Below are 143,086 nucleotides of genomic sequence, written 5' to 3'. Positions count from 1 at the left end.
TAAATAAAATTAAGTCCTCCTCACATTTCACAAAAAAAGTGTGATTATCCTTAATGTAGCGAGTGCTTAAGAGACAGAAATGTGTTGCACTGAGGATTGAAACTAAACACGAGGGTAGTTCTTTGTGTTTTTGTTGAGCCATATTGTACATATCTAACAGAGATCGCAATAAGGTTCATGAGCACTGCACTTGTGAACAGTGTATGAAAGAATGTGAATTTTAGCACTCCACCTAAAAACGTATTCTGCCACAGTTTTAGAAGTGTGCATATCTAATGTAAAAGTGACCAAATTTGAAGAAATATTGTAAATATATAATTACTTTTTTATCCTGTGATGTGTTCACATAAAAAAAACGTTTTTATCTTAATGTCATGCGATTTAACAGATATTAATTTTTTTGTTTTAATTTAATGAAAGGGCGATAAATGAATTCAGTGCAATGTTTGTTAGAATTTTTGCTGTTTTAATGTCATTTGAATTTTGACATCTATTTTCGAAAGTTAACACAGATTCTCCTGAATTGTATTTATAAAACCAACACAGCATTCTTTTATGCTTATATTATTTTTTAATAGTCACATCTCATTACGCAATAAACATTAAGGATACAAACCGAGTTATTTTTAAGAGACTAAAGCATTTAGTGATGTAGCATTTTCTTAAAAGTTGTACATTTTTCTATTAATTTTCAAGAAAAAAGGTCACTATCCCTAATATAGGTAAGTATTGGCAAGCCCATGCTGTGTGTTCAATGTATAGCTTTTGATACCCATGTCTGTTTTAGAGGGTTTAGCTGCTTGGGGCTCCTATTAATTTAATCCTTAGATTGCAAGCTATTTATGGAGTTCATAACTGTCAAACTGGGCTTAGAATGCTAGCCACGTGCAAGGTATGTATGACATTCTATGTCTTTCATATATCGACCGCTATAAGCAATCAGTATAAAACCCATTTCCATAGTGTATTGGGTATATACTTTAATATACATTCATCAAACCTAGAAAAAATAAGCACTTTCAGAGCTGTAGGGGATCACCTCCTCTGTGGTCCTCTTGCTGCTGAAAGTAAAAAGCTCCCATTAAAATAAATATGCTTTCTGTGCATGCAGACAGAGGGTCCTGTTAGATTCTGTCCGCAAGGTTCATGGAGATATTGCTGGGGAGTGTCTTTGATGGCAGGAGTGTCTTTTTAACTTCTGTTAAAGAGAAAAGCCGTGTATTTATACGTAAACGTGCAGGCTTCCCCTGGAGTGGAGAGTGCCGATTGTTCTATGGATGATAAAATAGTAAGGTATGCCCGTTTGCCTTCTGTAAGCTGGCAGGAAAAAATGTCCGATCCCTGCTAGCATGCACGGATCAGTCTCTGTGACATCACAAGTCCCCCCCCATTGTAAACACCCCCCCACACTGCTCCAGTGTCATGTGGCGGTGTGCTTTACGCCACTCCAGCCGATGCTTGCATGGTGATCTTTGGCTTGTGTGCAGCGGCTCAGCCATGGAAACCCATTTCATGAAGTTCCCGGCACACAGTGCTTTATGCCAGCAGCATTCTATGACAGTCCCACATTTAAAGTCACTGAGCTTTTTAGTAAGACCAATTTTTCTGCCAATGTTTGTCTCTAGAGATGGCTGCTTATGTGTTGGCAATGTGTGTGACTGAAACACCTAAACTCTAAACACCTAAACTTTTTTTTTTTTTCGTATATTTACGATTATATTGTGATGACATACAGGGTTTGCCTTAAACTAGATATCTGCCAAAAGCTTAACTTAATATATATAGTTTTCCTAGGTAAAGTGTAAGCTGTTTATAAACTGCCCCTATAGAGTGACACAGCAGATTGGAAATTTCAACACAAGTAAATCTAATATCTGGTAATGTGTCCCAAATGCTGGAGGTTTCTTTTTAGTTAATATGCCACACAAATAATAATTGACTTCTTAATTATGGTGACCTACATTTTGTGCAGAAAATCATGCACATAATCATTTCCATGCGATACAATACAGGACTGATGCTAATATAGTTCACATTCTAATATGTTAAAGAAAAATGAAAACTGGAAATAAGCCTTTAAATGTAACATTTGTTTCGGAAAATGGTTTTTAGTGTATTCAATATTTATATAGATGTGAATCCAGCACTGGTCCAGAGAATGACATACATTCAATCGGACCTTTGTTCGCCAAACTCTTGTACACCAAAAACAGTCAAGGTGAGCATAAAGATCGGTAATCATCATTTACTGCTGTGACGGAGAAGAAAATATATTTAAATTATTTATTTTTTGTTCACAAAGTATTTGGAATGATTTGAGAAGCGTCCCTGTAGAATTACTGTCAGATCAGTGTTGCAGAAATCTGCTGTAGAAACTAATTAAATGATATGAATCATTTGCAGGGTAATCCATTTTATCGTCCGTCGATGTTGAATGATGATACATAGATGTTTGTTCTGCATGACTGAAACCTTCTGAACAAATTTAGAAAAATATTTATGCATTGGTCCAAGAAAAAAAAGTGACAAGAAGGACAAATCTATAAAGGAAAACAGATCCTGCTGTATGGGTCCAGAGGAGACTGCGTCCTAAATAATTTGTGGGCGAACACGTTAATCAAACAAGATGTAGCGCCACATCCGCTTCAAAGACCTCTATTACTCACGTCTGAACGGACCTTGGAGGTGTATTAAGTAAATATTGGCCCTCTATCAGGTATCACAGACTTCTCATGACACAAAAGCAAATCTGCAGAGAGTAGCAGGTGGCTCTCCCGCTATTGTTACTTAGACGTTATATATTTTATGTATTAGTCCTTACATAAAAAAACTTGTGTGCAGTCATTAGATAAAGTAGTGTAATGTACTTTACAATAACATCCTGCAACATGCCTTTTCTCTCTTGCCATTGAGGATAGAAAATCTGGTCATATTGCTTTTATTGATAAACAATCAAATACCGTAATTAACAATGAGAATTGGACTGGCTTACAAAGAATATATCTTGCATTGGAACTTCAGTGAAAGCCAAAGTGTTCGGAAATCATCAATTACCTCCTGAATTATTAACGCTGGCGTAATTCCTGAATGGTGACTTCAGGACCATGTAGTTACACCCCTGCGTGGTCAGGAGATAATTCACAAAGGCAGCTAGAATGCATCAAAACAATTGTTTCAGCTGGAAGCCCAAGTTCATTCCTTTAAATATTTTACCAAAAAAAGCCTCATCCTGAGCTTTTATTTAATGTGCTACAGTTTTCTAAATTTCATTAATGTTTTTTTGGCACAAACAAAAGAAATGATATAGTCTGACCAGTAAATCATTAAACAGTGAATGGATTAACACTAGCAGCAAAGTTTCACACACATTTATAAGCTGCAGCCACAGTAAGTACGGTATTATCTACATTACACTGGCAATCAAATCTTTATCATGTTATATATTGAATCATTCTGAATAATTCAACCTGACAAACAGTAGTACATGTTAAGACTTATAGGGCCAGGGTGATTGTTAAACTTAGGATGATAGGAGGGGCACTATTAAGGAACCCCGTTAACAATGAGATCACATAGAACAGGGGCGTCCAACGTGCGGCCCTCCAGCTGCTGCAGGACTACATCTCCCATAATGCTCTTTTGGCTAAGGGGCTGGCTGGAGATGTAGTCCAGCAGCAGCTGGAGGGCCGCACGTTGGACGCCCCTGACATAGAAGATAAACATACTATCTTTAGAAAGAATTTATGGAAGGAAAGCTGTAGTCGGAACAGGTTTCAGGTGGCAGAACTTTATGACCAGAAAATGAATTTTTGCAACTTTGAGCACTGAAGCCCTTTAAAAAATCCCTAGTTGGTTACCTGATGGAACTAGCCATAGCTCAGCATTAAAATCTCTTTGACCTCTCATACGCTGGAGCAATGCTAACTCAGAAAAAACATCCCCTAAAAAAATGCCCAAGGGCAGTAACTTTCTCGTCAAGGGTGCACTTGAGCCGCACATTGACAATGCATCCCTTTGACTTTCTTCTGCATCCAGAAGCAGATGTGATGTCAGTGTAGGAAAGCACCTCAAGACCACTAGTTATTCATCTTCTGTACTGTCGTCTTGTTGAATATTCTGATAAATTACAGAATACATGATTGTGCCCAAAAATTCTGTTTGTGATTGTAATACTTTAAGAGGATGGTAGTGTCCTGAGCTATCTTTCTTAATGTTATCAATGAGTCAACAACAATCATCACATTAGCCAAGGCAGTAGTGCCCAGCTGACCTTTGGAAGTTACCCTGGGATTTATCTGTAACTTTATGGCTGATATGCTGTATTGTCCTTGGAAAGATTTTGTCCCTCCAGGATAGAGTAAATGTGACATTCAACCCTTATCCTTTGTGGGCTGCCTGACAGTTGTTGGTGAGGCATCAGACTGTATTCCTAGTTCTAGCTTTGGAACTCTTTCTAGATTGACCGGCAGCAATAATTGCCTTTCTGATGAAATCACAGTATGACGTGTTCCTACATAATTGTAAGGTAACCTCTAAAATCACACCGACTCTCTTCCTTTTAGAGTGTGAGCATATCTAATTAAAACACCTAATCCTAATTATTCTCTTTAATTGGGCCATGCGCTCAATTACTCTTGCCGTACATTGCTTTTTTAAGTACTCATTGGAAACTTAATTATCAGAGTTTCATAAGAAATGGATTTCTTCTTGAATATTCTGATAAACTACAGAATTCGTGATTGTGCCAAAAATTCAGTTTGTGGCTTTTCTATCAGCAGACAGCTATGATACTTTAATAGGATGGTGGTGTCCTTTTTCGATATTTAGACAAAAGGCTGTTTTAACGGTATTATGAGATTTCCATAATTATCTTTGGTGTTCACAATGGTGGGGGTAGGGTCTTCACCCCCGTCACTGTTGAGTGATTATTTTCTGCTTAGCACAGTATGTGGTGCTTTAATATCACCGCTATTTAATGCATATTTCACATACATCTTAAATGCATATACTTAACAGAAAATGTATTTTAATGGAAACCATAACACATAACCGTTATCATATAACTACCAACTGTCTGCTTTACTTCGCTATGTACAGCACAGCTTCTAAACACATTAGATCGGCCATCATTTGGAAAATAGATTAACATTACTTAAGATCGCATTATCTGTTTCGATCTGATTATATGAACCAGTCCAGCCTTAGCATAATATTGCTATTTATGATTTATGTAGCCTAAATTCGTGTCACGGGCAGTCTTCCGCCTATCTTATTATTAATTCTACTATTTTCATTTTGCATGATTATTGCTTCTCTTGAGTAGTCAGAAATACTTTTTGCCTCATAAATCATTGGAGAACTTTAAATTGTGCTCATAAATGCAGTCAAAATAAAGTAGCGTATCTCTGAATGATTTTGGTAGGGGTACAGTCCAATGCATCGGTGTAAAACACAAAGATCAAGGCAGTATTTTCTCTCCTCATTACAGGCCCAGGCTAGCTATCTGGCACAGAGGCCAAGTGCCCAGTGGGCTGCTGGCCAACAAAGCCACTTCTCATCAGATCTGTCACTCCAGCAGCAGATTGGGTGCTGTAGTGTGTGGCCAGTGGTTAGATATGCCCGGTCGCACGGTACGTGAGCAGAAAAACATAGCATGAGGTCATGCATATCCAGCCGTTGGCCACAGTTATGCCACCAGGCGTCCGCTAGCCTTAAAGTGCCAGAGCCAGCCATACATCATAAAGTCCAGGTCTGCCCCATTTTCTCATTGTCTGGGCCCCAATATCTTATTGAGGGGCCTGTTATTTTAAGCCACCTATAATACCAGTCACCCCAGAATTATTGTGCAGGGCTCTCTTGCAGTGAATGGACCTGTCCTAATATTTGTATCACTCGTTGGGTCCAGAGAATGTAAAGGGACAGTACCACATATATAAGGTTAGTGCTTACATTCTGCAGGTTGTAAAATAGAACATATGAATTGCTTATATTAATAGTAGTCACATTAGAACTCCCTCTGTTTCTCTTTTGTCACTACTTAATGTCCTGCCTGACCACTCACTTTAGCCTGTAGGCAGAGCCAAAACCAAACTTGCCAGCGCTCTTGCAAGACGCCCTCTCTGTGCCCAGCACATTAATAGGTCTTCCTTGCCTCTTCTTAGCATGGCCAGCACCACAGCTCCAGCAGTTAGGACACTATTCTCATTGCTGAAATGCTGGTAGGTACATGAAAAACAAATAAAGGGGTGATACAGCACACTTAGTGTTAACAACCTGAGAAATTCTTAAAAAATATTGGTCTTCCAATGTGTATACCAAAAGAAAAGAAAAAAGAAAAACATACATTATTAGTGAATAATGCATTTATATTCCTTTGATGTTGCACTCATACTTTCATTGGAGTGGCATAGACACTTCAGATTAATGTTGTGGGTCCTTGTTCCAAACTTGTAGGCAACAAGCAGACATATCCATCAATGCATGAAAAGGTACATGAAAGCGATCCCTTCAAAAAGAGGCAGGTTACCCAAATGGATGTAGCAGGATTAAATTGGAAAATAAAACAATAAACAGATTGCAAGTATAATATATATTTTACGTACCCAATTCTTGGAGGTCACAGGAGATAGTGGTTGCGCATAGAGGAGAAGAAAGTCACAGTAATATAAAATGTGGCTGGCACCGTGTGGTAAAGAGTTAAGGAATGGGTACTCACATTTTTTGGGGACTTAAGCAATTAGTCCCACAAAACTTGCATGGGCGATACAATCCTCGCCTGGGGATATCTTTAGCAGAAGTCCTGTATAGTTCTTTTTTTTGGTTCTCAGGATAAGGTGCACATAAAAAGTTAAACAGAAATAGGCATAGTGCTTTCTGTATATATAAAATGAGTAAAACAAATAAAAACAGTTCACTATATACTCACAATATGGTGAGCAATAAATGAATTGCTCACACCTTCTGGCGTAGGTGGAATGATCCCCACCAAGGATATAAACTTGTGTGTTTAAAACATTAAAAGGATACCAGGAGCAGAAAAGAATGTTTTAAAAAAAAACTTATTTATTTTCAGCTTTCTGGTTAAAAACAATAAAAATAGCACATACGCGTTTCACCTACTAAATAGGCTTCCTCAGAGTGTCTACTTCTTCCCTGTCTAAGCTAAATTAGGGATCATAGACCCAAATAAAACCCTTTAAAACCTTCCTGCCTCTCTAGTTCTAACTATAGTGAACTAAATGGACGACTTAGCTTTTTGAAAATCTATGAACAAAGAGGTCAACTTGCTCATGTTTAATGGGAATTCTGTATCAGATCTTCATATCTGAGAACTTCCCAGGGTAAGCTCTCTCTCTTCTGCAAGAGCAGCTTTGTGAATGCATGGAGTGGCCATTTGTGGGAGCAGAGCCTGATATAGACAGCCTTTATGGGTGAGTTAGGGTCAATCCAAACTGAGAAAGAAGAAACTGACCCAGGAAAGCAGCTCCTCACATGTAGAGTCAAACCTGAAGATTTCCCAGGCATGAGTGCATTCAATCTCCAGGCACAGGAGCAGTGTTTCGTCACCACTTTGAAGGTGGGGCTTATTCTGCCCCTATGTATGGCTAGCTTTGTCCTCTTATTACAACCACAACCTCTTCCTGCTTCCTATAATGAACAGTAGGAGGGCTCCCATGGTTTGCCCCTGTGAAGTTCCCAAAATGCATAAATATTTCATCACTTACCATGCCACATTTTAAAAAAATTAAATAAAAAGTGGGTGACATGTTGACTCCATTTTCAGGTGGACAAAGAAGCAGCGAGGGGCAGCACCAGAACCGGACGGAATCAGCCCTGGAAATGAAAATCACCTGCCTACCCTCACTATCCAACATGGGAGGTCTATACTGCAACTGCACACACTTCCAGAGAGAGAGAGAGAGATCCTCTGATCTCTCCTGATTGGCCCACTAAAGCTTAGTGGGCCAATCAGAAGAGATCAGAGGATCTCTCCAACCAGCCCATGCTCCCCACTGCCTGTACTGGTGGGGTGGCTATTTGGGCCAGCAACTTTTGCTGTGTAAACTAGGAGTATTTGGAGGTATGGCAAAATATAACAGTAACTATTGGGAGTAAGGTATGGTTCATTTTTATGTCAATGATTCTAGGCTCTTAGAGCCCTAAATTATCTAAAAATGTCTCTAAGTTTGTGTGCAATTAAACCTCTTCTTACTGGTATACATCACTGGACATGTTCCTCTGGTTTGAATGTATTATTTTACATTTCTTCTCAATTGCTTTTTGTTCAACTGTTTGCAGCAGGGGAAGTATTTAGATAAAACTCTGAGAGAGATTATTTATTTAGTGAACATTTTTTTAACTATATTTATCAAGCACTTCTTCCCGTGACCACATAATATACACCAGACTTTTACCGTGTGGAGAAATGTTTCATTAACGTTCTATACACGTATTGTCTTAAATCTGGTAGGTACAGCTGAAATAACAGCCATGAAAGACTGTGTAGGGAATAGGAAGTATTAGTGGATTTGAAATTGTATATCATCAGACATCCCTCAAAAAGGCAAGTGGGAGTGATTAGGTCTGATTATAGTAAATGTATACTTACGAAGATACCATTCAACATATTTGTTATTTAATCTAGAACACTTGGCTGCCAGTGTCGGAGTGAAATGATTTTTTAACATTTCAGTTCATCTCTCTCTGTTTTTCTGACTTTAAAAGTAATATTTGGGGGTTACTATAGCTGGGTGATCCGGTGTTGGCTTGAGCTGGGCTTAAGCCAAATACCTTGCTTGTGAAGAGAAGAGGAATATAAAATGGGGCTGGGCGGGCTGACCTTCATCTCCTATTTCGGGACTTTGGCCCCATAAGTCTTTATATCCTTCTTCTCTGTTGTAGATGCCCCTGAATGACTTATGCCACCCACCTACTGACTTTCCCCTTCTAATGTTGTCCCACCACAATCCTTGTGTGAGAAACACTTTGCAAGACACTAAGGACCTTCCTCTCTTAGTTTTAACAATGTTTTTTTAACAATGACCTTTAGAATGATACTTTTTTTTTCTCTCTATAATTACATATATTCTAGATCTGAATATATTACTGGGGTTGCCCTGGCAATATAATTGTTGAAGGCCTTGTGATACTACTTATCAAGTGACCTAACAAATATTAACACAGAGTAGACTGACATAAGGACATAAAGACAGAAAACTAAGAAACCTCATTATTAGCTGTGTGTGGCTTGTAAGAAATACATTACTCTGCTGTCTACATTTCTAAAATGTTACTTGTAATGATTTCCCAAATTGGAAAATGGATTTTACAAAATAAAGAGGATGTCTGTTCTGCTGCCTTTTGATTCTTATGGGAAGAAATAGAAACATTTCATCCTTTTTTGTATGTTTTTTTAGCTTTAGGTAGCATTGTCTGTACAAGGACACCAGTGTCCACCATTAAGATGGTTGATACATAGCCCTTGCCATGGCTGAAACCTCCCTGTGCTACTTTTTCGGACTTTTTTAGCAGTTTCTTTGGTGAGTATTTTGTTGGACAGGAGTAAATAGGGAGTGCTATATGTGTAATACCTTGTTGCCAAGGTTTAGACATTATTGGCTGTGTGTTGAGTTATATTTGAGGGGACAGCACATTTACACTGTTATACAGGCTGTACACTCATTACTTTACATTGTAGCAGAGTGTGCATACGTATTTTATAGGTTTTTTGGGAAACTTTTAACACTGATAAAGTTCTTCTCAGCAATATCTTGATTTAAAGGGTCACATAGGATTGTCTGATACCATGGGCGTAGGAACCTCTAAAAATCTGGGGGGGACAGCATTTTCTCCCCATCTCTCACACTATCTACCCCCTCTCCCCCGTCTCACACTATCTACCCCCTCCCTACCCTCCCTTCTCACACTATCAACCACTAGCAATCACACTCCTATCATACCCAGGCAGCCAGTATATGCTGGTACAGGGTGGCTGTAAGTGATGTGCAGACCCCATATTGCTGGCAGCATCAATACACAAGGGGGCAGCTAGCTAGGTTTCAGCATGTACTGGCTGGAGTGCTGGGGTTCTTTCCTGTGTTCAAACACACCAGGACAGCCTCTGCCACACCAACACCCAAACACACGCCCCAGGACAGGCTCTGCCACACTGACACCCGAACACACACACTAGGACAGGCTCTGCCACACTGACACCCAGACACACACATCAGGACATGCTCTGCCACACTGACACCCAGACACACACACCAGGACAGGCTCAAGACACCCAAACACACACACCAGGACAGGCTCTGTCACACCAACACCTATATACAAACACACACCAGGACAGGCTCTGCTACACTGACAACCACACACACACCAGGACAGGCTCTGCCACACCGACACCCAAACACACACACAACAGGACAGGCTCTGCCACACTGACACCCAATCACAAACACCTGGACAGGCTTTGCCACACTGACACCCGCATCCGGAGGGTTTCCACAGACGGTTTCACTCAGCCTGCCTGTGGCATCTTTGCCTCCAAAACAGCTTGCCTGTGGCAACTTTGCCACCAAAACAGCCTGCCTGTGGCATCTTTGCCACCAAAACAGCCTGCCTGTTGCATCTTTGCCCCCCCTTACACATCCATGCTATCACACACACATATTCATTCACTCACAAATATTTATTCACTAATTCACAGATAATCATTCACTCATTCATTCATACATTTGATACTCATTAATTCCCTCATTCAGATACTCATTAACATATACTTATTCACAAACATTCATTCACTCACTCCTTCACATATACTCATTCATTCATTCTTTCATTCAATCTCACACACTCCATACAGCCTCCCTCACCCCCTTACCTGAACTAATGATGTACGCGCCGCCCGCAGACTTCCGCAGATCTGCAATGGGGAAGCAGACGCGCAGCAGGGTCATGTGACGTACGTGACGTACGTCACATGGTTCCGTTGGATTCCTGCGTCCCCCTGGCGGTAGAAGAGACGCTGCTCACGCGCGTCTGCCAGGTAAGGTCGCAGTTGCTGCCCTGCATTAAGGACGGCCGCATAGGCCCAGTCAGTCCGGTCCTGACTGGGCCTATTTTAAGGTAGGGGCCTGGAGCTGCAACTCCATTAGCCCCTAAGTCAATCCGACCCTGCCGCGGCAAATGCCCGGTGTGCCCGATGGCCAGTCCGGGCCTGCACACAGCAGAGCTATAACTTTGAAGTACATCTGTTAGTATTAAAGCTTCAATATTTAAAAGCTGTTTTACGCCTTTTTTGTCAGAGGCATAGGTTTATAGACATAAATAACTGACAAAACACACATTATTAAAGAAAGGTGAGTGTATTATTTAGAAACCATTACAATCGTATATATATGGCTGTTTCCTTGGTACAAAGTAGGCAAACCACAGAGCCAAAAAAAACACACTAGATGTATTAAGATAAATAATATATTCAAGTCATTGCTTTACTTTATACATCTATTACATAAAATTGTAATGGAAAAAACACGTGTCCTCCCATCTGCCGACTCTCCTACTATAAATTAAGAAATGTAAAAAAACCAAACAAACAATGTATCAATGAACTTCGTCATTTCTGTATGACCAAAATTGTTATCAGCGTATAACAGGTAACTTCTGTTTACTTTCTAATCCCCCTCCGTATCACTGTCCTTTCTACTGGGTGTCAAAATATAATAAACATGTAGACAACAATAGAAAAAGAAAAAAAGAATACATATATTTATACAAGTATTGTAAATACTGATTGTACAGAATGTCATACATCCTCAATACATGTATAACAACATATTGAAACCATATGTCGGGAATCGCCATACTGCTCTCGGGAGTCCAAGGGCATTTAATTGTCTCATTACCAAAGGTCAGTAATATCTGCTGCAGATCTATTCTAAATCTGGTCAGTAATAATTTAAGCCATATTCCCATTATAAATGGTAATTCGCCGTTGTTTTAGTGCTTTTTCCGCAATTAGTTCATGTTTACCTATTAGTAAGCACTTCTACATCTTTAATTGAAACTGTATTTGTATTTTTATTATCACCCACTGTGGAACATCTTGTTTCTTCCAGTTGCGAGCACTTAACATTTTTGCTGCCATCTATATATGTAATATATGTATAGTCTCTCAGGGACTAGGTACCACCCATACATTATTTTATATTGTAATTCATTGAGATTTAAACAATGGATTTTTTTTTTAAGATTAGTTAAGGTTTTGTACCATTTCAAAAGAGTTTTAGGCTTAGAGTTCGGGGTGTCTTCCTGTTTGAATATTCCACTTTTTACAAATGTTTTTATATTTATTTCCTCTTCTAATAATGATATTATCTTGAATTTCCTGTGCCTAACTTTTAACCGGGTGATTAAGTAGTCGCTTTGCCTTTGCAGGGAGTCACATTTCTGGTGTGGGTTTCCAAAAACTAATGTTATATTAATATACACTATATACAAGGCCAGGGTGGCGGTTTTTTTCCACATTGTTTATACAAGGATTTATGTCATTTGGAATGTGTTCAACATCCAAATCTGATACATACTTTCTCACACATAGGTTGTTTGTCCAAGCTTTATCAGTGTGCATTTGCTCTGTATAACAGAAGGGCACCCAGAGCCAGCGCCGCCAGCTGCTGAGTGCCCTACATGACTGGTAGGTCGACTGTATGGTGGGGCAGGTTCTACTATCATACAGAATACTGCAAACAATATGAACATGTCAGCATATCTTTATGCCTTACTGAACTACAATGTAAAGATTCTAGGAAGAGACATGAATACATGGATTTGGACATTTTTTCAATTCCTTACCTACTTTTATATAAAATCTTGTCATATTTTTACTTGCTTCATCTTAATGGATAGCTAGTCAAGTAGCTTTTCTACAGCCTCTGCCAACATAGAACACTGTGAGAACTTCTTTTAGAAACACAAACCACATTTGATTATCGATCTGAGCATGTTTTGTATTTTCTAAGTGTAAATGGATATAGCAGTCCTGAAGATGACAAGGCATTTAGTAAGGCCCTTTCACTGCAATCTCCTGTCCAGGTATTTAGGTTAAACCTCATTTGAGCCCAGGATAGCAACACATGTATAAATGACCATAGAGCTAAAATGAAACTTATCAGGCCATATGTTCATACAGTGGGGGAACCAGTGATGGACCTGAACCCTTCAGGTTGAAGAAGTGAATGAGTTTTGCACAGTGTCAGGTCTTAGCGAAAATGCCAATAACTTGGAGTTAAGGAATATAAATAAATAGTTATTAAACAACACAAAGGATTGGAAGTACTGTCAGGATGTGAAAAAATAAAGCTTGTGCAATACCAAACTGTGCATGTCCTATCAATGAATAAGGACGCAGACTTGTAAATGGGAGAATCCTTGTGACATATGAGTAAGGAATTAAAGAATTAAACACTATGGAAGAAACCACTGTTGGGGACAGGGGTATGGCTTCCTGCAGGGGGTAGGATCAGCCACCTACTTTACCAGTTTGTGTTATGAGGCGGCCACTTGTGAACTGTAACAGTCCTTGGGCAAAAGGCAGCTCTGGGGGATATGGCCCAAAAGTCAGGATTGTTCAGTGACAGTTGGTTTGGTATATAGAGCCTATGTCTTTATTTTCATAATCCTGCTTAGACTCTTTCACCTACAACTACACTTTTCTAGATATATACGCTTTATCCTTTGACTTGTCCAAGTGGGCCTAATTTTCCTTGTTAATGTACTCTCTAGGATGTAGAGTTTTGCTCAAGGACATTGAACACATCCATATTTAAGAGCCATGTTGTGTTTGATATCACCTGTGCAGTATTCTGATCTCCAGGAGTCAAGGATCAGCTTCAGAAGTAATAGAGAATCATGAGTAACCTTCAGCTTTCACCCTCCCTCCCAACATTCAAGAAACATCTCAAAACTCACTTCTTCAGAGAAGCCGCAACATCTTAGCTGCTAGAAGTTCCTTGTCATTGATACAACCACCACACTACCGCTCACCCTTTCTCTGTGCCTTATGCTTGTCACCCCATTCCCTCAAGCTTGTAAGCAGGGCTCTCTCCACCTAATGTATCGGTTTTGTCTTAGTCTGTCAATTCTCATCTTGTCATACCCCTTGAATTTATGTATTGTATTAAGCGCTGCGCTATATAAATAAAAGATAATAATAATAATAATAATAATAATGAGTAGGTAAGTACTCTTATGAAACATAAAAGTAAATGATACATTTTTGCAAAAGGCATTCAGTATATAAGTAAATATATACCGGTATATATAACTCCTCACATAACTGCCTCTACTGAATGCAGAAAGCATTTGTATGCACACTCGTGCACATGCTCAGTAACATTCATGTTCTAGTGAATGGGAAGTGAGCTCTCAACCAAAGGAGTCGCAGCAGCCAATCCCATTGACCTTAATGGGAGTGCTACTGAGCATGTGCAGTATGCTTCCTGCTTACAGCTCCTGGTTTTAGTAGGTGCAGCCTGGCTAAGGATTAACCCCTTAACGTCCATTGCCGGGTCAGGCACGTCATGCAAAACGGTCACTTAACGACCTATGACATGCCTGACACGTCATCAGACTTAAACAAGCTTAGAAAGTGATCAATGATCACTTTCTAAGCTTAAACGGTGTTGCTGTAATGCCTCGATGTCGAGGCATTCAGCAACACCGAGATCGGCATGATGGGCCATGTCTGGCCCCTCCCCGGGGCGTCAACAGCCGCCATACATTGTATGGCGGCGGACGCCCGTTTTAAAAGCGTTTAGGAGGCGATCAACGATCACCTCCTAAACTTCAATGGTGTCGCTGGAATGCCTCGATCAGGAGGCATCCAGCGACACCAAACACTTACCTCTTGATGGACTGTGACCGCTCCGCAAGATGGCGGCGGTCCGGGAAAAAAAATAATAAAGTTGAAAAAGTTCGCTAGACGCTCTCCTGACCTTCTAGAGAACTCTGGCTCCACTTGCTGGTTGAATACAGGTACTGCATTCAACCATACAAGTCAATGGAGGCCAGCTTTCTAATCACTATGTGATTAGTAAAATATTTAAAAAAAAAAAGAAAAAAAATTAAAAAGAAAAAAAGAAAAAGCTTAAAAAAAACATGGTAACATTTAAAAATTATTATGCTTTAGAGGAACTATCCAGTTCCAGCAAAATGTAAAAAAAAAGTCCAAAAAGAGTAAAATAAATAAAATAAAAAAATAAAGTTTATTATTATGAGCAAGTGCTAAAATTAGCGCTGTATCTTCCCAAAAATCCTGACGTGGAAAAATTTAAATAAAAGCATTTCAAATACCCAAGGGGTGTCTAATTTAAAAAAATGAATGGTTTGATGGGGTAAATTGGAGTGGCCGGGCTCAAAGATAGGGCATAGGCACAGACTGACCGAAATGGGGAAAAAAAAAGCGCACTTCCAAAATGTGGCATTTTAACCTCAAACACCAGACAAACCCATACATGTGGGGTATGAATGAACTCGGGAGATGTTCCTGAACACATATTAGGGTGTTGTTTGATAGTGACGTATACCTGGAGCTATAAATTTATACCCAAAGTACAATTTGTGTGAAAAAATAAATAAAAAAAAATACTACCACAAAGTGTGGCAAAGGCTGGTGGTAGAATCTGATGCATGGAAAGGATTAAATACTACCATTTTAAGTACCTTGGGGTGTCTAGTTTTCAAAAATATATGGTTTTATGAGGTAAATTGTAGTGGCCAGGCTCAAAGATAGGGCATAGGCACAGACTGACCAAAATAGGGGGAAAAAAGCGCACTTCCCAAATGTGGCCTTTTAACCCCAAACAGCAGTCAAACCCATGCATGGGTGGTATCACTGTACTCGAGAGATGTTATTGAACACATATTAGGGTGTTGTTTGATAGTGACGTATACCTGGAGCTATAAATGTATACCCAAAGTACAATTTGTGTAAAAAAAAATACCAAAAAAATACTAACACAAAGTGTGGCAAAGGCTGGTGGTAGAATCTTATGCATGGAAAGGGTTAAAATACTAGCATTTGAAATACCTTGGGGTGTCTAGTTTTCAAAAATATATGATTTGATGGGGTAAATTGCATTGGCCGGCTTCAAAGATACCCGAAATGGCACATGGGGGGAAGAATTACCAGATTTGGAAAAAATGGTTTTGAAATAGCAAAACGCTACCTGTACTTAATGCTCCATAACGTGCAGAAAAAAGCAAAAAAACATAAAAACATTGGGTATTTCTAAACTCAGGACAAATAGTAGAATATATTTAGTAGGTTTTTTCATTAGCTTTTTTGGATGAGTAAAAGATTTTTGGGGTAAAAGTCAGAAAATGTGGGTTTTTTTTATATTTTTCATCATATTTTATTATTTTTTTTATGGGAAATTAGATAATATGATTAAAACAATGGTATCTGAAGAAAGCCCTTCTTGTCCTGAAAAAAACAACATATAATTTGTGTGGGTTCACTAAATGAGTGAAGAGAAAATTACATCTAAACACGAACCGCAAAAGTATTAAAACAGCCTCGGTCCCAATGGTACAATAGGTAAAACACAGCCTGGTCCTTAAGGGGTTAAATGAGATAGAAGTCTTGTTTTACAATTCAATTTGTATGCAGTATAAAAAATCTACAAATATAAAAAATACAGTTTTATACACCAGACTATTCCTTTTAAAATAATTATTTAGTAAAGCTTTATATAAGGATGCAGTCTGTAAGCATTCTGATAATTAGATTTTATTCATTAGAACAAAAAGTTACATTTGTGATTTTGTAATGCTGGGCAGAATGGCTGATATTTGTAGAGCAATACAATGATCTAAAAATGGTGCAGTTTTTATGCGTAGCATGTAACTGCGTTTTACAATAAAATTCACATTTCTATTTTCGAAAGAACCTAATGATTTTGTACGTACAATACAGACGCTAATTGCAGAAGCTACTTTTATGGTCAGATGCCTTTATGAACCACACTATATAAGTGACACACCTGACATGGTGCATTTAACACACAGGGATTTTGCAAACTAGGTGGACATTTCAATTCAGTGACTTCACTATACATTATGAAAAGTCAACCCCAGTGAATGATTTGCTGAGTTGGCCCCAGTGTAGGGCTGAGGAACGAGCCTGTCCAATTTGCCCAGTCAGTGTTGGATGTCAGAAGGAAATGGGCCTTGGCACCTAAAGGGCAGCAGCCACGAAATGACGTACACTCAGCTGCTCTTACACTCACGGTGTGCAGTTGTGTGTATCCAACCACCAGGTGTACACTGAGGGACCCAATCTGCTGCTGGAGCTGCAGTAAAGAGATTTTTGGTGCCTTGGCCAATGCCTACCGGCATTTGACTGTTTTTTCCAGATGGCCAGTCCGGTACTGAACCCAGTAATACAATGTCCCAAAAAACATTTGCTGTTTGGGCACTATCTAGCTCAATCCTACCTACATTCGCCAGAAAGGGACTGTATAGCAACCACATCAAATAAGCACAGGAAGAACCTGCCAGCCTGTAATTTTGTAACTGAAGGTACGCTGGCGCTGGTGCTATTTCAAAAACACATGGAAAGGCTTTAGGTACTAGCTCCAGATTTTCACATCAGAGCAGCCCAGGGAGCAATTGCCCCCCTACCACCCCTCCGATTTGTCTGCATTACTTGCAAACTCCAGCAGTGCTTTTTATTTTGTAGTATCTTTAGGGTCCGGTTGTGGGTCTGATGCTTCCCAAAGATACAAAACTGTCCTGGCAATTGTGTATTACTAAAAAAAATCCCAGCATTTTTCCTTTTCTCCTAATAGTAAAAATGTGAAGAATGCTATTTCCGGCCACATTGACAAGTAGCAGCTGCAAATACAACTGAAATGTAAAGTAGTAATTGTGGTATTAAAGCACTGCTTGTTGAAAGAAGATACACATTTTGACATTAGAACAGTATTTGTTTTATATTCTATAAATTAATAATCTGAAGTGTATTATTATTATATGAAAGACATTTAAAACGCCAGAATTTTCCAATGAAAGACTTTACACTGGAAAGCAAGTCCTATTTTTCAGGATGAATGGAGCAAATAAAATCCTTTGTACAAGTTCATAGACTCCTCACAATAATATTATTCAATCTAATTAGTTAAATTATATAACTCTATAAACTAAAATGAGCTTCTCTTGATTATCATCATTAAGTTAAATAGCTCGCAAATGATGAGGTGATTCATGTCTAGAAAGGACATAACCTTTGCTTTGAAGCGTACAACGGCTGAGTTCAATTGAATCAATGGTAGTTCTCAGGAGACAAAAAGAAGTAAAACATCTGATTTCTCAGGAAGTTAAATCTTTATTAGTTCATTTAGATTTTCTCATTTAATTCACTTGCGGTGGAGACTGCATGATAATAAATAGAAAGATGGAGAAAGAAGGAAATCTTTTTCTTTTTTTTTTAAATAGTGCAAGAGTTTGAGGCTTGGAAAAGATGGCAAGATTAACTAGATTCAGTAAAATGTAACAAATTTATAAAAATCTAATATATTTTATATGTGTGCCATAATGTAAAGAAAAGACAAACCTGAAAAGAGGAAGATAATTTCAATTAAAGGCAACCATGTGGATGTGTTGATTGATGTTTACAGAGTTAATTGTATTCTAGGGTATATATACTTCAACATCTTGAATGGCCAAAGATGAACTGTTTAGGAGGAACCATTTTGATATAGTATTTACACAATGTAGTTTATAAGCAACCATCTAATCTGATGTTTTTTACTTCTATAGGAATTGCAAACCTAATTTGGTCCTCTGCAGGGGCGTACCTAGAGTATTTGGCACCCGGGCGGACCCCCCCACACACACAAAAATTAATTTTTGGCAAGAATATTTATTTCACAAATTTATAAACTGGAAAAAAATATTAACTTATAAATAAATATGTTTAAATAAATAACATTTACTGAACAGATATGGTACAGCATAACTCCTATCACTGTATACTGACCCAGACATTGATGGTGGTACAGCATAACTCCCATCACTATACACTGAGCCAGACATTGACAGTAGTGCAGCATAATCCCTATCACTATACGCCACTGACGTTGTAGGCCTCTGCCCCTGAAGCAGCTTGCCTGTGCCACAGCTGCCCCTGAAGCAGCATGCCTGTACCACCTCTACCCCCTGAAACAGCCTGCCTGTGCCACCTCTGCTCCCTGAAACAGCCTGCCTGTGCCAACTCTGTCCCTGAAGCAGCCTGCTTGTGGCACCTTTGCCCCTAAAGCAGCCTGCCTGTGCCAACTCTGCCCCTGAAGTAGCCTGCCTGTGCCAACTTTGTCCCTGAAACAGCCTGCCTGTATCAACTCTGCCCTTTTTACAACCTGCATGTGCCACCTCTGCCCCCACTAAACAGCTTTTCTCGCACAGTGTATGGGCGCCACAGTGGTAAGCTGAGGTCCCGCGTTAGGCGGACCTCGCGGCACCCCCCTGATAAGTTGCACCTGGGACGGGCCACCCCCTTTAGGTAAGCTACTGGTCCTGTGTCGTTTCTTATATTCACAATCACAGTGTGCCTATTCCATGCATGTTTACATTTCCTCAACATCTACAGTATATACCTGGGAGCAAGGTATAGGCACCAAGGTTGCTCATGCTGGACATTTACTGGGGCCTGTGGTAGGGAATTTAATGATGGGTTTGACCTGGAGTCTCTGATTTCACTATTAACATGACCAATAAAGTTGCTCAGCAATCCAGTAGTTCAGTAAGGTATATTTAATTCAGCAACACGGGCAACGTTTCGACCTTGCGGTCTTTATCGAGCCCAGTTCAAGCACCAGAAATATTGGCGTGCTGTTCTGCTATTTATACATTGGTATATTAACATGACCAATCCCATCTCAATCCTCCTCCTAGCCCATGCCCACTTAAGGCAGCGGGGGCTAGCCCCAGCCCTATTGAATGCTAGCCCTCTCCCATTCATGATTAACACTGGCTCCATGCACAGCTCAAATGACCCCTCACAAAAACCCTTCCCTAGAAGAAGAACCCCGGGTAGCCTTCCATGGGAAGTTCCCAGTATGGACATCTGCCACTTCTGCTGGAAGGCTGATCTTTTTATCAACCACCTAAACTTTGAAGTAAAACTTCTATACATAGTCTTAAATCCTTAAGTTTTAGACTATGACCTCTTGTCATAACACTTCTCCTTTGAAATATACTTTCCTCTTGTACATTGGGTCATGGAAAGAACATAAGCAAATTTGGCAAAAACCTTTGTATACATGGATGACTAGAGGAAGATCTGAAAGATACATTAAATCTATAATGATGCCATTTTGTTACTTCAACTAACTTTCAGCACAATCTGAATTGTATAATTCCCATGCTAGTAATTACTTGTATTGAAATTTGTGGACTGTAATCTTTTCATCCGGTCTTTATCAGCACAAATGTTATATGTAACTCAGGAAAGGATGTTTAGTTTGTTAACTTTTAATCAAAGAGTTAGGATAAAATGAATGTGACCCTTGAATAACTTGTTCAATAAGATATATTTATTTTATTATGTTGATTGAAGATGTTTTAACTATTCTTACAATATTTTAAATACACTACAAGCTATCAAGACATCAGACCCCTTAATAAATTTCATGAAATGTAAGTTACGGAATGTGTCTACCATAAAGCCATAGCCATACATATAGGAATATTCTTTATGCTCACAAGTTATGGTCCAAATAAAATAATTAAGAAGACAACGGAGAAGTTCTGAGGTGTTCGTAGTAGAAGGCTAACACCTTGAGTTGGACAGGTAGAGAGCCAAAATGATGAGTAGTATATGTGTATAGAGGATTTGAGGGATGTTTATCAGTTAGGATTGTAACTCACAATCACACAGTAGGATACCTGGACAATAGGCATTGGCCTGTGACGTTGTGGACATTGATCAGTATCAAGAAACATTGAAAATAAAACCTGGCTGCATAAGGACGGGATACCTATGATTAAGTCCATTATGGCTGAAACGTGTCAGGGTAATCATAGGCTTGCTTTGTGCTACCTCATGCCATTAGGATCTTAATTTTATATAAATGTTATGTTTTAATTGAATACGCCAAGGCTCCGCTCTCCAATTTACTTACAAATTGACTCCATTCCGGTTTGTTTTCTTTTCAATTTTCTGCATATCGGACAGGCTGAAAGACCTGTGCCCGGTGTCTGGTGGCACAGCTATCTAAGACTGTGTTCTCTCTCCTCTTGTTTTTTGAACATGGCTGCATAAACAGTAAACGTTGAAAGTACTATAATGATAATATTCACATGGACAATGTTTGTGCTCTTAGTTATTTGGCTGTAACAAAACTAGATCTTGACCTCTTTGCATCATGGTATTCACATTAGCTCACAATGTTCACTTGTGAAATGGAAAGATGGAAGGAGGCACAATGAGTCATAAGCAGATGGGACTAGAGATCAAACATGAGAGTGCAAAAAATTACGATACACAAAATGGAAAGAAAAAAGGAAGCACGAATAATGAGGATTACTGAGTACCATTTGGGTGCTCTGTTCTTAATCTCAGTTCATTAGTCCCAGATTTTATTGCAGTCTCAGTCCAATTGTCTCAACATGATGCAATTATTTCTACAACCACTTCTCCAATCTGTTGATTGTCACAGGGACTGTTCCTAGGAAGATTAGTAAAAAAAAAATAGAACCATATAAGATGCAGTGAGACGTCAGCTAGTATTGGATTTTAGGATAAAGAACATAGTGATTTAAAATATTTCTTAGACTGCTGCAGGGAGTCCTGGTGGGTATTATAGAGCAGAATTTTCTCCCGCTTCTGCAGCAGATTGAAAATTTGTTTAAAGGCTGGTCCAAAGTAAGTCCTTCTTTCACGGGTAGATGCCACCTGTCACAATGTCTTCTATTTATGGCCTTATTAGACTTGTCTTAACATGGGAATCCTAGAGAAGGGGCTTGCCCTCCTGGAAGAGTGATCTTCTGGAAGCTACCATGCTCAACTCTAAACTCATGGTATCTCAGTCACATAGTGAGATGTTTTTAAAGATTCTGCACTGAGCATATATAACTTCTAAGTAATGTGCAGCACATAATACAGATCTGTCTATGGACCTGTCCGTGTATCAGGGGTTTATGGAGGAACACAAAGAAGTATACAGGTCTTGCACTTCAAATGTAGGTAATATCAAGTATTATTTTATTAAATAAAGTGCCTAAGCAGTTGGTGAGTCTAGATTATTTGGCACTTTATTTTATAAATATTACGTACATTTGGAGTGAGGGACCTGTATACTTCTTTGTGTTGCTTTTGTGTGCTTTGGAGAGGCGCTGTGGTAATACTCCCCTGGGGGGGTGTTTGGGTTGACTGTCCTAACCAAGGGATTGCAAAAGTGAAGAGTGGGATAGTGAGCAGCCCAGGAGATACACTTTTTGTTTTTGGGAGGAAGTCAAGCGTTATATCTCCAAAACATTAGGCCTTAAATTCCAAATTAGCACTCTATTAGCATTCCATTAGCAACATGGGCCCTCTTTGGACTCCTTCCCACATCGGGTGCCCACACATATTTGGCCAAGGAGCGAATGCTTACAATATCACCAGTCAAATAGTCATCTTGTCGCAATGGCTTGAGTCCAGTCTGTCAAAGTTCATCATCCATATGGACTGTATAGAGGCTGCCATGCACAAAAAAACACAATTTTTAGGAACAGTTTTTTTTTAAATTCCTTTTCTTTTTACAAAATATATTTCTTCAATTTTAAGGGAAAGTTAGAGGTCAGAAATGTATGGGAGTCACTTGGGTACCATGTCACATTAATCACAATGTTGTACTTCTTTTTTAAAGGCAGAATGTCTGATTCTATTTTTGTTGAATTTGTAACTAGTACTTTAGAATGGCCCCAGGCAAAGAGGTTTAATAGATCTGTGGATTTCATCATAACAAAGGAATTTGTTACACATGTTCAACTATGTGGAACTATAGCATTGTGATATACCTTTGAGATAAGTTTGTAAGACCGATGCAGAAGATACAGTCTATCCTATATTCTTTGGTGGTGGCCTCACAAATCAAGGGAACACATTGCTTAAAATACTTCCATCAGTGCAGCAATTTTAAAAATGGAATTTGAATAACAAATGAAGAGCTGATAGCAGAGCTGGACTCAGGATTAAAAATGGTGCAGGCTCTTTAACCCCAGGATCACATACCAAAAAGTTTGAGAATAGCTCAACTGGGAATAGCCTGCCCTACAGTGTGTCCCTGCTCAGGAGTGCCTCACATTTTAGATCTCTTATGCTATTAAAGAAAAAAATCTCCATCAACATATCAATCTGATGTTAGAGACCTTGCGCTCCCCCACCTTCCGTTTGCGGATGCCCCACAGATGCTCAATAGGGTTTAGGTCTGGAGACATGCTTGGCCAGCCCATCACCTTTACCCTCAGCTTCTTTAGCAAGGCAGTGGTCGTCTTGGAGGTGTGTTTGGGGTCGTTATCATGTTGGAATACTGTCCTGCGGCCCAGTCTCTGAAGGGAGGGGATCATGCTCTGCTTCAGTATGTCACAGTACATGTAGGCATTCATAGCTCCCTCAATGAACTGTAGCTCCCCAGTGCCGGCAGCAGTTGTACACTCACTACTTTGCACTGTAGCAGTGTCATTTCTGCAAATGTAAGGGGTATACTCACTTTTGTACTGTATGCAATATTTTTTAAATACTGGAATAATGACAAATGTTTTGGTAACAGAGCCAATTTAATAAGAAAAAAGACAATTTTTTTCGATGTCGAGGCATTCACCAACACCGAGATCAGCATCAGAGGCCATGTCTGGCCCCTCCCCGGGGCGTCAACGTCCGCCATCCGCCCGTTTTAAAAGAGTTTAGGAGGCAATCAATGATCACCTCCTAAACTTCAATGGTGTGGCGGAAATGCCTCGAACACCCACCCCAGGATGCTCTATGACCGCTCCGGAGAGCAGTCACAACGACCACTGAGAGATTTTGCCACTCGCAAGATGGCGGCGCATCCTTTAAAAAAATGAAAACGTTTCCAAGAGGATCTCTCCAAACCCTCCTAAATAAAAAAAAAATAAGAAAAAAATTGTAAAAAATACAAAAATAGTAACGTAAAAATAATACCCCCAAACAACCCAACAAACCCATGCATGGGGGGGGTATCACTGTACTCGGGAGATGTTGCTGAACACAGTGACATATACCAGAAGATGTAAATTCATACCTTAAATACCACACATAAAATACTCCTGCAAACTTTGATAAAGGCTGGTAGTAAAATGTGTGCATGGAAAGAGTTAAAATACATTTGAAATACTCTGAGTTTTTTTAATATATGGTTTTATTGGGCACATTGATTTGGCCAAGCTCAAAGATGTACCAAATAGGGCATGGGCACAGGATCACCAACTGTCAAAGTTCAGGATGGGTGGTATCACTGTACTCAGGAGATGTTACTGAACACATATTGAGGTGTTGTGCGACAGCGACATATACCAGGACCTGTAAATTCATATGAATTAAAATGTGTGTGAAAAAAACACACAAAAATGACTACCACAAAGTTTGACAAAGACTGGTGGTAGAATTAGTGCATGGAAAGAGTTAAAATACTAGCATTTGAAATACCTTGAGGTCTCTAGTCTTTAAAAATATATGATTTGATGGGGTGATATATAACTTGTGTGGGTTCAGTAAGAAAATGACAGCTAAACACGAGCAATGTTAAAACAGCCATTGTCACGAAGGGTACAAAAAATTAAATCAGCAAATGTCACGAAGGGGTTAAAAGATCTTCTTTTAACTGAAAAACATATCGCTTTGAATAAACAGTAAAATATTTATTTATTATGTGTTGTGTGTACAAAATAAAATCTTCTGAGTATTTAGGTCAGAGAGAAAGTAAACTAGGACCACCTGCCTATCAATGTTTTGAGTTTCTCTTTTAACGACAAATAATCTTTTTTTAGTTTAGTTATTGGCTAACAGATGCTGCATGATGTAAATTAATAAAGACTGTTTTGGATAGACACACGTACATCAGAGATGACAATTTCATTCATTAATGATTGACAGGAAAGCAAATTACAAATAATTGCCACATCAAAAAGAACATTCCTACATGGGTGTATAAATTTAGTTCAGACATTACCGCGTAAATTCTATTTTTTCACCAAGGTATTAATACTTACTGCAGAATATTTCAAATAGAAACAAAAATATCAAATACTTTTAAAAGACTACTTAGCTTCTGTGATTAATTTTAATAATAGGGGAGACATGGATACTGAATTATTTTTTTTTTATTCCTCTTTTTGTCACACATCTGTGCATGGGACAGTAAAAAAGCATTTGGGGGAAAGTGCTAATGACATACTTTATTGGGTGCCATAGCCATAATACCATGTGGTTCATTCACTAAAGGTAGAATTATCAGGAGAGTTGTGGTTTTAACTACTTCACTATTCATTATGAAGGATTAACACTGACCAGTCCCTTCATGATAAATAACTAAATGTGTCAGTAGAACATTGCGTCTATTTACTAGAGGGAGAATTATGGTTTCAACTCCCTTACTTTGGTATTTATTATGAAGGGCTCCGGTAAGCTTCTTCTGATGAAGTCGTCTATACACTTGCATGCAAAAAAGATAACGCTTAGATATTACTACGCATTAAAACTCAATTTCCTGTTTCCTGGGGCCACCTAACTCGTATTTTAGCAGCAGACATAAAAAATGGTTTCTCAATAATACTGTGGAAGTAAAGACATTTTAAAATCTGTACTAATGTGTATAATACGCAGCCTAATCAAGTTTATATACCAATATCTATCAGCATTTACAGGTCATCTATCAAAAATCAATTCATTCACTTTCTTTAACAGAGGGGAAATGTAGTTTAATAGAACTGAAACAGGTGCAGAGCAGAGAAGCAATTTGGAGAATAAAATCAATCATAACAGCCATATACTAGATTCAGGTATATAATCTTGTTTGGGTGCTATAGGGGTCTGCACTGTATTACCTCTGTGTTAAACAAATGTTACCAAAGAGATTGTGGCATACAAATGTCGCTGTTTTTGCTCCATGTTCTGATGCTCCAGGCTTGATCAAGGGTGGCATTTTTCTCAATGTGACTTTGGGCATTCCTTAACCTAATTAACTTAATTGCTAATAGAACAATTGCTTACATTAAGATGCTGGTACTCATACACCAGATACGCATCATTATGTTAATACTATTACTCTAGCTGGCCTAAAATATTAAAATGTGATGTTAAATCAAAATATTCAATAGCCATAAAGCTTAAGTTCCCCGAGACCCTGTGAGCTTGGTCCAACACAAATAAATGGATATATTAAAGGATTATACAATAGAGATCCTAATGCTTCTTACTGATTTACATTATGGGATTTTGTTGTTTCTGTTACCCTTTCACTATGAAAAGAGGGGGAAAAACGACCATAACTACAGTAGACACAGTTATATAGTTGATGTTTTATTCGTTGAGTTTCTTAAACGGACATTATAGTAATACATACATATCTAAACAAGGGACAATATATGAGTACTTCAGTCTGCAGAACCAAAGAGAACCATTTTCACATGCACAATAATGCTAAGTCTAAAGGAAAATCAAATGACTCAACCACATTCATTCCTATCTTACATCACTGATTTATTGTTACATCGGGTTAAGGCGCCAGTCGGTATAAACAGAAATAATAACAATAATAAGCAAGTACCAGAATTTGTAAGTATCTTCCTTGGCAAATATATCTAACTTAACAGAAGGCTTAGTTTAGAAGCATTTCAAGTTAATATAAACAAAACCGTAGTAGTAAGTAGAAATCCAATTGGATCTTGTTGAGATAAAATTTCTATGGCGTAGGTACGAGTAAATAAAAAGTTCCTCTGAGTTATGGTTCCATCGAAACAGAGGAGTCAAATACTACATACGGTTATTTGTACTGTAACCCGTTCAGTGTCAGAGGTGGAAATGTTGTTTCTTAACTATGGCAAAATGCAAAGCAGAAGTTCAAATATCCCCTTGCTGCCAACAAGGCGCAGCTAAAAGCTTTATACAAACCGATAAAAGCTTTATATTAGTTATCATTTCTACAGTTATAATGAAGATATTTTTCTAATGAAAGGGATACAATTGTGGGGTTTTTTTGTTTACAAGCTTTGTGCACCTTAGTTTTTGCGGGTACCCTCAAATTCCACATTAAGTGGCTACGCAGAATATAACAATTCGCATCCACGGCAGCAGAAAGGCCTTGAAGGCGTCCTGTGGACCTGACCTTATTTCTTTAAATAGTAGAAGTCATACATTTTCTCTGTAACGTATATGAACATGTGATTATATATATATGTGTATATATACACACACACTGTAGCTTATATGCAGTATGTTCTTTAAATCACAATTAGCTTAAGAGTGCATGGCATATCAGAAGTTCATATGTCATTTCAAACTAAACAACCACAACGGCTATGAAATATATATTACCCTTTTTGACCATCTCCAGAACAGTTGTGTTTGTTTAATATGAAACCAAACGTATATCAATGGAGAAACCAGAAACCCGTTTTATCATGTATTTTTAAAAAAGTTTGACGGAAACTAGTAAAAGTGGACCAGTTTCACTTTGACCCCCTTTGACTGTTTTATCATGGAGCAAAGGGCATGAGAAGTCTGCTCCCACTTGTGTTTTGGTTATAAATGCCTAATTTTACCCAAACCCGTTATTATTGGGTTGCATTAAGGAGTAAAACTAAGGGTATTACGGCAGGAGCAGTGATTGAAATCAGACAGTACCGGTTTGTAAGAAGAAACAGCATGCACTTTTGGAGATAAAAGCTGCTTTCTAAAATTTTACGAATAGTGCATCTATTCGCTTCAATGAAAGATAAAAAATTCAAATATTAAGATTCAAATTCAGATTCAAAATATTGAAAACTGAGTATAGTTTTAGTTTTTTGCCTCTATATAACCTCCCACCCTTATGGGTAAGTGGTCCCTATGCAAAGCTGTAACTATGGATGTTGATGTCCGGGCCAAACATTAGAGGCCACACTCTGTGCCAACGTCACATTTGTTTCTGGAGGCACAGGGTGACCCACAGGCTAATGCCACCGGGTAGCTCAAATGCCCCCCTCACATGCCAGCAGCTCCACCTTTTTCTTTGCAGAAGTTACTTCCCTTCTCCTATGTTTTTGATGTTAGAAAGGTTTTAAATATGTAAAAATACCAATCAGAGGTCAGTGCATGCCAGAATCCCCGTGGATCGACAGCACAGGTCACGTAGGGGAAACAGTAGAATTTAGATATTATTTCATTATCTTAAATAACTGCTGAAGCGTTTTCAAAAAATCTTAATACAACATTATAGAGTTTTAAAACAGTTTACCTGAAAATGTAACTTCTTATATGTTGTCCATGTTACTACCAGGGCGCAGACCTTTTGTTGTTTTAATCTGTAGGACAATTATATGTACACTGTATGAACCGAGGCTGTTTGCCTGTAATATCACAATATATAATAAACTGCTGCATAGAATAAGGCATTTTTATAAGCAGATGCACTGTGATAGCACAGAGGGGCAGTATTTATAGAATCCTTTTCCTTGGATCGGTTCACTTTTACTTACTTATTTTATAGCTATTTTAAGCATAAAACACATTGCAAACAATTAAACATTTTTAGAAGGGAGATTAAGTTTCATTTTTACTAATGCACATAAAATATAGGGAGTGGGATTCTACCATGGAGCTAAAACTAGCAGACTGAAATAATGTCTTTTATGAGAATTTTTATGACTGTATTGAGAAGTTATTTGTTGATCCTTTGAAGCGACAGCATATTTTAAATCACATATTGCAATTATCTGCTACACAGTGTTATTTATTCTCTAAATTAACGTCTGTGTTGGATACATCATGAAATGGAAGATTATTTGCAATTTAGTGGGAATGAATGTTGTAAGGAGTTTAAGCGATACTATTTTTAGTTTTGTTTCCTCTAGCCAAATCCATGATTCATCATGTTTTCTCCCCTGAGCTGATGTACAGTAGGAATTAGGAATAATCTACGCATAAACTAATATATTTTGCACAATTTTCTTAGACTGTAACAAAATAGATTGAGGTCGTGGAAACATATTCACCTTTGCAAAAACCTTATTTGATCTCAGCCACTGTTCACCGCCCTGGACATATCTTTCGGTCGTATTAATTCATTGTTTAGATGATAAGTAACTAGGACTTCCTAAGGTGAAACTGGTTTTTCACAAGTAGAAACATGGTGAATCGGTCGTCTGAAGTAGGTACACTCATACCCAGCACTCGAGACTCCAAAAAAACCTATGCACTTGATAGCAAAGCAGCCATATGAGAATCCATTTGCATGAAAAAGTTTCCTCTAATAGGTAACAAAAAGATTATGAAATTATAACGTGAGAATATGTTTATATGATAAAAAGTTGTTATGCCTTGGTAATGCCAATAACACTAAGGGTTAGGTGTTCCAATTTCATATATCTTCTCTCACTGAGTTATATAAAGAACGCAACGGATATCTACTAGTAGTAAAATATTCATATAAGGCTTTGGAGATATTGGCTATATCCTCTGTAATGTCTTATACTGCTTCGTGGTTTGTGCTCTGAATCACGGTTTGCATAAATGAAGAGGATTTCACGTTGTACTCCTCCTGTCACTCAGAGATAACAAAAGTATTTCAAATATATATTTCCATGTATGAAGACAACCGACGGTTTAATTAAGAGTCATAAAAAGACAGGAAAAATCAACAGAATATTGATATTTTAAATATCAAGTGGGCTGACAATGGTGAAGTCAGAATCTTTGCTGTTGTTGCTGCTGTTGTCATCAGGGCTGGAACTGAGGTTGCTTGAGGATGTATTTGCCCCCATTAGAGGGTCAGAGAAGACAAGAGGGGAACGGGGTGCAGCTTTTCTTTTCTCTCTTGCTTGTTTGTTTTCCTGTAATGTCTCTTTCTGTTTCAACTCAGGGACAGCACCACTGCAACATAAATCCTCCTCGCTCGGGATCAGAATATAATCATCCGAGTGTCGGCTGTCGCTGATTCCAGAACTGTCAGCTGTAGCCTTTAAAGGTAATTGATAAATTCATATAATGATCTACACATACAGCCCATAGTTTTACAGATGCCAAATCAAAGCAGAAAATAAAATAGAAAACGTAAACAGTTTTAGATGACACAAGAACCATCTATACCTAATGGCATAACAATATCACATCTTCTACAAGGACCCAAGTCACAGAGGGCACATTTGCACTGGACACCTTGAGGGTCCCTGGTGGTCCAGTGTGGAGCACTGACATCTGTAATCCTGCACAAAGAACTTTAAACGGGGGCTCAATTATTCAGGGTAGGATGTGAAATTCACGGTAAATGGCACCATTTTGGCAACGAACCAAAATGTATAAAAACAGCGACGCAAAAAGATGGAACTGGAACTTTAAATTAAGCCACAAGGCTGTTGTAAACCCCCCCCCCCAAAAAAAACCCCCAAGGCCACATGTGGAAGTACGTATAGAAAAATAAAATTCTAATTATGTTTATTTTTATAAACATCATTGGACTTTAGGGTAGTTTGTTTCTGTTATAGGCTTTTTATGTTATCCATAGCATTGCACTTTTTCTCCTTTTCCTCACTGTAGCATACGGCTTTTATCTTTTATACCGTTAATAATGGATTACTAGCCGATAACCAACTGTGTAATAGTGGCTGCAATCCAATGGATACATTGTGTGTTTGCCCAAAGGGATCTGGGAAACTATAGTTCAAATAACCAACAGAACTTCGGATGTGATTTATAAAATAAGCTGAATCATACTGTAAATTTGATGTGATGTTGACTTGATGTAGATATTTCAGAGGTCAAATGTCGAACTTGTCTTGGTTTTAGATTATTTGGTGTGACAGAAAACATGTTTAACCCACTTTCCTCTTTAGCTAACTAAATGAATGATGACAGGATTACATTTGCTGTAGCTCTGTCAGACACTGACCTTACATGTAATGCCATATGGTTTATTTTGACATGTTCTTCTGTTTAATATCATGCCTTAACTACAAGGGCAAATCAATGACAAACTAATAACCAGGGCTATTACAATGTAAAGGATAGAATATAGTCATTATGGGACAGGTCTAATCACACCATCACAGGGGTAAAGCTCTTTAAGCCAGTTCCATCAAGGGCCAGTCTGGTTCTGAGGCCTTATCACTAGATCTAAATAATTTATATGACAGGACAATTTGTCACAAAATATCTAGACATTACTAGATTGCTTAAGATTGTCCCAATAGGTACGGTAGACTTTTTCTGTCTCCAATACTAGATGTATGCCAAACCAAGCAGGGAAAACGTGCAAATCCTTTAATAAGAATAAAAATAAAATCCCTGCCCATTTACCTGTTCTTGAGATTCTTGTGTCATGTCAGCAAAGTTGTCACTACCCTCTTTCATATGCATATTGGAGCAGTAATGGTCATCCGTGATTGTGATCTCCTCATTCTCCTCAGCCTCAAGAAGGCTTTGGTTAAAACGCAGAGAACCTTTCAATATGTCCTTTATCTGTTAATAGAAAAGCGAGATGAGTCACAAACTCGTTTACTCTCAGTGATGCATTGGGTGCTGTTCACATCTGGCAGCACCCAAAGACCACATACGGTAGTTTTAATGTCATCTCACTTTGTCATGTTATATGCCAGGTGACTTTTAATGTGTAGATAATAACGTGACACAACATTAAATAATCTTATTCACTTTGGTTATGTTGGACAGTCAATTTACAAAAAACATTTTACACCTGTTACTCTCAACGTCACTGCTTTTTGCATAAGTCAATTCATTTAGTAAAATAGCACAGCTTCTGTTTTCATTTGCCAATAAGTGCGATTGTTTTGAAGATTTTAACTCGGGAATAATGAGGTATGCAGCAAAAATTGCAGGTCCCTGTCCTAAAGTTACTTTCCTTCTCTTCAACCCACCTTTACATAGACTTCCTGAAAAAAACTGAATAAAAGGATAACAATGTGAAAAAATGATCATGCAGATATTATTTTCCATTTTATTTATATATATATATATATATATATATATATATATATATAGTCCTCTTGGACAGTGTTTTTAGTTTAACTTATTAGGAACTGTGAATTAACCAAAACCACTGAAATAGTACAAAGATTCATAGCATATTTTCTTTTAAACTGGTCTTGTTCCTATACTTTTCCCATATAAACATGGCTACCGGTACTCTGGATTGTATTGGTTAACCATCCGGCCAGCAGTAAGTATCCAGTCTCAGGGAGAAGAGGTAAGAATCTTTATTCTTGATATAGTCGTAGAGGTTGCTGCATAACTATGAAAACTGTTTATTTTTTTGTAGCTTATTTTTCCCTTCATTATTTGTAGGATTTATGAAAATTATAATAAAATAAGAAAAAAGCATAATAATTATGTGTTACACACCTGCTTCAATACAGCTAAAGACACCTGAATTTTATCTTCTTTCTCCAGCTGTTCCTGCAGAATGGCTTCCTGAATGTGGCCTGTATTAGAAACAAGTCAATGGGATTTAAGACATGTAATCAACCAACAACAAAAAAAAGAAACCGCACCAGGATTGCTGTATTTTCCATTAGGCTTAACCTAAGGCATGTTGAATTTTACATGTAAATGTAGTCCTGCTGTTTGCCCCAGGTTTTGTATATCGCCAGCACACAAAAGACTGCATAATTACAAGCCCCAAGCATTATAAAACATGAATAAATTAATATACATTTTGTGTGCTGGAGAAAGTATATAGTCCCAAACTAAATGTTAAATAAATATTTCACTGTGAATAAGACATACACAAGTGGGTAAGGTGAGGTCAATGTGTAACGTAAGAGGCATGATGACGACGATGCCACAATGACCATTACTGTTCATAAATCTTCTTCCCGGTGGGCCCTTAGCCCTGAACTTTTGAAGCAGCTCCACATTCAGTGGTGTATTTTGGTCGTCTTAACCCAAGTCAACATCCCAACTCCCCCTCACCTCCCAATCAATGCTTTCCATACTTTTTGGTGAATGCTAATGTGTGGTAGTCAGGATTGGCTAACGTAAATTAGTCTTTTTGAAACGTGACTAGAGCTATTAGGATCCACACCTCCTCCCCTCTGCCTACCCAAAAGTTGCCACACTGTCCCTTTTAGTTTCTAAAACATTTTGGTGATGGTTCAGTGAAAGATGCATGACTAAAAGAATCACACAGACATAAAGGGAATCTCAGACAGGATAACAATAGGGAGATAAAGTAAGATCAAGGACAGAAGTTGACAAGAAAAACATTGTTCAGAGGATAATAAGCATTACAAGCTAAATGTGTCTACTCAGAAGACCATGCAAAATGGATTTGGCATTGCTAAAGCAAAACGCATTTGCTCTTAATTCCAGAGAAATCATAAAACCATCATGGATTTTGGAAATGTTGCTTTGTGTCAAAAAGAAAAACAATGCTCAAAGAAGCAGATTTAATTACTAGAAACTTAGTCAGGAATGGGGGAAAATGTAGTCTTACGAACCATGGAAAATTCACACAGACATTTCCTTACCCATTAGCGATAAATAAAGCAATTTTAAGAATGTTGTGTCTAAAATACGCACTAGGGCAAACATTTTTGGTTTAATACAACATTTTGATGACCCAATTTAAAAACCTGTTTATCCTGCATTTACAACTAGGAGGACAAGAAACTGACATTATTATGTGTTTTTTCAAAGGACAGTCCTGATATTCTGACACTGTCCCACATAGCTATCCCATTGGAGATGAAGGGCCAATAGGGGAGATCCTCCAACACAGAGTTCCCACATGGCCACCTTGTGAAGCTCTGCAGAAGAAGTTCTATTGCTTCCACCTCCCACCTCTGGCCACTCATCCCAACAAAGCTGCCCTGTTTGGACACAAACAGAGCTTGGACATGGGTGAGGTAGTTGAGAGGTAGCCAAGATCAAAACTATTTTGAAATTAATTGTGAAATAATAAAAAATGTGTAAAGGTATTCTTTTGTGATTCCTAAGGGTCCAAGAAGCGCACTAAATTATAACCCCCCTATGCCTTTTTAATAATTCAATTCCAGGGGGCATCAATAGGTGCTATCGTCTCAGCTTTAATTCACAAAATGTGAAACATGGACAATGGTTCCATTAGATCAGAACTAATATCAAAAAGCTTAAATTTTATGGCTTTTCAAAGTTAGCTGCGGCAGGAAAGAGCCTCTGCACATCTCAGAAATCGCTGCAATCTCATATTCATTGTTTCGAAACGTTCCAGATGGATGAACAGGGATTTGTTTTAGGAGGTGCGAGTCTCTTTTATATGAACTTGTGGCCTGAAGTTACTTATGTAACTGAGAATTTAAATTTATAAAGCCATTTTCTGCATATGCATCATTGTGGCTTTCAGAGCTGAAAAACACTGTGATACAGCTGTACTCACCAAACTTTCTAGGAGCCTTTAAAGGAGAGTAATCAGACGAGAAAGTAGGACAGAAGGATACGAGCCCCAAAAAGTGACTGTGCCATCTGTGGAGGGGCTCTTGGGTGGTATGTACTCACACACAGAACGTTACCACAGTTAACCTATATGATTCACCATGGTAAAAGAATGGTATATTCTGGAAAGTGTTCAGAAACACTACACAACTACTAAGCTCCCCCAGGCTGCTGCTGCAGAAGCATGACAGGGACTGCTGGGTTCAAGACTGATCTGTAAGGACCACATGCAATCTCTTTTGTAAATAAAAGAACACAAGACACATGGTCAGCTCTGTGCTGCATGTTCCTTTTACATGGAACCGTTAGGTATATGCATGTTATTGTAAAAAAAAATTAGTGCACTAAGATGTTCCCCAGGCTCTACTTTAAAAGCTGTGTTCAAACTCTGTGTACAATTAGTTATGGTGTTTATCGGAATGCAGATTTGCAAAATACAGAACACTCTGGACTTTGTGCGCATAAGTGTCTTTAACTGGAACATCTTTGCTCTTCAAAAGAAAGTGGATACGTTTTATCCACCTTTCCATCCAATGTAACTTATTTATGTTTTAAAGTCAAGTTCTATATCTAAAAATAAAACATGATAATAATAAGTTTGTATGTGTATGCTCTTTGTTCCAATTTGAGTCTGGATTGGCACTGCAGAAATATAACATGTATTCATTTTGTACATTTAGACAGTCTTGTTCAATATTTCCTGTCTCCAAAACGGCCAGAAGCCAAGATGGTTTCCCATCATTAATCAGAAGAAGCTATCCTTTTTAACTAAAGTTACATTTTTCAGTGTTTTCTGTTTACTGACCCAACTGCATTACAGTTTTGGTTGTATTGTATTTGTCACAGAGCAGACAATGGAAATCTGCATGTAATACACATCTGTATGTTTATATATTTATGTCATAACTCGGTAATGTCACACTCAATTATGACCATGTGAAAAATCAGGAACTGTGGTTTAAATTAGAGTTTAGTATATGAGGCCTTTGTGCTAAATTAAAAAAGTAGTGAAAAGCACTCAACTATTTACTGATGAGCTGAACTGAGCTGGGTGTGAGTATAACTTTCTTGGTAGCTGTAAGGTAGTTAACAGTATACCACCAAATACCACCAGATTTTACAGTTTATAGTGAACAATTCTTCTTTTGGACCAAAATTTCTCCTCTTTCCTCCCCAGATGTCACTGTTTTCTAGCAGTTCAGAATGTTTATTGGGTATGAGTTTATCAGTGGATTCTACAGCACATAGGGCTACTAAATTAAATTGTCTAATATATCCCACTTATTGTAAATGCCTTACATCAGAAAGTTAAGATGTTATAAAAAAAAATTCTTGCTTAAGCCCTGCCACCTGATCACACAATTATCCCTCTGAACATTAGACATTTTGGGAGCTACAGAAAACTTTAATACCCATTCACAAAACATTGTGAATTAATTATAGCTACTGATGTAACCGTGTTAGGTAGAAATAAGAAGAACACCACAAAATGATGACATTGAGGGCCCATGGACTTCTACCCATCTCTTGGCATCTGCTGAAGCGCAGAGTTGCAGCACAAACTCAAGCTACTATCTCACTTGAACATGAGCGCGACTCACAGATTTACAGATGATCTCATAAAGACTGGAACCGAACATATGTTTTTGTAAACAGATGATGCTGCTGGCTGCAGCTAAACTGGTGCATTAGGGTTTGAACAAGACAGCATTCTGAGACATTTCAAGAGAAGATCATAACCTTAAATCTCAGCAATGAAACTATCAATGCATTAAGTAGTTTTATTGAATTTGGAATTGTTCAAGGAATCATGTTGCTTAGTAATTTGGATATTTTTTTCTGATAATTCATGTTGTTAAGTGCCAAGAATCGTGCTACATCATTACAAAACCTTTCCAGAAATTACAGAACACAACTAAAGAATGTTCAGAATGAGATTGCAACCTTATGGTGTACTTCTAAAACACACTTTTATTCCATACATAGCAATATCATATTTATGGCAATACATTTTGGTCACATTGTAATCTCTGGCCAAGGTGAGTCAATCTACACTAAAGTAGAAAAATAACTGACACAAAAGAGTTAATTAGCGCTCTGCCATTGTTTAAGCCAATTTAATACTTAACCTATTTCAATGAGTGTTGGCCAACTGACTGTAGAACTTGTGGAGGATTGGATACTTTCACTGGAAACAATTATATGAATACAGCCCTATTATAAGCTCTACCATGGAGACAAATACACAAATGCAGATTAGGCATCCTAGAACAATCACTTTGCCTGCTCTTTGTTACAGTCAAAGCTGAAAAATTGTAGAGCATAGTTAATGAGGGGGGTGTTGTTATGTGAATAAGGGATTGTGTGGGTATTCTCATCTACATACTCATGGTCTCTTAGCCTTAAGATACCCGTAAAGGCATTTCCTGCTGACCACTTCATACGTGAAATACTGAAGACATGACAAGAAGCCGTCGCTAGTTGAGAGTACTATTGCATTACTGTTTGTTTCAGATTACCTGGTTCACAATCCCTATATCAATTTATTTTGCAGCATGTACTTGCCATGCGTTTTCATCCAGTCCTCGCTGAATTTCAATTTCAATACAGGATTGCATAGATCTAGCCACATTACTGCATTTTGGGAACAGTCTCTTCATACACGCATATGTGTTGAAAGCAAGTAGATTGTCTGATGTCTTAGCTACAGAGGGTACTTATTGCGTTACTCAGTGATGTATTTAATGAGGTGTCTCCCAGACTGGACCAGCCCCGTCTGAAGAATTTTGGAGCACCTCCGGGCCAACTTACCCCTATGTGGCAGGTTGTGAGGGATACAGAAGCTTTTAGGTATAATACATGGCTTGATTGCATGCTATGTTATAGTAATGTTAAAAGTAGTGGTCGCCTATGAAGATATTCCAGTACAAATCATCCATTTCCAGATTCAATAGACATTTATAACATTAACAACATATGAGCTATATTTCGGATTCATTTCATGTTGTTTTAATGGACACAATTAGCTCTTCTTTAAAAACAAACAAAACACAAACAACATTTCTATGTGACCCCGAACTTTTGCAGCTTTTTGCAGAAATCATGATGGGAAACACGAGTGTTTAGCTTGGCAGTTCCAAGCGTATCCCAAACTGAGCTAAACTCTACATCAGTCAATATACAACTAAAAGTACATATGGAGAGCCCAATAAAATGACCAGCTTATCCAACAATTACCATCTTGTTGCCGGAAGGAACATGACAATCACTATATATCCCCTAAAAACTCAAACACTCTTATAATAGCCACGGGGACAGGAAAACTAAAATGTTGGCAATTTCTTAATTATGCTGAAATGCTAGCTTTGTGCAAGCAGGGATTTCAGCTGCAGGGTACCAGTTCTAAAACTCATGTATCAGTTTGTCTTACTCTAGTCTCGCCATACCCCTTGAACATATGTATTGTAAGAAGCGCTGCATAAATAGTTGGTGCTATATAATTAAAATATAATAATTATAAAAATAATAAAATCTGAGAAGAATATTAATGGTTCTCCAGACCCAGGGGATCTGCCCATTTATCCTATGGTTGGAGTAAAAACCCTGAGAATCTGTGTAAATGTATTTATTTACAGGGAAATAGATGTAAATTCTGACCCGTATGATTATAAGTCATCTAATCACAGTGCTCAGTTGCAGAATGATGTTAGAGTTCAGAGTGTTGTAAGCTAATCACCCTGGCATTTTCACAGTTTTGTGCATTTACATTAGCACAAAGATACACACAGTCCTCATGTTCCATTGTTTTATTTTCATACTTCATTGTTGAGTAGCTGAATTTTTGAGCCGTAGCGTCTTAGGTTTTTTTTTTTTTAAATACATCTCTGTTCATAGTTCATACTTCCAGGTTAAGATATTATTCATGGCCTGAATAGCTGTAAATAGCTGTGAAATTACCAATCCCAGAGACACAGGGCCAGATTTATTTATAAAAAGCAAGTCTAGGGCAGCATTGTAAATGTGGAGCAATCAGCAGGAGAGGGTAATGGTTTCCATGGCGATTGCTTCATATATTTGTGTGACTTGACACATTAGAACATTAAACAGAAGCTCTGTTGACCCGAAAGAGAAGAATGACTCCAAAGACTCAGAATGTGTACCAGTACTAGAAGCCATGATGCACTTCTTTAGAGAAGCATACCATCTCAGTAGCTACAACCTGCCACCAATACATCCCCCACACTACCTCTCCGTTTCTCCATAATTCATGTTTCTCCTTGCCCATTCCCTCTAGATTGTAAACTTGCAAGCCAGGACCTCTCTACTTAATGTATTGCCTTGTCTTAGTCCATCAATTATAGTCTTGTTATTTACCCTGAATATATGTATTGTAAGAAGCTCTACGTAAATTGCTGGTGCTATGTAAATAAAAGATAATAATAATGATGATGATTTAAAGAAACAGGGTGAGAGACTGATGGGCAGTGTGAGAAAATTATAGGTAGTGGACGCCTGAAAAAGTGATTCAAAAACAGCAATGTTATCTATGTACCTATATACTTGTATAATTAGTTAAATAATTAGAGTTTTAAAAAAATGCGTGTTTCACCTTTACCTGTAGAAGGAAGCAATCGGGTATTACAACTCCTGAATATCACCAAAAGGATCACCTGGTAATAATATTTAATAACTGCATTTTTTGTGCATAGAATTATGCCAGGGGTAATTGTACAGCATAGGACGCTATACTAAAATGTTCAATGTCACTTGCTAGAGATGTTTATTAATTCAGAGCCCTTAGAGTATCTACCCTGAGAAAAATCTTTTGCTGAAACTGACATTTTTCTCAGGTCTTCAAGAAGTTCTAATGTATGTACATTTTCATTATGGTGCCTTTATGAACACAACCTCAGGGTTCTGTATTCAGGTCATTCATTTTAAATGCTATCATTAAACAGCTTCATGGTAGTCAGCAATGATTGTGTAAGTTAAACTTTGGTAAAAGTAGGAAATCATACTCCTGCAGGCGCTTAGTTCTGATTCAAACTTTAGTGTACCTGTTTGCTGATCACAATTACCTTTATTTTATTTATTTAGCATTCTTGGGAAACTGCTATCAACAAAGGCCATGTCCTACTAGCATACCGGTTCTGGGGATTTTTAACAAGCTGACCCCAAAAGTTGACTGTGGGTTCATCTCCCCATTCTCTTACCCAGTCTGCCGCTAATATGAGTTCCCGGGTTTGAGACCTGAGATGGAAAAGATTCTGATTGTGTGTGTATATAGGTATATGTATGCGTAAATGTATGGTGTTAGAGTGAGTGTGCAGCTGTAAGCAATGGTACATGGCGCTAACACTCGTAAAATCATGCTGTTATCATGTGCGCATTTGTTACTGTATGGTGTTAGAGTGCGTGTATGCTAGTGTGTGGAATTAAAACAAGTGTGTGTTAGCATGTGTGTGAATGGGTGTGTTTGTATGGTATTAGCATTAGTGTTTGTTAGCATATGTTGTTAGAGTGTGTGTTAGTATTTGGTGTGTCAACATATGGTGTTTCATGTGTAAGTGGTACAAGTGAAAGGAAGGACGTGTGTGTGTGTGTGTGTGTGTGTGTGTGTGTGTGTGTGTGTGTGTGTGTGTGTGTGTGTGTGTGTGGTGTTAGGCACCACTAACCATAGGTTCACCACTTAATATCCCTGAATGAATCTGCATATGTTTCTCAGGAGGAACAAACAAAAAATGTTTTTTTTTTTGCCATGCTCTATAACCCCATGATATTCCAAAGTGTGTATAAAACCACAATGGGGATCATTTGCCAAAGAGAGAGTTGAAAAAGAGTGGTGTGCTCACATCTTTCACTTCACTATACATTAAGAAGGGCTTTAGCTGTCCCAGGAGCTTGGCTCTAACAGAGTATCCTTACACACTGCATTATACAGGCCCAGCTCGGCCCTTTATATGCTGTAGAAACTTGCTAGTTTCATAATGAAGTGAAGTGAAAGAGTTAAAACCATACCTCTCCTTTAAAAAAAAATATGTATTTGAAACCTCTGGTAATTCTAATCACATATCCACATATTTTACTCTTTTCGCGATTCCAGAAGTTACTAATAAGGACAACACATTGTGTCCAAAGCTTTTTCACAGTGATCTTCAAACAGCATGTTGAGGAACCACTGTTGTAAAAATGGGAGATTCATCGAAATCATGTAATCATATTTAATCACAATAGCAAAAGGTAATGACTTCTGCATTTCTATGCAAAATGCCATCTTAAAAAGCTACGTTATACATTTTAATAAATAAAAGAAGCATATTTAGCAAAAAAGTTCTCCTTAATGAAATATTCTGTTCAGCTACAAACTATCATATTTATCAAAATGCTGCTCCTGCACAAGGTAAATAATCTACCACAAATGAATGTTGTGTCTAATTTATTGTATTAATTTGCAACTTAGTTACATTGTAACAATTAAGCATTTTACAAAACAGAATTGTAAACAAAAGTATATAATCTGGATAGACAACAATTGATTCTTATACACAATTGATTCTTGTATGCATTTATTCAGTTTGAGGTAAGACTGAATTTATAGAACTTTCAAGAGTATCACTCTCCCTTTATCAAGTCCAAACTGAAAGAGGGTAGAGCGCGGCAGCACGCTCTCATATATCATCAGGTAGGTACGAGGGGTGCACTGGAGTCAAGGCTGGTCTTAGTGTCAGGCAGCAGCCCACTAACTGGCCCACAATTAAGGGAGAACAAAGTCTGCTCCTTCAGACCTCCACTTCAGTGCCCCCTAGCACTGTGTGCCAGCGATTGACGCAGAGTGACACCATATCCCAGTGCTCAGCACTGAAGCAGAGGTCTGAAGAAACAGACCTCACACCCCCACGACAGGACTTAAGAAGGAAAAAGAGAGAGAGAAAGGTGAGAGATGGGAAGAAAGGTGCTAGATGATAGTGAGAAAGAAGGCATATAAAGAGGAAGGAGAGAGACAGCGAGAAAGGGAAGAGATAATGAGAAAGAAGAGAGATAGGGAGAAAGGAGGAGATAATGTATGTGTGTGTTTGTAAGGGCAGTACATGCAGTATGTTTGTACTACAGAGACAGTCTGTCCAATATTTTAATATTTAATATTTTATACTAACTAGTGATGTGGTGTTATTAAATGCTCCGGTAATACCTCTTATTAATTTCCAGGTTATTCTAGGCTATTATTTGGATATGCCCTTCATGTCAACTGCAATTAAATTAAAACACACAAAAGCATGGTGTACTTAAAGTTTTAAAAATTAAGAAAAAGAAGTTTGTGTGTGTGTTCTGAAATAATTACCAAATATGTATAAAATGGTTAAAGGCATTTTTCACCTTTAATGAATATTAATTTTGTTTGAGCAATACAATGAGCGACACAAAACTATTTAATAAGGGATACTGTAGCTTTCCTGGATTAGGTTTCTCATCTAGTTAATTGTTTTTGATAGAAAGCGATTTGTTGCTCTTCCAGTCTGAACATTTAAGGCCAGGTTTTGACTTTTCAAATGCAGTCCCTTATTAAGTTATCAGATTTGGTATTCCTCCTGGTTCCACAAATTTAAAGTACTTGAGCGGGTAGAGGAGAGCTGTCATTATGCCAACCTGTACATTTCCATTATGTGCTGCAGTGGAACACGCGTGGTGTCATAAAGGCAGTAATTAGTATGGAATGCAATGCAATGTTTTGGCTCTTTTTGAGGCTCTGTTATGACAAGTAGATCACAATAATCAAGCTGATCCCTTCAGAAAAAAAACAACAAATGGCTATACTTACCAAGATGGGTGTTCATTATTTTTGCACAGTATTTGCACATTGCATCCAAATCGTTTAATTGTCCTTGTAAGAAGGAAATTTGGGCCTCAAGGTCTTCCTCCTGAAAGCGTATGACAGTAAGTCAAAGGATAGATAGCCAAAAACAGTGAACATCACAAGAGATTTAATAAGTAATGTTATTTAATTAACCTCAATGGTGCAGTTACATGAAATGCCACCTAAATACTTGCAGATTAGTAATGCAATGAAAGGAGCACTAGAGCTGTATTCATTATACTATTTTATATACACGTATATAGTCAACATAGGCAGCACACGATGACTTGAACATTTTCATTGGATTACCTAAGCACTGCAAGACACCCCAACGTCTCACTATAATAAATTACAATATATAAATTGTAAGCTTGCAAACAGGGTCAACTTAAGTTTCGTGAGATACCCTTTGAGTCTATGTAGTGTAAGATGCGTTTTGTAAATTGTTGATGCTATATAAAGATAATGATATTTTTATGTTTATTCACTAAAAGACCTGAAGAAATGATTTTGCCCTTCAAAATGTATATTGACTAGATTGAGAATAATTCAACACACATACACGTACATAAACGTACAGATACAACAATGTTGAATACACAACAGAGGTAAAGGGATTCCCTCTTGAACGTAGATTAGATGATGAGTTATTAGTAACATAATACAAGGTGAAAACCTAAAATATAAACATTTTACCCTGCAAGTCAATACAATACAGCAGTCCCAATAATATTCTTAAAATGTAAATCCAACGCCCGTTGCAATAGTCTTGCAACACACACACTGTACAATTGCTTAATAAGGATTAGAGTGTGAACCAGAGCACCTGAACCATTCACAGCATTTAACTAATATATGCACGAGCCATCCGGTGTAAACGTGTCAAAAGGAAAACATGCAGGCATCGTGCTGATGTAACGATTATTCATATTGCGCATTATCTTTACCAACGAGCATTATTTTAAAAAGGGTGACTGACAGCAGAATGGTTTTGTGTGATATCAGCTGTTCTTTTTAAAAGCCCTGTCATATTGCATCTGTTAAGATCACATCATCTACATTATATATACATTTGTCACGTGTGATGTGGGTTACCATGGTAATCTTCTAGTCCAGCGCATTTGCCTCTCAGCAAATAAACACCTTCAAAGGCATATTAACCCATCATTTCTAAGGGGTCAGATTGCGGGGCTATTCCACAAAGTGGCTCTTGCTTTGAAACAAGCCATTAATGGATGCATTATTTGTGTGAATATTAAAATTAACCTTTAAGGTGCCAGAAGGCTACTAAATTTAACTAAATTGTGCCTCCACTGGAAAATAATAAAGAGATACAATTTTTAGCGATGATGCGTAATGGTGAAAGAAGACATTTCATGGAATATTATATAGTAGTAGGACAGCAGCTTTCACCTCTGCGAGCAGGAACATGTACATGTACTCTAGAACGCACAATATGGTGACGGGTCCTCTACCAGCACAGTGGTGACCTTACAGCCGCAGCTTTCTCTTTATTGCTCTTTTGTTCTAATCAGCAAATGTCGCACATTTGAGACCTCTACAGTGTGGCTCGAAAGGAATTTTATTCTGCTTGGCTTAATACCCATAGCTCGGAATATCCCAAGGCTGGCTACCTGGAGCTCTTCCTTCTCGGGGGTATAGTTGAAGTGGGCTAGGAGTAGGAGGGGATACGGGTTGAATGCCATTTTCCTGCCCAGATAAAGAGGAAGGTGACCCTGGAAGAAGTGCTTCACCAGGAGACTCTGGGTGAAATCTGGAGAGCCTCTGGTTATACTACTACCTTTGCCTTTGCCTATACAAGAAGGAGCAATAGATATGAGGTAATTTACAGAAGAGAGAGTCTCAGCTGAGCTGTTAGCACTGAAAATAGATAAAGCAGACGGAGCAGATGGGATGCACCCAAGGGCATTAACACAGCTTAGGGTTCTGCATGCTGCATCATTAACAAAATTATGTAATGGAGATTATTGTAAATGGATAAAAATATTTGGAGATCATTATCAGATTAGAGTTCTACATGGCCCTAGACTGGAACCTAACCAAATGCCTCATTCCTCAATTGCCCATTGCTAGCTATCTATATGTCCAACAACCATCTTGTTTTTGTTTTACTATCCTAGGGTGAACCTAGCCTAAGCCCACAAAAGCCTAAAGAAAAGATGGACGAGTAGTGGGATTCTGATGGTGAAATGGAGAGGGGGGACTGAAATGAACTGTATATGGGACACAACCAGAATGTTGCCATTAGTTAAAATCTTTGAGGGCATGTATAAAAAGGCTTGCCCAAGTCTCCTTTAACATAAAGATGATCCATGATTTTTTACTTCTGGGTTACCGTTCAAAGGGGTGAGATTTATCTCTATAACTCCAGTGTAACTAAACCACTTCTTTATCATGTATATTAGCTAGTATTCTATCTTAATACACTTTGTTACAAAGGTAATGGTGTTTAGAGTGAAGAGTTAATACTAGGGAATGAGCTGACTAAACACTGATACTGCCCACACAACATGACTGTAAATTAACTACACAATTACTGAATGAATACCGACTTGCACCCTAGTAAATATACCTATCAGAACCTATAGATGGCCTACACCTTAAGCTCAGATGCAGAAGGTGCCCATAAAGGACCAGGTACTTAATAGTAATGCTTCCTTGGGATTTAACAGCCACACATCAGGCTTGTGTAGAAGATATAAGGATCAAAGTCTATATTTTTTCTTGTGGTTTATCCTTAACAAGGATATTAAATGTATTCAAGCCACACAGTGGAGTCATCGTAACATCTATGGGATTTGTATGCACTGTCCACACAATATAAGAATGAGCACAATGTGACACCCTGGGAGATTAGTACATAATATGGTTTTCTTCTAAACGGCAAAATCCATAACTGTGCTTCTGATGTTTCTTTAATCTTTATTCTTCTTATTAGAAGTGGCACAAGTCCAGAGCAAAGCTAGTGTCTTCCAAAAAGTTATTGTGTTAACTCAAGCTTTTGTATTCCACAGTGCCAAAAATTCTAATTAAACTGGAATCAAATTATGTTTTCATGCATCTTGGGGAAAAAAGGCTTCTTTGCAGTGTAAATTTTAAGAATATGTTTTGGCAAGTTGTAGCATTATGCATCAGAAAGTAAGTAAAATAGAGCATATAGTTTGTTATGGAGTTCATAGCTAATGCCTTCTGTTGTGACAATTAGAAGCAGAAAAAATATATTCCGATAACCGTGGATATGATATATTTCCGGATGTATACAAGAAGAAATTGATGAGAGCTTCTTGTTCATCAAATTGCAAAGCTACCAGTTGGTGAAGATTTATATATTTGTCACAAAACTCTATCAATGCACATTAAGAACAGCACAGCACCAGAGGAGGAGAGAAGGGCACAAACCATTGTATGTGTTTCATGCTTAGCAATGCTGTGTCAAATACAGTTTATTGTCTATGACTAAGTACTACTTCAAAACCACATGGCACATAGTTGAGGTTAATGCTTATTGCCAGTGGCAGAACGGAGGGCTCTGCATTGTGGGGAACCCCAATACCAGCTCCGACCCCACCTCTCCAGCTGGCGGGCAGGACTTTGCCAATTCCCAGTGCTCAGACAAAGCAGCATTTCCTACCTGAGCCAAGAAAGGTAGTGGTGTGTGAGTATGTTAGTGTGTGTATGTTACTATGCGTGTTAAGTGTGATAGGAGTGGGTTTTGATGTGTGCTTGATATGTGTAATGGGAGTAGGCTATGATGTGTGATAGGTGTGATTGGAGTAATGTGTGATAGATATATGATAAGATATGAGTGAGTGATGTGTTATGTATTATAGGTGAGATGAGAAAAACGTGTTATTGGAGTGATGTGAGTCATGTGATAGGTATGATGGGAGTGTGATGATTGAGAGAAGATGTTTTCGTCAGTGTCCACTAAGGCAATTCTCCATAGAAGAGTGGGCCAAAATTCCTCCATGACCCTGTAAGAAACTGACCAAAACCCACAGGGAGCATTTGGTTGTACCTATTACTGGTAAATGTGGCATGACCACATTGTGGATTTGGGGGTGGCGGTTACATTTTGAGGCATTGTCTTAAATGTCTAATATATGAATAATTAGTAAAAACTAGTGGTTAGTAAAAAACTAGTGGTTGTGGCCAAATGTTGCTCCTCTGCCCGGGGAAAGAGAAAAGTCACCAGAGACCTGGGCGAGCAGTACTTCACCCAGAGTTCCCAGGTATGGACATCCAGTATATAATCATTAGTGATCCATACCGTTAATTTGAATTACTTTTTTTATTTGATGTTCAACTTCAAGCTACATGGCCTAAATACATATATTTTACACACATATTTAAAGTTTGCCTTGCTAGCTCACATAAGTGCACGTAAAGCATGAATTAGTGCCTCTTTAATGTGATCGATGTGGTATATAAAACTTTTTCCCAATTTGGTTTAAATACGTGACTGTTACATATTTGCGTGGCCAACGCAATGAAAGTCCTATTATATCCAAATCTACATTTAGATCTGCAGAGGATAGGTTCTTAAGCAAAGACTTCAAACAGATTAATGCGGCTACCATCTCCCCTGGGGAGACAGGATTTGAAATACATTCAGTTTTGGTGAATTTAAGCTTTTTCTAGATCCTCCTACATAAATAACAGGTAAACCATTAAAATATGTCATTTAAGGAAACACTACAAACAAATAATAACATAATCACATAGTGCTTTGTACTTTGTCAATATTTATTAAATGTAGTGTTTCGTTTTTTTTAATAGATCTATAAGTCATACATACTTTTCCCCCAAAAAAACACAGATGGTCTCCTATTAAAACATTAATGTTTAATGAGCATTTTTATGATTTGAGACAGCAGGAAGCTAGACCTACAAATGTGCTGTGGTTACAAGGCAACATAAGTAAAAAAAAAAAAACAAACAACATTCTATAATAAATGGCTATTACATTAGCTTTTAGATGGGCAAAACAAAATGGCATCATATCATAGCAGCAAGCTCTATGGCAATACATCTGTACTTAATGAACTTCTATCTGAAATAGTAGCTATACACTGTGCCAATACAGTTGGATGCTCCTCTGGGAGTCCAGGCTGAAAATGTTTGGATGGGAAAAGATGGCCATATGGTGAACCATCATCAGTTAGCCAAGCCAGCTATTGTAAGGTTGTACAAATGACTCATTTTGTTAAACACTTTGCTCTATCTACAGCAAAGTTACAAATTTAAAAACATTGCTTCTGTAGCAGTGTTAGTCTTTACGTTCCATAGTAGTACTATTTATTGACATATTTAAGACATAGTATGCCATTCCAGCTGAACAAAACCTCTGAGGCTCAGAAAGATTATGTGACTCTGCATCTTTTCTATGTTGGCTCAACATAATGTATAAACTTTGACTAAAGACCCCAGAGATGGACAACTCAAAGAATGTTAGCATACCCCAACATTTCAGGTGTCCATGTGACAAGTAGGTATCAGAAGCAGGCAGATACATGGGGTAGAGCCTTTGAAAATCCAGAGTGTTCTGCAAAAACTGGGACTGTTGAGAGGTATGAGTTAGTATTCAGTTTGGTCTGATTATGATGAGCGATCAGGTACATTTTTGTCCTCAATTTCAGAAGAATCAGCCCAACAGGTTAATTACATTTTCTCAGGATAAACTGTTCTTAACGGCAATTATGTGTAATGTACATACTGCTCATATACCTAGTTATAGACTTAGTTAAGCATTGGATAAACAACAACGTCTGCCAGACTTTTACTTATGTAGTCAGGAGTAGCCGTATTAGTCCAGTAATGCAGATACAAAGTAACAAAATGCTACAGAATCTTGTAATATCTTTTTTATGGACTAACAGTATTTTTATATGAGAAGCTTTCAGGATTCTTTACTTTATCTTGACCAGCAAAGTAAAACACACAGGTTAAGTCTCACAATGACATGTCCTAAATCAGGGGGGTGCAAACAGGGGTTAAAACAACATAGTATGCAGAGACAGAAAATTTAGGGGGTCATAAATAGTCAGGCTTCAGTCCCAAGGACTCTAATGATACAGGAGAGCAGGAGGGGAGAGAGCAAGGGTAAGTATGTACATTTGGCAGTCATGAATCAAGGGTGGGTTATAGAAAGCTTTGATAATGTGCTAAGAAACTCAAATACCGTATTTGCTCGATTATAAGACGAGGTTTTTTTCAGAGCAAATGCTCTGAAAAATACCCCTCGTCTTCTAATCGGGGTCGTCTTCTAATCAGACCTCAAATAGAGGTCTGATTATGAGACTAAGATCCAGATCCCCCGCACCGCTGCAGGGGACCTGGATCCTCCTGTCTCCCCCCCCCACACTTACTTACCGGTGCTTCCTGCTGTATTGCCGGGGCAGCGGGTTGACGTCTACGCGATCCGCGTAGACAACGTCCGCTGCAGCCGGAAGGAGGTGTGGCTAGCAGCGGGGGTTGTCTGCGTCCGTCGCGGATACCTTCCCCGACTGTCAGAAATCAGAGTTCCCCGCACAGGTGCCGGAACTCTGATCTCTGACAGCCGGGAAAGGTATCCGCGACGGACGCAGACAACCCCCCGCTGCCAACTCCACCTCCTTCCGGCTGCAGCGGAAGGAGACGTCAACCCGCTGCCCCGGCAATACAGCAGGAATTTGGAAGCACCGGTAAGTGTGTGTGCGTGTGTGTGTTAAATGGGGGACATAGGGCATTTCTGGAATGCCTTATACCCCTATATGCCACTCTGGCACTTAGGGGGTTAAAAGGCATATTATGGGGCAGAGTGGCATATAGGGAGTTATAAGGCATTTCAGGAAGCAGAGTGGCGTTAAGGGGGCATTTAATAGAGCACTCTGCCTCCTGAAATGCCTTATAGAGTGCTCTATACAATGCCTTTTAACTCCCTTAATGCCACTGCCTCCTGGAATGCCTTATACCTCCCTATATGCCACTCTGCCCCATAATATGCATTTTAACCCCCTAAATGCCAGAATGGGATATAGGGGTATAAGGCATTTCTGGAGACAGAGTGGCACATAGGGGGTCAAAAGGCATACCATGGGGCACAGTGGCATATAGAGGGTTAAAAGGCATATCATGGGCCACAGTGCCATATTGGTGTGGCAAGCCTGGGGGCAGATGTGCGTAACTGGGGGACAGGTTGGAAAATACAAGGAAATAAAAACAAAAAAAATATTTTTCTCAATCATAGCTTTTATTTAAAAAAATAGTTTACATGAATTAACATTTACTGGTAAAACTTTTTTCCTTTAGGGTCGTCTTATATTCAGGCTTTTTCTTTTTTTCCTAAGTTAATATTCAGATTTTGGGGGGTCGTCTTATAATCAGGGTCGTCTTATAATCGAGCAAATACGGTACATAATAAGCCCTCTATTTTTGCAGTCATAAAAATCATTTTGGCTATTTTCGGTGTTTCCTTTCAGTATTTTGATATCATTTATGGAGTGATCTGTTTGGGTAAAGTTGGTGAACCGGCACAAATCCAGCTTTCAAGGCATCATCTATATTCGAATTATCAGGTACTATCGCAACACAGAGGACTGAGACATGCATTTAAAAACACTGTCCAAAGCTTCAGACAAAAGGGATACTAACCAAGGACCATCAGGAAGAAAATAAACTCTGTACTATGAACACCTGCTGCACTACAGAGAGAAACAAACCTCCCCAAGCATACCACTGGTAGCCACGTACAACCCTGCCCTTGAAAAAATATACAACAAGGATCTGCAACCGATACTAGCAGAGGATGAAAAGACATTTTCCCTGAACCTCCCATCTTGGCCTTCAGACAACCACTTGATTTAAAACAAAAGCTGGTTAATAGGAAAATACCCACTGAAACAAGACACACAGATAACACAGCCAAACCATGCAACAAACCTGCCAACACGTTTCTTCAAATAATATAGCGACTCACAAGACATACAGCATTAAAACATATACTCATGCATATGTTATATACATGATACAATGCACTGTGTGTGAAGTAGGGTGTTCCATTGGTGACACCTGCCAGCAAATGAATGAAAGGATTAATCTGAACAGATATTCCAATCAACCACCGCAAAGAAAACTATTGCACCCTAGTCGGTCACCACTTTACTCAAACAGGTCACTCCAACTGGGACTGTTGAGAGGTATGAGTTAGTATTCAGTTTGGTCTGATTATGAGGAGCGATTATGATTATGATGTCACTCCATACAATACAAAAAGGAAATAAAAAAAAAACGCCCAAGAATTGGAAGCCAAAATGATGCATTTTATGACTGCAGATATAGAGGACTTTATGTGGATCTGAGCACAATATTAAAGCTTTCTCTAACATGCACACCCCTGCTTTATCACCCCCTACCTTTGCAGTCTATAGGACAGAAGCCTGACTACTTATGATCCTCCTGTCTCTGTGTATTACCTGTCCTGTTTTCAACCCACCACCCCAATATCAGGACATGTACTTGTGAGACTTAACCTGTGTCTTTTACTTTTGCTGGTCAGAAATGCTTTTGACTTGATAAAGGGGAGCCTCCCGAAAGCTTGTCATTACAAAATACTGTTAGCCCAATAAAACGGTATTACAAGATTCTGGAAGATTTTGTAACTTTGCATCAACCTTTAATTTAGAATAGCAAAAGCTCCTATATATTTTTACTATATTATAGTTTTAATAAAATAAAAATTACATGGATATTTATTAACACATCTGGCATGATCTCACCACAAGATCGATCAATTAAAAAAAAAATATATATATATATTTTTTTTTAAAAGAAGCAGCTTTTCAAGTTAGCATAATCATTAATTAACAAATCTAACGCTGAAAGAGACAAAAAGGTGTATAACACAGAAAAGAAATACATGAATACTACATTAATCAAGAACATAATGGGGATAAGTGTTCAATACCGAACTGGCATACAACTCAAATGCCATTATCCTTCATTTACAGTTTGAAGGTTTTGTCGATTGATTTAATTCAGTGAGAAAAGGATCTGGCTGCATATGCGGTTACAAATACTGATACATAAAAACATCCTTTTCCATAATCCAAACTATTTATAGGTGGGTTTCTTCCAATTTTACCTGTTATATATTTTGCAACTGTCCCGGAAAATAGTGGGGAATTGATGGCATATCGAATCTCTAATATCTATGATAATATTCCCGTGTAAGACTCAAAAGGTTTTAGGTAAGTTGAACATTATACCTCATACAATATGCGGGGACCCCATTGAGGTTTCTGTTGCATAAAAGGCTAAGCTGCCCATGAATAATGTATAGTTATCATTGGGGATGTAATGTGAAAGCCACCTTGAGCTTTATTTGCAGAAGGAAATCACAAGGGTTTACCCTTCATAATGCATAGTAAATTCACTGGGCCGAAAACTGTGGCTAACCTGCAAAGTCTGTGTTTAATAGATACACTGCTATATATCTTATTAAAAAAAGATGAAAACATATATAGTTACTGAAGTTGCTTTACAGAACATAGCGACATAGTAATTCAGCCTTGAAAGGAGGATATGATTCATAAAAGTAGGTAACTGGCATGTGAAATTTCACTTTACAAGGTTCTATTCATACCTGGGAATATTCAGTCCCCGAGTACCCGGAGCCCTGGCTTTTGGGAATGTGGGTAGGCGGTCCTGTTGATATCAGTGGGCGGTCCCTTAATATCAGTGGGCAGTCCTACTGTCGGTGGGCAGTCCCACTGAAGGCTGCCTGTTTCTGGAGGAGAAGTGGGTGGGAAGTGGGGCGTGGCCCCAATGCCGCTCCCGCGACCCAGAGTTTCTTTGTGGTAACCTGGAGCAGAGGTTCTATTTAATTGATGTTTAATGCTGGCAGCAATCATCCCTGGGTGTGTCTATTGAAGTGGAACCCAATTATCAATAAAATGCATTTTGTGATTACTCGGGTTATCTTTGTATGATATTGAAAAAAGTTTGATGATAACTGAAACATTTAAGTGTGACAAATACGCAAAAAAAAGGGGCAAATATGTTTTCACAGAGCTGTATGTCTAGAATCCATGGTGCCGCCTGAATCCAGGACTGTGTGCGATATAGCACATCTTATTAATCAAAGCAGCTGAGTGAGACATCAGGATCTCTCCGATAATCCATTTTAATGAAATGATTTGGTTTTTTCTTTTAATCCCCATCTTTTTCTTTTAATTTTGGATTTTTATAATATCAAAAATCCAAAAGCAGGTGCAAAAATGTAGAACATAATTATTACACATTTTAATTTTTAATGTAGAAGATGACTAGTATAATAACTAAATGTCACGGTGGCTCACTATATTTTAAAACCATGTCTATTTTAATTAATCTCAGCTAAACAACCCATTTTCTGTTAACGTTATAAACACAGAAAGACCGTTTTCAGCTGTGCCTAAATTTAAACATAAAGAAGCATGAAATAGAAATTGAGGCTGGAGGCCAGAAAGTACTGAAAAAATAACATACAGCAATAAACGTGAAGATTTCGGGACTCATAACACACCACAGGGGAGTTCTGTTTTTCCTCGTCACATATGATAACTAATGCTGGCATGGTGGTTTTATTATTTATTGAGTTATATAGTGGCATCATATCCTGCAATGCTGCATTAATGGACTGGCATGGGTTAACAGGTTCAAGGATACAGGGATGACGCTCATTGGATGAAATCATCCATATAGTTTATTAACCAAATCAAATGCATAATAAAGACCAATGAAAGAGAAATGAAATGTATATATTATAATTACGCTTATATCCCTGCCTTGAAGCTATGCACTGCCGCAGGGCTGAGCGCCTGGCGTCATATACTGATCGGTGGCAGAGTCTCAGCCTTTCTGGAAGGCAATCCATTAAAGTCTACGAGCGCGCTCACTAACACTTATCTAAGAATTTGCGGTTGCTTTCATCAAAGTGTGTTTGAGAAATATGTCCTTGTAGCAGGTACAATAACATGTAGGGGTATGTTATTCCAACATATCCGAGACAAGGTTTCTGTTTTTGCATTCAACTTGCAGAAAAACAACATGCCTTTCTATTTACCCTTTCCCTAACAATTAACCCTCACACCAACATGCCTCCATCGACCCTTTCGCGTCACAATTCTCTTCGGCACTACAACAAGTAGCGCATGACATAACTATTTGGACTTTAAAAAATGATGAGAAGAGCCCCGCATAAACAAAGCTTACAAAACAGAAGGAGGTTTCATAAAGTTTGGGGGGGGAAATATAAGATATAGTAATATTCATGTTGTCTCTGTTTTTTTGGTGGGTACAGGAGAAATGCAATTTAAGTAGAAATGCAATTTCAAATCTATTAAAACACTATTGTAGAAAGAAGAACGCCGCCCTGTGTATCAACATATCACATAGAATATTAAAAATACCATGAAGGAATGACTCAATGTTTATTTAATAGGGACGTTTGTTTTGTGTGAAAAAAGGAACCAAAGCTGGATTTATGTTTTCGGTACGCTGAAATGATGAAATTGAACAAGCTGTATTGTGGTGACATAATAATTATTAACAACATAAAAAAGGCTAAACTCTAACATCAAACATAATCAGGATACCGAAGAAAAGTAAAATACTAAAAGTAAAACATGGGTTTGATCAAACTGCAAAGATATATTCAAGTTTGCTAAGTTGAAACCTATTGTATTTTGTTATGGTTTACATTTAAAGCAGACAGAGAGAGGCAGCTTTTGCAATAAAACTGTGAGTTATGTATAAACTAGTCTGTCATTAACGATAAGCAGATCCAGGTGCCTATTCATGAAATACATCATAAGACTGCAGCAGTTCGCATCATTAAGGGTGGCACGAGACACTGGGGATTTTGGAAATGTAAACCAAAACATACCTTGCGCATAATCTCCTTTTAAAGGTGCTGTTCCACTTAGACAAAACATTAATCACGCTCACAAGCATGATTGTTATTCCAACTTTTTTTCTGTGACTCAATGTAATAGTATGACATACACACATGACCCTATGTGAGCTAATAATAAAGCATGTGTTTTCACGTGTGCATTGTCCACTGGGATGCAGCGTCTCCTGATGGCCGTTCCTTGCTGTAACCTATGGACATCTCATGGCCAGTGTGGGGTCATGAGAACTGCAAGCCTTAGTTTCAAGAACCCTGCTCTAGCATGCTAACCAAATAAGCCTCAGAAGATCTCTGCTTTTATTCTTCCCAACCCATTATATGAAGATTCAATCACAAAAAACATTAAGAAGGGTTTTTGGTTTCAGTAACAACCACCTGTCAGTCGCTGCTTTTCTGTCATATGATAATTCAATGAGAGACAATTTTATATGTTTAAAGAGTCATTTCTAGAAAAGGTTTGGGGCGAGTAATGGTATTAAGGATTATGTATTGATGATGTATTTAGGTGTTAAATTCAAGAGAGTCGGCGGAACAGTACTTTTAAGATACATATGCTGGTAGGCTACAGGGCCAGTTCTGTACTTAACGGATTTCACTGTTGATTGGTATACAGAAAAAAAAAAGAAATCTAGGCTAAAATTCAGTGGGAGGGATGGGGAAGCCCTTTTGTTGGATGACCTCGGCGCGGTCAGCAGCATTCCCATCACACTGAACATCTGCAGAAAGCACGTAAAACCTTGCATGGTCACAGACACGGCCCCATCATGGGCACAGAGCAAAGATCCAACAGTGCCTAAAAAGCAAAAAACTCTTGCAACTGTTTAATAAACTAATTGATGCTTTTGTTTTCACAATCACAAAGCCACCAAAATATGGCATCTACTAGACTATTTATGTGTATTGAAAATGATATATAATTTTGAGAGAGAAAAAAAACATTATAATTTGCATAATTTATTTTTCTGTGAAAAGTACCTACTCATATTGGCTGCTCTACTAAAAATAGACGTTATCAATCACATTATGAAGTCACAAACAATCCTTGTGCATTGTCCACTACATTATCCAGGGTGACGTCAAGGCTATGTACTTTAAAATGAGAAAATGTCTCTCGAGCCGAATGAGAAACAGAGTGATAGATCACATTGTTCCTTACTTACTCATATTTTTCCAAAGAAAATGTAATTTTATAATATAAAAAAAATGTAAAATGAATCTAAATAATAAGTACACAATACGGATAAACTCATTGTAACAGATCATCACTTCAAATTTCATTTCTTGGCTTGAGGTTAAGGGCACTTTCTGTAGCTATATATATATATATATATATATATATTAATTAAAAATAGCATATTTGCTTTTCAGAACATTGATAAAAAGAAAAGCATCAGCGCTTAAAAAAGTAAAGCATCAGCGCTTAAAAAAGTAAAGCATCAGCACTAGAAATGACAAACTTACAGATTCCTTTTTGCCCTGGGATTTGCTGTGAGAGCGAGAGCGAGAGATGTTGCTGAAAAAAGAATCTTTCTTCCCAGCTGACGGAGGAGGAGAGTCTGTGTGGTCACGGCCTCCAGGCAAACTCTCGATACTGGGAGATGCACTGATGTTCTTGGTGCTTTGGCCTAAAACGAAATGAAAAGAAAAACACAACTTCAGGAATAGAAACATTCTAAAATTATTATTTCGGCGCACCACATGTACTGCTTTGGGGTGAATCTAATGTAAAACAAATGTTATTTCAGCACAGCAAAAAATAAACTCAAAGAGAGAGTTAGAAAAATATATTGTGCTTCTGTCTGTACAGCTCACTACACCTGGAAACCAAGGACGAATGGACAGATTTTTGAAATATCCTTAATATGGTATTTTGCACTGGAAATTGATGCTTAACAATAACAATTCAGAATATCTGTGCCTTCTGGCATGTAATAGGCAGGGAGTAGAATCTCTATGATGGACAATTAAAGGGTAAACATTTGCATAGTCTTCAGGGTCAACTGAAGTTCCAAGGTATGCCAATTACTAAAGCTTACTTGCGTGAAAAAAAAAAAAAGAATGTCTCTGGAATGGAAAATGACCTCTTCTGAATGACTTTACAGTGAAACCAGCAGAAATCATTCTCAAGTTAAATGCAATTATAATTATGACAGACTACGAGGCAAAACGCTTCATTTATAATATGTAAACTATGGGTGGACAACAGTAGGTGATGACTAGTGCACCTGTTTCTCTGGGGGCCCAGCAGTGATTTATGGATTTGTTAGTCATTTCCATAACAAGCTTGGGGTGCCTTTGAACTGTGGGGCTTATGTATGAACACATGGTGCCTCTGTGGCTAGTGAAAGCAAATTATTATGCTGTTAGACAGTACTTTCCTAAACAACCTCTTCTGACCATTTCCATTTCTCTTCTACTGTTACCAACTCTTTCCACTTGTATTTCCAGGATTTTACCCATGCTGTGCCTATTCTCTGGAGTTTCCTACCCCAGTTTATCAGATTCTCTCACTTCAACTTTACACATTTGCTAAAAACCTCATCTATTTAGAGATCGAACCTACCCTCAACCTGCATCCTAAAGAAACAATTCATCCTTCCTGCCTTTGAGATATCCACATCACCTGGTAGTCATATGAAGCGTTCTGTCTTGCCATAAAATTAAAGCAAGGTCCCACATTTCAACTTAAACCAGTTGTGTTGGGGCTAGCAAAAACTTGCAGAGAATGGAGAAATTGGCATGGAAGGAGATGAGGGGACTACTATAGGAAGATCTCTTTCTCCCTTTAGTACCATAAATATATACCATATTTGCTCGATTATAAGACGAGTTTTTTTCCAGAGCAAATGCTCTTATAATCGGGGTTGTCTTATAATCAGACCTCAACTAGGACTGACTATGAGACTAAGATCCAGATCCCCCACAGCGATGCAGGGGACCTGGATCCTCCTGTCTCCCCCCCCCCCCACTTACCGGTACTTCTGAGTCCCTGGTGCTTGGTCCGGGCAGCGTGTAGATCTCTACGCAATTCGCGTACACAACTCCGCTGCAGCCGGGAGGAGGTGCATTTAGCAGCGGGGGTTGTCTGCAGCCATCGCGCAGACCTTCCTCGGCTGTCAGAGATCAGAGTTCCCCGTGATCTCTGACAGCCGTGGAAGGTCTGCTCGATGGATGCAGACAACCCCCGCTGCTAGCCGCACCTCCTTGCGGCTGTCTATGCTGTCTACGCGAATCGCATAGAGCTCTACACGCTGCCTGGACTACGCACCGGGGGCTCAGAAGCTCTGGTAAGTTTGGAGGAGGGAGGGGGAGGGAGTGTTAAATGGGGGGCATAAGGCATTTCTGGAGGCAGAGTGCTCTGTGAAATGCCTTTTAACCCCCTTAATGCCACTCTGCCTCCAGAAATGCCTATTAACCCTCTATACGCCACTCTGCCTCCTGAAATGCCTTATACCTCCCTACATGCCACTGTGCCCCATAATATGTCTTTAACCTCCCTAAATGCCAGAGTGGCATATAGGGGTATAAGGCAATTCTGGAGGCAGAGTGGCACATAGGGGGTCAAAAGGCATATCATGGGGCACAGTGGCATTTAGAGGGTTAAAAGGCATATCATGGGGCACAGTGGCATATATGGGGTTTAAGGCATTTCTGGGGCAGAGTGGCAAGCCAGGGGGCAGATGTGCATAACTGGGGGGGCAGGTTGAAAAAAAAGGAAATAAAAACAAAATATTTTTCTCAATCATAGGTTTTATTAAAAAAAAATTGTTCACATAGTTTACATGAATTAACATTTACTGGTAAAACTTTTTTTCCTATAGGGTCGTCTTATATTCAGGCTTTTTCTTTTTTTCATAAATTAATATTCAGATTTTGGGGGGTCGTCTTATAATCAGGGTCTTCCTATAATCTAGCAAATACGGTATTTTTTCTTTTTTGGGGGTGGGAATATATATTTTGACACTATGGAAAATATGCAAATGATTTGGTTTATTACAATCTTGCTAGTTTCTTCTATTGTCAAATATTTTTTGAAATGCAAAATGTATGATGCCAGGTCCCTTTAAAAGTAAAATAAAATACCAAACTAAAATACTAACAGAACTGTATGTTCTTTATGTTATACTGAATATGACTAAATATTTTTTTTATTTAATTTATAGCAAATATTTACATTTTCCCAAAACAATATTTTTTTCAGAAAATGTAAAACATCTCTCCCCAAAAGGTCAACCTTCAATATATCTTGTTATGCTGTTTTGCCAAGACACTGCAGTGACAGAGAGACGATTACATAGCTTGTGTTAAAATAAGGAAACACACTTATCAGGCTTGGTCTATAAATCTATCACACTGTGCAAAGCTGCATTACATGATACCACTGCATAAATAAGCTATTAATAAATGATAATAACTTCTATTTCCACAACAGTTGTATCACTTCACAATGTTGTGTCTATTTAAGTAAGTAATAGACCCAAAGCATAAAACCATCACTAAAAATGACATAGCTTTAAATTGGAATTGGAAAAAGAGTTAAAAAATAACAAAAAAACATTTTACCCATTTTGATGACATGGCAACATTAGATTTGCCACCTTTTGTCAAATTTTTAATTTTAAAAGATTGTATGGCCATGGGAATGGTTTTACAGATGACAGATTAAAAAAAAGTTTGGAAAGAAAAGAGGGAAAAGAGACCCTCTTTATTTTGAGACAGGTGGCAACCCTAATGTAAATAGAGTAGAACTGAATGCTGATCTAAACATAAATAATTCAACATCTAAACGTAATATTTCATAGTGTTTGAAATTGGAAATAAACTTGCAATTGTATGAAATGTACAATGTAATGTTATTCACAGACTGTTTTTACAATTATTGATCATTTTAACTCAAATGCAATATCAAATAAAATGTCCATAGCTGTTAATTTCCATATAATTTCATATTGTGACTACCTAGTCTTAGCAATGATGGCTATAACTGAAAATGTAGTGCACATTACATAAACTGTAAGTAACTCACTTTCTTTTGGCTGAAAAGGCCACAACCAATTAAGACGAAATGCTAAAATAATACTTTTTTTTTTTTTTACACCAAAAAAAAGGAAATGTTTTAAACCTTTAATTTAGCACATGAGATCTCTTGTCAGCCACTAGAGAAAAGCTGGTCTGTTTAAAATATGATTTTGTGCAGTTGCAGTTAGTTTTGAGATTGTGTAACTCTTCATCACTATGATTTAAAACAAACAAATGTGAACATATGTTCTGCCAGGGCCGGCCGAAGACTTAACGCCGCCTGGGGCGAAGTTTAAAACGCCGCCCCCCCCCCCCCCCCCGCCGACGCCGGGGGGGGGGGGGGCGGCATTTTAAACTTCGCCGACGGCATAATCTACGACCCCCCCCCGGTACTTACCTTTAAACAGTCCTGCGGCGAGTCTCCCTGCTCTGCCACGGTGCCGGCTTGTAATGCTGAGCGCCGGAAATTGACGTCACTTCCGGCGCTCTGCATTACAAGCCGGCACCGGGACCGAACAGGGAGACTCGCCGCAGAGGAGAGAGAGAGAGGGGCGCCGAGCGGGTAAGCTAAAACCACTCGGTGCCCCTCTCTCTCTCCTCCGCTTCAAAAAAAAAAAAGCGCTTGGGGCGGCAAAGTGCCGCCCCTTCTAAAGTGCCGCCTGGGGCAATTGCCCCAGTCTGCCCCATTATAGGGCCGGCCCTGTGTTCTGCACTCCTTAGTTCGTGATTAGCTAAGCCCATTTGGTGCCATGGAACTTCCGAGCCATCCCTGCTCTTCTCTTCCTTGCTTTAGACAAATGTGGGAAAGGAGTGGTTCAATTCAGAGGTATAGCCACCTACTGTCATACAGATGGGCCTGTCTGAATATTTCCGTCATCAGCCCCTAAATTCTTTGAACGCCAATGGTAAAGGGAGTAGGTCCCTAAAGCAACACTTATCTGCTAAAATGTGCTTTCCAAGAAGTAAGCTGCTAAAAGACAATTTCATCCAGTTTCCATTTTCCCTTGTATGTAACAGTATCTACAAGTAGCAATTAAATATAAATCAAGAATGTGTTTTCTGGGCTAGCGAAAACTGAATTTTAAAAATAAGAAAATGAGGCAAAGTGGTAGCAAGCCCTCCCTACATGGGACTAACATCTATATGAATGCTATAAGACACATATAAAGATGAGCACCACAAATTATTTCTTGAATCGTCATTGAAGCGTAACCACAACAGATATTGAAACAATCCATCTTCTACATAAATTATGTCAATTTATTGTATGATGTGAATGAAAGCAAATTCAAAAGCAATTATCAACTGAGCCAGCATTAATGCCTCTCCAACCTTGTCTGTCTATCTGTGTGTCTAAAGGTGACAAATGGGCCTGTATGCACAGAAATTGCATGGGGTGCTGTTTCTAGGACAGAAAGGTAGGATTCTAAACCAGAAGACAGTAGTGCCACAGAGACCAAGATCATGAAGAATTTTTAAAAGAAGAGGGTGGTCCACAGTGTTAAATGCAGCAGTGAGGTCCAGTAGGATTAGCATAGAGTAGTTTCCCCTGGGTCTAGCACAGACCTGGGCAAAGCACGGCCCGCGGGCCACATCCGGCCCGCTGAATAGCTCGGACCGGCCCGCAAAGAGTGTCCTGGTGACTCACCAATGAGTCCGGTGTCCCCCCCCGCCCCGGTCACTTACCTTAAACTCCTGTGTTGGAAGCGTTTGTCTCGGGTGCCGGCGCTTTACGCTGGGCGCCGGCATATGACGTCAGACGCCGGCGATCAGCAGTGAAGCGCCGGCACCCGAGACAAACGCCTCACGCTTCCAACACAGGAGTTTAAGGTAAGTGACCGGGGCGGGGGGGGAGATCCTGAGAAGGGGGGGTTAGGGAGTTAGAGGGGAGATACTGAGAAGGGGGGGTTAGGGAGTTAGAGGGGAGATACTGAGAAGGGGGGTTAGGGAGGGAGGTCTTACTGTGTGTGTGTGTCTTACTGTGTTTGTGTGTGTGTGTCTTACTGTGTGTGTGTGTATCTTACTGTGTCTGTGTGTGTCTCACTGTGTCTGTGTGTGTCTTACTGTGTCTGTGTGTGTCTTACTGTGTCTGTGTGTGTCTCACTGTGTCTGTGTGTGTCTTACTGTGTCTGTGTGTGTCTTACTGTGTCTGTGTGTGTCTCACTGTGTCTGTGTGTGTCTTACTGTGTCTGTGTGTGTCTTACTGTGTCTGTGTGTGTCTCACTGTGTCTGTGTGTGTCTTACTGTGTCTGTGTGTGTCTGTGTGTGTCTCACTGTGTCTGTGTGTGTCTTACTGTGTCTGTGTGTGTCTTACTGTGTCTGTGTGTGTCTCACTGTGTCTGTGTGTATCTTACTGTGTCTGTGTGTGTCTCACTGTGTCTGTGTGTGTCTTACTGTGTCTGTGTGTGTCTTACTGTGTCTGTGTGTGTCTCACTGTGTCTGTGTGTGTCTTACTGTGTCTGTGTGTGTCTTACTGCGTGTGTCTTACTGTGTTCATAGCTTATTCAGTTATTGTAATAAATATTTTAGCCCATTTTTTAGCTCAAAATATTTTTTCCTTTTTTTTCTCCTCTAAAATCTAGGTGCGTCTTATCAGCAGGTGCGTCTTATAGAGCGAAAAATACGGTATGCACTCCGAAGCCTTGTTCATTTTGTTCACTTCTGTGCTGTGCTAATAGTTATTCAGGCCTTACTTATTCAAGCACCTCTACCAATGACGTAGGCTTGAATAACTTTATTAAACAGCACATAAGTTAACAAAATGGACAAGGCTTCGGAGTTTGTAGTTTGTAGAGGTCTGGCCCTCTAAAACCATTCCAATTTCTCATGTGGCCCCATGGGAAAATTAATTGCCCACCCCTGGTCTAGCAGTAACTTTACTTAGGGCGGTAGAATGTTGAGAGCGGAATCCTGATTGAAGATGGTTAAGTAAGGAGCTGGAGTCAATAAACTTAGGTGTAAGCAATTCTTTCAAGAAGCTTGGAGGACAGAGAAACTAAAGAGAGTTGAAGGGACATTATTATTATTATCTTTTATTTATATAGCGCCAACAATTTACGCAGGACTTAATACAATACATATATTCAAGGGGTCTGACAAGACGAGAATTTACAGACTAAGACAAACCGATACATTAGGTGGGGACATGTGGCTGGACAAGAGGAATGAAGAAGTGCATGAATCTCATCTTCAATGACAAGAGAGAAAAGAAGAGGAAGAAGAGTATGAGAGGGTGCAGAGTCAGAGGGAGGGCAAGGGCAGGGTTTCAATTTTATTATTGAAGAATGTGGCAAAGTCAGAGGCAGTAAGATTAGTGGAAGGAGTAGATATGATAGAGTGAAGATGGGGATTTAAAGGACGGAAGAGGTCTTTAGGGTTGTGAGACAGGGATGAGATAAGGCAGGTGAAGTAGTGGGAACATAGCATGAATTTTTATTGTAGTAAGTCAGACATAGAATCTAGAGTCTTCTGCCAACTATGTTGAAGGTGCCTGGTTACCGTTGAGCGAGTGGTAGTTGGGGCTACATCCTCAAGAGCAGATGTGAGGGAGAGAGAAGAGGGAGTAAATCCGTTAAGAACTTCAGAAGAGAGCTAAGGTCTACGGTTAAGCAAGGGTTTTTTGGGGAAAGGGAATGAGTAAGATGCAAAGTGAGAGAGAGCTGGATAGGAAGTGGGGGTCAGAGAGGAGGAAAGGGGAACTAGAGTGAGTCTGTTAGTGAGAGAGCACACACTAGGAAATGTGACCATCATCGTGAACAGGGGAGTCGGCATGCTGTGTGAGATCAGAGGAGGTAATGGAAAGGAGTTTTGAAACAACAGGGCTCAAAAAGGTGTCTACTGGGCTGTTAAAGTCTCCAAGGATGACAGAAGGGACATCAGAGGAGAAGATGGCATAAAGAGAAGTGGTCAAGAAAGATATTAGCAGAGCCAGGGCGATAGTATATATATTTCAGCAATACGTAAAGAAATAGTTTTTTACACGCATAATGTGCGTTCCATAGAGCAAAGGTTTTACATATTTTACATGTTAACATATCATTCTTGTCAACTTTGACAACTTTTTTCCTAATTATGATATAATTAATGCATTGTTTGTACATATACACTCTGGAAGACAGGTTTGAGAGGTTTTGAAATTTTTTTACCCAAACCACACTGCCCCTTTGTGGCTGACTGGCAAATGGCAGATATGCAAAATAAATAATAGAAAAGGGTACAAGCATTTTGTGGCTTTAGTTTGGAAGAGATTTGTCACACAGATGAAGCCAGCCATCTTTTAATTTAATAAGATATTTAAATACATTACCTATGAGACCATGAGATCAGAATACGCATACATGGATACAAAATATGGCTCAGCTATCATACAGTGCTGTGAAAAAATATTTGACCCTTTCCTGATTTCCTCTTCTTCTGCATTTTTGTCACACGTAAATATTTCTTATCAAACTAATTTTAACTGCAGACAAAGATAACCAGAGTAAACACATAATGCAGTTTTCAAATAATGACTTCATGTATAGAAGGAAAAAAGCTATCTAAACCGCCTATGTGAAAAAGATCACTTTGAGCCCAGTTGAATACAAACATCAATTAAATAGAACTTGTCTCGCAAAGTGAAGTAGGCTAAAAGGTCCCAAAAAGAAGCACATGCTGCCGTGATCTAAAGGAATACAACAAAGTCATTGACACCTGTCTGGAAAGGGTTTAAAAAGCCATTTCTAAGGCTGTGGGACTCCAACAAACCACAGCGAGAGCCTTTATCTACAAATGGAGAAAACTTGGAACTGTGGTGAACCTTCCCAGAAGTGGCTGGCCTACCAAAATTCCTCAGTGCATCGACAACTCATCCAGGAGGTCACAAAAGAACCCAGACTAACATGTAAAGAACTGCAGACCTCAATTGTTAAGGTCATGATTCCACAATAAGAAAGAGGCATCCATGGGCTAAATATTCTATGGGGTGATGAGTCAAAAGTGGAACTTTTTTGAAGACATGGATCCCGTTACATCTGGCGTAAAATTAACACAGCATTCCACAATAAGAACATCATACCAACAGTCACACATGGTGTGATGGTCTGGGGCTGCTTTAGGATCTGGGCGACTTGAGATAATTGGTGGAACTATGAATTCTGGTCTTTACCAAAAAATGTCCAGATATACATTTGTGACCTAAACCTTAAACACAGTTTGGTTATGCACAGGGATAATTATCCGGAGCACACAAACAAGTTCACCTCTGAATGGCAAAATGAATAAACAGAATTACGGTTTTGGAGTGGCCTGACTTGAATTCAATTGAGATGCTGTGGCATGACCTTAACCCCTTGATGACAATTGCCGGTCCGGGCACGTCACGGAAATTCAAGTAGATAACGACAAATTACGTGCCAGGACCGGCACGTCTTTAAACGGGTGCAGAAAGCGATCTATTTTCGCTTTCTGCACCGAAACGGCGTTGCTGTAATGCCTCGACCTCGAGGCATTCAGCAACGCCATTATCGGCACAAAGGGGCCATCTCTGGCCCCTCCCCGCGGCGTCAACATCCGCCATACTTTGTATGGCGGCGGACGCCCGTTTTAAAAGCGTTTAGGAGGCGATCAACGATCGCCTCCTAAACTTAAATGGTGTCGCTGGAATGCTTTGATCAGGAGGCATCCAGCGACACCAAACACTTACCTGGGGATGGACTGTGACCGCTCTGGAGAGCGGTCACAGCCCCAGCTGCCGGTGATCTTCGCCATCAGCAAGATGGCGGCGGCCCGGGAAAAAAACCCAATAAAGTCTAAAAAGTTCGCTAGACGGTTTCCAGACCCTCTAGAGAACTCTGGCTCCACTTGCAGGTTGAATATAGGTACTGCATTCAACCATGCAAGTCAATGGAGCTCAGCTTTCTAATCACAGTGTGATTAGAAAAAATAAATTAAAAATAAAACAAAATTAATAATAATTAGAAAAAAAAATAGTAAAAAACCAGTAAAATGTAAAAATAATTTCCCACTGATGTCACTATCAGGGGAACCTTCAAGTCGAAAAAAAATGTTAAAAAAAAATAATAAAAAAGGCAAAAAAAAATTTAAATATATATATAAAAAATATATTTTTGTGAGCAAGTCCTAAAATTCGCATATTAGCTTAAAACAATTCTCGCAAGGAAAGAGTTAAAATACTGGCATATTAAATGCCCATGGGGTGTCTACTTTTAAAAAATGTATGATTTGATGGGGTAAATTGAATTGGCCGGGTTCAACAAGGTCCCAATTAACACGGGGGGAAGGATGGCCACACATCTAATTTCCAATTAGAAAAATGCACACGTACCAAATGTGGCCATTTAGTTCCCCCAAAAATGACAAACCCATGCATGTGGGGTATCACTGTACTCAGGAGATGTTGCTGAACACATATTGGGGTGTCGTGTGACAGCAGCATATACCAGCAGCTGTAAATTCATACATAAAGTAGGTGTGTGTGGGAAAAATACACACACAAAAATACTACTGCAAACTTTGAAAAAATGCTGGTGGTAAAATGTGTGCATGCAAAGAGTTAAAATACCAGCATTTAAAATACCCTAGGGTGTCTAGTTTTCAAAAATATATGGTTTTGTTGGGCACACTGAAATGGCCCGGCTCAGAGATGTACCAAATAGGGCATGGGCAGTGGATCCCCAAATGCCAAAGTTCAACATTGAAAAATGTGCATGCCCCAAATGTGGCCCTTTTGCCCCCAAACAGCCAGGCAAAATCATTCATGTGCGGTATCGCTGTACTCAGGAGTTGTTGCTAAACACATATTGGGGTGTTTTATGATAGTGACATATACCAGAACCTGTTTATTCATACCTAAAGTAAAATGTGTGTGAAAAAACAAATGCAAAAAAATTACTACCATAAAGTTTGACAAATGCTGATGGTAGAATAAGTGCTTGGAAAGGGTTAAAATACCAGCATTTGGAATACCCTGGGCTGTCTAGTTTTCAAAAATATATGATTTGATGGGGTAAATTGCATTGGCCGGCTTCAAAGATACCCGAAATGGCACATGGGGGGAAGAATTACCAGATTTGGAAAAAATGGCTTTGAAATAGCAAAACGCTACCTGTACTTATTGCTCCATAACGTGCAGAAAAAAGCAAAAAAACATAAAAACATTGGGTATTTCTAAACTCAGGACAAATAGTAGAATCTATTTAGCAGGTTTTTTTTATTACCTTTATAGATGAGTAAAAGATTTTTCAACTAAAAGTTAGAAACAGTGATTTTTTTCTAAATTTTTTACCATATTTTATACTTTTTTTAATAGTAAATAATAGGATACAATCAAAACAATGTCATCTAAAGAAAGCCCTTCTTGTCCTGAAAAAAACAATATCTAATGTGTGTGGGTTCAGTAAACGGGAAAGAAGAAAATTACAGCTAAACACGAGCAGCGCAGAAATGTTAAAACGGCCATTGTCACGAAGGGTACAAAAAGTAAAATCAGCCTTTGTCACGAAGGGGTTAAAAAAGGCACTTCATGTTTGAAAACCCTCAAATTTGGCTAAATTAAAACAATTCTGCCAAAAAGAGTGGGCCAAAATCCCTTCACAGTGATGTAAGACTTATTACCAGTAATTGCAAACATTTGATTCCAGTTGTTGCCAAGGGTGGCACAACCAGTTATTAGGTTTAGGGGGGCAATTAATATTATTGGTTGTGGTAATAATCGCGTATTTAGAGATAGGTGAAGAGATGTAAGTAAGCCCTTTGAAGGGCTTTAAAAGAAAGAGTGAATCCTGAAGCGCACAGGCAGCCAGTGAAGAGACTGACAAGAAGAGAGAGGTGGTAGTAAAGCAATGGGAGAGGAATAAAAGTCTGGCAGCACCGTTCATGGTGGGTTATAGAGGGGTGAGAGGGAGACCACTTCTGTACTGTTAAATGTCAGGGATGAAACCTGGAGTATCTTTAGACTACACAGAAGTGTGGGGACCAGACCTGACCCCCATCTTAAGACGTAACAATCATTTTTTATTTTATAATATTTATTTCATTATCATTTTTTACCACCTTTGTATTATATCCAAGATTTTACGGTATGTGTTTTATTTGGTCACACATTCCCTAAAGAATGAACCCATTTCTTTCAGTTAAATCAGTGACATTTCTTCAAAGTTTCTTCACATATTGAATAATACATTATGTACCTCTATGGTCTAGACTGATATATGCCCTAGATAGGACAGGTTCCCAAGGACTGAGCCCTGAAGGGATAAAAACAAACAGTGTACATGTTCTAATGATTTTTCTTCTTGGTTTGCTTTTTATCTATGGCTAGAGATCAGAACTTATACAAGTTACATAATGATTAAGTTAAAGTGCTGGGGCAGTTGAGGTAACAGACGTATACATATGTCACTACAGTGATTTAATATCGTCATCACATTAAAATCAACAGTTGCCTGGATGTGCTTTAAAAAAGCAAGTTTCTGGCAGGACTTCATTTTCCTGCTGTGTTCTCAATCTGTCTCTGAGATACAAAAGGATTTGTTCCTTTTTCTTCTCTTCAGGTATCAGACATACCAAGTTTCAATCAGTGACACAGCAAGTGCACAGATGGAGAAAAACCTATTTATAAGTGTGGAGGAAAAATGGAAAAAATAAAGTACGATCCAGATTTTGTTGATGAAAATGAACCCATCAAAATCTATTTGCATCTAGCACCTAATTTTGTTAAAGTCACTGGTCCTCACCTTTTTGCCTTGCAGTCCTCAACTTGTGTATGCAATGGTGTATCTAGAGTATTTGGCACCCGGGCGGTTCCTAAACACACCCTGATATTTGCACACATACACAAAGCGCTGATCCAACCTGTGGCACCCCTTTGAGTGGCACCCGAAGCTTACCCCCTTGATAATGTGATAATGAAGCAGCAGTTTAGTGATGCTTTGTTATTTCTTTCAATAAATATAACACTGGTTTATTTGTCATTTTGAAAGCCCTTCCCTGGTTAAGGCTTTAATGCTTTAAGCATTGGCTTTTAAATAAACTTATACTTATTGAAGAGAGTGTGCAGAATTTTTCTTTTTTTGTCTGATATCTGCGGCTTTTCAGAAGAACTCTGCTATTCTCATACCTTGATGAAAGTACTTATTTATTTTTTATTTTTTTAACATCTCTTGTGGAGGTGTGCATTCCTGTCCTAGGAATTACCTCTGATCTTCTTTGATGGGCCAAGGAACCGTAAAACCAAAAAATGTGGCCACCTTGCAAAACTTTAAATCTGTAAGGCGTCTGGGGTGGACATGCCCTCAACTCCACCAATTTCTGGGGTCATACCCACACTTCCTCATCTCTTGCCACACTCCCAACATTGTGTAGAGTAGGCGGAGCTTTGGGACAGTGTAATTGATAGCTGTGCTGCAAAGCGTCCCTGGAAATTTTTGTCAAAGGTCGGCAACTATGCTGTTGATTGGCTTAAGACGCCTTTCTAACTGTAGAGGGAGGAAACAGGAGAAAACTTCAGAAAAAGAATTAGATAAAAGCTAGTTCTGCCACTCTATTTCTTTTTTCCTTGGGGGGGAAAAAAACATCCAGAACAATAATAATCGGGGTTTAGCGCCGACATGCAGTTCTGGGTGCCGGTGCTGCACCGCGGGGGATCTGGATCCTTCTCTACAGTAGCCAGTGGAGGTCTGCGCGATGCGCATAGACAACCTCCGCTGCTCACACTTCTAAAACAGAGCACCGGTGTGACATAACCTTCCGCTGCTCCCCCATAGAAGCCCCAGCGGAAGTGCCGGCAGCGGAGGTTGTCTACACGCAGACGTTCACCAGCTGCAAGAGAGGAGGATTCCCCGCAGTTCTTCCTCTCTGGCAGCCGGTGAATGTCTGTGTGATGCGTGCAGACAATCTCCGCTGCCGACACTTCCGCTGGGGCTTCTATGGTGGAGCACCGGAAGGTTAAGTCACACCGGTGCTCCTTTTTAGAAGTGTCACAGACGTCCACCGGCTGGCCCCGCTAGACACCAGGAAGTCTGGGGGGTGCATTGGTTAGTCTGGGGGGTGGTGGCATATGTAGGGAGCAGAGTGGCATTTCTACAGGGAAAGTGGCATTTCTAGGAGGCATAAAACACATCAGGGGACATAAAGCATATCAGAGTGGCATATCTGAGGGGCAGAGTGGCATATCGGGAGCAGAGCCGAATATCTATAAGTAAGGTGCATTATGAATTAAGGAGGGACCTTAAAATGGCTATTGGTTTTCCGAATTTCTGTTCATATATAACATATGCTGACTAACTGCATAATAGATATGCAAGGACTTACCTGCCTCTCTGGTCCCGCTCCGTGGCCGATCCCACGACGCTTCCTCCTCAGGCGCTTCCCGGACAGTGAGTACCACCGCTACCCGGTATGCGTCTTCACCACAATGCCGACCACACGGCAAACAGGTAGCGCCACCATGTGGTCAAAACACATATTGCTGTTTGTTAGGTAAAATACTGTTTTACCATTCCACTAATGTGTATTTTTTCTTTAAAAATATTTTTTCTTTAAAATAGCACCAAACTTTAAGGATGCGGCCTATAATCGAGCCAAAATGGTATGCTGATTTACAAATAATAAGCAAGCTAAGGATAATTTCTATAAGAAAATTTGCTCATGCTAAAATCTGACACAGGTGAGACGCAATCATTTAGGACATTGTACCAATACCTAAACTGAAAACACAATCCGGATTTTTTATTTTGTTTTCATTTTGTCTTTTTTTTTTAAGAAAACGTGTAGTACCAATAAAATAAGCAGAATGCCCTGATTCTGCCTGGCTAGTTGTAATATGCCAAAAATAGTCCAGAATTGGCAAGTAAATTAGTAATGAAGACAGTATCTGCAGATGGGGTTGCATACAAACTAGCCTCTTGATGTTCATCGTGCCGGTAGACTATTGATTTTTCCATGAAGAGCACAGTCCATAACTATCTGCAATCCATCAAATTACTCTTTCATTTATTACCATGCAATTATATGGCCATACGTCAAGCTGCATTTGTCAATATATACTTTTTTCCACTGTCTTTAATTAACTTTAGTAAGTATTGGGCGCGTCTTGATTACATGTACTTGCACTGAAAAATCAACAGGACGCTCACATCATGCGCAATCCTGATGTCATTGTCAAGCAAATAACGACTTTCTTACATATTGACGACAATCTGTTAGTATGGCTTTTTCTTCTTAGACATTAATTACCACGAACAATTTGTGATGAAAGGCAGAACACAATATAAAAAACAAAAATGGAATAACATACACATGAATATGTTCATTAATAGTCATTCTTCTCAAACAATGGACTTGGTGTCAGGAAAAAGAACATGAATAGTAAACTCAACCCTTACATTTTTCCTCAGTACCACCTTTAGTCTGTCATATTTTACTACTGTATTTGTTTCCACCACGTCTGTTAACTACATTGCTTGAATGGTCTGCTTAACATTGGTGTAAGGACTGCAGGTAGGAACCTGAGGACATGGAACTGCTATTCCCTGGAAGAGGAGTACGTTTTTCTCCCTAGTATTATATAGAATATAGAGAACAGTAGACCGGTCAGTGATTGAGGAGATGTAAGTAGGGGAACCGCTATGAAAAGCTTTGAAAGTAAGAGTCAGGATTTTGAAATAACTTCTGAAGCGGAAGGGCAACCAGTGAAGAGACTGATGGAGGGGAGTGGTGTTAGTAAAGCGATGAGAGAGGAAGATAAGTAAGGCAGCAGCGTTCATGGTGGATTGTAGAGGGGCAAGAGGGAGACCAGCTAAGACAGGGTTGTAATAGTCAAGGTGAACAAGAGCCTCATGGGCTTAGAAAGGAAGAAACGAATGCAATGTATGGAGACGGCAGTTTTTTAAATAGACAGGACGTGAGGGTGAATGAGAAGTCAAGGATGACTGAGGCAAGGCGATAGACCAGTACAGGAAGGGGTGGTCAGAGAGGGGGAGGGGAATTAGAGAAGTTAGTGAAAGAGCACATCCTAGAAATAATCAGGTCCAAGTGTGGCCATCACCGTGAGTAAGGGAGTTAGTATGTTGTGTGAGTTCAAAAGAGGAGGTAATGGAAAGAAATTTGGAAGCTGCAGGCTTAAAGGGGCTTCTACTGGGATGACAGATGGGGACATCAGAGGAAAGGAAGTGGTCAAGAAAGATAGTGGCAGGGCCAGGGGAATGGTATACAACAGCAAAGTGTAAAGAGATGGGATTTAAAAGCCAGATAGCATGAAATGAGGAGAAAGAGAGTGATAAAGCAGAGGCTGAAAGGTGTATGTTGGGAAGAGTAGGAAGCCTACATCACCACTCCTCTGCCATCAGGTCTGGGAGTGTGAGTGAGGTGGAGGCCACCATAGGGGAGAGAGCAGTGGGGGAGGCAGTATTACATGAGGTTACCCAGGTTTCATTTTCAGCGAGAAGGTGCAGGTGAAGTGGTCACGTAGGGTTGTTAGTTTGTTACACACAGAACGTTCCAGAAAGCAAAGGTAAAAGGAGGGAGGGAGTAGTGACTTCAAACAGGACAACCCCACCCACCCAAGATCTAGAATCATTGCTATTAAACAATCCACAGTAAAAATAACAGCAGTGGTTGAGTTTATACAACTGACTGATGAGAAGGATAAATGCAGCCAGAATGTACACACACTCAGAGTCAGTGATAATAAGAATTCCCCTTGGAGCATAAAACCTTGCTTGGCTACTTGCATTACTCCCAGCCGACTACATAATATTTGTGAATTCCTGCCTAGAAGGGCTCAGTTAGCCACATGTACAGGAAGCAGGTCTTAATCATTTGTTTAAATCTGCATATTAAACACAGAGTCAGTAATTTGTATTTTATATTGTGCAAGCTCCTTTTTTTCAAATCAGTCAATAAAAATAAAATTTTGAGATAAGATTAGAAATATTGTTTCTGTTACATTTCCATAAAAGTGTCTCCAGGCTACGATGTGGCTATTACGGCAATGCGTTCAGGTTTTTGTATGATTCTATGAAAGAATCTGTTTGTTTATTGGTCTATCAAATTAAATCTCAGTATCATTTTGGACAGCAAAGCAAGAAGCCATAATGTTGTTCCTGTTAAACAGGAATGTGAATCCTTAGGCAGCACGCAAGTCTTATCGACTTTAAGAGCTGGTGCTTAAAAATATTGCCTGAAATCAAATGACTACAGCCTTATTAAAGTTATTTCTGCCAGCTGCTTCAAGTGTGGAAGAACAATGAACTTTAAAAAAAACCTCAGAAATATGAGTTTTGGAAAATTATTGCAGAAACATGGATAAAGAAACAGGACCTGGTATTTGAGGCAAAAATATTTAAGATTAAAATCAGTATTATTGCCTGTGTGCTCCTGGGTATCAAGAGGTTATTTTCATACCTGAGAAATCTCCGGGGTGAAGCACCGCTTCTCCGGGTGATCATGGAGAAACTCTGGGTGTTGCGACACACCCCACTCCATGCCCACTGACATCGGGACCGCATACCTGCATTTTGAAAAGCGAGGGCTCCAGATAGCTGGAGCTTGGATGTTTCCATGTATAGTTATTTTAGGTAAAAGAATTAAGGAGAAGAACTACTGTCTATTTTAGCTTTTAATGCTGTAGGTTAACAATTTGGAATATTTTTGCCCACATTACAATTGATCATACAATTGGTATTTTGGTGAAGCAAGACTCCAATGCAACAAATAACGTCTGCTGCAATTTGAAGATGAAACAAACACAATTTTGATTTGATACAAATGAATGGATCTAACCAGTTTTAAGGACAGATCTTTCGCTCACTACAGTATTCATTATGAGAGGCCATCCTTAGCAAGCTTCTGTTGCAAGAAGAGCTTGGCTGGTTTTAACACATAGTCAAATTAGTCAACCTTAGCAAACTCATCTGACATCCTCTGCTTTAGTGAACCCTTGGATCTGCCCTCAAGGTTCTCAATTCTCTGGATGTGTATTTGACCCTGCATACTCCAGAGCCTCTTTGTGATGTTATGACACGTGTCAATGGCCATCTCTCCAACTGTTACTTAGATTAGTACAGTTCAACTTGTTTCCACAATTTTCAGGGCACTACTACTTTAATAAAACCTGATCCCTTTCATTTATCAAAATGACTACGAGAGAAACGTTTGTGGTTATTGGCAAGTTTCCATAATGTAATAATTTGTGTTATATTATATGGTTATTTGTTGTTTTTTTTTAATTCCCATACACAAGCTCTGCTGAGTGTATATCAGTAGAGTGTTATCAGTAGATGGTTTATCCATTCAATCAATTCAAATTCCAAAGAACATGGCATGTTCTACTTTAGCGACAACAGCCAGGATAGATGATAATGTATTGTTTTTCCTTTTGGTTAAAATACTATCTGGTATAGATGAAAATCAGATAATCTGTAGATTTATTTCTGATAATAGTCACTATATTCTTTTTGGTAGTATCATCTTCAAACAATATGTTGAATAAGGCAGTGATCCAACATGGAAACAAATAATTGAGTAATTCAAATAAAAATGGTAGTTTCATTGATGCATATGTCCCTTTAAATTTACGCTGTGACCTCCTTGAAAAACGAATGCATTGCCCACCCCTCAGCTATTTTCTGTGCAAGAGATGTGACAGCTGAACACATCTCCTTGCATGTGATATACTTATTGTCAGTCACTTCCAGAGCAGAGAACGCTGGGGGCAGAGTACTAAAGAGACCCATGTGTGCATGCGTGGAAAGTGTTCCCACTAATTTCAATGGAAGCACTTTCATGACACTGATTGGCTGCGTCAAACAGTCAATCAGTAACAAGAATCTTTGGACCACGGGAGGTGGGTAGGAGGCTCAAGTTTTTCTCTAAGGTAAGTAATTTTGTTTTTAACTTTCAACAAAGCATATGAAAGCACTTACACAGAGGCTGCGTTGGACACCAGAGTGTCCCTATAAGCAAATGTCATTAGCAAGAAAGTATATTTAGTCCTTTAATAATAACTTAAAGAATATTACACTTACTGTACTAATTTCCATTTAAAAATTGAATTATGGTATTTCAATGACCTACTGTATCCTCTTTGGTTGATATATTCAGGCATGACTTATAGTAAATAAATATAGTAATGAAATGATACCTTTACTCAGCTGCACTGGCATACTCTCAGACTTCATCATCCGCTGGGTTTGTTGCATCTGCTGAGTCTGTGGCAAGTGGTGTGGACTGGGCTGTATCATTGATTGGCTGGCTGCTGCAGATGAAAATCCAATATTGTTGCTATTAGCGCTTCTACTGATGATTGGCTGTGATGTCATAGGGTTCATTGCACTTCCAGTAGTGATAGATGGGCCAATCAGTTTCCGTCCAAAATTAATCAAACTGCTGGATACTTTATTTATGTTCAGAGGAGCAGTCTTTGTGGTGGCACTACAGAATAAATAGAACAATGTAAATGTCTGACATTTGCAGAAACTAAATGACAAAAAAAACTAATTTTGCTTCTGGATATTAAAAAAATATCCATAGCACTAACCGTGATCGGTTCATCAGGTCAAGTCCCCGTGCTCTGTAGTAGTCTAAGTTTTGTTGAAACTGATAGCTCACTGGTCTTGGGTTTTTCTGTAACAAAAAAGACAAAGAAAATTGTTTCTGCCATTATGTATTGAGAGCTTACTGCGATAAAAAAAATAACCTTTTACATTACGGGAAGAACAAGCATACATTTTAATCTTGAATTCAAGTTGATGGTTGCCTAAATCCATCACTTCAACATGAAAAGGAAATTCCACAGATTAACTATACGTATTACTATAAATAATCTAATTCTTTGAGTTAGGAGGTATAGGGATCACAGCTGTAACTAAAGCGCTAACCCTGGCTGTAATCGTTCTTTGATCCCATTATGGGTTTTCTATGTGGTCTCCTTTCTTGAATGAAAAGATGCATTACACATGGATATGGGTAGTACAAATCAATGAAAAGGTCCAGAGAGCACACAATACTGTTTTTTTCACGTTATTTAATGCTAAGCCTAATTATACAAGGGTTAATGTTACGATGGTACATGTGCCAAACATGTTGGTTGAACTGCTTATTAGTAAATACGAATGTAGCATACAATCTTTATGTTTTCCCAAAAAGTCAATCAAGCCCCATATGTCTTACATAAACAGGGGGGTCCTAACGGCTGGTCCCTTTGCAGAGAATTTTGGTCTCCCCTAGGGAGACGGGAAACACAGCAGTGTCACATAAGGTAAAGAAAGCTTCCAGCCAGGTAAGGGGTGAGGGAGGGAGTAAGGGAGGAGGTGAGTGAGACAGTAAGTGAGGACGCAGTACGAATGTGTGTATTATATATGTTTGTATGTATGCAGGCATGTATGAGGGTGTGTTAAAATAAATATATGTGTGTGAGCATGAATGTGTACGTGTTAGAGTGTATGTTAGTGTGGGTATGTGTGTGTAAGTGTTTATGTGTGTTAGTGTGTGTGTGTGAGTAACGGGTCGGCAAGGGGCTGATGGTGCCACTTGGCTTTACTTGTCCCCTGAATCAGGAGGTGCCTGCCTTCCTCTACAGAACATTAGGACACTACCTTGATGCATAATCAATCTCACTAGCTTTATAATCTCTGCTTTGTGGTAAATGTAAAAGTATATCTGCTATTAATGTATTACACCATGGAAACGGATGCCACTCTATTAGTTTGGAAGATTCTTTTAAATTGGTGATACCTTATTTGTAAGGTTAAACTCATACTCAAGTGTGATTCTTGTTTTTAAAGTGATCCTCTCATCCCTGCATCTGTTCCCAAGCAAATCAATCAATGAAGATCTGTATATTTTGCTTGAGAAAACTCCAGCAAATAATGCATGATTATGTACACAAATGAAGTGCACGATTAAAAATGTGCTCTCTGACTTTACTTACAAAGTAGTCATTTACAAGCCTGCTGCATAAGAAAAGTCCTTGCGCATGGCTGCATGAATGTGTTGAGAACCAACATTCTAAATAAGACAGGGGGTTCGAAGCAGCTTCTTGATGAGCTCAGTTGTTATAGCTTGATTGGCCTTAAGCCCAATCATCAATGCTATAGTTTAGGAACTCTTCAAACAGATGCTGCTGCCACCAAAACAACACCGTGATACCACCTTAGTAGAATATAAGTCCCACAAAGGCAGAGACTTTTATTTTAATTAAATATCTGCCTAGAGAATTTCAAAGAAGAAAACAGAATGCAAGAAGAGTTAAAGACAGCTTTACCTTAATACCTACAAGAAATGTAGCATTTAAAAACCACTACAATTCAAAGAATGGCATATCACAGAATGTATTCATCTTCCAGAGCCAACATGTTACTTCCTTTGAGTTATGAATTGCACAGCAAGTTAAACTTTAATAAAGAAGAACCTTTTAAGACATCAATCACACATTCATTTTCAAGATCTACATATAATTAAGCAAACCTGAGAACTCCAGAGTAAATAATAGCATTATTGACTGATTACAGATTAGAATGCATCTGATAATATGGTAAGTGCAGAAACAATCAATGGCCACTAGATGACAGACAAACTCTTTACTTGCCGCTAATCCACAATTTAAAAAATCTAACAGTATTTAAGGGATTCTGTTTACAGATTGAAATTGAATAAAACCATTAGCAAATTCAGAAATTTGGCAAATCCAGCACATTTGTTTAAACTGTACAGTTTGCAAAGAATCACCATGTTTTTTTATCAAGTTAAAAGAAAGAAAGTTGCAGAAGTTTGCAAAGCAATTATTTGCCTGCATTTTTTTGCTCAAAAGGTCTCATCAGCTATGGGTTCCATTGGGTTAAAAAAAAAAAAAAAACAACCCAAAAACTAAACATTTGATTTACAAAAAAAAAAGGATGGATGAGAGATTATAAAAACACAACGAATAAACAGTATATTCTACAATACTTAAGAGGCTTAAGGTTAACCTGTGTCATACTAAATGTCACGATTTAGAAAAACAACCACAAATATTCGGTTGGATGTGTTTTAACCCACTGGTTTGGGAAGATATATTAGAATAGAAAAATCAGTTTCATGGATTTGCAAAATAAAGCTTACTGTAAACATTTATTTGAATTGCGTTAGCTATTATATATTAGTACATCAGACTGATCATTTAATACCAAACTAAATATGCTAGGAAGAATTGTATGGAAATGGATCATTTCCATGGTAGATTATGTGATGTACCCTCACACATTGCTCACTATTAAAGTTGTTCATTTGGTTATATTTTATATTTTTTCAGTCTTGTATCTATATCTCAGGATTATTAAGAGAATGGAAGGTGGTGAATACTAGACATACTAAACTTGAAGCTGTCAGCTGTCTGGGCGACTTCCCTGTTCTTGGTTTGTGATGAAATTGTCTATGGCATCACTGGCCTTCCATACTTGATCATATCAGACAGTCTCGTGAACAGGCAGAAATATACTTTACATCTGTCCCCAAAAGGAACCTGGTGTGACTCCGTGGAAAAGCACCCGTGGGACTAAAATTATTTGATTATTTTGGAAATTATTATTGCATTACTTTTAATAATCATTGAAACCATGTTTTGTCGCTCTATGACCTTGGAGAACTCCCATGGAAACAGAAAAGTCAAATGCATGGTGGTGGGATTTAGAGTGGAGAATGATAATAAAATTATTCATAAAATGTGTGGATTGAACACTCCTCTCATTGTGGGATTACAGTAGTAAATAGTGAAATAATAAACAATACCAAAATAGTGGAATATAAAAATTATAAATATTGACATTACATACAGTCCAATAACCTTTCTGTACGGTTTAGCATAATTAAAAAGAAGGGTGGATTTTCCAGAACACAAGACATCTGCCAGCCATAAGGTCAACTTGTTCCTGTTCTATTAATTTAATCTAGAATAGCCAACTCATTATTTACGGCAAATAATAATCTAATATTCTGGTAATATTTAATCCTCTACCACATATATCATAGTAGTGCAGTAAATATAAACATAACAAGGGCACAATCAAATATAAATAGAAGACACGGGTGTGATGGCTTCCCCATACCTGCTTTTTACCATAAATACCTTATTATATGGTCTTTTGCTATACCATACTGGCAATTTCTTGCATAAACTTTCACATGCTGATCTCAAACACATGTTAAGTGCTGCCCAGACTCGTCCTCTGAGTTTATACATCCCACAAACTGGCACTTTACATGTCCCTCTAAAAATGGCCACTATACCAAGGTAGGTATAAGAAACTGTTCAGCGACTGCTACTTATCAGTGCTGTGGAAACCGTCCTCATTCAGGGATGTAACTCCCATGAAGTAAGAGGGGCATCTGCCCCCGGGGCTGCAAATTGAGGGGTGCACATCAGTTGCCCAGAAGCTATACCCCTGCTTGTGCTTCACCCCGATTCTGGAAGAATATGTGACATCAGCCTGTGATCTCTGACCTCACTCCCGGTGCCAAGTGCCCTATGTATGGCTCAAACAAATATTGGGATCGCAACCGGTAAAGAACAATTAGTCATCTCTCCTGTAACAATTGCTCCCCTTAAAAAAAGGTTTAGCGCTGTTTACCTGTGGAGGATATTAATCTGCATTATAACACAGCAAAGCAGTTTTTAATCAAGATAAAAAATAAAATGTGCGTGTGTGTGTGTATATATATATATATATATATATATATATATATATATAGACACACACACACACACATTACTTCTGCATTATTTTGTCTCTGTAGACTACTTAGACCACTAAAAGCCCAAACACTGAATGAAGCCAATATGTTTTCTCACTCTATATTTAAATAATGAGCCACCTTAAAATGAAAACGTTGTTTGGCTCATCACATAAAACCTGGTATTTATCGAGAAAACGCATGCACTAGAAATATCCTGTCACAGGGGACCATTACCCTAGAAAAGTCTTCATTATAGCTCACACAAAGTGCAGGTGGAGATGCTGGTACAAAGACAATTGTGGCATTGTTGACTTGACTTGTTACATTTCATATATTTCCACTGAAGGAGCTGGCATATTACCTGTAGGCAGGAGAATGTGAGCAAACAAAACAGTAGCCCGCAACTGAATGAAGAAAAGACGCTGGCTGGAAATAGCCTGGAACATTTCCAAGCCAAAGATATTTCCATACTATTAATAATAAACGGCCAGCTCTTAATGGAGGCAAAATTGTTGCCATCAATTTCCGCAAAGTGAAAAAAAATACACAATATTGAGGTATTTTTAAACCACAAGGAATCTAACCTCTTTTACTTCTAACAAAATAAAGGCAGGATTAAGCTTCCGTGTTATTGAAAACAATGAGGAGATAGATCATATGGGGCACATGTGTTTTCGAAGGATTGACAAGCAATTCAGGACGAGAAACACAGATCTGCCATCTAAGTACTTACATCCATTATTAGGAATAATGATCCAACCTGAATATATGAATAAGATGCAAGTATTACTTCGGCAGGGCAATTTACATTCCTGTGAGGTTTGCAGGTATTAAAATGAGCTGTTTACAGTACCGGTAGATTAAAAAGTGCACTTGAAATGCAATTTTGAAGGTATAATGGAAAATGTGAGAGCAAAACTGAAGATTTTATCTTGGAAATCTGAGACGTAAAGAAGAGAAAAAAAACAAAGGCCAGGCTTTATGTAGTCCAATTTGCGACAATTACAATTTGACATAGGACATAGGACAAAGGACGTAGAAATTGGGATTGCAGTATGGCTGCAACCGGACCCTGAGAGCCAAGAGATCTAGTGGAATCTACTGAAACCACTTTTATTAGTGGTTTAGAGGGGGGGAAGGAGGGACATTTAGGAACAATTTAGAAATCTTCTGAAAGAAGATTCTGGAAAAAAAAATTGCGGAAAGAAAAAGAGTGGCACCGAATATAAGGGGGCCCCTCTGAAATTTGGTTATGTCAATGCTTTTAGGTAAAGCCCTATGGCTGACATCTGGGTTCTCTGCCATTTCAACATATGTATTAAAATAACTTAACTCTTCACATACACAAGGATCAGACACCTAGCACTGTATTCATATTAGGGTTTAAGGAAGCGATGATAGAGAGTTCAACAGACATTCTATTTAACTCCTTAAGTACTGAAAGTTTAGAAGATTGTAGAACTGTCAAAAAGGAAAACAAAACGTTCCGTTCTGACAGGCACTAAACAACTACATTTATTTTTGGAAAATAGGTATGGCTGTGTGAATGCTCTAAGAATATTTAGCAATCCAAATAATATTCCATGAATGCAAGAAAAGGAATGCGGTAAACAAAAAGTTTCTTTCGCAAGCTGAAATATTGGAACTGGATTTCCAAGATGTTGTATAAAAAAGCAGAAAGCGTTAGGAATTAAATATGTTAAAGCACAAAAGTCCCAAATGATGCATACATTAATATTCTAAACATAAAAAATAAGCTAATAGGTGGGCTGATTTATAACACGCAACAATGTACACCAGCTTCAGTTACACTCTAGTGCAACACCCCAAAAACATAACGCATAGAAGGAAAAGGTTGTTTTAGTTTTAAAGGCAAAGCTACAAATAACTTTCATAGAAAACAAATCTTAGCCTTATTGTATACAAAATTCTTGTATCGCATATAGAGACAAATTTTCGCTCACATGCGCATAAGCAGAACATCTGCTCCATTACACAGCTGAACAATATAAGAGGTCAGTGTTCTTTTCTCCTCCTTTTTTAGTTATTCTTGTCAGGTAATACTACCGAAAAAAAAATACAGAAAATGGTGAATACATTTCAACCTCAATTAAAATGATCAGATTTGTAAAATGTTTCAATAGTTCACCAGAAAAATAAGATTTCATTATTTTATTAAAATTCATTAACTGCAGAGCTGCTAAGCTTTACGGTGTTAATGCTTGGACACATGACTCGAACTCTCTTCACACCTCACAGGTAGTGTCTATATGAAGACACAAGTATTGTGACATCATTGGCACCAATGTGGAATGCAGAGAAATACCCAACAAAAACCCTACTGTTGCCTAGCCCTATGTGTTTGTAAAATCCATGTCTACTACCTTTCGCCACTTCCAGTGGCAATGTCCATATTTTGACATCATATCCAGACACCATCCATTCAGGAACACTTGACAGTGTGAAAGGACCGGAGAGATCAGTACTGGATGAAACATGATTTCCTTATACCTTGTGTTCCAGGAAACTTAGAATGATAGAACTGAAAAAAGGAGCTTCCCACTGACCCCGGGTGCCACAACCTATCCCTCAGAACTTATGAAGTCTGCAATATTACCCCCCCCCCTCAACTATCTCTCAACACCAAGATTGTCCTACCAGAACATTATAAAGAACAAGGACCTCATAAAATGTATAGAGAAAATACTGAAGAGTATTAAAATGTTACAGTTTTGGAGAAATAGTGAAAAGGGAAAAAAAAATCTTCAATAACAAGAAAAATCAACAGGACCTTCATGTTAAAACCTGCAAGACCATACAAAATTATCAGGCTTAGAAAGTCTTTGTGACATCGTTACTAAGAGTTAATATTTTCACTGTCCCACAGTGAGCTCTATTCTAAAATCTAAGCATTTAAATCTAATTGTAAGCAACTTAAAGCTTCTGTGTTAAAATGTCTAATTCTCACAGGTGTCTATATACTAAAGGAAAAAGAATATATCAGGAAAAAAAATCCCAGTGGAAGTTTATTTCATAACTAAAATTATGCAGGGCTGAAACCATGAAATCGGTAGAATATAAATTTGTCACCAGTTGGTAGTCTGTATTTTGATTATGGTATTTATATTCCATGATGCCCTGAAATAAAAAGTTTTTTTTTTTTAAATGGCTGAAAAAAAAATGGTAAAAAATGTAACCCCCTTTTGGTTGTTTATAGCAAATTCACATTACCACCTTTGCTGCTTGAGAGGCACAATCTTGCAGAAGAAAAGATGTTGCTCTAAAATTTGGCTTTTAGAAATGAAATTATTTACATTTAGAATCTAAAATATGGGAAACTAAACATATCTTGAAAACCAGCATTCTTAGCTTACAGAATACGTTAGTGTCGTATCGCCAGGGGAAAAGCAAAAGTCATTAGAATACAGAATTACTCAGCTGTTTATAAGCAAAAATCTCTAGGGGAAATTCGCCGCCCCCAAAAGGAAATTCATATTAGGGTTACGCAAACATATGTTTGCAGGTGTTTTACGCAGAGACAGGTGGGCAAACCTCAACCACTAAAAGGGATTTTGTGAAACAGAACATAAGCTGTCTTTATGCTAAATGTCTGCAAGTCATGAAGATTCATCGCAATAGTTAACACTATATGCAAAGTGAAACTGTCAGAAAATATTTGTCTCTCTGGTGCCAAGCAAACAGATTTTTACTTTCTGTTTTTGGATCATAAAAATCTGCAGTATTTTAAACCTGGAACAAACAACTGATATAGATGCAATTACCACAAAACTGTTAAGGATTAACTAAATTAGCCTTATTTAAACAAATATTTCTAAAAACAAAATAGAAAAGAGACAGCTTGTAGCCTTGCCTCTTTTGTGATGTTAGATCCATCTTAATTCTGCTAAAGCTGGTGATATTTCTAAATGAATATGCTAATTTATCCTCTGATTTTTCAGATGTGTCAGATCGGAAGACCGTCAGTGTTCGACCACCTTGCGGTGTAACACCAGAACCATCACTGATTATAGGGAAAAAAATATGAACACTTAGAAACATCCAAATAAACGCCATCACACCCACATAATGCTCATATTGCGACGAAACATGCTTTTTAGAGGTAAATAGAGCTGATAGTAGGTTCACAGTTCTATCAGTAGTGGCCGACATGCTGCAAACCTACTTTATAAATATTTTATTTTCCTTGGAATATTTTATTAATATTCTATAAATATAATATTATACATTTTATAAATATTGGCAAGCATGCGGCTAGTAAGTTTTTATCATTTGACGCTCAAATCCAAAGAGCACATTTGCAAAGTAATATAGATTCTTTAAAAGCTATATGGGGAATACTAATTACCTTTCATACATTTGTTTTTGTAACAAACAATAGCAATTACTACCTAAAAATGTGTTAATTCCTACAGCGCTACTAGATATGCCGAACTGAGATTTACCGATATATACATTTTGTGAACAATAACATTCCATTGGTTACTGCTGAACTTTTCCATATATATATATATATATATATAGCCAATTATTTAAAGGTAATGTTCTTGGGTTTTTTTTAAGCAAATAAAGTAAACTTACAACATTATTCTCCAGATATTTTCAGATATATACAGTATATTTTTCTATATTAGCACTTACAATTTAGCTGCATTTGATATGTCTGGTGGTGGTATGTGTGGTCTTATTTTATTTTAAAATGTAGTAATTATCTGTTCCATCTAAACTGATTATACATTTAACAGTTTATTTTATTCTGAGCCATGAAAACAAAATGTTAAAAAAAAAAAATGTTTAGCTTCAGGTATAGTGTCTGTCCTTGGTTTTAGAACTCCAAGGCAAATCCACGGAATGCATGAATTTATTTCAGCTTATTTGGTATTTAAAAATTAAGCTATACAATAAAACGTGTATCTCACATTCTTCAGCACACACCAGCCTGGAAAATGAGAAACATATTTCAGTAAATAAAACATGACATGATGACTGATGGCCCACACATATATTCATGTATTTTTTAAGGCTTTTATATTCATCCATATGAAGACAAATTATTGTTAACACAAGGTTTTCTAGAACGAAAAGGACTGTGAATCTCCTTGACAGTTTATCCTTATTTTAGAGCATTTGTGTTGGATTGAGCCACCAGTGGGACCCTACTTCTGTATGAACACAAAACATGCTGACTCTCGGTAGCAAGTAATATTATATTATATTACATATATATATATATATATATAGATACACACACACACAAATAATTTAAAGAGTGTATGGGGTATGACAAACTCAAATAACTAAAAGACAGAGCCAAACTTATACATAAGGTAAAGAGGGCTGTGATCTCAAGCTTGATTTAATTTCCTAATAACTGATATTGTGTGTGTCTACTACTCATAAACAGAACGCTGTAATGCACACTGCTGTGATCCTGGATAGGGTAGGTACATATAAAATGTGATTAAGTGCAATCATTCTAAAGAATCTAGAAAAGAATACAGATCAACACACATTTAAAAATCTTTCAGTGTTATGGACATTTTCCTTTGTTTTTAATATTGTTAGCATGGTAGCCGGCAGCCATATTAGGATGCCTGCTCCATGGAGTGATCTCTGCCCAAAGACAAAGTTACATGAGTTTATATGAGGTTTGTCCAATCTTCTTTATGAAGAATAGAGAAAAAACATTTCAAGTGAAATAAATGTGGCCAAGCTTCCCATTCCAAATCCCATGCTATCAATAGAAATCTAATGCTATTATTAATAATTATTGTTTTATATAGTGCCATTATATGCTGCAGACTGCAGCGCTGTACAATACTCGCCATATCCACATCGAAATGCTGCACTCCAACATTTTCTTTTCACTCTGCTCTACAAGCCCTTGATTACTGTTCAAATAGGTGTTTCTGTCACAACCTTCTGCCTGCATCAGCGTCAATTATGATCAATGCTAATTTGAAGGAACATAATTATATATTGTGCTAGGATTTTGCACTGTATATGTTCTTATGTTTAGCCATACCATTTGAATAACCACAACTATCAGTGTCAATTTAAGAACTGAATAAAAGGCTACAGAGCAAGCTGGTTTATAAAAAAAATACATATATATTACTGCCTCTGTGGGTTTAAAAAAAATAAAATATGTAAAGATGGGGAGGTGAAAGAATGAGCTAATCACAGTACTATGTATAACATGCTATAATAAAGTAATTAGAGCAGGTGTAAGAAATGAAGGGTGCCTTTAACATAGGACATTACATTGATTGCATAATGATTTGGGGACGATTTGAGTTTCTATAAGGTGAGATATCTGGTTTTACAATGTAAGGTAATTTGCATAGTAATGCATTACAAAGGGTTTGGAACAAAGGCTCCAACAGAGGTGGGATACCCCACAGGGGGTCAGACAACTGAAGCCGATGTATATTAACATAACTGTGTGCATGTTTGCATAGACTACCTGTCTCCTCCATAATTGGGTCATACAGGAAATGTCTGAAAAGAGGGGTTGGGTGAACCACTTTCTGGGAGGTACAAGGAATTCTGGAATGACTAGTTAGGGGCTGCAGGAGAAAGAGCAGTCTGAGAAAAGGAGAGTCTGAGAGAAAGAAGAGTCGGAGAAAGAAGAGTAAGAGAGAAAAGAGAGTCTGAGAAAGGAGAGCGCAGCAAACAGAAGTGTCCTGGGTCAGGAGACTCAGAACGAAGCTGCGCAAGATGGCGTTCGGGAGAAGCCTGTGAGCTGAGAGAGGTTTCCCAAGAATGTGCTTAAGTATCCCTTTTGTTTTGTATTATTATCAAATGTTTTCTGTATGTTATATGTTTTATAACCTGTAACAGTGGCCTAGTTCAATATCAATATACATTTTTCTATACGCTTGTATTTGTGCTTTATTCGTCACACATTCCCTAAAAGAATAACCCTGTAAGAGGGTCAAAATTTCTTACACAGGCATGCTACATAGAAACTTTTTTCAAATACATTTAACACAGCAAAGGGAACTTTTTGAAGGGGAATGTTATTGCAGAAACAAGTGATACGATATGGCTACGTCATATCACATAACTTTGCATCAGCTAACATGGCCACACACACATTTAGATTCTTAACAACTTAGTACAGCATGTGTGTATTTTTTGCTCTGCCCATGGTACCAAACAATGGTGATTAGAAACAGTTAATACATGTAAAAAAAAATAAAATATATATATATATTTGTTACAATCATCAGCGCAAAGACAGATGGGCTGCAGATGCATTAGTTCACTAATTGCAGAATAGAAACACAGAAAAACGCACGTTAACTCTCTAAGAAAAAAAAATGAGCCACACTCTATCCTCTCTATTATACATCCAAGGTATGTTCACATGCTACTTATGTTAAGAACATGGTTCATAACTCTTAAGTGCCCCTGTTTTGGAGGGACGGTCCCTCTTTGGGACTCATATTTTCATTAAATATTATTTATTTATTGATTTATATTACCATCATATTCCACAGGATTGTTCAATGGGGTATATCCATACCTGGGAACTTGGCTACCCAGAGCTCCCCTTGCAGGATGTGACCAGGACTACTCACGTCGCGGGCGTTCTCGTTTATGTCACGGGACATAACCCCATTTAAGGGGGATCCAGCTTCCGCGACCCAAAGGATTCAGGGGTCGACCCAGAGAACGGGAGAAGCGCCCCCAGGTATGGATATTTAAAATACAGTGTATAATTAAAATATGAATATTTCTTGCACTACAAAGTCGTCAAATAAAAAATATTATAAATCCCTACTCATTTAACCAGGTTCCATAAACAAACATTTGTTTTGTTGTTCCTCTTTGGCCATTTATTCAAGGGAGATACATACGCTAATAAGAATTCCAGATGAGGCAAAGAAATTCAGAAATATTAAACTGGTTCCTGAAATTAGTTTCTTCTATACATGCAATACCTTGCTTTTTTAACAATACCTTAAAACACCCAGTTAAATTAATAACAACAACAATAATAATAAGTTGAATGCGGGCCTGAACCAAGGAGGCGTCTGGCAGGATATGCAACCGGGAATGCTCGGAAAGACAAAGGTGAGCCAGAGATCTTATTATTTCAGTCTTTTTTCATTGTTTTATGACACACATGCACATTATTCCAGGAGGTGGATGCTCAGTGGGGGCAGACAGGTGCTGCTAATCAAACGCCATAGATCATCAGCACGTGTGACCGCCGAAGTTTTAGCAGTTCGCTGGCGCATTTAGGTGTATGTTAACACAATGCCAAGGAGGAAAGACATCAGCAATTATCTTAGAGAAGCTATTGTTGCTGCCCATCAATCTGGGAAAGGTTATAAGGCCATTTCCATTTTCACAGGACTTGGGAACTTTGCAGTCATGGAGCGGTCCGTGAATTCCTCTGTATACCAAAGTATTCTAGAGTCAAATGTGAGGCCATTTGTCCAATAGCTAAAGCATGACTGACATTTTTGTCTTGCAACAGGAGAATGATCCCAAGTATACCAGCAAATTTAGTATTGAGATGTTGCAATGGCCCAGTCAAAGTCCAGACCTCAACCCGATTGAAATGCTGTGACGGGACCTTAAGTTGTGCATTAAAAAAATGCCCGCAAACCTCAATGAACAGAAGCTACGTTGTAAAGAGGAGTGGGCTAAAATCCCTCCACAACGATGTGAGAAACTGATAAAACACATTTCAAGAGTATCAGTACTATTTTAATGACAGGTCTAAACCTTAATTGTGCAAAGGTGGATAACGCAGTGCTTACAATTCAACAACATGCCGCAAATCAAATCATCAGGTGTAGGAACTTCAAGTTATTGCTGCTTAAGGTGGTTATACAAGCTATTGAATCATAAGGTGCGTTTTCCCACACAGCTTCTCCATTTTGGCTTTGTTTTTGTTGAATAAATCATGACACGGTGTAATATGTCATATGTTATTGTTCATCTGAGGTTGTATTTACCTATGCTAAGAAACAGATCATTGTTATGTCCTAATATGAAAAACCACATAATTCAAAGAGGGTGTACTTTCTTTTTCACACGACTATATATTAAAAAAAACTGTGTATTATATCTAAATCTGTATATCTAAAACTGTATTTGTTTTATTGATATATTTTATTGAGATATGGTTTGTGCCTAGTTTTAAACACTTACAGTCTTAAGACTCCCTGTAGGCTCACCATGCTCTCTATGGCTCTCATATACTGTATATAATGATTTACAATGATATTCATCATCGCATGGGTTGGATCATGCTAGTATATTGATGGCAACATTTCTGAGTAGCAAAGCATGTGGCTGCGGCTTAAATGTAGAATACTTCTCTATTAAAATAAAGATAAAAATAAGGGACACCGGTCTAGGACTAGCCCTGTGGATATCATCATATAACTGAAGTGATACACCTATTAAATTTGTAGATGCTCCCCTTACAAAAATCACATGAACCTTACAGCATATAACTCACCAGCTGTTGCTCAGTAGTAATTCTATTTTTTCAGGAGAAATAACATTTGAAGGCCATAGATTAGAGGAAATGATTTTTTGTCCCAACTGCTTTTAAAGGAATACTATTCATAACTATAAATATATATCTTAAGGCTGGAAAGGTTTTAGCCACGTGGCAGTAATACTCACATAATCAGGCTACACAAACATATTACACTATGCAATTTTGAATAGGCAACAGTATCTACGAACCATATGTACAGCACACTGTAAACGCAAGGCAGTTAGTTATAGGGGTAAATTGCTCCCTGCTCATAAAAGAGGGGAAAAAAACGTGCTAACACATCTGTTCTCTTTGTGAAACCTTACTGGAACAGTATATGGAAATATTATCTATACAGCCATTAGAGTATCTGCATTTTATGTGAACAATCAGAAAATGGATATAGCTGCACTGACCAAAGAGAAGACAAAGTTTTTGGTTGAAGGTGATACATGTTACGGGACCAGCAAAGGAAATGATGCAGACCTCAGATGTCTCTTCTTCAGATGGAAAGAATGTTATTCCATTTGAAGAAGAGAGATCTGAGGTCCAGAGAGCTTATATCACTCTATAGCTTCTTGTATGTTGGCCCAATAAAAGGTATCACCTTTCACTTAGGACTTCAAGAATAGGTGGGGGGGGCGGCATTTTGCCTTGGGCCGGCCCTGACTGTAATACAATGTTTTTGGGGAGCTACATATTAGCCATTTCTATGCATTCTAACTCTGTTACCTTAGTCCAATCTACTAGACAAATACTCTAATGGAATGGGTCAGTCTTAATCACCCTGCCATCCACTCTGGCTGGTGAAAGTCTATGGAGGAACGGACTTCATTAGCATTGCCAAGAAGAATCAGCCTCCAGGTCTGCAGACAAAGGAAATTTATTGGAAGTAAATGACATAAAGCCGGGTTTTTGTGAATGCTAACCTTATATTACAGTATTATATGCTGAAGGAGATTTTTTTTTTTTCACGGCCCCCTACCCCAGGCTAGACTACGCCACTTCTGACATCACATTTCGTTTTAGCTTGAACCCTTTAATAATACACATTTTGGTCATATGGTATTAATGAAACTAACGTGTTCTAAAACCTTCCAACATTTTCTCTTATTTTTCCATCTAGAACTTTGAGAAACTCATTTAAAAATGTATTTTCTCCTCTACCCCTGTAGTTGTAGTTTATTAATGAACATATATTGTGGCTTGTACACTGAATTTTCCTTCATCATACTAAGTATGCTTAATTTCTTGTAATGAATATAGTATCACGCTGATTCATTTATCTATGTAATGAAGCCCCAGACTGCATGTGTATATTCATTATACTTTTATTGCATTGTTTATCCTTCTTGAACCTTAAACAAACTAACAGCAAAAAACCCCCACTTCTAACAACATTATTGTAAACACTAATATTGGTAATTAACTTGACTTTTAAATACATGCCCTTTTAAACGTAATACAAACTGCAAGTGTGTTGATTGGTACGCACAGAAAAGACTTGCCAGATAAAGTTGATAATGGTGTCAAAATACAGGGGTAAGCTAAAAAAACTGAGCAGATGTAAGAATTTTGGTAAAGATATATATATATATATATATATATATATATATATATAAGCAGGGCCCTCCTCACCTGTTTCTGTAAGTCAAATTGTTATGTTATATGCTACTTGCTATTGTTATGTCTTGTCTACCCATTGTACAGTGCTACTGAATATGATGGCACTATATATATATATATATGTGTGTGAAATTAGCTTGTTTTTGTGAGTATTGTCAATATTCTGTGTGCCACATTTCTTTTTTTTTTTTGCTATAGTATTTACTTTTATTCCAAAAACTGGATCATGTTCAAGCAAATAAGCAAGAAAAAAAGCAATGGGGACGTTCATCAACTTTTCATGAGAAACAGAAAACTATCCAAAATAACACTTTCAAGACAAAATACAGAGAAATGTGCTTAGCTTGTCATTCCTTTTGAATGTAAAGGGTTATGCGCAAATGATCTGAAAACAAAATTTATGCCTCAGACATTTTCCGCTATAACCACTACTGGCTATCTTTATAGATGTAAACCGTCATAAAATTAAAGGAAAGTACTTGTTTAGTACTTAGTAGCTAATCTAAAATGTTAATGTGCGATGCACACATTTAGCAGAGCAGTATAGGTATTACTCATTGTGATAAGGTTAACACTTTAAAAATCCATGAAACGAGCATATGAATTTGTAGAAACAAAATACTGCTTTGCTTACATTGCTTTATTAGAATTTTATTTGCTAAAGGGTACAGGCAGATTTTTAGAATTCACAGTTAACTTAAAACAATAGTTTCAAACCTTTTATTCTTAGGCCTTACTGCCTCCAGGAGCCGAAAGAACATCTGGTTATTTAGGGAAAACAATATGTTCACATCTTCTATGACTTTTTGTTTCTAATTGGGTTTTATGTTTTTCCTCTTTTTTTTTTAGCACAGTAAGCTGATAAGAACGAAGGGGTCATTTAAAGATCATAGCACTAAACTACTACTAGATGGTATGTGAACATACAAACGGACTACAGTCCATAAAGGCCTCTGCAACTTTTTTTAATAGAAGGCAATTAAAATATTGTATTGTCACAGAGCATCCCGATACTGCAATTAGCCATAATAAACAATTAAAAAATGCATGATTTAAAAGATAGTTATTGTACCTATTAGAAAAATACATAATCTTCTGTTTATTATAAAATTTGCTATTCTGAAGGTTGTTTTAAGGTAAACCCTTAATATATATATATATATATATATATATATGTAATCTTTTATTTATATAGCCCCAGCAAAATATGCAGTGCTTTATACAATACATATATTCAGGGTATATGACAAAATTAGAACTGACAGACTAAGACAAACAGATATATTAGGTACAGAGGGCCCAACTCGCAAGCTCACAATCTAGAGGTGTGTATATATATATATATATATATATAGATATATACCGTATTGGCTCGAATATAGGCCGCACTTTTTCCCCCCACTTTAAGTCTTTAAAGTGGGGGTGCGGCCTATATTCGGGGTCTAGCGCCCGACGCCCAGGACATGCAGTCCCGGGCGCCAGGCAGGGTTAGGATACAGATCCCCCGCAGCGGTGCAGGGGACCTGCATCCTACTCCCCGATACGCTCAGACAGCCTCCCCTGCCAGCACTTTCCACGGGGGGGGGGGTGCCGGCACCGGAAGTTGTGTACGCGTATTGCGTAGATGTCCCCCGCCAGCCCCGCAAGACACCCGGGAGTCTCCTCTGGTAAGTCGGGGGGGGCAGAGTGGCAGCATATCTCGGGGGGGGAGGAGGACAGTGGCAGCATATCTCGAGGGGGAGGAGAAAAAACTTTTTCTTTAAAAAAGCACCAAACTTTTAGGGTGCGGCCTATATACGGGGGCGGCCTATATCCGAGCCAATACGGTATATATATGGGGGCTACGTATAAAAGCGTTGAAAGTGCATGAGAACCGTGATGTCCAAGAGATAACAGTTTGTATGACTCCCTTTATAGAGATCTCCACTGCAGCTGCGAGATGGCCAATTGGGATGTTGCAAAATCCCAACAAATTTTTACACATAGAATGCGATACATGTTATGGCATGACAATTTTTTTTTTTTAACAATTGGGTTCAATGTTTTTAGTTAGTTCTCTAATACTTTTATCTTACAAAATAATAAACATCATGCCCTCACTTTTTTCTTTTTGAATCAGCAAAATAAATGTTCTGTTGAGAAACACCACTACTGTGTGTCTGGTACCTGTGCGTCTAAACTAAAGAGGCATGGAGCATGCATTATTTAGTTACAAAAAAGACAATTTTGTCTCGTTGGACTCCATTATGCATTTAACATGAAAATGAATAATCTCACACATACTTTCCCCTGTGTGGCCTGGTCCAGCATACCATAAACAGCTATGGTACATCACTGCGGCCAGTAAAGGGAAGGGGCTAAGCAGTCGACTAAATATGGAAGATGGAGGCAATGAGGCAAGTTTTAAAACTATACTGAGATAACAGAAGACAAAATTAGGTTGAATGTTCCTTTAAGAAATAATGTAAGGTTTAGTTCATGCTGCACTTTAATATATATTATTGTACTTTTTTTTTATATATTATGCATGAATAAACATATTATATGTGAAATATGCATAGCTCAACAATAAGCTATCATCTGTTTAAGAACACTTTTGGTATACTTGTTGCTGAATAAAACGAATACAACTTAGAAGCTCCCCCCTCTACCCAGGGCTCCAGTGATTAATGATATGTACAGCTGTCAGTATGGAAAGTAGATGACAGCCTCCAGACGTAGGCTCTACATGGGGTCCCAAAACTTTATGCTAATGCCTATTATAAGCTGCCAAGTAAGCTCTCTGTCTTAAAACACATTATATCACTTTGGCAATGTTTTTTTTTTAAAGCACAGAACAATGCAGCATTTTATACCCCTGTACCTTTGGGTCACGGAGAAAGAGAGCCTTGAGAATCAGCGAGTGGACGTCACCAATGGGTGGGTAATGCATCAGTAGCCCTAAACAGGTTTGATAGTTGCTTGTGATCACTACATTTAAGAAAGGAAAAGAAAGTTCGTTAATATACAAGCTTTTAGACACAAACACAGTTTTATTATTATAGGTAGTTTAATTTATTCTAAAGAACAACTGAAATCATGCACCGTCTCAATGGACAAACAAGTTCAAACAAGTAACTTGTTACAGACATATTAAATACAATAATTACAACCTTGCTGTACATACTCCATGCCAATAGGGAGATGTGTTATTATTCTGCAACTCTCAAACTATAGAGTATTCAGGGTCCAAGTATGACAGGTTCTACTCATGCACTGTAATATCATTATCTTAATCGAATAACAAACTTAGAAGAAAAGGGCCAATGTTATATTGTAATCTGGAATATCCCATGCCTCTTCTGAGTTGAGTTGCTTTAAGAAAAATCCTACTTCACTGGAATTACCAATGTATCCAGTGTGTCCATGTTCTCATAAACTCACGTGTCTCTGGACAAGTAAAGGAATAGTGTGATTCAGAACACATCATATCTCCTGTGTTTTCCAAGCACTTAGTAAAAACAATCACCATCCTATTTGCTCCACTTGGATGAGGACGTATTGGGTTAGCATATGGAAGTAAATGAAATACTTTTCTTAGAGGGTCAATATGTAAAGAGAGATAATGACTTGCTGTCTATCTATACTAAAAACCATAAATATATAAGAAATAAAGCTTTTAAACATTCCAAATAATTCTATTTCTAAGGTTCATAATACAAAAAGCATAATATATCTAATTACATGTTCAATATAACTTTAAAAGACAAAAGCTATAAAACTCCAATGCTAAATTGGCAGCAGAATTCCTTTCTGAGTGGCTAAGTACTTGTTACTTGGAGTGTGACTTGTTCCTTTTAAAACAATGTTTTTTCTCTTATTTATTTTTTTCTACTTCCAAAATTATACATTTTACAAGGGCAATTACTAAACACATCATTCAAGGCAGGTCTATGAAAATGGTTATTTTTTTTTTAATCCTATCCAAATGCAAGCAATCCATCTGCTGTGGCTGTCAAAGCAAAACCTATTAATGATGCTTGTTTAGTATACCATATTGACTGCCTGCAACAATACTATCTGGAAGTGCATTACAGACGAGCATTTTTTATGGTAATACTCTGTGTTCTCATACTATAAGTGGCAGAAGAATACAGTTAGGTTTTTGTTTTTAAGAAACCATTTTTTTCAAGAGTTAAAGAGACAGTAAATCTTATTACTGACATCCAAAGTAGCATATTTGCCGTTTAAGGTTTGCAACACATAAACCCACTTTATAGAAAATTTCTTCCTAAAATCACATCACCTAAAACCAGTAATCCCGAGTATCCATTCCATGAGGACTAGAAACACATTGTGATTTCAGGATAATATTATTGTTAGTTTATTCGTAAAGCATTTACAGTTTTTAGACTATACAATTATAAAGCACCACAGTGGTTAGATTTAAATACACCGGCAGGATTTTATCCCCGAAGAATCTGAGCCATAAAGTGTTGCTCGCTCCAGGTGTCCATAAAAAGAAGATGTAGTTCTTGCAGAAAATATGCTGATTTTATGACACTTCTCCTTTAATTGATTACTGTAAGGGAATGGTTCTTAAAATACAATCGCTACCTCCACAAGCAAAACATACAAAGAATGTGTGCGAAAGTTACACAGCCTGCTCTTAAAGGTGCAGTTCTACTTGCAAGAAATGTTATACTTTCTATTACACAAAGTGAATAAACCTTTATGCATCTAGAGCAGCAAAGGGGATTCGCAGAGTGTTTCTCATAGAAGCTCAATGCAGAGCGCAGAATGACTGGGGGAATTCCTCAACGATAAACAATGCAATAAAAAAGTACCTAATCCTGGCACTTTCTGCTGACATGGCATGTCTGTAGGAGAAAATATTAGCCCTAATATGTGGTCCCTATTGCAAACACATGGGGAACTGTTCAGAGTCCCTTCATATGCATTTGCCACATTCCCCGGCCCCAAGCGATTTACCACGCAGAAGGTGTGTTCGGCTGAATACATCTCTTGTCATGGGGTATATATGGCATGTGCTCCATGGGAGTCTAACAAGACCCACCGTGAAAATGCTTCCATTGATTTTAAAACAAAATAAATTCAAACTGTTGGGCCACCAGGAGCTACAGCTTCTCCTACAGGCAAATCATTTATTTTTATAAATAAATAAAAATATGACCTGCATATTAAGGCAGGTCAGGTGCCAGGCCACAGTGGCGGCAAGAAATCAATACCTGGCACCTAGAGTTTTGCAAGACATGGAAAGTGCTTCCATTGATTTTAAGACAAAATGTTGGACCGCTGCAGCTTCTTCTACTGGCAATTCATTTCTTTTTCTTTTTTTTCTCTAATGAATACATATTAAAGCAGGGCCCGACAGACATCAGGCACCAGGTCACCATGGCGACAAGAAATCACTTCCTGGTGCCTAATGTTTGGCAGGACAAGTGGACCTCTGGCCAGGGCCACCATCAAGGAAGCTAGGCCTCCTGCTTGGCTGCAAGGGCATGCTAAGGCAGATGTCAGGAGGCACCCAGCGGGGTTATGTAACCCTGACACTCCAAAACATGACCGGGGAGAAAACTGGCACCTAGATCCAAACCATATTTGTCCACCCCTGTATTAAGGTACGCTAAAAGTTATTTAATATGCATTCTTTTTTGAATATGCGATCCGTGTCTTAAAGTCACAGGGTGCCTTTTAATGCTGGGAAAACGCTGAGGAGGAGGGGGCCGCTGGGGGCCAGTAGAAAGTCCTTAAATGGGAGTGGGAGGGTTTTCAATTAAGCTCCTTAGTTTATTTCTTGCATAAGAGCTAAACTCATGGCCCAAAAGGCCATCCAAGCAAATCCAGCTCTTCAAATTGTGTGACTTATTGACCTGTTCCAATACGCAAAATTACACGAACTACTAAATGTATTGCAGATTCATTAGCTGTACTGTCACATATAATCCCACAGCACTCCTGCAACATCACTTATAATTTGATTAAACACATAAAGATGCGACTGCATTAAATAATAAGCAAAATATTGCAATCCTTGTGGGTTAATTAAAAATGATGCATCATTCTTTCATCGTTTAGCTAGGAACCATTAACTTCCTCCCACCAAACTCAGTATGTAACATATATATTGTTGTGCTTATCATTTTATTGCCAGGCTTTCAAGGCTGAATTTGATAAGCTATGAAACAGATCGTGATTTATGAAACAAGCCATAAAACCAGCGGATAATGTGTTTGTGAGGAGCTCACACTTTTTTGAGCTTCTATTTTGTTTGCCAACTGGATGAGCTTCAAGAGTTTTTTATAAACTCATTAGGGGTTTTTTTCATCTCCATTAACTCAAATAATCTTACTGTTGAAGAATTAAGGGGACTTTTTTTTAAATAAAAAGCTAAATGCTTGTGGTGCAACAAGTACGAGGAATCCAATTTTAATGAATCAATTGGAACAGATGAGGGCCCTCGGTTGAAAAAGTATGCAGAGTTTTGGATGTGCGGAATGCACGTGTTGTCTTCATTTAAGTGTTCTTCTTAAGGAGGGAGAGCACCTCCTTTGGACCCAACTCTATCTGTCCCTCTTTCCTGCCCTGATGACACCTCTTTTTTAGAAGCTCAGTATGTTTGCTGGGTTATGACTGTATTACAGTGTTCTACATCCCTACAAGGATGTGAAAGGCTTAAGCTCCCTAAAGAGTATTATGGAAACACCATTGTAGAGAAAGGGGTGGTTTGGTGGACAGTAACATGGCCATTCCTTAACATATTATTTAGTTCAATTGATTGCAAGACAATTAAATAAATGCTCCTTAACTGTCCTTTTTAATTGTACCAGAACCACATGGCGGGCCTTGGGTTGCCAGTTCTAAGTTAGTACACCAAGTGCCTCATTAGCTGGGAAAAGTCCTGCCCAGTCCGAGCAAACTCTTAGACCCCAAGTAATGTCTAAGCTAGTCTGGTACAATCTTACCCCAAGAGGAAATCAATCAGCTGTTGAACTAGAATTTATAAACACCCTCACCCTCTAGTGTTTTTTTTTAATGAGGATTTTAAAGCAGGAGAGTTGTCTGAGATTAAGCCAAAACAGCCTTATACCTCCTACTGCCCTCATTATGAAAATAGGAGAAAAACAGCGCAGATTAAAAATATGTTTCAACATTTGAGATTAAAACGCTTATTTATATTACTGTATTATTTACATATCCTGTATAAATTTGATCATTTTGAGCACACTGTCCCTGTAAAACAAGGAGCATCCTTGGTGATTTATCATGCTGCCATTGTGAAGCCCTCCCTCTTTTATCAATGCCACGGTTGCATATCCCCATTTAAATGTAAGTCTACAGCGATTCATCACAGCAGCCCTATGAAACGGGGCGAGCGCACATGTGCAAGCATTTATTGGGCTGCAGAGAACTGTCAAAGTGCATTCTGCCTTATGTTGCAATTTGTGGGCTCCAAATATTAGCCTCTTGAGGAACGCATCTTGGGTGAACAATTACATTAATACATTTCCATCTGGGAGTTTACTGTTCGTTAAGGGCAACGAATATAGGGCTGAAATATCTCACACAATACAGTTTTATTCTTGATGCTTTTCTCTACTGATCAGTAGATGGAGCTCATTCCAAATGGCTGTTCTACATCATTTATGATCGCGCTCATGTCAGACAGAAAAGGGTTAGATGCAGAAAACATGACAACACTACATATCATTGCACCGTTAAAAATAAGCCAAATAAAATTAATAACATACATTTATGTGGTCAAATTCCTTTTCGTGTACCCTCTCATCTCAAAGTAAGTGTTACACATAAAGTTAGAGGGTAAACTATTAGGCTAGTACTGGGCTGTTAATTCCTTACAGGACTATTCAGTTCCTTATTTAATGTAATAATAATAATGATAAAATATGAATAGATACAGGATTCCTTTGAATCACACAGACATAAAGTGAATCAATAAAATGAATACAAATAAATGTATTTTATGTAAATCCAGGTAACTCAGGATGATTCCAACCGTGAAGAAGCCACAGTGATAGCAGAGAAAGGTAGATACTGAGCTGAAGCAACGAGGTGCAGCAAGCAGCAGATGATAGGAACAGCCAGGGGTCAGGTACAAGATGCAGGTAGTCAGACGAGCCAGGGGTCAGGTACACTAAGCGGGTAGTCAGACGAGCCAGGAATCAGGTACACAAAGCGGGTAGTCAGACGAGCCAGGGATCAGGTACACGAAGCGGGTAGTCAAGCGAGCCAGGGATCAGGTACACTAAGCGGGTAGTCAAGCGAGCCAGGGATCAGGTACACTAAGCGGGTAGTCGGACGAGCCAGGGGTCGGTAACAAGAGTCTCAGGCAGAGGTACAAAATCAGCAGGCAAGAGGGTAGTCAGGAAAGCCAATGGTCAACCAAAAAGTAGCAGAATAAACTCAAACGCAGGCTCAGGAAATAGACCACAACAGGGTGACTGTGAGGAGTACTGCAGGGTTTTTAAAACTGGCGCCACCTAAAGCCACGCCCCCAACAGTGCGTCAGGGGCGTGCCCTAAGATGTCCCTCTGACTCACGGCTCCAGCGGAGACCGGCGAACCGGTAAGTGAACCTCTCTGGGGATTCCTAAGGCAGCGAGCAGATTTTATTCTGATCGCTGCCGAATCCCCAGACCTGTCATCCTGCTTCCTGCACCGGCGATCGGGAGATTGGGGACTCCGAGCCCCACGGACATTATGTGCGGACGCCCGCCCGCCGGAGCTCTCTTGCTCGGGTCTCCGTGACCCGCGAGCGGATTGCCGCACACGAGATCCCGGGACCGCGACCGGACCCGGGACCGCGACAATGGATGTGTACTTGTGTGTGTGTGTGAGAGCAGGGATGTGTACGTGGGTGAGATGGAGTGTGTTTTAGTGAGTATGAGTGTTTAAATTTGTTGTATGTTGGAAGAGGGGGGCAAGGGTCAAAGAAGGCACAGACAAGGTGTGTAGGGGCAATGATGGCATAGACTAGCTGTTGAAGTTGAGGGGCCCGGGGCAATTTCCGCACCAGACACCAGAGACCTGTGGTTTCTAGTTACGCCCCTGTTCACAAACATTATGTTGTCTGAATTTTATTTTCTTTGGAATTGCAGACCCTGCTTCACAAAAAAAGTGTAACAAGGTAATAAAAGGTTGCAGTACTTACATGCATCTCTTATATATAACAACATGGCTACAAAAATGTGGTCGACCAACTCTAGTGTGATGCTGTCTGCAAAGATGGCATCCCAGACGACAAGCAGATCCTGGAGGGGGAATTCTCTTCCAAACAGCAGCCTTACCCACCGCCTGAAAGCAAAAAAATAAAAAAGTGAATAGATCCTATACAAAATTAGTTTTTTGATCTTTATAGACTATACACATATGTGGCAAATATTGTTTAGGGGAAGTCTATTCCTTAGAGTTCGAGACATAAAAAGCCTGATATTGCATGAAAATCTAGATTCAATGTGAAATCTGGAAAGGTGTAATTTGTGCAACAATAAAGCTCAGTATAAACTCAGCTAACCCAGACTTTGAGCGACTTTGTATCTCAAATTTAAGGGTTAATGATTAAAATAATCTAAAAACCATTATAAATGCTTAGGGGAGCAGAAAGAAACCCTACATATTAAGGTTAAAAAAGTAAATTGAGTTTAACCTTTAAATACCTGGCACACTGTATCCAATGAATGCTAAATCATAGGTTTGTTCCTTTCTTAACTTCATTCATAAAATCAAGTTATTAAACTAATCAACATACATGACTGAAAAAAAGGAGCAGTGCCTTCTGTCCTTATAACCACGCAATAATATATATATATATATATATTTTTAATTTTTTTTAAAGTTAAATAATTTTAAACTGCTGGTTTATATTTGGATATAAGGTTTCCGATCAAGCAATTAGCACCAGTCAGTTTGCTGATCTTTGCTTCCCTCTTTCTAATCCGCATTGTCAACCAGAAGTTAGTAATGACAGTATGTCATCACCACATATGGGAATGTTTCAACAAATTGGAGCTGTAACTGGGAAGTGAAAGGGTCGCTGCAATTAGAGCAAAGATTTTCACACTAGGGTAAATGTTGATTCTATAAATCCAGGTGATATTGAATCCAAATACCACCCACCCTGTCACTTTTACTGCTGTAGAATCCAGTAGCTTCCTGGCCACATGTACCGACGCTTTGCATCTCCTAAGTTGGCTACCGCAAGCTGGCAGACCAGTGGAGTAAGTAACTAGCTCTACCCCAGCAGGTAATGACTGGCTGGTATTGTAAAGGGGATACAAAAACTCAATCGTCCTGTTAATACCGTCTGTCATCAATTGCTGTCTAACAGACATAGAAGCTGCAATTTCATCCCTGTTAAAAGTGATATTAGATATTGCCAAAAAAGGAGGAGCTAACACTTTGTATTATACCTTTGTGACTACAAATACAGTCACCAGAGTATCTGTAGTAAGTATACTCAGCACGTACACCCTGACTTGATCCTTTCTGTGCTTTAGGATCCTTTGCAGTGGACATGACGGACAGGACTGGGTACTGAGTTGCCAAATATGTGTTGGACCACTGTATCGCCAGCTCACTCGGCTGGGTTTGGCCTTGGGCTACAAGTTTCCATTACTCCTCAGTATCACAGCCAAAGGCTGTATTAAAGAGGCCTAATGTCTCAAGTGACACTGTATATAATATACAGAGATAAAAGCCAGGAAAAGGAGAGAGTCACATATAGGGCTGCAACTAACGATTATTTTAATAATTGATTAGTTGGCCGATTATTTTTTCAATTAATCGGATAAAAAATGCAATTTTTTAAAATTTAAAATAATGTAATAAAAAACGTACAATTTACACTTTCATCTCTTTATTGCAATGGCCTCTCTCTATTCACGTTCTTATTTTACTGACATAATAATAAAAGCTACAAGAACCCAAACACAGTGTTTCTCAAACTAGGTTTTAATACAAAGTTATTAGCAAATATTCATTCATATGTTAACTATTTTTCTTATTTAATAAAAACTATGACAAAAAAGCCTTGTTTATATTTTCTTTTATTTACCAAACTGCCCCCAGTTATGCACATCTGACCCCCAGCTTGCCACTCTGCCCACAGATATGCCTTATACCTCCTATATGCCAGAGATTCCACTGTGCCCCCTGATATGCCACTGTGCCCCCGATATGCCTTAAACTCCTTATATGCCAGTGATATGCAACTGAGCCCCCTGATATACCTTTTACCCCCAGATATGTCTTATGCCCCCCTGACATGCCTAATATCGATATGCCTTATACCTCCCTATATGCCACTGTGCACCCTGATATGCCACTCCGCCCCCCATAAATGCCCTGCACCACCCTGAAATTCATTATACTCCCTGATTCACCACTCTGCCTCCCCCAGATATGCCACTCTGAAATTCATTATACCCCCCATACACCACTCTACCTCCCCCTATACACCACTCTAACTCCCCCAGATATGCCATTCTGCCTCCCTGAAATTCATTACACCCCCATACACCACTCTGCTACCCTGAAATTCATTATACCCCCCCATACACCACTATAACTCACCCATACACCACTCTGCCTCCTCCCCCCTCCCATACACCACTTTGCCTCCTCCCCCCTCCCATACACCACTCTGCCTCCTCCCCCCTCCCATACACCACTCTGCCTCCTCCCCCCTCCCATACACCACTCTGCCTCCTCCCCCTCCCATACTCCACTCTGCCTTCTGTCAGCAACGGAGGTTCACAAGACACCAAGGAGCCGGGTAGAGAGGCAGAGTGGCGTATGGGAGGGGGAGGAGCCAGAGTGGCGTATGGGAGGGGGAGGAGCCAGAGTGGCGTATGGGAGGGTGGTTCCCATACACCCCTCTGACTCCTCCCCCCTCCCATACACCACTCTGCCTCTCTCCCGACTCCCTGGTGTTTTGTGAACCTCCGTTGCTGACAGGCACTTTCACTGCAGCTTCATAGAAGCCTCAGTGTAAGTGAAGGACAGTAACGGAGGCTGTCTGTGCGATGCAGACCCCCACCTACTGACAGAGAGGATGATCCTCTGCAGGAGACCTCGATTCTCTGTCAGCCGGTGGGGGTCTGCGAGATGTACACAGACAGCCTCCGTTACCCACCTTCACTTACGCTGAGGCTTCTATGAAGCTGCAGTGAAAGTGCCTGTCAGTAACGGAGGTTCACAAAATACCAGGGAGTCGGGAGAGAGGCAGAGTGATGTATGGTAGGGGGAGGAGTCAGAGGGGTGTATGGGAGGGGGGAGAGAGACGGAAGTGAGAGATCGGCTGACAGTGAGGGGAATCCAGGTCCCCTGCAGCGTTGCGGGGGATCTGGATTCTAGTGTTATAATCCGATCTCTGTTTGAGGTCGGAGTATATAAGGAGAGGAGTTTTTCAGAGCATTTGCTCTTTTTATAATCGATAAAAAATCGATTCAACTAATCGATAATGAAAATCGTTGACAACGATTTTCATTATCGATTTGTTGTTTCAGCCCTAGTCACATATGAACAGGGACACACAGAAAACAGAATATGAACACATCATGTGCTTTAATAAAGCTTTCCCAGCTGCAATCACAGATAATGGGCATCTGATATTTATGTATATCTCAAACATTCCAAATTACCATTGTTTCAGTGACTAAGTTCTGTGCTATTGTGACCTACTGATTGCTGTTTCTCTAGATGTCTAGGAATAGACAGATTTGGGCACTAAACGATTGACATTTAGGAGATATGTTCCTAGGAACTCTCTGGGTGAAGCGCTGCTTCCTCGGGTCTCCGGGTAACTCTTCTCTTTCTCTAAGCAGCTACACCAACGTCTACCGCGTTAAATGCTATATGGGGCTTACCCCACCATGACACAGCTAACCACACATGGCTACCTCTGCCCGTGTGTGAGGATAGTCTTGCCACCTTTCAAATACACCCTCACAGAAGAGGGAGAGCTCCTGGTTGCCTGCCCTTGGATGTTCCCAGATAAACTAATCATCTGTGCTGTGGGTAAGTACTAGGCTTTACTTTAAGTAACTCCTGGTTCCCCCCAGAGTGACTCCCGATAAATGATCTATTGTAAGATCCCACAGTACTTATTCTGCAATAATCTGGTCACATGTTTTTGTGAAAAGAAAGAAAAAAATAAATAGTAATGCTCCAAAATAAGGCACTGCACACCAGACAGAACTATATCTCAGCTCATTGAAACTTGCAGGCCATGAAGGCCAGGCAAGAACCAGAGAGCTGTCAGAATGGCAGAAGCATCATTATTTACTGATAGTTAACAGAATTTAATGAAGACTCCACAAATTCGATATAGTTATTATACAAAAATCCTTCCCTCAGAGTCACGGCTGAGAAAGGACGACACTTGTCAACTTCAATGAACCAATCTACATCCTCCCTTCTACTTAAAAAATAATTTTTATGTCACATACCAACCTGCCAGGTGTTTCTGACATAATTTAAAGCTTATTTGACTTGTTTTTCTAATTCTGGATCACTACCATATCACATTTTTATGATTCGATATAACACATGTGCATGCAGGTGGAAACTTACCAATGTAGTGTGAACTCTTTTCCCCCCATCTATTATTGGTGGCGCGTTTTATTTAGAGACACAACATGATAATTGCCTAAGTATAAAGATGAATTCTGTTTTTCTAAACCAATGCTATAAATTTGGTCTGTCTATAAACCGCCTCAAACTTTTTAACCATCAGCTGTGCTGGTCTCATCCAATAATTATGGTTACAGAACTATTCTACTGTTAACAAACACATTAGGGAGAAATCAGTGAGCTTCGGTAATGGGCTTCAGAGCTTTGTCCCAAGGTGCTCTTGTGATAATGGCATGTTACACATATTGAGTACCTTCTCTGTAGTTAAAGAGTAGATGAGATTTAATTTGATTATTACTTAGAAGCTTAAAGGCACTGTAACGAAAGAATCTATCAGTAGTCCCACGGTAGATGTACTGACAAGTGTAGAATCCACAAAATTCTACACACCCGTGTAGAACACCCGTTTTTTGTAATAAAAACAAAATTTGTGATTTAGTGGCAGTGGACAATAATAGCTTGCCACTTTTTAAAATGATGTTAGGGTTACTGTTAGACGGCACAGCAAATGTAGAACATAAGGGGATCTACGTGGTATGGTAGTAGAATAACAAGTAAATGTACGGATCGAGACAACTTATCCGTAACTGTCCCTTATTTATAAAATCACCATATCCAAATGACAACTGCAATGCAGAATAGCTGATTTGCATTTGGTACTACGTGGTAATACTGCAAATGACGGACAGACGAAAGAGATATATTTTTCTCTTGATTATGAGTTGTTACACGTTTGCCTGCAGACCATATACAGCAACGTACAGACTATTTTCTTTAAGTAACAGAGTCGCTTCAGCAATAGGATTACAGGTGCTGCCAGCAATGGTCTACGGCACGGTTGTCTAGCTAGTGGCCTAATTGTATTATCCTTGTGCACTACTACTTATACTACGTATAAAAGGACACTACTATGTAAGCAAAATGTGTACACAACTTACATGTAGCATCAAGGGTTCATTATAAGTCAAAAGATTTTGTCTTTTCATGTACCTAAAACATTGTGACGTGTCTGCTTCCTTCCTGCTAAAAACTACAACGTCATCTAATTGTATGGCACAATTACAACAGAAACATGAACAGTTACACAAAATATAAACATTCCACACTCGCCACTAGAAGGACAGTAATGTACTGACCCATAACTTTCACAACAACATGGCTGACAGAGACGAGAACAAGAACAAGAGAACAAGAAGAGTGAATCCGTATCATAGGCATCTCTTTCAAAAAGATTTTTAACACTGTAGCAGCCGGCCAAACAGCTGTCTACAATCTCATGAGCGTGGATATGTTTGGTTTGGGTTCTTGTTCAGTGACGTGCTTCTATATACTTTTCCAAAGATGCAAGAACTAATTAAAAAAAACAACGATCATGTTTTGATCACAGTTAAACAGGACTGGTTGTAATTATCATCATTATTGTATCCCATAAATTGTGAAGCAGAATAACGTACTGGAAAGAAATGTCAAGAACAGATATAGGATTGATGAGAGTGCGAGCCAAGAGATGGTTGAACACCATGTTTGATAGAATAATAACACATGGAAACACTAAAATGAACCTGGTAGGATGTTAGATAACAAACAAAACAGTGATAATGATCGGGTCTTTAAACCGCCTACTGTATATGAATTTTAAATAAACAGATGAAGCAAAGAAGTAAATATAGAATTTTATCTGCCAAGTTTTGCTGCTGTCTTGAGCAGAGAAGCAAATTGATGGTTTTTTACAAACACAATTTAGCCGAATATGTATATAGCCAAAATTAAAGTAATCATCTGTGCTATTTTATTATTATTATTTTTTTAGATTTTAGGAAGTTGGAAAGGAGGCACCACATTGTATTCAGATAACATTCAACTTAGCACTTGGGCTAATCTTGTATTTAGGGGCTCTAAATATTTAAGTTGTCCAGATTTATGCTGGACAGTCCTGATTCTGAGGCTCCGTCTCCTGTTTACCCCATGATGCTGTACGCCTCGCGCATCACTAAATGATGTCATACCGCTTTTTACCTTGGAATGTTCCAATTGCGCCCGCAGTTTACATGAACTGTTTATTTACTCTGCAGCAAAACTGGTTTCAACATAGATGTTATGAAGTAAAAAGTAAAAAAACTGGGACTAGACTTTTTTTTTTTTTTTTTTCGGGAAACAATCATGCATGTGTAAGTTCTTGATCACTGACGTTTTGTATGGTATGTTAATTCGGGGAGGTAACTTAATTCTCCTTGGGGTTTATTCACTAAAAAGTTGTAGTTTCATATTTTGTCTTTGATGTATTTTGTGTTCTTGTATACATACCAAATATGTATTTTGGGGACATTGTTTCTTTTTGGGCAAATCTTGTAGATTATGTTATCAAATGCATTCCTTCAAGCACTAAACCCACCCTGCCCACCCTCTGTTCATTTTATTTATACATCCTAATCCTGGATGCCGCTGTATAAAGAATATTTTAAATCTGTGAGACTTTTTAAAAGCCCCTTAACTGATATATCTGTGCATTATGAAGGACTTGCTGAGCACTTCTTGTAGAGCAATCTGCAAGGGATAACCTGTATAATGCCACAACACTCCTACCAACTTCCACAGATTCGAAATCCAAATTCTAAATAAATTACATCCATTAATAATAGTCAACTAAACTGCCAACAAGAAGGAAGCCAGGTGCATGCAGGTAAATATGTTGCATGTAAATGAAACATGAATCTCGCCGCACAAGCATTTGGAGACTGCTACCTATGTTTAAAGGTTTGGAGCGGTGGGGAGATGGTGGATAAGAGACAGAGCCAAACCCTATTCCTTTAATCAAATATCATTTCAGTTGCATTTTGTTTAAATACCTCTACCAGTGTTTGACACTCACAATCATCACCAGACAGGGAATCTAAGCAAAATAATCTTAAACTCATTGACATTCCAAAATATTAGATATTCATGAATAGTGGGAAGGGACAAGAGAAGCCCATTCTTTCTCAGGCAGCTGGCTGTGGTTTAATTATTACTCTGGTTTATTAATCTCCTTTTGCATCTGTTACACCTGCACAACAAAATGTTCATAGTACTGTTTTTATCACTACTAATTATATAATAATTCATATTTTACTAGCCTTTCTTGGCAATAATGTCTAAAGAAACAAGGAAGACCATATGAGTGGGTTTTTTTCTACAAAATAACACCAAACCATAGAGATGATATATATGTATTTATGAAGAATTGCCAAATTTTAAAACACACCTTTTGTAACCTGACCTGTTACGTTAATGGGCAGCGATGTGTTTATCTGGGGTCCAGTTGTGTTAAACTTTGGTCGAACATATCTCATGCATGGAAAATAGCTTGGGGACAGTTAAAGGGACACAACCGAAATTTGAAGGGACCTATCATTAAAGTGCATGCGATGTCCCTTTAAAAAGGTATGTTTTGTAATACATAGAAATTGCATTTGTAGCACTATCCCTTAACGTGAATGATGTCCAGCGCTACATAATCTGCTGATTCATAAGTTACATGTAATATACAGCTAGATGTCCCATAACATCGATAATGTCCTGTGGAATAGGACGTTATACAAACACCATACGCAGCATATACGTCCGTAAAGTCCTGTTCACCTATTGCAATGGGACCAAGGACGTATACGCAGTCGTCTAGCTGTAATTGTGATTCTACAACGCAAGAAAAGTCATAACAGCTTGTCAAGATTTTGTTCCATTGTATGTTTGTTTTTTTTTCTTTCTCTGCACACATTTGTATGTAGGTGTCTGTGCAAAATTATCTCAGCCATTATCTTTGCCTTACGTGTTGTGTATTGCCACTAAAACTACGATTCCTGGAAATAGTTCTATTTCCAATAAAGCAAAATCATCTTGGAATTAATGAAGTTGTGTTATAAAGTTAACAAAAAATAGGATTTTCATTTAGAGGAATTTGAAAAGCACATCGCAAGGAGGTGACCAATCCACAGCTACATTGTTTTTAAAGGATACATTTCATGTATTTAAAGTGTATTGCTTAAAACAGACGCCCAGATCATTTGTAGCCAAAGGCTACAGACATTATACGCTTGTTTCTTCAGGCAAATAACGTAGCACTTACCGTATGTTCTGTCCCTCATACTGCTTATTTATCTACTAGATTCAGATCTACTCCCTGCCTTAATAGGAAGACAGTCTATCGATTCACCTTTCTCCCAAGAGCAGCCATAATACTAGCTGAGGGCTTTATTCACCAAATGTTATATATATATATATATATATATATATATATATATATATATATATATATATATATATATATATATATATATATATATATATATATATATATATAGTGTGAGCTTGGTATGGGGTGTGAAATGCAGATTAAAAAATGAAATCCCAAAGCACTGATTATTTATTATCCAGGACTGTCCTATAGGAAAAACCCACTTTAGATGGCCCTTAATAATACATATTTAATGGTGAGAGTACAATTTACCTAAAACCCACAGTTTACTGAATAAACTTAAAAGTCTTTCTTAAAGAAACAAAACAGAACATGGGGTTATTTCCCACCATTAACCCTTCTAGCACTACAGAGAATAACAACACAGGTTTACATTTTGTCCAGTGATTGCAGATTTCAACATTTTAAGTCTTGTTATGTTATTTATATTAAATTGCCACTAATGTACATTTTTTCTAAAGCTTTTAAGATCACTATAACTCTTGATAATGGTAATATTTTTAATGATTTTGTGTCGTAATATAATTACTTGATGTCAATTGAGATGCATGATATACTTTAGGTCAAGGTGCAGTATCCAGTGTCAGACAGGGAGCGTGATGTATGAAATATCAAAGGTGTGTCCGCTTACACGTAGCAGATGGTTAGCGCCAAAGCATGGCACCATTGCAATAGCTGCCTAAAAATAGAAAACCGAACTATAACAGCTTAGACAAGACCTGTATTAAGGTACAAGTCTCCCACCTGGGCAACAAACACCTTGATCCAGAGCCTGTCTACATTATGCAGCAAAGAAAGAGAAGGCGCCAATCCTGCACAAAAATAAGTCAGTAGTGGACACCTTAAACACGTCTGGTTCCGAATAATTACCGTAGATGACATTGGTGTCAGTTCAAAGGGCAAACCTGTGATTCAAATAGCCTTTGGGGTCCCTTAAAGACAGGGAGCCTTATCTTACATCTCTACAAAGACAGCATATAAGAAAAAAATCTTTTTAGATCACTGACACATATATATATATATATATATATATATATATATATATATATATATATATATATATATAGGGGATTGTATACCCTTTATCAGTGTCCTTTGTTTTGTTTTTTTTTTAAACACATATACAACTGCTTCCTTTCTTTACTCACAGGCATAAACCACACGTATATTGGATTCTGGATTATTTGTGGACGGCTCATTGAAAAATAGTCTTATTCCCAAGGCAACCAATGGAATATTCCTACTGATTATTCCACTAGTTACTATGGTGATATAAATAATTTTAAACTTTGCACCAGAACTTTTATACATAAAAGTGTCCTTTTTCTTAATACAGTTTAGCATCTTACTATGTTCATACTAGGATGAGGAAAGAAATCAGAAATTATAATTAAATCAAGCAGCCAGTCCACTGAAGGTGCTAGTCAAGGTGCTAAGATTTCTACCACACCTCGCTTGAATGCAAACCAAATCGGATTTAAACCAAAACTGACTGTGTTGACAGCTATTGGAATTGATCCACGTCAATTTTATTCTTTGGGTAATATAAAATGGGAATTTTTCGTGATAAAAAGAAGATGAAGCTAATGAGAAAATTAGTTTACCATAGGGAAAATAAACATATGTTACATACATGGTGTTCTAAACTAAACCAAATCATTAAAATTCAATGAGTTTTTATGTTTAAAAAAAGTGTTTGCTGTAAATGTAATGGATGCAATAACAAGAATATGGAATAACATACATACCAGAATACAGAATTTAACAAATTAATGTTTTCGACGTGAGCCTGTTTCTTGTATCATGTTTTAACGATCCGAGCTTGGTTAATATGTTGCATAATGCTAAAATCTGTTAAATTACTAGACATTATCATGAGAGACAAATGAAGTATGACATAGATAAATAGAAGATGATGCATTTGGATGCAAAGAAATGCAAAAATTAGAGGGGGCCTTGCTTGGAGAAGTGTTTAGTTGGGACTGTTAGTTGGAGGTCTCACAGTAAGCAAAACGAGAACCTATAGGTCTAATAGGTAATATTTATCAAATCTCTCATTTCAATATTCATTACAAAGGACCAGCACTGGAAAGTCCTTGTGTAATGCATAATTCAATGGGCAATGATACTGAGGATTAAACTACATTTATACAGGCCCAGGAAATCTTTTTATGCAGCAGAAGCCCACAATATTGGTTCTTCATAATGTATAGTGGTCAACGAGCTGAAACAAACTCTCCTGTCAACTTTCCCCAAAGGTATTTAGCACAGTGAGTCCTCAGTAGGAAGTTTCAATTGCTCACTTTTGCCCGATGACTCTCCAAAGAACACATTGAGTGTACGGCAATATATTGAAAGGGAACAGTTTTTGCCCATCATAATAAACACTTTTTATAAAACACTTATTCTGTAAATGTAAGATGATGGCTTACATTGGCACCAATGATGTAAAATATGAATCTATTTACCTGTGCTAAAACCTTCCTTTAGCATATAAAGTTCATATGGGGTTGCGCATTTATTGTTGGCAGTCTTTTTTGTGTTTTTCTTAAAAAATAAATGAATAAAGAATGAAGCCACTGCTTTTCCCTATGGAGAAAAGTATGCAGAAAACACATGAATAGGAACACTCTGAAACATGAGAGTTCAAGCTCTTAATAACACAATTTGTTCGACTAGTGTCCAGTATTCTACAAAAGAAGACATTCACAACTGGATAATCCCGAGAGCTAATTGTGACGATTTATTAAGGAGAAAGGGTGGCTGAAATATTTATTAACCTAAAATACCTGTCCCTTAACCTAGAGTGTCAATATGTAGGAGATGTCACGCATATGAAAGGCAGACAATTGGGTAGATCAGAATATAGAGAAATGGACAATTTATTGTAAAATGTAAACATTGAATTCATTATCGCTAAACCAATCTGGGTGAGTACCCTGATATACATGTGTTATTGCTTTCTTTTAAACACAAAATGACTGTTGTAGCAAGCGGCACATTTATTAATTAACCTCAGTATATCCTGGGAAACAAAGCATTAAAACAATGTAGGATTGAAAATGCAATTTCAGTTGTTCCAGGTCCCTGTTTGCACAACGTGTGGCAGAGGCAAGGAATCTAAGCTGCCTCTAATTATTCCAATTATCATGGCACACTATGAAAACTTGATTAATAACACTGAAGATATTGTTGTGGCAATTAGCCATATGGTGGTGGGACTTTATTCTGTCACGATTTAGCCATTAGCATCTACTTATGTTTGTCAGAACAGTGCATCCGTGACAAGTTGAAGTTCCGCTCACCTTGCAGAGTCCCCTGTGAGAAACACTAGAGACCTGTTTATTCCTGTGAGCCCCTGTGCCAGAGTAAATTTTTCATGTAGCATCCGGTCTGACTGGGGACAAATGTCAAGTAGCGTCTGAGATCACCCATCAAGCTGGTTCTCTCTGTGAAAGCATTTTGTAAGCTGCCTATCATCGCACAGAACTCTGAGAAAGTGAATATGACCAAATTCATCTCCAGGTACAATACTGAAAATCCTCTGTCAGTCTACGACACCGTGTTGAAATCGACACGGCAAAGCTGGAACAATGGCACTAGAGGAACGCAAACCACAGGTTTTAATATTAAGAGGGGAATTAAATGGCTGCTTCATTACAGAATATGAATACACCTGTGTGAATGTCCTGGGTGGAATTTATCACTTTTCTGCCATGGATCCTGGGAGGAAGCATAGTACCAAGGGAAAATGGGGGGGAAAAAGTGGAAAAATGATACATTTTTAATGGTTAATTTTGTTCCTTTTTAATAGCAATTTCTTTACTACAAAAATACCTTGAATGACTTGTTAGTTGCAGCTTAATAATTTAGTGAATGTATATATGAGGCATTAAAAGAGTTATAAATTATAAGGTATTGTGGGTTCCAATTGAATAGATCATCAATATCCTCTGTAGAAACCATCTTGGGTGATGTGATTACAGTGTCATATGATCTTACCAATTTCTCGTAAGTAGTAATACAACAAACTTCACACAGTCTGCTGGCAAATTACACCTCAAGAAACATATCAGTTTCAAGAGTGAAGTAATAAACATCAAAAGAGGTGTACCTAGGAAACAGATGCCAGAGGCCTAAGATACCCAAGAATTGTGCGGGTTTGCCACTGAGTCTCTGGGTTTTTGTGGGTTGTAATAAACAGATCCTCGGGATTGTATAGTCTGAACCATTGATAATTTTTGCAATGGATATACATAAGACAACCTAGGTAAGGAAAGGTCCTTGTTATGGAGATCGGCACATTCAGCACAGAGCTTTGTTCCAATGTATCCATAATGGAAACAGTCTGCATGTAAAGACATATCAAGTGCATTGCGTTAGTTCCTAGAATCTCTCCTTTTTACACTAAGGTACAAGAGCTTTTCTGCTATCAAACTAGATCATAGTACAGGGGTGTCCGACATGCCGCCCTCCATACATCGAGAGGTGGCTCTGCCTGAGATATGCAGCAGTAACCACAACTCTAGCCATTGGCAAATAGCTGAGTGAGATGGCTGAGATAGACGAGGCATGCGGTGGGGTGTAGGGATAAAGAGGTTAAGTTCAGACATCCAGACTTACCTCTTTATCTGCTTAATTTCCAGGAAGAGGCCAGGTTATTAGGGGTCACACAACGTCAGATTGAGCGACAGCTTGACAGGTGAGCTGTATCAAAGATTTGTGTGCATGTAAGTGTGTGTGTCTGGGTATGTTAGTGTGTGTCTATGTAGGCATGTGTGTCGGAATATGTTAGTGTGTGCACATGTTTTGGGTATGGTAGTGTGTGTGTGTTTGGGTATGTTAGTGTGTATGTTTCTGGGTATGCAGCGCACGAACACTTTCTTAGTACAGTACATTTGTGAGGAAGTGGCCCAATGCAGAAAAAAACTTGGGCACGTCTGTGGTAGTGGATACAGTGTGTGTAGTACGGTCAGGTAGTACGGTTGATCTGTTACACATGTTCGTATTTCCGCTCAGACTCAATAGTTTATCCCAACTGCTATCCAGTCCTGAACTAAAGCATGCAAATGACAAAGCTATAGTCTATATTAATATTCATTAGGGAGGTCAGGCTTGGTCCCATCTCCCCCTTCAATGTACATCCATAATAATAAATATCTGAGCTTCTATCACATCACTTTTTATGTAACATTATTGATTGCAGATCATATGCATTAATATCTTGGCTCGGTATGTGTTCCTTTTTTTTTGGCTTATATAGACTTTTATGCTTTTGAGACATAAGGTCATGTTTGAGTGAATCTACGCAATTTGCAGCTAATGATTCATAGTTTTATCAAGTCTTCCACTAATGTCGCTCAGTAATGACCTATTGATGAAGAGACAGATGTACTGCCTCTCATTTTCCACATTTGCATTAACAAATCATGACTTAATTAAAGCTAATCTTACTGGTTTATACTACTTAAATAAAGTTCCTTTCCATAAAGGATTCTCCAGTAAAACATCGCAACTTAACATAGTGCTTTATTCAACAATATGTGTTGTGCAGTGATACCCAAATATTAATTTGGGTAACATTTGGCTATGAGGCAACACTTTAAAATTATTAATAAAGCTATGACAAAAACTGCTAGTCAGTAAAATTCTATTTATATTTAACAACAATTGACCTAATTGTGTTAATGATACTAAGTACTAAATAACTCAACAGGGAAAAAACCTTTATAACAGGACAATATTTTTCTTTTTTTAAGGGAACTTATGGGTTGCAATTTTTTGGTTCTCAAAAGTCTGAATTTGGCAGTAAATTCTGAACACATACTGTGTTTTTTGGTATCTAAAGTGTCAGAATAAAAGTGATTTTTAGACAAAGTAACACATATGAGAAAGCTGAATAGTTGTTCTGCCAGAAGAAATGATGGCTGAACACCAGAAAAGAGTCATATTATTCCATGACATTTTTAAAGACAACTTTAAATTGATTCTTGAATAAAAAAGTTGGTTTATTATTTTTTTTGGTTAATTAAAGCATGAGACATGGTATATATATATATATATATATATATATATATATATATATATATATATATATATATATATAGCATGGAAGGCGCACTGTTCTCCAGCTTCTGGGATTAATACTGCCAAGCCATATTTAGCCTACTGAGTTGACCACAGACCCAGAGAGTCTACTGAGCCTTAGGGGTGAGACAAGTATTTGGCTGTTTATGCAAAGGTGGGTTTTTTGTGTGTGACTGGGAACGAGCCCAGTACTGGCCAGTACTGTTAGGTAGGAATTAATGCTGTTTAGTTAGCCTCCTGACACAAAGTAGGTTTTTGTTTGCTTTGGTTTATAGCTTAAAAGGAAATAGTACCCTGAATGTCTGAAGACAACAGTCACAATATGTACATATATACACATACACAGTGGCAAGAAAAAGTAAGTTTGGAATTACCACTATTTATGTCTAAATTTGTCTTAAAATAGGATATGATCTTCATCACATTACAATAATGAATACAATGTGTTTCACCTAATAACACACACTATTGTATTATTGTTGTCCATATTGAATACATCAGTCAAACATTCACAGTGTGGGTTGTAAAAAGTAGTGTGAGCCCCTAGGCCAATAACTAGACTTTTTCATATTGGTACAAATTGCATAAATTGAAAAATGTAATTTAAATTGCAATTCATATGAAATCCAAAACATCTTAACCCTCATTCACACTCTCTCACTTTAATTTACTCATTCTCTAATCAATACAGAGGATGTGCCTGGAAATACCATAATTGTGTTACATGGGGAAAAGCGTGGAGCATCTGGACATGCCCTCTGCCTTTTCCTCCAATCGGTGGATAAGTCATGCCCGGAACACAGAGTCTTCTGGACACAGAAGTGGTCAGCAGAGAAGGTAGGGAGACATTCCAAGAGAGAGAGATTGAATCAGAGTGTGAGAAGCCACCAAAATGAATGGGCAGGAGATGGAATTCGGTGTCCAAAATCAAATGGTCCATTTGCACAAGTCTCCTAATAACTTCAACAAAAGCTAATTGGAATAAGGAGTAAGCAAACCTGGAGACCAATCGATGAAACAGGATTGGAGGTATGCTTTAGAGCTATTTTGCCACAAGAAAGCATCTGCTAATGTGAACCATGCCTCACAAAAAAAAGAAATCTCAGAAGACGTACAAATCAAGATTTGTTGATTTGCATAAAGCAGGAAAGGGTTAATAAATAATCTCAAAGAGTTTACATATTCATCAGTCCACAATTAGACAAATTGTTTATAAATGAAGAAGGTTTAGTACAGTCGCCACTCCTTAGAAGTAGGCACCAAGCCAAGATGACTCCAAGGGCACAACACAGAATGCTCAATGAGGTAAAAAAAAAACAACCCAGATAAACAGATAAAGGCTTGAAGGAGTCATTGAAAGCAGTTAACATCTCTTGTTCATGAGTTCACCACATACAAAACATTGAACAGGCATGGAGTCCATGGCAGGACACCACAGAGCATGGTGTTACGTCGGTGCGAGTCTCCCAGGCGACGAGCATTTATCCGATCTAGCCGGCAGCGCAATCCAGCCAACAGGAAAACACTGCAGGTGCTCCTGTGACTGGAACTGCAATATTCAGATACCCTATTGTGGTCCTTGCTATTTTTGCTGAAAGGGACATACCAAGACATTTTGGACAATGCTTTGCGTCCAATCTTTGTGGGGACAGCTTGGGGAAGGTCCTTTTCTATTCCAGCATAACCCCAGTGCAAAAAGCAAGGTCCATAAAGACATTGTTGGATGAGTTTACTGTGGAAGAACTTGACTGGCCTGCACGAGCCCTGACCTCAACTCCATCGAACACCTTTGGGATGAATTGGAACGAAGGTTGCGAGCCAGGCCTTCTCGTCCAACATCAATGCCTGACGTCACAAATGCTCTACTGGATGAATGGGCAAACATTCCCACAGAAACACTACAAAATCTTGTGGAAAGCCTTCCCAGAAGAGCGGAAGCTGTTAAAGCTGCAAAGGGGGGAACAACTACATATTAATGTATTTAGAATGCGATGTATTATACTGTATATATATTACTGCTCCTCTTTAGTGGAAGCGGATCACTTCTGTAGCCTTTGTAAAGGTACCACATGTAGATAGATAACAGACTCAACTATACTCCACAAACAGGTGAAAAATGAGTGGGTCATAAGGGGAAAGGTAGATAGTGGGAGATTTATGGTTAAAATGATAAAAGCATATGAAGGAGTGGGAAAGACAGCCATTCTCGGGAGTCTTATCAGTCTTTCCTCCTCTAGTATATGCTGTAAGTACTCTGAAGTAGTATGCTGAAAGGTGCACTTTTGTAACTAATAGAAGTATCATTCCTAGTACTGCTGAATACCTAAACCATTCCCAGAAATAATTCTTTATTTATATAAAATGTAGTTTCATTTCTGCTGGAAACACTTACAAGTACATTGATCATATGCACTTTAAAAGGACATTCCAGTTATCATATGCACTTTAATGCATATGATAGCTTTGTAGTCCCTTCAAATATGTAAATGCATAGGGTATTTGGCAGAATATTCCCATATGCATTTGCCCCTTTCCTTACCCCACAGCTATTTTCCATTGCCGGAGGTATGTTTGGTCTATGTTCAACCTACAAAGATTAAGCTAACTCTGGTTTTGAACTCCATACGCTTGAACATTTAGTAAATTAAACTTATGTTTTTAGACAATTCTCCGAAATGCAAGTATGGATATTATACTGGAAAAAAACAACAAAGCGTTTCAATAAGCAGACAAATTATTTTCATTCACTTTGTGCTTTTGGCACTGAAAATGTTAATTAATCGTGTGCGTCCTTTACAAAAATATATACATAATACTCCAGTGATTTCATTTGTATTGTGATATAATAATACATTAGCATGCACAATCTCCCTCTGCATTTTTATACATTTATAGATTCTAAATACCGTTCCTTTTTCACGGCAATTAGACTCTCTCATATCTGATTACCTTTCGCTCTCATCTTATGAACAGGTACAGTTCCACTTTTATTTATTTTTTGTGGCTTTTTTTTAAAGGATGCTGTAGGCTTTGACTGCAGCTCATAAATCACATTCTAACAGAGAACAAAAGAGAAATAACCAGGTTTAATTTCATATAAGAATAGTATATAACCAACACAATATGAAACAATGGAAGCAGAAGGAGATTATGCGTCTCTGTTCGCCATGATCTTTTTATATGCTAACTCAGAACGCTAATTATGGATCTCGCAAGTCAACTTCTGCTTTCTACAACTATGAGTTGTATGTAAAACATGCTTTTTTCGTTGAAACAATTACCATTAATCAAAACAGAGAGTTAATACCACTCAAGTCCAACCTACCGCTGTGCCCGGCAATACATCAAACTGTCTGTTGTCAAACACACTAAACAAACTTTAACAGCCTGTTTTCACTGGAAATAACAGCGAAAATGCTTGCGATGTAATTTTTGTATTCAAATTGCTATTCTAGTAATTCATTTTGTCACAGGATTTAACTGTATGTACTCAATCATAGTCCGAAGCAGACAGATCCATATTTGGCTGAAGCTCGGAAAATCGCTCGTACTGATAAATGAACCACCTCAAAACAACTGGTTTCACTGGAACTTTTAGATGAATTAGCAATGTATTATGCGGAAGAACAGAAATGTTACTTGCTACTTTAGTAAAGACCCTAGAAGCCTAGAAATAAAGTGCAAAATCCTGGAAATGGTTAAAAAGAACCGTGTCATTTACAAACAACGATCCATGCTCTTTAAAGATCAGAGTATAATAAATACTGGATTCCATGAAATGTCCCTACAAGTCTATTGAGCAACCCTGAACAAAAGCGCTACTATCTTTAAAACAATTGAAGACACTTCTGCCAGGCCAACTAGGTCTATTGCAGCAGGCCTATGGGGCAGCAGCCCCTCTACCACATTACTGGGAGACAATCAAACCTATTAGGCTCCCTGGAGCACCGCTGCCCAAATGCACCCCTTTAACACTATGGAGGGCTGTGCAGGTTTCCTGGCGCTCTGCAGTAAGGACAGTATCGCGGGAAGCGGTGGCTGGTGGCATTGCCCTGGGTTAGGCCTAGGGCAGCGCCAAAGATAAATATGCCACTGGGTGTTTGTTAAGCATTGATTAAAGTTCATCAGTATAGTTTTGTAACACAATAGGTTCCAAAATGTGTATCATTAGCTTGCACATCGATGCCTCAATTCTGAAACTGCAAGACCCTTGAGTTGATATTTCTTAACAGGTACTCTGAATACTCTTAAGTTGGTTACACATCTCCTTTCAAAATATTTAGTTGGGAAGCAGTTTTAATATACCTTTCATGTATTCAAGAAGCAGACCTGACTAATACAAATGCAAGTACAGAAACCAAATATTTGCGTAAAATTTATCTTTTCAAATAGGCTAAAAATGGTAATTAAAGAGATTTTACGATTCCAAATTTTATTTTTCTATTACTTTAGCCAGCTTATTCTTTGCAGAAGTATCCAAGTAGCAGGAAAAAATAAAATTAACTAGCTATACAACACATATAATGCTATTATTTAAACATCGTAGAATAAATGCGCTTGATGACAATTATTTCTTATTTATATTTTAATTACGATACTGACCTTAAAACATTTTTGTCAAAATAAAGGTGCTAGATCGCACATTTGAATTTCTTGTAAAGACATTGTCCCTTTCACAAACAGCCATATTGTATAATGCAGTTTAGAAGTGTTATAATAAATTAATCATAACACAACATTTTAGAAACTTGAATATGGAAATTAGGTGCCATATGCAAAAAAAAAAACACAAAAAAATAACGAGCTGATTATTATACCATATGGAGAATTTTTATTCTAGATTTATTAATATATTGTTATCTTGCTTGTGTTTAAGAGAAGAAAGTTCTTTCTATTGTATCCTTTCATGTGATCTAAGGTTGGCTTATGTGGGGGGACATGGTCATGTCAATGGGATATTCTGTGTGCTTTAAAGAATCAATGTAGGAAACAAAAGATCTCTTTAAATGACTTTTCTTTTCTTCGGGAACTTGGCAAACACAAGTAACCACACGGGGATCTCGTCTCCCCTTGAAATACTGCAAATAAAGATGCCAGCTATTGAGTATATTTGTGGCGACTCCAGCAGCTGCTGTTAAATACCAGCTGGTGCGGCTGATTAAAATTACCTCTGAGTTGGTATTATAAAGACGCCTGGGCAGCGTCGCTGTATTAATGGATTATTGAGTGAGCGATGAAAACCTTAGCCAGCTGATGCGTTTTATTACAGATAGGCTTTATGATGTGTAATCACTGTAATATTTTACTACATGAGAAAACTGGGAACCGGGGAGAGAGACACAGAGAAACTTCAATAATAACACCCTTCTGTTTTGCTAGTAAAGAGGTGGTGACTCTTCAAGTAACTGAACCTACAGAAACCTTTTATTAGTTGTGATATTATAATTATTGTCACCCAAATGAGCAGCCAAAACGTCCCAAAATCCATCTCAATAAGAAGGTAAGATGAGCCGCAGGAATGGTAAAATTCCATGTACGGTTATAATCAAGATGCACGCATACACACAACACGGTGCTCCATTTCATACACAGGTTACCAATGGGCATTCCCAATATTACTGAACTTTACAAGCCAGTGAAATTAGTATACTCTAGTATTGTATAAAATGACCAGATTAATCCATATAATGAATTATGATAATGAGCAACAAAGGTAAATTAGAAAGATCTAGCAGGCACTGAATTATTTGATTACTGTAATAATAGTAATCTCTCTCTCTCTCTCTATATATATATATGTGTATATATATGTGTGTGTGTGTGTATAAGAAAAAGGGAACGATAGTTATCAGAATGGAAAGAGGTTTTTTTCCCCCCACTTATAAAAATATTGCTTTGCAAATCTCTATTCTCATTTATACAGCTGATACATCATTATTACATTTGAGGTCAATCATTTTCAGGCCGGGGTCCAAAGAATATATCCAAATGCATTACAATTATTATCTGTCTAGCAGTTCAGACTTGAGGTCGCCTGGTCGCAGGAAGCATTACTGAACAGAACAAAGCTCATTAATAAAATTAGATGATCAATGTAATATAATTTTTATCAAGATAATAGAAGCCTTTTTTCATTTGGTAGTGACTGTATAAAGTAAATAGACCAAAGCAAAGCAGAAATATATTTCTGTACAGTTTGCACTACAAAAGCAAAAAGAACATGGTTATTAATTCATTTTTCTTAATATATTTGATGAATCGTCTAAATATACGATTCCACGTTTTATTTTTCTATTTACAACAGCAAAGTAGGGTCCCTGTGTATCTCAAATTTGGGACAGAATCAAACCTCAAATCAAATCAGGACAACGTTTGAATGAGACCCAAATTGAATCAGTAAACCAGATCAATATATACATAAGAAATTCAAGTGCTACCCACCCTCTACACCAAGCCCCCCCATACTATAAAAAAAAGCTCCTATATACAAAATATATAACACCCACTGGCAATCACAGCCTTCCTCCTCAGACTCCCCAACACAGAAAATTGCTTGTATATATCATTAAACACACCACAATTCACTCTTTCCCCGGAACCTCGACTCAAAGACAGAAAGATGCACCATATTCCCTGAGGATCAACCCCCATCGCAATAAAAAAACAAATAAAAAGAAATCTTCAAGTGACCCATAGTGTACACGCGCACGGAAAGGGATAGAAGTAGTGTAGCTGCCAGGCAGGGGAAGTAAGTGTTTTAGGGTGCCCGGCAGACTCTTGTTCTACATATTAGTAAATGATTAAGCCAGATCTCTCGTGGTTGTTGTGTGTGGTGTGCAGAGGGAAATGCTATGTGTCTCCAGGGAACTATGTCCTCAATACAGATGGTGAACTCAAACGTGCAATAAAATGCTCAAATAAGGTGAAACCATCTATCATGTTATGTAGCTAAGCTAATGTTATTGGAAGTTTTTATATTCTCAATTTTAATTGTTACATTTCAGACTCCCCTATTTTATCAGCAGCATGGAATCTGCAGACGCTCTATTAATAAAATGTAAATGGGGTAACATTTGCGACCATGCTGCAGTCCTCTACCATCGAGGAGTGAGACCTTACTTTCACGTTACAAGTCAGTATACATCCCTGGACCACCCTGGAATGATGAAATCACCTGCTAGCAAGTAGTCTTTGCCAAACCAGGATCCCAAGATTTATCCCTCACTATTCTAGCCTACCACTGTACAATATCTGTAAAACAGGAGACTCCCCACTTCTGACTTGCACCCCCCCATTTGTTTCACTAATTTTAACTAGTCTGCCATCCAGTTATCTTTTATTTATTTTTTTAACTACCAAGCCTACACAGTATTGGAAGATAATTTGACGTTTTCCAAATGCAATGTAATATTAAATAATATATATTCTTTACTCATTGAAAAAGCGAGGTGAAAACAAAAATATGGCATACTCTTTATACCGCATATATACAGGTGTATAATGATACTAATAATGTCACAGATTGAATCATCATACAGAAGGCTGAAGGTACAAGTATCACTATCAATATAAATATTATATGACCTATGCAGCAAACAAAGGAAAAGTAGTGCCATTTCCTTGCAAAATAATCCAGAGTATATGTTTATTCTATAAATATATATTGCAATTCTTCATTTTTTTCAATAATTCATTTTTTATTTCTTTATCCCATAAACTATTTAAAGTATTAATAATTTATAAATGTACTGGACTCACATGGCATTTGTTTTAGTATTAAACTTTAATATGCATGGGGGACAATATACCGTATATATATATATATATATATATATATATATATATATATATATACACACGTTATATAGTAACATAAGGATGTAACATGTAAGGATATTAATGTAAATATAAGCATGTTTAGCTAGTAAAAGGTGTAGATGGGCTATTGAACATCCTAAAACCGAAATAGCACATTATCAAAGACAAAACTCAAAGCACTTCCCTTGAAGCTTTTGTAGTCCAGTATCGGCTCATAGTATCCCAATGTGCTGGGGCTTTTTCGTAAGCATTATTAAATTAATTTGTTCAAATGGGTTTAATCAAACCAATAAACAACATAATGGGATATAGGGGAGGGAATTGCGTCTCTTGATGTAGTCTGCTATGAGATGTTTTCTCCAGAGGAAAAATTAAGCACTGATCTTAGTGCAGATCTGTTTAAAGTACTGGTGTGTGATGTCATAAGTCAAACTTACGCTATCATTGTGTGGGTCTGCAGAACAACGGAGATGCTGGCTGCTTAGATACTAGTATACCGTGTCTCGGATAGGGCAGATGAAACATGTGACCTGTCAAAGTTCCACAAATGTCATAGATATGGATAGTAATAACTCGGGTCAAATGTGTAATATTTGAGTATGAACAGCTGTACCTTGAATATATAGGTTCCATTACTCTCTTTGTACAGGTAAATATGGACATTTTGATTTAGAGATCTGTAAATACTATTCAGGTCTGTCCATTAACATGGTTACTATTTTGTTAATTATTTTACATTTTCGGTTTACAGTATAAATCCCAGTCATCTACATGTAGGTGTCAACATTGGCTACTTAGATAACTGTCCATCTAAATGAAATATTAGTGCATACAAAATTAACTAATTTACAGTATTTTTCTATTCATATTTACCTTCTTTTTTTTTTTTCAATAAATAAAAAAGTTCTTAGGGGAGCTAAAATTGGTATCAGATGCACAGTAAATAATTCAAATGACATGCAGAATTATTTCGGAAAAAATCTAGATTGATGAGCAAGTGTTCAGCAAATTTGGACATTGTAGTTTTCATTTCAATCTTAAATCACATACTAGAGATAGGTGATCCTTCCAAATGGCTCATTGTATATTCCAAGCATGCGACTGACTCATAAAACAAGAGATGGCAAACTATTGCTGATTCCAATCAAATTCAAGATTGGCTATTAATTTGATTGGCGCATTAAATCAGGAGTAGTCTGTAAAATACACAAATTGGTGCTGAATTATATACTATTCTTTTAAGATAATTACATGTATTTTTGTAAGTTCATATTTTGTAAATTATTTAAATTGTAGAGTGCACTTTGCCTGGAGCAAAGAGATTATAATTATAGCGTGGTTTATTTGCATCTTTGGGGAAAATAGAATGTGACGTGCCTATACATATAGTACTTACAGGTAAATAGTGTTTTGTGTAATAAGGATTCCACTTTAAAGGGGCAGCCGGGTCTGTTTTTGATAAAGCATGCACCTACGGGTTGGGATAACAATTAAATCTCACTTGCCGGTACTTCAGATGATGAACGAGTGACTTTCTAATAATAATAATACAGACTACATCACGGTATGAACAAAACTAAGGTGCTTTGGAAATTAATGTGGAACTTTTATGTAAGATAGGTTATCTTGTTCCCAAGAGAGACTGTTTTCCAAAACAACTTAAGCCTATTTTACATACATTAGACATACATTTTGCATTGCCATGCTTTAACAAAATACCATAATGGGTTAATAATACAAAAGCTATGCACTTAAACTTAGTTTCTGATTGTCTGTGCAATAATTGCATTTATATATATATATATATATATATATATATATATATATATATATATATACACACACACACACCATATTTGCTCGATTATAAGACGACCCTCCAAAATTTTAATATTAATTTAGGAATATTAATTTAGGAAAAAAGCCTGAATATAAGATTACCCTATAAGAATTATTTTTTTAGTAGTAAATATTAATTTACATGTAAACTTTTTTTTCATACTTACCCTCCCCGACTTACCAGTGCTTCCCTAGACTTCTCCCCGTGCTTCAGATTCTTTGGTGTCTAGTGGGGCAGACGGTGGAGGTCTGTGCAATGTGCGCAGAAAACCTCTGCTGCTGCTGCCGCCGGCACTTCCGCTGGGGCTTCTATGAATGAGCACCAGGAAGGTCATGTGATGCCGGCGCTCAGTCATAGAAGCCCCAGAGGAAATGCCGGCAGCAGCCGAGGTTGTCGTCCACCGGCTGCCAGAGAGGAGGATCCAGGTCCCCTGCAGTGCTGCGGGTATCTGGATCTTAGTCTTGTAGTCATGACCCATACTTTTAAGTATGGATGACCAGTTGCCCTTTTCGCATACTGTACTAAAAACATACTACATATGGTATCACATAGGAGGTATATACATGTGTCTGGTTTGAATAATACTTTCAAGTGTTAATATATAAACATATAAAATAGAATACTGAGGATAATAGAATATTAAGAATGTGTTGCATACTTACAGTCCATATATCTGAGGAGCAATTTCAAGTCTATTTAGATGCATGTAGAGTTCAATATCATGCTTCTTTAGCAGCTGGTCTTGAATGTAGTTCACTTTTGTCACAATAGCAATAGAGGGTCCTATATCCTGGGGTCTGGCAAATGGCATTGTTGAGAGCACTGCATCTTTATCCTTAAATAAGATACAAAGTTTGGATTACTGTGTTTTTTTATAAGGCACACATTTGTAAAAACATTAGAAAAATATATATTTATGTCCATTAATTCCAACTGTAAGCTTGTTTGAGCAGGGCCCTCCTCACCTGTTCTTTCGAATGGGTATGTTACATGCTACTTGGGGAGGCGTTTTTATAGGAGGGGGCACCTGTGGCATTAGAGTTAAGGATCTGTGACTTTTTTCCAGCCCGCTAGTCGCTGATCTCACAATAGAGGCTGGAACCTTTACCTTTTTAAGACCATATCTTAAAAAGTCGTACTGGCTGCCTGCTCTCCTTAACTTCATTTCTTTATTACACACAGGGAAGTTATCACTGAAAGGCTTAAATGTAAGAGCTGTGTTGACAAAAAAATATATGGTTGGAATAGTAAGCCATACAATTTTAACAAAACAACCATTTTCATGGGCGATCTCCATTTGTTATGGAAACCTTAATTTACTATCGGACAACTTTAAATACGGCACTGCCAGTGTAATTTCATTCTGTTTTTAACAAAAAAAAACTTCAGGGCTTGGTCATTTTAAATCGATATAAATTTATGTATACAGTTCTAAAAGCAGATTAGGTGCGATGGGGGGGGGTGGCTCAAATAAGTTTGTGTATTTTTTATTCAATGATAATTATTTGTACCGCACTACATCAGATATGTATAGTATAGGTGCATAGTGCAGATTTATTACCTTGGGTAAATCATGTTCAAACGTTGAAAACCATGGTTCTGCACTTCCCATGAGGTTTGAAAACAATGCACTGGAGAAATAAAGAGTAACTGGGTTATTTGTAGAGGAATCACCGTTTGTGAACTCCAGAGAGGTGTGCAATGAAATGCGTACCCCCGAGACACTCAAATTTTAAGCAAAAATCTTGAGCTAGAAAATCTGAGAACAAAATGTGTAACTTACTAAGAATCGTGTTCCAGGTAATCAGGATTTAATATAGCTTTCATCTCTTCACTACGGGGGGGGAAAAAAAGCACAAACCCATTAAAACACTTGATCAGCATTTTAAAACGTCAATAACGTCTACTCTGGTAAACATAGTTATTTTCAAATGCTTGGTATTCTAAAAGAGTGCATACAAATTAGTTTCCCCCTCCCCACGCTAGACAGATATTAAATATCAATTTCTTTCTTTACTGAACAAATAAGATCCCATATATCAGTTGTACGCAACTGTTGTCATTCAGAAGGTTTAAAAATGAATTTAGGCAAAGAATTAGTCAAGTGTTCTTATGCAGAAAACTAAACTGTATGTTGTTGGAAGGACAAAATAAGTTATGAAGTACATGGGTGACCCCAAGCTCTTAGGGGCCCTTCAAGACTTCTTGGTGCACAAGTGGCCCTTTGAAGCACGCATGAATGAAATCTACAACTTTTTATTTCCAGATGTACACAAATGCAAAGTCTTGCTGCTAAACAAGATACGGAAATCCGGTCTTCTGGTTTTCTTACCTTGGTTGTGCAGCCTCACTGGCATGTAAAAATGCCTGGTGGTCACAATGTAAAATGAACACCATTGGCGCCAGTAGTTCATGCATTCCCTGGAAAATAATTAAAACAAATATCAGACCAGAAGTGATGCTCTGAGAAACACAGAAACAGAATTTGATGGCAGATAGGAACTGTTCAGTCCATCTAGTCTGTCCATAAACACAAAACATGCAGCAATGAGTAAAGCGCTATGAGATTAAGATTTCAGTGGCAGTTAGCTAAAATACCAAATTGCCATCCACAGTACCCCAACCAGCTTAACCTCTCTGATATCAAAGAGGACATTGATCTTATTGGTTGGTCTATACCAGGGCTCGACAAACCCCAGTGCAAGGTCGCCATGGTGACTAAAAAACACTTCTTGGCGCCCCAGAGTTTTGTTGGTGAGAGCAGGAATAGTGTATGTGAGTGTGTATACTGTAGTGTCAGTGTGTGTGTTTAAGTATGTCAGCATATAGTGTTAAGTGTGTATTAGTGTACGGAGTAAGTATGTGTGTGTACATCAGCGTAGAATGTCAGTGTGTGTGTTACTGTAATGTTAGGGATATTAATGAGACAAAATAGGCAAAACCAATATTTCGTCACACCCACAAAATAACGACGCTACCAAAAATTGTAGTACCACATCCACAATATTAATTTAAGGAGATACCCTATATTTTATCTCCGATCCTAAATTCTTTCAGATCGCCAAAAATTATAATTCAAATTAGATAGATATCGCCACGATAGTCAATAAAAATATTATTTATTGTAAACACAATTTATAAAATATCTATATGAGTCACACAGTGCATAATATAAAACGCAAAATTCTTAAAACATGTCAAAAATGAATCAATTCAAATACAGTATATTATCGATAGTTATCAATATGAATTATTATTTTATGAGTCTAACACACAATTAATTTCCAGTCCACTCAGCAACCAAAAATGTATAATAATCAGGGCAGTAATAAAGATATCACTATCTCTCTAATACTAGTTCAACTAATATAACAAATTAAAATAATTTAATTGTCTAAGAGTATTAGTGAGGTTCCTAATAGATGCAAATAATGTCAAACTTCGTCTATAGGTAAAAATACCTTTTCATTATTGTTATTATCACGGGTTATAAGCTGCAGTCTCACAAGCCGTCATATACAATAATGCAATATATTATTTCCCAGAAATAGGGAATTCTATACGAAGAAGACAAAATTCATCTCTATTCAGAATAATAAAACAATTATATTTACCACCACTTGTTGCTGTTGTCCAACTGGTCCTTGTAGAAATTAATCCAGGTTCAGTGGCAAGAAATTAGGTAGGAAAGAATATAACTTTCTCCAAGTTATATGGGTTAGGACTCCAAGTAACTCTAAGAGTGAAATATGGTGCCAGGATCTTAAGATTCCAATTCTCTGGGGTAAACTTGGTGAATAAGTCCGTCAGGGTCTGTCTATTTCAGGGTGCGATTTTTTTTTCTCTTTTTTTATTAAAGACAAGCTTTTAAAGACAGGGCTCATTATCATTGCCTCCACCTTTTGATTGGAATTCTCCAATCATAACGGTGGGTTTTACCCATTATAATTAGAATTTCTACTCATATTTACACCTTGTAATTTCTTAATTTACCTGTGAGAGACGCTCTGGTCTAAGAATTAACTTAAAACCATTACATATGTGTTTGGAATTTATCCTTGGTCACCCTAATCGCCAAATGTTACTTCCTAGATAGTAACTCAGGTCTTGGTAGTCTTCCCATGTATCCCCCATTCCAAGTTACATTTCTAAAGATATGCAGTGTCTACTCCTTAACTTTCTCATGGAAGATAACATTAATTGGATCATATATACACTGAAACATCATTATACATGAATACTCCTTTGTTCTCAATTATAGAGGGAACAAGGACAAAAAGAAATAATCACTATATGATTAAATAAAATAAAATGGCTCTAACTCCATTTTGTGTAAAATCACAGAATATAGAAATACATGTTTTCTGTGATAAAATATCTGACAGTAAGGTGGTTTGTCATATCACGGTAGTGTATGTTAGTGTATAGCAAGGTTCGACAAACCACAGGTGCCCGGGCAGCACAGCATATGAGAGAGTTTAAATGAGTCCAGGTACATACCCCAACAAATAATATTCATTAGCATGAATATGGTTTAATATGATAACTTGAAATATTTTAATCTTTGGCAGGCGTAAAATATTCCTTGTTAACTGCACTACTGTACAAAGTAGTGTGTTTTCAATGTTGTATTGCCCCTTTAACTGCAGACCAGAAGCTATAAACCAAATGTCAACCCCTGGTCTAGATGTTATTGGTTGATATGGCTTATGTGAAAGAATTGGAATTTCATTCAAGACAAAATGATTATACCATAATCAGATACAAAAGGTATGGATAGTTTCAATATTGTTAAAGGAATATGGTATGTATTTTTCCTTAATATTGTCTAGATTTCCATAATTGCTTCCTTTAACACTTTGCATAAAATAATTTTACTTTAGGATTAACTTCAAATTGCCTTGTAATCAGGAACTGTGGGACGACCAGCAATAACAACATATTAAATGATGTCATCTTAAATTATTTACTTTTGGAAAAAATATTACCCAACACGATGTAGATTGCTATGTCTGCATTACTCAACGATCATCCTTTCTTCATAAAAGCTAGTGAACCCCTTCAGGATGAACACTTTGGGTCTATTAGGGTCAATTTGGAAGCTAGTCCAAACGTCTGAGCACCACAGTGTTGGTACCACTTCCACTTTTATCTTCTTCATCAGAGTGCCCAAAACTATTTTCTGGACATTCCTATAAATGCATCTATATTGTTAAATTTTTTATTTCCTGTGAAAGATGTGAACATTCCAACTGTGACATCATTTTTCACTGACACAGAACACATCTAATTTTGACACCACCACTGCTATGCAAAAGGGGAAATAAGGCCCATTTAATTCAGATATTTTTATAGATGATATGCCTTTTAGAATGCCTAAAAAAGCCTCACTTATAGCACTATAGGAATGGAACAAAGCATGACATCCAATAATAAAAGAGAAAACAACAAAACAGAGGTAAACTTTTCTATTTGTCAACAGCCTGTAGGCTCGCAAAATTGAACCTGTTCTTTATATGCCTATGCTCATTTAGCTCACCAAGCAGTCTTTATTAAAGCGGAAGCATCAGGCAGTCAAAGTTCATTAATACCATTTATGTAATCTATGCGGTTTCAATTAACTCAGCAAGACATTCTACTACATGATAACAGTCTCATTAATTCAATAAAATCCCATAACTATTAACAATATGGTCTATGTTAAACGGGGTGTCACCTACTACAAAATAATAGCTTTAACAGCTTGTATGGAGACTTAAGTTTTTCTTTTCTTTTAAATGTTATCAAGTTAAATATTCATTCCTTATGCAGAAAGGTGTTATTTCTCTGTAAGGCATCTTCAAGATATCAAACCCAAGCAGGGGGTAATTAAGCTCTTTTAATTCTTACCCAGTAATAATATTACTTTCTAGTTCAGTAAATGACAGACTTTGTTTAAAATTATACACTGTTTCTCACTCCAATGCTTGACATGCCTGGGGTGTATTCAGTTAGCGCTGTGGGAATGGACACCGTTGAATAATTACAACCAAGGAAATTTATTAAAAAAAATGCTCACCATTAATTTTTATTTCGCTTAACGATTTGTTTTTTTTCCACATTGCAGTTAACATAGTTAGGAAATATTTGTTTCCTAACTTGTTTATTGCTTACTTAACGTAATTTGATTTTACAAAGTTCTTTAGTATCTTTACCCCATGTTCTCTGTTGAAAACTAATACGGAAAACGGCATTAACTTGAAAATGAGTCTCTGCTAGCAGGCTCCCTAGGTTCTTTCAAAACTTTGATAGCGATTTAATCTAAAATGTTCACAGCTTTTTTTTTTCTCTCCTTAATTTGGATTGTACCACTTCTCCATGACTGAAAAGGCCATCTCTGTTTTGTTCTAGAACGATCGCTATCTGCAAAGCCTCAAATGATTGATTAATGAACACTTAAACAAACACAAAAATGTAATAATCTCACTTTTCAGTGTATATATAGTGAGTATGCATAGTAGGTAGAGCTTCTTTGGATTTCAGAACATAATTCTTCTATTATTTTCTATTAACTTCTCCACCTTGGTCTCATCTGTCCAAAGGACATTGTTACAGAAGTCTTGTTTGTTGAGATGTAACTTTACAAAGTCTGCCATGTTCTTTTTAGAGAGAAGAGGTCTTTTCTTGGCAACACTTGAAAACAAGTCATACTGGTTCAGTCTTTTTCTAATTGTACTGTCATGAACTTTTTTTTAACATGCTGAGGCCTGTAGAGTCTGAGTTGTAACTCTTGGGTTTTTTGCAATTTCTCTGAGCATGGCACGGTCTGAACCTGGGGTTAATTTGCTGGGACGTCCACTCCTGGGAAAATTGGCAACTCTCTCACTGTAGAATGATAGACTTTAAATTGTTTGGAAATGGCCTTATAACCCTTCCCAAATCCATGGGTAGCAACAATTGCTTCTCTAAGATCATTGCTGATGTCTTTCTGAATGCACCGGACCAGCAAACTGCTAAAATTTCGGCTGTTGTAGACATGGTCATACTTGCTGATGATCAATCAAAGGCATTTAATTAGCAGCACCTGTCTGCTACTTAGCATCTTAATTCCTATGGTAACAGTAAGGGTGTACTTAGATTTTCACACATGGCTTTTCCAGTTTGGCTTTATTTTTTGCTGAACTGTGTAATATGTCATGAATTGCTGTTCATGTTGTATTTACCTAATTTTTAGATCGGCTAAGGAACAGATTATTGTTGTTATGTTCTGGTGTGTAAAAGCATAAAATTCAAACGGGGTGTACTTTTTCACAAAACCGTATGCGGACAACCCTCCTAATTATTACCCACACCCATTGATAACGTACAAAATCAAGCATTTTGGCACGGTATCTCCATAGACAAACATTTGCAAGATGACAGGTACCATACTGAAGAACTCAGTGACTTTAACCGTGGCCCTCTAATACAATATCACTTTTGGCACGAGTCAGTTTGTGAAATATCTTCCTGCTAGATCTGTCCATGTCATCTATAAATGCTATTATTGTGAAGTGGAAGCATCTAGGAGTAATGACAGCTATGCCACAAAGCAGTATGCCAGGCACACCGACAGAGCGGGGCTGAAGCACATAGTGTAAAATTCAGCTAATAAATTTAGGCAATTGCCATGAAAAATATTTGCATGCATCTTAGACATTGTTTACAAACGTGTTTTGTCTTAATCTTTGGGTTGCATTTGGATTTCAAAAAGTACAGATGACAAATTGGTTCACGTCCACATTTACAGACAAAACCATATGTTAAAGTACAGAAGGGAGGTTTGAGGAGACATGTTAGAAGTAATGCAAGGAAGTTTTACTTTACTGAGAATCTGTTGCGACATCTCCCATCAGAAGTGGCAGGGGCTAAAACAGCAAGGGGATTTAAACATGCAGAAGATAGGCATTTGGCTATCCTGAATCTGTCTTTATATTTCTATGTTGAAAAGTTGCCATCTCATCACCATTGAAGATCTCAGGCATTGTTGCTTTACAATACCCAAATTACCCAAAGGTTAGCTGGATAAATAATTGTGCATGATCATGTGTTAAAACAATGTTTGTTTTACTGTTACAAAGATGGTTCTGAAACTCAAATTAAGTCCACCAAGCAGTCCATTATTACTCCTACTTCCACCCTCTGACACCGATCCTGTGCACATCATGTGATCACTTCTGGTTAGATAAGGGAAGATCTGATTGGTTCCTCCCAAATATAGTAAGACATACAAGTATGATTTTTAGCAAAAAAAAAAAAAAAAAAAAAAAGGATTATCAGCAGATACTAGGATTTCTGTAAATACATTTCATGTAAACTAAGTAAGATTTCATATAGCTAAAATTTGTGGGTTTGCAGACTTTTTGCTGATTGGAGCACAATTTTTTTCAATTTGCCAAGAATCCCAGGGTTGTGCGGAATATATATACAGCATCAGGCGCTGTCTCAGACCATCTCATGTTTTTGTGAATTCAGCCCTGGGCATCTCCATACCTCCACCATTACCTCATCCCTTTTTAACCTATGAGACCTTATTTATATCAGATATACATTGAAAAATATCCCATCACACTCTAGTAGATTTCAACTTATTAAATATTCACTACAAATGCATTTGTTTGAGATAGCTGATCCTGGTCAAAAAGTCCCTTTCGATCCATAAAGCTAATTCCACAAATCAATACTTGCGAAGCACAGTCACCATTTATATAACACTCTATGCATGGCACTCAGCCATATGACATCATTATTTGTCACTAAAAAGTAACAGGATTCTAAGACTTCTATAGAAACAGTTAAAAAAAAAAATGTATAGCATTTATTTTAGGGGTTCCGTTCTCATTTGCTTATGCTGGAGGACTGTGTATAAAGTAAGTCTAAAAGAAGAATAGTATACTACACATCCCCATGAGTCCCTTTCTGACCCTTTGTCGCCTGAAACTACCATTATCTGCATCAAAGTTAGGAATAGTGAGGCGTGTTAAGAGCAGTTAGGTGAGACGGTGCAAATTTAGCTCTCCTTGCGGGTGGTAAGATATTCCATCTGTGAAAAGGGACAAACAAGCTCATTGTACTAGGTAAGACCCAACAGAACTTTGTAAACAGTGAGGTCACTGTCTAAAAAACAATCACAGCTCAGTCAATGGCTTTGGTATCTAAGCGATGAAGGGTCCATTGTGGAACTTACTTCTCTATAAATAAAACAAAAAAAAAACACTAGAAGTCTCTACACAGGCAATTACAAATATTAATGTACATTATTTATCTTACCTGCTTATAAAGCAAATGCTCATTCTCTCTTGCATAACAGAAAAGGATATCAGTAAGGAGTTTTCTGACGTTCTCCTGTTGGAAGAACTGCATTTCTGGAAACCTAAAAGGTGCATTAAAATAAAAGTTAAGACTTGTGCAAGATATCACTATTCCTCAGAGGGGGTCTATTACTGTTTAGGTCCTCTGTCCAGAGTTTCTGGGGGTAGAGATGAGGTGCAACATTGATTTCACCACACACTGCCAAAGGGAACTGTCAAAAATGGAGTAAATCTGATAAGTGTCCCTGTTCTTGGAACACACGGGTTTTGTAACAAAGCTGGAGTCTGCAAGCCTCACATAATTATCAAAATAGGGAGGAAGGAGGACCACAAGCGATGTGGGTTGGTCATATGCTGCGTCTTGAATGTTATCTGTACTTGCAACTGCAGTTGAGAACATTGGCCTTATGTTATCAGTGTTTTTTTCTTAATTTTTTTTTTATTATTTTAGATTTTTTTAGTCTATGATTTTCAAAACTTCAATAACAATTACAAGAAAATATAAGTGTGATGGGCAACACTTACAAATGAACTTCACAAAAAAGTCCTAATTTCTAAGAAAGTGAAGTTATAAAGTTCTGTGGTTTAGTAACTTACTTGAACTTATGATGGTTTAAAGTCTAAAAGCCTGTTTTATCTTGGAAGATGAATCACATACGAACATACCCCATTTATACATAAATATAATTACATGGGTCCGTATAATACAGAGGAAGCTTTACAATTTCCTTGAGTAACAAAGAATGGGTAAAGGTGCTATGCAATTAATCTTTTGATCGAACATGCAGGGGAGTTTCATAAATTAGAACATTTTTTAAACATGAAATTAAAAATAATTTAAATGTTAAAATTTGCTGGAGACTTTTCATTATGATATGCAACATGGAGGATTGAAAAAACCCAAACTTACGTTCTTTTAACATCTTGTTCAATCATTGCTATAAGTTCTTTATCCTGAAAAAACCTGTTCCAAAGACTCTAAACAAATAAAATCAACATGAAATGCTTTCATTAAATTATTATGATTCAAGAAAATACACAAATCAGAGGGAAGTGACAAACATTATATGTCCACTGAAATTGTAATGGGAATTTGATTAGCCAAGAGTTATATTCCATACAGGAAAAAAAGGGAAATCTGACTACTAGATGAAGACCCTCAGTAGCCTTCAGTTGCTAAAGACTGGCAAAGATAAGCAATGGGAGATAAGAATGAAAGATGACATTAAATCCCATAGAAGAAGAGATAACAATAGTTTGGTCAAACCTTAGGAACTATCACAGTCTATACCGAAAATCAAACCATTATATTAAGTACTCATTACTATAACTTTATAGCATTCATCTATATAAGGACTTTGTCGCTATATATATATATATATATATATATATATATATATATATATATATATATATACATATATATATATATATATGTTGGTTTCTTTGGTGTGCTAGCCCAGGCCTGCACAATGAATAACTTCTGAAATCCAAAGCCACCTTAATTTTCCTTACTCCACACACTAAGACTGCCAGGACCAACACGTTTCCACCAAAAGGAACAAGTAGGGCATCGAGGAGGAACAAAAAAAACCGTAGGATGTAGGAAAAGTGAATGCTCCATATTTTAAGGAATAAGAATCGGCTAGTTAAGGTTTACTATTGAATGTTATTGGAGCCCTAGAAGCCTGATTTAGGCTGTCTGCAATGCAAAAACCCACAAACAATTATTTTGATAATTACTAATTTGGTAATCACAAGCCAAAAGTTGGTACCCAAATATGATACTCATTACATAAAAAGCACAGATATTTTAAAAACAGAATAAGTCCACTGTAATGTTCTCTATTGTAACTTAAATCTTATAACTTTAACAACCAGGGAAGAAAGAATGATATGCAAAGTGCTAATTTCCCACATAATTGATGTTTAGAATTCATGTCAGTATGGATGCACAAAAAAGTAATGCTATGTTTTAGCGTAGAAAGTGATTTACCTATTGATATCAAAACTGTGTTTAGAATGAAAGTTAACTACTTATAAAGCCATCTGTTCCTAAATTAGAGGAAGGATGGGTTGGTTTATGATACCAAAATCAGAATAATAATGTCTACTTACCCCCTCATCTTGAGACAATGGATTATTTATCATTAAGTCCTGCTGTCCAGCAGCCTTTCGAGGATTTATAATATGCTACACAAATGAAAAAAAATTAAAATCATACTCGTACTTACAAAACAGATTTTGGCATTATTGGACAATAACGGGGAAAAAATATCACTTACTATTTCTTTAATCTTTTTATACCATGTTCTTAACTCTGCCGTTTTACTTATCCACTGGCTTCTGTCTTGGGGTAAAACATTTAGAAACAGCTGCCAATAAAAATGGAAATTCGTTAGCAACAGGCTTAGAAAAGGACACTGATTATCAGGGGAAAAAAAGGAAAATAGTTGTAAGATACATTTCAACGCATGTGGAAGGATACTGAAAAACAACAACATGGTGAACGCACAAGTTTGGGGAGTAAGGGGATTGTGGAGAAGAGAAGTTGATTTAAAGTATACCCACAGCATGAATATATTTAAGGTGATATTGTCGCGTCAAGATAAGTTATTTGCAGTGACTTTGCTTATGGTAACAACCAAATGGTCCTAATAACTGTACTTCTGAAAACCATCACTTTGTCAGGACGTAAAGATATCATGTCACCTGTATTCGAGTTGGGAGTTCAGCTTTCGTATAACAGTGGGATGCTGACATATAGGCAAATCAGAATACAGAATAAACAGGTCAGCTCCTGCAAGTTTTGGAATGACAACTTAACTGAAGCGATCATTAAATCTCATGAGACAGCGAGCGATTACTATTTAAGAAACAACAAAGGGAGGAAATACAAAATGAGATCAAGATAACTCAAAAACATCTTATATCTAAGATTAATGAACTGAGATTTGGGGATTTTTATGAGAAATTGAGAAAACATATGTCTGCATTAAATGAAGAAATAGCACAAAGGAAATGGGGCAGATTTAATCTGGACAAAAGGACTATGAGATAAATGCAGTTTACAACTGGTAATCCAATATCTTCAGACCCTGTTTTGGCTCCAGGGCATAGAATAACTCTAACCCTGAAACAGTAGGTTTTTAGTGATGCTGAAAGTTCTGATGGGGATAAAAGTCTTGCAGCCTCATCTACAAAAAAGCGATGTAGATCAAGTATACCCTCCAGAGAAGAGTAGTAGATTTTTTCAGTTAGGTTGATAGTCTTCAAAGGTAAGTTCTAATTCACAATTAGTCATTACAAATGTAAAGGAGGAGTAGTGCTTGTGCTGGACAGGCAGTACTATGCTAATGAAGCTTTACGTCAAATGGAGGATTCACAGTGTTATACTAACTTACATTCTAATCCTCCACTAGCATTTCAGAAAAAAACTTAGATCAGACAGTGTGATCCTGATAACCTGCACATTCGCAAAGAAGAGCATTTAAAAAACAAAAAAACTGTTTTTCTCAGGTATGCACAGAACTCAAGTTAAGTCAAGAAATAATTATGCCATGATATCACAAAGGGCAAATTCCCTGTGACTAAGAACTTCTAGAAGCAAGCAGCAGGTATCATCTGCTACTCAGTTTTTGAATTATGGTTTCATGGGTGGGATTTGGAGACGTTCTTTTCAAAGGAAATCTACAAAATAAAAAAATCATGCCTGCTGTGGGGTTTTACCTAAATCCCTATAGTTCAGGTGTAAAATTCCCCCAGGCTATTTGGTGCCCCAGTGATTATTACCAGATATGTAGAAGAGCCAAGCTGTCAATGGTATTTAAAACTGGCACCTGGCGTTGTATCACCATAGCATAGTTCCACTGTTACTCATGTGACAGAATTCCTCCCTTTACACAGAACCCCTAATATTCCAGAAAACATATTTCACTTTCCAAACGAATAAAGGTGGATCACAAACCGGTAACATAAAATCTTATCTAGTCACTAGGAGGAACATTTAAACCAGGTAGCACAAAACAGTCCGTGTCCTCTGTGTAAGATTACATTAACAAATATGCATATGATCATTCGATCAATTTACTTGGAGCTTTTCCAAAGTCACATGATTACCTCCAAATATTTTAAATAACCAAAGAGAGACACTTTTGTTTTAGGGGTTGTGTATAGAGGCATGACTAGGGGAGGGCTCACTAAGACCCGCTTCAAGCATATATTTTACTGGGCCAATCAAGCTCGTTCTGCAGAAGCAGCTCACTGGGGTGGAAACCATATAATGTATAATGATGTCAAGGGGCTACATCACAACTCTCTCTGCAAACTCTCCCGACAACTCCCTCTTTAGTAAATTGATTTTCTATGTTTTAGGTCTATGAGCGGTACAGTCACCAGGTAACTGTGTATCTGAAATAAAACCAAATCACTGAAAAGTTCTGAGGGTCTAAAAGGGACCAAGATCAATATAATTTGGAAGCATTTAGATAACAAGTATAAATCCTGGTGCCACAGTCTATGTTTTAAAAGAATCCAAATGTCCCGCTTTAGAACTCAATATTACTTCTTTCCTTGCCAGATGTCCATCTTTTCTAGCAGCTCAGAATGTTTGCTGTGTATGAGTGTATCATAGTGTTTTACATTTAAATAGATACAAAAGTGTCCAATAGTAGCAAATTCTGATCTTTTAAAGTTGTTATTGCGGTTGGTCAGCCAAACCTAACCTTTTCAGCGCCTTAAGTGAGATATATAATCTTGGCAGGGTACTCATGATCAGTGGCGTCGGCAGGGGGGGGCCAGAGGGGGCCATGGCCCCCCCTACATCATGCTGTGCCCCCCGGTGTGCCCCCCCAATTGAAACGCCGTCTTTTTTTTTTTTTTTTTTAATAGACCCGGAGGAGAGAGTGAGAGGCGCCGAGCGGTTGCTGAGGAATAAGTTCTCAGCAACCGTTCGGCGCCTCTCACTCTTCTCCGCGACCGCGAGGCCTCTTCCTGGTTCGCAGTGCCGGCATTTCAAGCCGAGCGCCGGTATATGTCGTCATATCAGGCGCCCAGCAGTGAAGCCGGCAGAACCAGGGATACAGAGACCTCGCGATCTCACCGCTGGACAAGCCCAAGGTAAGTGAACTTCAAAGGGGGGGTTAGAAAGTTAGGAGGGGGTTAGAGAGTCAGAAGAGGTAGATAGGAAGTGAGAAGGGGTAGATAAGGATAGATTGGGAGGGAGAGGGGGTAGATAGGATAGATTGGGAGGGAGAGGGGGTAGATTGGGAGGGAGATGGGGGTGGATGGGATACATTGGGAGGGAGAGGGGATAGTTAGGATTGATTGGGAGGGAGAGGGGGTAGATAGGATAGATTGGGAGGGAGAGGGGGGTACATAGGATAGATTGGGAGGGAGAGGGGGGTACATAGGATAGATTGGGAGGGAGAGGGGGGTACATAGGATAGATTGGGAGGGAGATGTGGTAGATAGAGAGGCAGATGTGGTAGATAGGGAGGGAGAGGGGGTAGATAGGATAGATTGGGAGGGAGAGGGGGTAGATAGGATAGATTGGGAGGGAGAGGGGGTAGATAAGATAGATTGGGAGGGAGAGGTCTTTATGGGACAAAAACGGCGTACGTTCAGCTGTTTGGGGACAAAGTTGACATAATGTGTAACTTAGGTGCTGGTCAGGTTCTATGTGGGCAGCGTGGACACCAGGGTTGGCTTTGGGGTCACTTTGTGACCAGTGATCTATGCCTGTAATTTAGGGGGTTTTATCTATACCTTTAATGCAGAGTTTATATGTAATTTCCAATTGATTTATATCTGCAAAGCTGGGTTTTGTGTCATTCTGTTCATCTGTATTGGCTATATTTCCATACATTATTAATGTTTACCTGCAAATATAGGATTTGCATGTCTTATTCAGTTGATCAATACCTGGAGTGCTGTTTCCATGTGTTGATTATTTGATCTAAACCTTCAGTGCTGAGTGTACATGTGATTTCCAGTTGATATATACCTGCAATGCTGGGTTTGTGTGTTCTGTTTCCATGTGTTGTTTATTTGATCTATACCTGAACTACAGGGTGTAAGTAAAAGAGCGCTATGGTTTAGTGAATGAGGGGACAAAAGGACTCTGGGGATGATTACAGGGGAGAGGACCTCTCAATGTCATGGTGCAGTCAGAAGGAGGGAACACTGCACTGACTCTCACTGTCTTCCCCTGATCTGCAGTCAGTGTGGCAAATATATTGGCAGCAGGGTCTAATATTAATATATATTGGCTGCAGGGGCTAATATTAATATATATCGGAAGCTGGGACTAATGTTTATATATATCGGAAGCTGGGACTAATGTTTATATATATCGGCAGCAGGGGCTAATATTAATATATATTGGCTGCAGGGCCTATTATCAATAAATATTGGCTGCAGGGGCTAATATTTATATATATTGGCTGCAGGGACTAATACTATATATCGGCAGTAGGGGCTAATATTAATATATGTTGGCAGCAGGGTATAATTTCTATGTATATCGGCAGCAGGGTATAATATAAGTATGTATCCGCAGCAGGGGCTAATATTAATATATATCCGCAGCAGGGGTTAATATTAATATATATCGGAAGCAGGGTGTAATATTTCTATATATCTGCAGCAGGGTCTAATATTTATATATATTGTCAGCAGGGGCTAATATTAAAGAATGAAAAATAACTGTCACTTTAGCTGTTATTTTGAAATCATATTTTAATCACAGTCTTTACTTCAAAGAGATAAGTGCATATTATGTAGTTAAAAATGCACGTCTAACGTGTGTGTGTGTATATATGTATATATATAATATATATATAATATATAGTGTATATGTACCGTTTTATAATTGGCCCCCTCTACTTTGGTCCCTGGCCCCCCATGTGCCCCCCCTAAATATGAAACCTGGAGACGCCACTGCTCATGATGGTGCCCTGGCAAGCCTCTGCTCACATTACAACAAGTTCTGTAAAGAGTATCGATTAAGAATTAGTATAAGGATGACACACTGATCTTTGTGTGGATGTCAATGTTATTAACTAAAACAAAACTACATTAGGTCTATGACTACGCGTGACATTAAAATGGTCTGGTGTAGACTTGTTGGACTCAAAGTAATGAAGGGTCATCATGCATATGAGAGAAGGAAGTGGAATGATTTGAAGGAAGTGGAATGATTTGAAGAGGGACCTCATGAGGATGTCTCATACAATCTGTCCTGCTTATATACCGTTGTACCTACAATGAACAAAAAAAGACAGAGCGAGGGAGAGAAGAAAAGCCTCCTCCCCTACCAAAAATGATCAAAGGTTTAAAAACCAGCTCAGTGTGATTACCAAAATATTCCACACATAATAATAATAAAGGATTGTGAAACAGTAGATTTAGTCGCCTGGAAAATCCTGTTACTGCATCAGTAATCTTAAAGCGCATCAGGTAAAATGTTGATACACAGCAACCACAAACTATAAATAAATATTTTCTTCTTACCTTCCAGCAAACACTCCGGAACCTGCTGCTTCTCAGCTGCCCATTAATCCCTTTCAGACGGATCGCTGCCAAATAATTGTTGTTTACAAAGAGTTCTTCCCATTCTTTGCTGCGAACATAAAGAACAAGGATGTCTTATATTTAAGAAACATATTACGACCATAGACTCTGCTTCACAATGTTATAAAGCAAACATTACTTTAGAGTATAACTTTTTTTTTTTTTTTTTTTGTCTTTACGGGGATTTTATTCAACCGCGGTTTTGAAACGCACGGTTGTCTTTTTTGGACACATTTCTTCTCAGGATTTAATGAATATGTAGATCGCTATAATTATGCCAACTACTGAAATTCATAATGCCTATGGAGGCTATTTCATTTTCCCTAAAATGTTGGTACAGCAGTTCAGTGAATAAACAAGAAAAATGAATATTAATACACGCACGGCCATATTTCCGAACACACCGAGATGCACCGACAGAATTATCTGAGAAGAACTCAAGCTATTAACTATTAGCTCTTCGCTGAAATATTTGCTTAAATTAGACTTTTTTTCCATCTTAATGGCAGGCTGGACTGTTAAGCAGGATACAGAAATGCATTATTTAACTTTTAGTGCCATTTGCCAGTGGAAACCGCTCACACTTATTTCTACATGAACAGTGTTACATTTTTAACAGGTGCTGGCAAATTTAAATAAAAAATCATAAAAAAAAAAAAAATATTAACTAAACTGTTAAAAGGCAAGCTCCGGCACCTTTGCGGTACCTATGGCTGACTAAATAAACAACAAAAATACGCCTCCCAGGCTTATAGACACAAGGGGCCTAACACCTGTGCCTCATTAATATACAAGCAAATCTGCTCTACTGGGAAACAATTGGAAATTAATTGTCCCAAACCATTTACAGAGTTTGAACAAAAGAATTAGACTTATCTATTCTCTTCTCTCTTTCTTTGAGTCAAATGCCAAGAATGACACATTAACAGCTTGGAAACAGCGCACATTGACTTAGACCTAGAAAGCTAATGTACGTTCATTGTTTTTGTACAATTAAGAGACAAAAACAAGGTCACGGTCAAATCAAGACCCTGCTAAATTCTACGTGAAAACATTTAAGGGTTTTTTTTCCCAACATTTTTTTTCCGCTTTGTACCAGATGCTGCATATTAGATTTGGCCCACGGAGAAACTGGATAATAAAAACATTTTATCTGCATCAGAGTTGCAGTATTTAAGAGGAACTATAGTCTTTGAAAAGGCATAATTATTTTAAAATTGAAATCAGCCAAGTGGCAAGTAGTGTTCTTCAGTATGGCTATAAACTGCATGCAGCAATGTAATGTTAAACGTGGAACTACACGTCATTTAGATGGGAGCTGTACGGCAAGAAACGGGATACATATTTTATTCTACTGTTTTCAGGGCGCCTGAATGCTTAAGATTGATTATAATAAATTACTTTAAGGGCACCCATTTTTATACAGTCTTTAAAGTCACAAGTGCTGCTGCAATGGTCCTCAATGCAAACCAATTATGTATTCTTCAGATGAGTAAGAGGTTAGCCCAGCTATTATTGGCATGAGCAAAGTTAAATAGCCTGCCCTTTGGTGTGGTCCTACTTAATAGCATCTCATATTTTTGACATAAAAATGTACATCATCAGACTAATCCCACCAATAAGATATGTCTATAATGGAAATGCAACATTTATTTGCACAAGTGAACCGTCAACCTCAGGTTCTTGAAAATCTGGAACGCTCAAAAACGGCGTAACAAAGTTACTCTCTGTGTTGTATTCATTTGCAGGGATATATTTTGTGGCATAAAACATCAACGTTACGTTGCGCTTATAACATAACTTTGGGAGGAATGCCATTGGAATATACGGGAAAGAAACTGAGATGATGGAGGTGGTATAGATGCAGAACAGGCAGAAGTTGAGATGAGGGATTACATAAATTGGAGAGCGTTGAGATGATCTATCAACTAACAAGGAAGAAATAATTGATGAATCATGTAATACGTGGGGAGAAATAAGATAATGGCTCAGATGATACTGTGAGCTAAGACCTTTACCACTTCCTAAAGGCAAAGAGGTAGACTTAATAGGTAGGTAGTCAACTCCTGCTTGTGTCCATGATGGACCCATCAACCACCACATTTATAAAACTCTAGCATATTCTGCACACTATGACGTACATACACTCACTGGCCACTTTATTAGCTACATCTGTTCAAT

General features: G+C 38.1%; 1 protein-coding gene across 2 annotated transcripts; it reads right to left on the bottom strand.

The window, feature by feature from the left end:
* Positions 1 to 29,919: 29,919 nt before the first annotated feature.
* On the bottom strand, positions 29,920 to 140,950 carry LOC149300783 (TBC1 domain family member 5-like). Of its 2 annotated transcripts, XM_089484877.1 has the most exons (21): positions 140,846 to 140,950; positions 135,619 to 135,708; positions 135,452 to 135,526; positions 134,244 to 134,311; positions 133,293 to 133,395; positions 126,337 to 126,425; positions 125,788 to 125,838; positions 125,566 to 125,635; positions 124,667 to 124,839; positions 99,548 to 99,690; positions 93,240 to 93,346; positions 75,053 to 75,138; positions 74,657 to 74,946; positions 74,170 to 74,174; positions 61,108 to 61,125; positions 60,847 to 60,886; positions 55,957 to 56,120; positions 42,507 to 42,606; positions 32,621 to 32,700; positions 31,559 to 31,720; positions 29,920 to 30,222 (listed from the first exon to the last, which is right to left on the bottom strand). In XM_089484877.1, exons 3-21 carry the CDS (start codon positions 135,482 to 135,484, stop codon positions 29,920 to 29,922), a joined length of 2,085 nt encoding a protein of 694 aa, XP_089341003.1. In that variant the 5' UTR covers positions 135,485 to 135,526; positions 135,619 to 135,708; positions 140,846 to 140,950. The 2 variants fall into 2 exon arrangements, with proteins under 2 accessions (XP_089341003.1, XP_089341004.1); XM_089484878.1 differs by lacking the exons at positions 60,847 to 60,886; positions 61,108 to 61,125; positions 74,170 to 74,174.
* Between the last annotated feature and the right edge of the window lie 2,136 nt (positions 140,951 to 143,086).

Source organism: Sceloporus occidentalis, unplaced genomic scaffold, assembly GCF_023333645.1.
Source record: "Sceloporus occidentalis isolate IW3139 unplaced genomic scaffold, rSceOcc1.0.p SCAF_23, whole genome shotgun sequence".
Classification (NCBI taxonomy): domain Eukaryota; kingdom Metazoa; phylum Chordata; class Lepidosauria; order Squamata; family Phrynosomatidae; genus Sceloporus; species Sceloporus occidentalis.
The sequence above is the reverse complement of the archived record's forward strand: the minus strand, read 5'-3'. Positions and strand labels throughout refer to the sequence as shown.

Bases quoted from the DNA above. Each gene is read 5' to 3' on its own strand.
- LOC149300783 (XM_089484877.1), bottom strand. From the start codon at position 135,484: ATGATAAATAATCCATTGTCTCAAGATGAGGGG. The intron at 125,636-125,787 runs GTAAGTTACACA...TTATTTCTCCAG, and splicing joins TACCTGGAACACGATTCTTA to TGCATTGTTTTCAAACCTCA. The intron at 30,223-31,558 runs GTAAATGGGCAG...TTACCTTTAAAG, and splicing joins CACAAGAATCTCAAGAACAG to GCTACAGCTGACAGTTCTGG.